Source organism: Haliotis asinina, chromosome 1 (assembly GCF_037392515.1).
Source record: "Haliotis asinina isolate JCU_RB_2024 chromosome 1, JCU_Hal_asi_v2, whole genome shotgun sequence".
Classification (NCBI taxonomy): domain Eukaryota; kingdom Metazoa; phylum Mollusca; class Gastropoda; order Lepetellida; family Haliotidae; genus Haliotis; species Haliotis asinina.
In genome coordinates, this window is record NC_090280.1 from 53,963,229 (window position 1) to 54,093,803 (window position 130,575).

The window sequence follows — 130,575 nt, forward strand, 5'->3', positions numbered from 1 at the left end:
AATTGCCAATTTTCACTGAGTTTATGACAATAATCTGTTCAATGTTATGAATTCATTTTACAATGCATCAGGTCATGTGTAAGCAGTACATTTAAACAGTATGAAATATTTTGCAAAATCTAGTTTAGAACAGTTGTCTGAAATAAGTGGGTACAGTTACACTAGTGAGTCTAATCTTTTGATGGGATGTGTAACTGCAATTGGTTGGAATATGTGATAATTCAGATACACTTGCTTCACAGATTCTGAAGCATTGTTTACATTGAATGACCAAGTACAAACAAACAGACTATAACAAGCACTCACATGACTTTTAGTTATGAGAGCTAAACTGATAATATTTAAAACTCTAAATTCATTATCAAAGCAACAAATTTCATTGACTGTATTATATCCATCTTAATGTCTATTAATAAGATAAACAATGGTTTGTCCGCCAACAGGAATGTAATGCCACACAATTTTGATATTCCAGAATTTTCTTTGGTTTGTTTCTTTGGAAGTGTGAACAAAATACTTTTCAAATTCTGGAATGCAAATTCATTTCAAAATTTGAGCCATAAAGGTAAAAAAAATTGCATTTTGACTAGCTGATGTTAGCTATCTGACATTTCATTGGTAGGACAAAACACATCCTGCAGTGGTTCATTCAGGATTTCCTACACAAGGCAAAATATTATTGTGACAGAACACAGATCATTATAAAATGGTAGACATAAACAAGTACATCAAACATATTAAGTTGAAGAACAATGAGAGACAAACATCAAGCATCATCCATAATCCCTCTACACTACATAAAACATGGTAAGAGTACATTCACTGACAATGATATAAAAATAGTTAATATTGCACAGGATATTCTCCTATACTCTGGGGTATACATCCTTGATTATCTCCAGGGAATATGTTGTGATAAATCTCCATTTTACCCTGGATGCATCTACAGCCTAATGATTTTATTACCTCCCTTGGCTGGCTTTTTATCCAATCAGGTCTCGACAATGGGAAGTTAAGCAATCAAATCACAACAAACTTTCACTTCTTAAATTATCTAACTGATTAAACTTGGCATCACAAATGATGCAGAGGTACTCTGAAAGAGGCAGAAGGAGTTCTTGCATATATTTTTTTAAAGTTTCAGACCTGTCAACTTGTCCATATGATTTCCCTTCATCGCTATCTTTGTTGACACTGGCAAGTTCAGTTGTAATGGTGGTTTAGCTGATTGGCTACTGTGAGAATGCAGAGCCAGAAAATTAACATAATACAATTTTCCAGCCAAGCTATATGTGCATCCTGGGTACAGTGGAGATTTATCATAATGCATACCCTGGAGATTATCGAGGATGTGGGGCGTAATGATACAGCGATAACGAGATACAATGTGTATCTGTCATGATATTCTAAAAGGAGACTTATTGACTAAACATTGGTTATGAGACTAGTTGTTAAATGCCACAGTCAGTCTGTGATAATTCTGGACCCGCAACCCAGTCGTTGACATAATGAACATTGATGTACACCATAACACACAATAAATCAAGTCTTCAAGTAACCACTGATGTAGTCGCCTATTTCAGTTTAGAGGCTGGTCTGCCCACTGGCAACTAATCAATGAGCAAGCATCGTACAATCAATTAAGTAAGTGACAATCTTACAACTGGCACTGTCAATATTAAAATATCAATACTATCTTAACAAGCATGACCAAAAAAAGCCATACTATCTAAATACATGTGACATAAATGTAATAAAATAATACAGTATGCACACAAATAAACAGAAAGAAGTTAAGGACAATCTAATTATTCCACATTACTGGGATGCAGAGATGCATAACCCCCTTTTATGGTGAAGTTTATCAACAGACCATTTAGATGTTTATCAACAGACCATTTAAACTTTTATCAATACCATTTAAACTAAAACAATGGTAACACCAATAGAAAATCAGCTGGTCCTGCACTTCTTTCAATAGCATAGTTCAAATACATGTATATACAGAATTTGTTCGCAATACATCAAAGCAAATTTTCTACTAGCATTATATGCAAAGACAAGGAGAGTCCTTTTCTCTTTGCTAAGGGACGACTTTGCAAATTAAATATTGTACATCCACTTTTGAGTATTTGGATATTGCAATGTTAATATTTCAGTGGTAGTGGTGCAAAGAGCACTTAATTAAAGATTCCAAGTTGCATTGAGTGAGTTAGTTTAGTTTTACACTGAACTCAGCAATATTCCAGCTATATGGCAGCGGTCTGTAAATAATCAACTCCAGACAATCCAGCATGATGTCGGGGAGCCTGATCACCCGATCCTGTTTCGTCACCTCTTACAACAAGCTTTGGTTACTGAAGATCAATTCTAAACTGTATCTACAAGGCTCCAAGGCTGAAATTCGGTGAGGGTAAATATGCTCATACAGGATGGGTGCTGAATTTACGAAATGTTTCAAGACAATATGCTAATATATATAGATATCTATATAAATACATTCTTCAAGTCATCAAAAGTTTGATATCATTGAATGGACATCTCCAAACATAAGATAAAGCTACTCAGATCCATGGAAGTCTCACAGTAAATTAGATATTTATACATATATATTTGAAATAACACATTAATGGGCTGGTTACAGGCTGAAATGAGTGTATCGTCAAAGTAGAACAGAGCAAACATCATACGACAGGCAGGTCAAGGTCTCCAAGTTAAAGAGATTTCACCAATAACTACTGTAATTGATATCATTCATGTATAGATTCCCTTGACAACATATAAAATACAAGACAAACCTTTAACATTTGCACTGAAATATGAAAATACTATCATCACTGTTTTCTGTTTGTGTGAGACGACTACTCGGACACCATGTTGGCAGTCCAGTGCATAGTGATAAGCCCTGACCTCATTCATGAGTACTGTATTCACAGACAACACACAGCTAAAATACATAAATGGAAGATGCCTCTTTTTTAGCCAATCAGATGTCAGTTTTCTAAGATGATAATATCATGGCACTACCACCTCGTTTCAGAAATTTCAATTTCAATGATAGTTTGTTTCTTTGTAGTATAATGACACACTTGCAACTTGCAATATTCCTACTAGATGGTGGCTGTTTGTAAATGATCAAGTCAAGACCAGAAACTTCAGTGATCAAGAGCATGAGCATCGATCTACGCAATTGGGGGGCAATGAGATGTGTCAGCTAAGTCAGCAAGCCTGACCACCCAATCTTGTTATCTTACAACAAACATCTGCTACTGAAGAGCAATTGCAATCCGATCATGCATAAAGGAAAAATCTTAATAAAACAATACCAGTCTTAACCTAGAAAATAACAATAGGTTATCAGAGAACAGACTTCAAACATGGTATTCGTAGAGAGTAACAATGCCCTGTTAGAACACATTGTATGATATTTACACAAGTGAACACAAGTTGACCAGATATAAGTCATGAAAATGGGTGATGGGGCAGCGAAGTCGTTGAAGTGTCGCTCTTCACACTGAGACTTGAGTTTAATTCCCCACATGGATACAATGTGTGAAGCCAATTTCTGGTGGCCCTACTGTAATATTGCTGGATGACTGCTTAAAGTGGTGCAAAACCCTACTTGTTCATTCAAAATATTTTGTTTTGAACTAGTTCTCTCAGGGTTATACAATAATAACGTAAAATGAAAAGTAATTAGTCTTCTTACATTTCAACTTGACTGAAAAACAAACCTTGTCATAGTGTGTGATCAACACAGATAGTTGTACCATATATTGTACATTACACACAAATGCAACAAACTGGTTCATTGGTTCAGACATTAGCAAAGTGAGTGAGTGACAGAGTGAGAAAGGTTTTACGTCGCTTTTAGCAATATTCCAGCAATATCATGGCAAGGGACACCAGATATCGGCTTCACACATTGTAGCCATGTGGGGAATTGAACTTGGGCCTTCAGCATGACAAGCATGAACCACAGACATTCTCAGACCTACCTGGGTGTATGTGTTCCTCCAATAGCCATAAAAATTAATACAATTTGTTTGTTGTTTGAATGCCACATCAGCAATTCTCCTGCTATAGAATGGTGGTCTTTAAAATATTAAGTCTGGACCAGACTATCCAGTGACTGATATCATGAACATCAATCTTCAAAATTGGGAAACGATCATCTCTGATGAAACAAAATACTGTCAGGAAATTCAATGTTTTTCATTTGCTGTTGTGTTTTTCAAAATCAGACCTAAACAGAATCTGGAACAATGAACCATGCAGAACACAGTTATTCAGAGTCATAACTGATCAAAGGAAACTATAGATAAGACCAATATTTCACACATACATAGAGAGACTTCACAGCCATTACTTTGCCCAAAGCAACATGTTACTAGTCTCATAACTACAGGTTAATACACAGCCAGTGTTTGCCAAAAGTTCTGCTGCCATCAAGACTTAAACTCCCTCAAATGCCAACAATCACCACTAAAACTTCTACAAATTCCCTCCAAGAACAACATGGTAAATGATAGTAAGAGAACAGAATAAAACTAACAACTGCATGGAAAGCAAGTTATATTCAGTGTTACAGACTGCTTTCATCACATGACATATGTGACATCAGGATATCATTTGACTGTATTAGTGTCATTGGTTGGTTGTTGTTCAAAGCTGCACTCCACAATATTCATCCTATTTGGCAGCATTCTGTAAATATTAATGTCCAGACTAGACAATCCAGCGATCAACAGCATGAGCATCAATCTACACAATTGGGATATGGACTATGTTAACGAAGTAAGCACGCCTGACCACCTGATCCTGTGAGTCACCTCTTACGACAAGCATGGGTTACTGAATAACAATTCTATCAAACAGCTTCACAGGTATATACATATATATAAGCGCCATTAAATGGAGAAAGTATATATTGATTGTAAGTTACAAAATCAGGTATGTGACAATATACATGATGTATATGATGTGCTGATCCAGTAGATAAACAACTAAAACTGGCCATGGACAAGTGATTTATCAGCGAGTTTAAAAAGGAAAATATCATAACTTGCTGATCCCCTGTTTAATACATGGACTCCAGAGAAACTGAGCCAAAGCACAGTTCAAATAAAATTTAGAATTAAAGTTCGGCCATTCATTTATACAGATATTCAGCTAGAACAGGTTTAACTTTAGATTTTAACAAAAAATATGAAAAAATAAAAGAAGTCAAATCCAGTGGACTTGTGCATTCCTACTGAAGTCATATAGATTCACACATAAAGTATTTAAGAAAGTACCATCATGGAAGTATACAGAGGGGAAAAGAAATAAGGGATCACAAGTGTTCCCTTATTCACAGGTTTCTTTACAAGTTATATTACACTAGATTGTCAAAAAAAAAGATTAAAAAAACATAAAAGGACATATATTCTTTCATGTTAACCCTTATTTTTTTCCCTCAGTATATTTCTGTCTCGGACAAAAGTCACCAGATTACCAGACAGATATGTTATGACTCTGGACAGGTTTTTACAGTAGAGATGAACCATCACTAGTTACTAGATACCATCACAGAAAGACAATAGTTACCATGGTTACTGGTTCTATGACATCATCACACAGTGGTTGAACTTCTGGTGGCTGTTACGCCATGAAAATGGCTACTGTAATATTGAGCTACAGTATTTTACAAAAAATGTCCATGACATCCTCACAGAGTTGTTGAACTTCTTGTGGCTATTGTTTAAATCATTTTGTTATGCAAATGGCAACTATTATCTTGAGCTAAAGTATTTTACAACAAATGCCCAAGATACGTATAATTTTTAATACTATACTAACTACAGTAATATAAGTATTTTTGAGTAGGCAATTTGTAACAAAGTTCTGGCTTACAATGACACGTCGTATACATATGTTCACCGGCAATACTGGCATATTGAAACTGGCAGCTGTATTTCATTCAGATATCTACAAGTATGAAAGTATTTCTCATTCCATTCACATCTTCATGTCAGCTTCTGGAGGCGTCTGGATCAAAGTCAAGGTCATCCTCGATGGTGTCTTCGTAGTTCCGAGAGTTGGGGCGACTCAATCTCTGTCTCATCTGTTCCATTTCACAGATTGCCTCCCTCCGCTTGGCCTTCTCTTCCTCTATCCAGGTCTGGGGGGTACAAAGGAACAGCAGTTATTACATGTGGGTGAATGTGCATGGGATGAATGTGCACTTGGCTTTCTCTTCCTCTATCCAGGTCTGGGAGGTACCAAGGAACAGCAGTTATTACATGTGGGTGAATGTGCATGGGATGAATGTGCACTTGGCTTTCTCTTCCACTATCCAGGTCTGGGGTGAACAAAGGAACAGCAGCTATTACATGTGGGTGAATGTGCATGGGATGAATGTGCACTTGGCTTTCTCTTCCACTATCCAGGCCTGGGGGGGCACAAAGGAACAGCAGTTATTACATGTGGGTGAATGTGCATGGGATGAATGTGCACTTGGCTTTCTCTTCCACTATTCAGGCCTGGGGGGTACAAAGGAACAACAGTTATTACATGTGGGTGAATGTGCATGGGATGAATGTGCACTTGGCTTTGTCTTCCTCTATCCAGGTCTGGGGGGTACAAAGGAACAGCAGTTATTACATGTGGGTGAATGTGCATGGGATGAATGTGCACTTGGCCTTCTCTTCCACTATCCAGGTCTGGGGGGCACAAAGGAACAACAGTTATTACATGTGGGTGAATGTGCATGGGATGAATGTGCACTTGGCTTTCTCTTCCACTATCCAGGCCTGGGGGGGGCACAAAGGAACAGCAGTTATTACATGTGGGTGAATGTGCATGGGGTGAATGTGCACTCGGCTTTCTCTTCCACTATCCAGGCCTGGGGGGTACAAAGGAACAACAGTTATTACATATGGGTGAATGTGCATGGGATGAATGTGCACTCGGCTTTGTCTTCCTCTATCCAGGTCTGGGGGGGTACAAAGGAACAGCAGTTATTACATGTGGGTGAATGTGCATGGGATGAATGTGCACTTGGCCTTCCCTTCCTCTATCCAGGTCTGGGGGGTACAAAGGAACAACAGTTATTACATGTGGGTGAATGTGCATGGGATGAATGTGCACTCAGCTTTGTCTTCCTCTATCCAGGTCTGGGGGGCACAAAGGAACAGCAGTTATTACATGTGGGTGAATGTGCATGGGATGAATGTGCACTCGGCTTTGTCTTCCTCTATCCAGGTCTGGGGGGTACAAAGGAACAGCAGTTATTACATGTGGGTGAATGTGCATGGGATGAATGTGCACTTGGCCTTCCCTTCCTCTATCCAGGTCTGGGGGGTACAAAGGAACAACAGTTATTACATGTGGGTGAATGTGCATGGGATGAATGTGCACTTGGCCTTCTCTTCCACTATCCAGGCCTGGGGGGCACAAAGGAACAGCAGTTATTACATGTGGGTGAATGTGCATGGGATGAATGTGCACTCAGCTTTGTCTTCCTCTATCCAGGTCTGGGGGGCACAAAGGAACAGCAGTTATTACATGTGGGTGAATGTGCATGGGATGAATGTGCACTTGGCCTTCTCTTCCACTATCCAGGTCTGGGGGGCACAGAGGAACAGCAGTTATTACATGTGGGTGAATGTGCATGGGATGAATGTGCACTTGGCTTTCTCTTCCTCTATCCAGGCCTGGGGGGCACAAAGGAACAGCAGTTATTACATGTGGGTGAATGTGCATGGGATGAATGTGCACTTGACTTTCTCTTCCTCTATCCAGGTCTGGGGGGTACAAGGGGAACACCAGCTAGTACATAAGTATGTGTGTGTGGTGGTGGGGGTTGTGTGGTCAGGTAACAAAATATGCACTTGGGCTTCTCTTCCTCAATCCAGGAGAATAGCAAGTAGCAGAATGTATGGGTGGACATGTTTGGGATGATAGTGCACTTGGGTTCGTCCATCCAAGTTGGGGACCCGTGAAGGTCCTGGGGTAGAACAGGCCTTCAGCAACTCATGCTTGCCATAAAAGGCGAAAATGCTTGTCGTAAGAGGCGACTAACGGGACTGGGTGGTCAGGCTCGCTGACTTTGTTGACACATGTCATCAGTTCCCAATTACACATATCAATGCTCATGTTGTTAATCACTGGATTGTCTGGTCCTGATTAGATTATTTACAGACCACCACCATATAGCTGGAATATTGCTGGCGTAAAACTAAACTCACTCACTCACCCAAGTTGGGGGACAGGGGATGCACCTAGAATGTATGTGGCATGTGGTGTGAAGTGGGCATGAGAGATGTTGTGGGGCGTGCTCTGTGTGGTGGTTGGATGGGTGTGAGGCATGGGGTGGTGTGGTTGGTGAGTGGTAGTGTGTACAGTGCAGAGTGCTACAGTGCAGTGACCTGGATGAGAACAGCAAGGTCCACTCACCTGCAGCTCGTCTGAGTACATCCTGAGACTGAAGTCCTCCTTGCTTCGGAATCTCTCACCACGGTACACATACGGCATCTACGACAATCATCATCATCATCATCATCATCATCATCACGTCTAGTTTGAGGACCAAGAATTGAGCTGTCATAGCCTTAGTAGAAAGGATCAAGTCCAAGATAAAATACCATAAGCAGAAGCACATAGGAACATTTAAACACAGGCCTTACTCATTATTATAACGTCTCTATGCATCCAAACTGGAATCCAAGGTAGATGTGTTGTTTCACACATGATGAGTGAGAATACCAGATGACTTTCATGGCCTACTTTTTCAAAGCTCTCTTATCGCTAAGACAGTCATAAGTTAATGTTAATGTATGGCACTTACTACTATCTTAACGTTGAAAGAGCTTCGAAAATCTAGACTCAGTTTCGTAAGGACAGCTGCCGAATGCAGTAACACTAGAAGCAAGAGTGGACAAAATTAAAAGAAAGTTGGGGACAAATGTTCCAGCAAATTTACAGCAATATTCCAGGGATATCATGACAACAATGGACTCCAGACATAGGTTTATAGTGTTTCCTCCAGACCACAAAGCGGGCAGGGTAAAGTTTCTACAGAAAAGGGCATCCTAGTTTGAAAAAGGCACAAACCACAATAAAAACCAAAACAAAATGACCAGATTGAGCCTCATGTATTATTAACCTACAGTCTCCTTTGCTTTTTTCTCAGGAAGCTTTTCACAACAGCTTCCAAGTCGTTGTCATTGTGGCTGTCAGTGTTTAGGCTGATCAAAGATGCTTGTCACAGTTGCTGACTTTCAGTCTGTGCCCGAGCTCCACCACAACTAGCAAGTACCGGGCAGGGCGCAGTAAAAAAGGGCAGGGCGCCATAAGAAAAGGGCAGGGCGCAGTAAAAAAGGGCAGGGCGCCATAAGAAAAGGGCAGGGCGCAGCGCCCTTCTAAAACGCTCTCGAGGAAACATTAGTTTACAACTAGTACCACAGGGGGAATCAAACTCTGTTCCACAGTGCATCGGGTGAACACTTTATTCATCAGGTTACCATGCCACCTTGTCACATGCCTTTATTTACTGTAATACGAATGATAAACACTTCTGGTATCAGACATGAATGAATAAACGCTTTAACCACAAGGCCATCCCATTGACTTTGTAAAGACTACTGGTAATATATAGTCACCATGACGATCTATGACTGACATTTCCTTGTGAAAACGTCACATGCCTCCTTATACCTTAACATAAATGGCAGGATGGGGCAACCTAGAGGTTAAAGTGTTCACTTATCATGCCAAAGATCCAGGTTCGATTCCACACATGGGTGCAATGTCTGAAACCCAATTTTGGTGTCCCCCTCCATGATATTGCTGAAATATTGCTAAAATCATTGTAAAACTTACCTCAACCACTTTAATCTACGCACTTCCAATCAAATGGCATCAGCTTTATGAAAAGTACTTTGGTAACATATATTCACCATGGTGATCTATGACTGACGTACCTGTGATCCCTCAAGATTAGCTGTGGTGGATATGTGAGCACCGGTCAGCCATGCGTGTGGCCGTTCACACATGTCCCTCTCCTCCTCGGACATGGAGATCTCCACATTGTACAAACCATGATCTGGAACAGAGCATGATGCATGAGAGCAGTTTTTTTCATATAGAGCTGTCACACATACTGAAAAATGTCACCTTTAAACTCTGGTGGGACATAATTTTTCTACTCCCATGTAGTAGTTCACCTAGATAAATAGCTCACCTGGATAAGTATTCCACAGTACAAAATACACAGCTGTTAACGTAATTTAAACAAAAAACATGCTCGAGATTTTTAGGACTAATACAAATTAAACAAAAAGTCATGAGAAAGAGAACATTCAAGAAAGTCTAAGCTGACAAGAATGCCTCACTCTGTTCAGATTTGTCGTCGCAGTGTAGAAGATGCTTACAGTCCCAAGTGTGTTTTTTTTGGTTAAGTTAAACCAGTTTTCAGAACACGTGAAAAACCTAAAAACGAGTGTTGACCCAACTGCTAACTGAGGACGCCCCAATTTAACTGCATTTTGAACACAAAAACATTGTCTGAATGACAACAAACACATTCCTGCTTATAGTGACCATCTCATACATATTTTGGGCCTTTCACCCCTTGAGTATGTGGACACATTTGGTGAAAATTTTATGTTTAAAAAACAACAACAACAATCTATCTCCAAAATTTCAAAGTTGCAATTTTGATTATTGGAATATATACGGTCCACAAAATTGAAGTTTAACTTGAATTTGTCTAATCTTTTGGAAATTGAAAAGGTCCTTGACTTTGATAACAGATCACTTTCAATACAAGTGACTCAAACATGCTGTACCTTCAATGTCATCCACATCCATTGTACGCCGATAGTTGATACGAAACAGGAACGATTCCAACACAAAGGCCACTACGATATTCATAACAACCTGCAAGGGAGATAACTCATAATTTCATACTTCATTTCAACGCCAAATACATTCATTGGCTGGAGATGGATGAAATTTGTGATGAATTAAGGAAAGCCAGATAAGGATGCCATTCTGGAATAACCTGCGATGATCAGAATTGGTCTTCAGTAACCCATGTTTGTCGAAAGAGGAGGCTAATGGCATTGGATGGTCATTCTGACCATGTTGACACATGTCATTGTATCCAGATTGCGTAAATTAATGCTCATGATGTTGATCATTGGATTGTTTGGTGCAGACTTGATTATTACAGACTGCCACCATGTAGCAGGAATATTCCTGAGTGTGGCACTAAACCACAAATAAACAAACATCCATGAAAGGTAGTCTGTGTACTGCACAAACCTGCCTTTCGCAAGCACACTCACCATCATGACGATGTAGAACAGCATGAAGTAGATCCTAGTCCACTCACTCATGCCCTGTGCATATCCCTCCTACAACAGAACCATGCCATGATGAAACATGAACATCCAACAAACAAGATGACGGTCACCAGGTATACATAAAAAGATCCAAGCAAGGCAAAATGATGTCAGTCTGAACACCTTAACTTTTCTCTGCCTACTGTGGTCCATCATGTGCACAGAACATAAACTGACTTCAGATTTGTGTTTTTGACATTGAACAGCTCACTGGAAACAGCATGCCCAATTCTGATCACTGTCTGAAATACCTGTCATAAACAATCTAGATGATAGATGTTTGGTTTCTTGTTTTGTGCTGGTTCCCTCAAACTTTGGTCATTAGGCCATGTTAGCAAGTGAATATAATAACAAAGCTCAATTTATTTAATGTAGAAAATATACCACATAACCTAGAAACATAAAATAACAAACTGCAACAATAATACCATTATCTAAAGCAAAGAGTTATAAAAATGCGACATTTGGACAAACAGGAAATATGATTTTTTTCACATTATGTTTTATTCCTTGATGTCAAGTGGAACTGCTTCAATGCCAAATGTGCCAAAGACACAACTAAAAACTTGAAACAATCACCAAAAACACCATATCATACTGCCTGAGGAAAGGCAAGTATGACTTCATGCTGCTTTTAGCAATATTCCAGCAATATCACAAAGGGGACACCAGAAATGGGCTTCAAAGATTGTACCCATGCGAAGAATCGAACCTGGATCTTCGGCATGACGAGCAAATGCTTTAACCACACAAGGCTAGCCCACCTGCCTAAGATCAGAGGCTACCCATTACTGTATCCATTTGGAATAACGTGACCAGCCACAGCATCACTTACCAGACGGGGATGATGAAAGTCTGAATGAGTTACATTCTAAAAGTGTATCCATGAAAGGTTAATGCAAGGTATTTCTAACAACAACTACAAGCTGTACAACTGATTGAGGCAAATTGTCATCTGTCTCCCTGATCAGTGGGATAAACATAAACATCTGAAACAGTAATACTTTCAACAGCCATTACAATATACAATATACAATATATACATATGCCCTTCTACTAGACATTCCAGAATGATCTCTTATTCATTGTTCAAAACTGGAATACAGAACTTGAATTTCCCAGTACATCCTTCATATCTCTGATAAGTCAGCACTATACCCTGGATGCATCTATGGCTTGACCTGACAGTTTTATTGACTCCCGTGACTGGATTTTTATCCAGTTAGGGCCCACTTGCACAAAACTATCTTAGCACTATGACTATGTTAAGACTATTTTAATGAATGGGAATCGCAATCATTGTAGCACAAAAATCGCTTTGTGTAAGTAAGCCCAGGTGTCTATGCTGGGAAGTTGAGTGTACCAATCACAACTCAAATTACCTAATTAAACTTGGCAACACAGATGATGTGGAGGTTCTCTGAAAGAGCCAGAAGGAGTTCTTGCATATGTATTTATTTTTTACAGTTTTGGACCTGTCAATTTTTCTGTATGATTTCCCCCAAAACTGGAGTCGTACTGCAAACAAACCTTCAAATATTCGGATGCTACCTTTGCTGACACTAGCAAGCTTGGCTAAAACGGCAGCTTAGCTGACTGGCTACTGTGTGAATGCGTGTCAGCAATGGGAGGTAATAAAATTATCTGGCCAAGGCCTAGATACATGTAGGGCATAGTGGAGATTTATCGGAACACATTGCTGAAAACTCAGGCAAGCTGTTTATGAATCTGTATACTAGCAAATGTCCATTCCTTGGGTGTCAAGGTTTTGGATGATCAAAGATCACAACACGCTGTTCAGACTTCGTCTGTCATGTGGTTGTCCAAAGGTCTTTGATTTTATGGAAGCAAGAACTACAATCTGACAGTTAATGCATGAATGATTAATCAGATTACCAAACTACAACATATATAATGAACTCACCATTATAATGAACCAGTTATTGACAACTGTCAGTTCAAACAAGGTCACTGAAAGAGAATTGAAACAAATTCAAAGACACTTCAAATATGAGATACACAAATGTTTCAATTCAATATGCAACAAATAATTAAAGCCATGATCAAACGCTCCATTGCAGTAATTGATTCAATTTGTCTTCATCAGCCAAACAGGGAGTTGAAAAGAGTCTCTTGAACAGATTTTAGTTATATCACTGCATGCATGCCAAATAAATATCAAGAAACATGGATTTGCAGCTTGATGAAATAATTTTTGCATGAATTGTAATTAGGGCAAATCTTCAATTCCAGCATAATGAGTTGATTTCAATATGACTCTGGATGTTTGATTAACTCATTCAACCAACTGAGAGAGTATTTTTTTACAATGCTTTCAGCAATATTCAAGCAATATCAGGGCAGGTGACACCAGAAAGGGGCTTCACACATTGCACCCATGTGGGGAATCAAACCTGGGTCTTCAGCATGATGAATGAATGCTTTAACCACTAGACTACCCCACTGCCCCTTCAACCACTGAAACTGATATAGAGTAGTGTCGAAAAAAAAACCACAACTGTTTTTGGCTGTTTCTATGTATCCTTGTGTCAGGATTAAACAAACGCAAACCCACTTAAGCCTAACTGGGCATTCAGAGGGATGTGTAATAGGATATCAAGAAAAGCATGTTTACTCGTAAAATCGCACAAAACTTAGAAAACGACTAGCTGCTGAAACCAAAAAATCAGACTATAGATGGCAGTTAGCTTGCACAGCCAGGTATGATGACTGGACCATTGACTCACCTGGCATGGAATGCAAGTGCTCCTGACAGACAAAAAGGGTAATCTCAAAGATATTTTATGTCTGTCAGTATGTGTTGAATATGTCTTGTCTGTTGATTAACATCTTCCATGTGTTTTTTTCATAAAAGTTATGGTGAGATAAGTTACTTGAAAAAAATACATTGCCCATTTCTGCACTAATCTCTAGTCAGTAAGGTCCCTTTTCTACATTCCCTATCTACCTACTACTTAGAATGTAGTTAGAATGAACATTGTTTATCAGATATTTCACACTTTCACAAATTAACTACTTAAATTGTAGATATAAAAAAAAAAAGTTGTTTTTTTTCTATTTTCGACATTTCTTTAGTGAGTTTATTCCTCTTTCCTTTGATAGTTGTCTAGAGCCACATTCTGCCATATTCTGCAACATGACCAAAGTCAGGGGAATGGTTTAGTGAGCAACAACCCATGACACTGCATACCATGACACACATTCAAAAGAACCGTAGGATTCTTATCACCCCATCAAGTCATCTCCTACATCCATATGGAAACTGTGAGTTGTAGGGTGTCCAGCATGTACATAAGTGTCTACAGGTGCTATTCACCCAGTTGTCTCACCTCCAGATCTGAGAATGTTGTCAAAGTTGTTCAAATAGTAGCCCTGTTGGTTCTTGCTGTCGAAGCGGTAGTAATCAGCCATACTGGTGTTCCTGGGACAACCAACATCAAGTGAGTTGTGAGCAGACGTTGCATGACATATAACAGGCAGACCAGAGAACTGTTTGGCTTTGTGTTTTGTGCTTGTTCCTTCAAACTTTGGTCATTAGGCCATGTCAGCAAGTGAATATAATAACAAACTTGCAATGGGGATTGCAGACTATTTGTTTTTTAAGAGTTAAGATTGAAAATTCCTGGTTACATTAATTTCATAATTAACAAGAAGGCAAAGTCATCAGTATCCCCTGCAATGGCAAAATAATCTTTATGAGTATGTCTACCAGTTATTATGATATCAAATGTTTGGTGTGTATTTGGGAGGAGAGTATTGAAAAGTTCTGCTTCAGAAAGGAAAGGAAGACTACAACCAAATTCAGTTATAGCCAAACTTGTTGGAATGGATGCACAATAAACATGTTATTCCGAAATCCAAAAGTACCAACAGGTACCAGCACACCACCTGACCTATCTTTCTGTCAAGTTTGGTTAAGAAATAGTGAACAGTTTTAAAGTTCTGCTCCGGAAAAAAGCACACCCACCAAAGTTGAGCTCGTTGCCGTGGAAATGCAAAAAATATTTTATTCAGAAACTAACACTGCTAAAAGGCACTGGTACATCACCAGATTTATCTAAGTGCCAAGTTTGATGAAGAAATAGTGAAATAGTGTTTTGGTCTGGAAAAGATGAATATTCACGGATGCACTCATGCATGCATGGACAGACAGATAGAGCGCATTTTAATACACCACCACCAACCCACCCCCAAAAAGTGTTGCAGAGGATAATTAAAGCAGAAAATTAATTATATTCCTAGATTGGAACAATATGTCTACCATGGATCTGTGTATCTCAGCTAGTAGGAGGGATGCAGGAGGGGTACGAGAGGGGGAGAAAGCAGTTTCTGATTGGCATCAGAGCATAATGAAGTAAACAACTGAAGTGATTCTGATTCTGTAATCATAGTGATATTCCAAGATGCCAAGGGAAGTAACTCAGCATATCAACATGCCTGACTAACACAGGAACAACTGTTCCTTCTGATGAAGATGATAATAGAACACAACACTCAGCGAAGTATTATGGAACAATGGTTGACAGACTCACTTGCAACAGTTCCTCAGGTCGACATTGAGGAACATTTCCATTCCAATGACAGCGAAGAAATAATAGACCATGATGATCACCACAGCCAAACTGGAACACAACAACAATCACGTCTCTTTACCATGGTCCACAGACTTAATGACCTTTCATTGCTTGAATGACGTCTATACTGCACTTGGTATAACGCTCACTGTACAACAGTTGTCTGGAAATACGTCTTGAGCATTGATTGACATATGAGCATTGATCCATGCAACTGGGATACGTGAAATCCATTCCACCAAGTTAGTCTGCCTGAACCAGAGGTACCAACTCTAAGTCAGCCCAATTAGTATTTTGGTCAAAAACTGATGCAAACGAAAAAGCCCTAAATAAGTATTTACTTTTCCAAATAACTTTCGTACTTAACAAAAATAAATAGATATTCTAAGAGCTTGTTACTAACACTGTTCTCACCGAAATCAGTCTTGAATATCCACACATTGACAATAAATAAACTATGGTTGAAATTTTTCGTGTGTAGTACATATGCTATTTGACAATTTAATCTAATGGTTTCTTTTACTGCTATTGTAGTTGTGTAGTTTTTGCTCTTATTTTTCATAAAAAATACGGAATCCATAAATTTGTATGGGTTGGCATCTCTGCTAAACCTCACATACTTTAATTGTCCCTTATAATTTAGAAATACTCACAGTTACTAGCAAAACGAAATGAAGGTAAGGTGAAATGCGGTTTAATGTCGTGCTTGAGAATGTTTCACTCATACGAAGATGTGGCATGCACATATATGTGTGGCTGCTTGTACTAGCTCTGAGTTGAGCTGTCATTGAGATACCATGCCACAGTTAAGTGTGACTAACCCAATCAGAAACATTATACTGACTCCGAGCCGACGATTGCGTGGTCCAATTAGTGCCCAGTGCCAGGCAGGGACAAACAAGTACCATATTTTTATCTGTTTTGGTATGATGCGGACAGGATTGAACAGTGTACTTTAACACGGGTTGGCTCAATTCCGGTACCTCTAGGCATGCTGCATTACGAGCGTGGTGCCTTTGCTCATTCACCATGCCCATTATTGATTATCTGTAATCACAATTATATAAGTACTTAAACATTACAAAAGTAGTTTACCTTGTCAGCCGCGAGAACAGCACAAACAGTGTGCCCAGCACATCTCTGTAGCGTCTCTTGATTTTAAATAACCTGAGGTGAGGAACAAAATGTTAATAATACATTGATCATTTCACTTGAAACATGATTAAACAAATTCTAGCAGACCTTCTACATATTTTCCACATTACAACTGAAGTGTGTTAATTGTTTGTTTTTCATTTTATAGTTCAGTGTAGCTTGTTAATGAAAATAATGGACTTTTCTTGAGAAGAAAATTCATCATAATGGCATTGTTTCCAAGGGAGACTCATTTCAATAGCATTGTTTCCAGAGGGGATGTATGTGTAGTCATGTGTGTGATTTATGTGGAGCCAGGAGTGTGATATGTATATATGGGGACCATGTGTGTGATGCATGGGAGCCATGTGTGTGATGTTGGTGGAGCCATATGTGTGATGTAGGTGGAACAATGTGCGTGATGCATGTGGACCATGTGTGTGATGTAGGTGGAGCCATGTGTGTGATGTTGGTGGCGCCATCTGTGTGATGTAGGTGGAACAATGTGCGTGATGCATGTGGACCATGTGTGTGATGTAGGTGGAGCCATGTGTGTGATGTAGGTGGCGCCATCTGTGTGATGTAGGTGGAACAATGTGTGTGATGCATGTGGACCATGTGTGTGATGTAGGTGGAGCCATGTGTGTGATGTAGGTGGAGCCATGTGTGTGATGTTGGTGGCGCCATCTGTGTGATGTAGGTGGAACAATGTGCGTGATGCATGTGGACCATGTGTGTGATGTAGGTGGAGCCATGTGTGTGATGTTGGTGGCGCCATCTGTGTGATGTAGGTGGAGCCATGTGTGTGATGTTGGTGGAGCCATGTGTGTGATGTTGGTGGCGCCATCTGTGTGATGTAGGTGGAACAATGTGCGTGATGCATGTGGACCATGTGTGTGATGTAGGTGGAGCCATGTGTGTGATGCATGGGAGCCATCTGTGTGATGTAGGTGGAGCCATGTGTGTGATGCATGTGGACCATGTGTGTGATGCATGGGAGCTATGTGTGTGATGTATGTGCAGCCATCTGTGTGACATAGGTGGAGCCATGTGTGTGATGTATGTGCAGCCATGTGTGATGCATTTGCAGTGTTTATTCTAGGACGCGCGATTGCTCAATGCGCGCTAATAATGATCAAATCGCGCCTCATAAAAACAACAGTGCGTGAACTGTCGCTCATAGTAATTTGCTCCCTAACTACCTTTCAAAAAACATACGAAAAAAGCTGTATATTGAGAAGGAATGACTTTTTAAATCAGAGTCGGCCACAGAGTCAAGTTCGAGTGACAACATGTAAACATAACAGAGTAACCTCCCTTGGCTAAAATCACTATCGCCACTGGGGAAACGAAATTCCATTCATATCAGTATGAAGATAGACCACATTTTTCGATGAAGTTATGGTTTGATTAATTAATTAATTGACAACATTAGACTATTAACTCTAAACATAGTGCTTGTGTACAGTACTTGCAAAACACAGTTTTGTTGATCTTTTTTAGAACATCAGTTCGTTTTAGCGTCATTTTCGAAATCAGACAATATTATCACTTGAAGTTGCAGACGACAAATGAATAAAAAATTCTTATTTACAACGGGTTGTGGCAATTTGGCGTGTATAATGTCATGCAAAAGAATGAAAATAACTGATTTTTTTGCACAAAATACCACTCAGAAAGCAACAGTGTCAGCCACGTCTCCCCTGACCGATATGTCTGTTAAGGAGACGTTTGAATCGAAAGGCGAGCAAAACCCCGAGACTGACCCCCGTTCCTCTGACTCTAAAAAAACCCAAACCAAGTGTTTTTTAATAAAAAAATGGTTGCAAGAATGGAAATGGCTCTCTCAAAATGACCTTGGTGCTATGATATGTGACCATTGTAGCCAAAATAAAATGAGCAATAGTTTCACTGGTGGTAGTTACTTTCGTACATCCACTGTATTTTGAAAGATGGTAATACAGGTATTCCCCCCTACATTTCTCAAATTCCCCCTCCTTTTTTTGTAAGGGGGCAACAAATTCCCCCTAGATTTTCAGTTCCATGTGTGATGTAAGTGGAGCCATGTGTGTGATGCATGGGAGCCATGTGTGTGATGTATGTGGAGACATCTGTGTGACATAGGTGGAGCTATGTGTGTGACGTATGTGGAGCCATGCGTGATGCATGTGGAACAATGTGTGATGTAGGTGGAGGCATTTGTGTGATGCATGTGGAGCCATGTGTGTCTTATATGGAGCCATGTGTGTGATGTAGGTGGAGCCATGTGTGTGATGTGTGTAGGAGTCATTTGTGTTGCTACAGAGAATGTTCTGTACCTGAGCAATCTGAAAGGACGGAGTACAATGATATAGTAGAAGCTGTCATCCAGGATCTCAAGCAGCACTCCTATGACACTGATGACAGTCACCAGGAAGTCAAACCTAGCAACACAAAGAACATGTCATACCTCTGCTTAGCAAACACAAAGAACATGTCATACATCTGCCTATCAAACACAAAGAACATGTCATACATCTGCCTAGCAAACTCAAAGAACATGTCATACATCTGCCTAGCAAAAACACAAAGAACATGTCATACATCTGCCTGGCAAACAGACAGAACACGTCATACACCTGCCTAGCAACAGACACAATGTGTCAAAACTGCAACACAAATAACTTGTCATAACTTGCCCAGCAACACACAGATGCCATAACCTGCTAAGCAAAACGAAAAACATGTCATAACCTGCCTAGTAACACATACAACACATCATAACCTGCCTTGAATCAGATACAACATGTCATACATTTGTGTAACAGCCTAAGAACATATCTTGCACCTGGCCAGGAAGAAAAAACATGTCTAATCACTGATGATATCACTGATGACATCACTATGCAGTCAGGTACTAACAACACACATAACGTCACAAAGGCCAAACTCACAGGTCCCAGCCTGATGTGAAATATAGATGTGGCCCCTTGCCAAGGATCTTCAATATGGCCTCCACTGAGTATACTGAAAAAAAAACAACAAAAAAACCCCACTTCATGTACAAACACAGTAATGTAATACACTCACTGTAAACTCTGACACAAATACTGCACAATTTCAGTATTTACCAGTAACCCTGGTAACACTATTTATTAGCGGTAGATTGATGGTTTAATGCCATACTCAGCAATATCTCAGGTGTGAAGAGACAGCTTAGACCAGACTGCTAACATTGTATAGCATAATATCTGGATATGCATGGCAAGCTTCTTTCAACAGTCAGTATTTCCAAGGGGCAAAAACAATACCAGCTGATAGATATCACTCAGTCATCACTTCAACCCACTAATGAACATGATGACCCATATTTTAATTGATGATAAGTGACCATGGTGATGATATACCAGTCATTCTAAAGAGTTACTTAAACATGGGGATCACTATGTTTATAGACTTAGAAAATAGACTTTTCAAGCCAATAGAAAAGCTATGGAAAGCTACTTACTACATACGAACACAATCGAAGTCCAGCTTGCTGTGAAATCGTATGACTTTACATTGACAGCATTAACTGTAACAAAACACACATAAATATACACCGCCAGTGTTTTCACATACATCAAACTATCTGTATACAACAATTCCCTAGGTTCCTACTTTCCATTCATCAGAAGCATGCAATATATATATCTCGGTTTATATATCTATATATATCTATATATATGACATATATCACAAATTAAATGAATTTACCTAAAAACCCTAAGAAATTAACTGAATCTACCAAAACAGTGGCAACATTACCAAAAATAGGTCTGGAAACAAATTCAGAGAGGGGTATCAGAGCTAGAGAAGAGGTATTCAACTTGGATGGGAAAATCAAGTCTAAAAAAGGGTATCAAATATGGAGACGTATCAAATCTGGAGATGGGTATCAAATCTAGAGAAGAGGTATTCAACCTCAACAGGCGGAATAAATTCAAACATAGACGTAAGTATCATATTCAGAGGGTTATGCCCCAAGCTATAATTCAATGCAACTGATTAGGCTTGAATCGGACTGTCCTAGGGTACTCACTAGATAAGTTGATTGTCTCAATCAGGATCCACAAGAAGTTACAAGCAATCACCAAATCTGTAACAAGCAAAAACCATCAGGTGCGACTAGCAAGAGAACATCAACAACTACAAATAATCAAGTGGTTGATAGCATGAGCAGAGACTCACACCATAAGCAGAGAAATATATTGTAGCTATCGATTCATATCTCAGGAACTTTGTATCTGGCTCAAAACAAGCACTGTGCAAAATTGTTCTTTTACAAACAATTGTGTTTAAACTATAGTTACTGTTTATAAATACAGGAATATAAAAACATTCTAAAATCTCATACAACATGAAGCTCTCTGTCATCATGTATCATCTGATTGAGAGCATATAATGACCCTTCAATCAGTATTTCAGTATTATCCTGGTATTAGGACATCATGTAGAATGACAGCCCACATGACGGAGGTGCTTAACTGTGTGATGAAAGCCCACATGATGGAGGTGCTTAACTGTGATGAAAGCCACCTGTATAGTCCCTTGCTAACAACCTCGTCACATGAATAGGACAAGTCTATAGGATGTGAAACTTCAGGTATCTCAGACATCTGTCTGTTTGAAGATATTAGGGGGTGATGGGATAGCCTAGTTTTTAGAGCATTCGCTTGTCACGCTGTACACCCGGGTTCAATTTCCCACATGGGTACAATGTGTGAAACCTATTTGTGGTGTGCACTGACATGATATTGCCTGGATATTAAAAAATGTGGTGTAAAACAAAACACTCACTCTCTTTACATAAACATTACATATACTTACAAATGAAATAGTCAAACCACTTCCAGTTGACGAATCGGTTTAGAACTGAAAGACAAAACACACCTGAAGTTGCTTCTCTGTAGATCAAAGAAAACAGATCAATAGCAAATCTTATATGTCAAGCAGCAATTCCACACAGATGTTGAATTGTGCTAAATGAGTCGAACTGTAATTGTATTAATTTAGCACAGATATACTGACAGAAAAAGAAAATAAAGAGCAGAAATACAATTTCAAATGGCAATATATTTACCAGCTTGCAATGATGGTAACATTCCTCCTCAACTCTCCCCCCCCCATAAAGTGACACCTTCAGAATCAATAGAAATTTGTATAACCCTTGTGTCCCCTAGCTACATACAATCAAAGCCAGGCTCCATTAAACTTTAGTTTTTGAAAATATACAATATGGAAATGATGGAAATAGTGATTATTTAGATAAACAGTTATTTCATATTGTTTCACTCTAAAATACCAGCACCATCTTTCAAAGTCAAAACAGATAAAATGACATTATGACATTCTTTCCATACCTACCCACTATAGTAACCAAAAATTCTCATTATTGCCAACAAAAATCAGTATGAAGATATGTTTGGACTAAAAACACTCACAGACTGTGTATTATCACATCTCATCCAAGATTTGTCTCAAGAATTCACTGAGCACTGACAGCCCTTGAGGTCTGCAGGTTTAATCCATAAATTTTCAAAATGAATGTTGCGACAAGCTGAAAAGCTCCAAATGTAAACAGAGATCCCATTTAGATCCCCTTGCAAAGTCAAGGGTACTTACGTTTGAAGATGATGTTGCAGGGATGACGGAAGTTGGAAGACCATAAGGAATCATCGTTCTTCAGCTGGGGTGAAAAAAAAATATAATATCATGTGAGAAAAATATAAATTAAAGTAGCATATCTTTGATCTGCAAATTTGGTGAAAGAAATCATCCATTATGAGTGACAGATATTCAGTTTCGTTCCAGTACAGGGTCCTGGCCCACAAAGCATTTGCAGCGATGAAACATTTGTAAGGCTATGGTAAAATAAGAGCTTATGACACGTTGTAGTGTTGTGAATGATTTGTGGACGCTGGTTTCCCTAACCAAAACAAATATCACTAGACTGCCAGAAGTTGTGAAACCATACTGCTTTGGCTTCAACCCACCTTCCACTGTAGAGAGCTGATTTCGAATACTCTGTAGAACTCGTCCAGAGTTATTCCCCCTGTCTTGCTTGTGTTCAGACTCTTAAACATCAAGTAGTAGTCCCGTGTTTCTGGAATAAAAGCGTTGATACTCAGCAGTATCAGTATTATTGTGATAATTGACACATTAACAATGTTTAGTGTAGATTCATAAGGTGAAGTTTGATGTGAATTCACAATGTGTTTAAGCAAACTGCACTCACACAGCGACAAGCTAGCACTGGTATTACTGTGGATGACTGAACTTGTCTATAAACTTTGCATGAATCCAAGATGACATCATACTACAGATATAACATGAGAATCAAATCTGTAGTAGTTTCATCTGGGCAACAACATGTACCAGGGTTCAAACACTGACCGTCTGCTCTCCTGATAGATGCTTTATTCACTGGAATGTGCAGTAAAGACAGATATGAGGTACAAGAGGTGTTTTAATAGAGGTTACCAAGTCTAATTTTAATGAGGCCAAATTACCAGTTATCTGACCACATATGATAATGTGCATATGTTACGCATCAGTATTTTGATTCATTGAGTAAAGGTAAGCAATTTCAACACTGGAATCAGATTCTATGAGTTCTGAGAAAATATTCCTATTTAACTGACATTGAGACATATTTGTAAACTGGTTTCTGTTTGAGATATTATTTCTATCTACTTCTCCAAGGACTATATATGAGGAATGAGTGAGATTTCAAGTCATATAGGCAATATTTCAGTTATATCATGACTGAAACTACTTCTAAATGCGTAATACATACATATGAAAAATAAAACCCTGTCAACAAAGGACAAAGAGAGTGCTAGATCTATATCAGATATCTGAGGAGATATCATATAAATGATATAGCATCATAATGTTCTGAAGATGACTGGAAAGTCAGAGGCATCACAACCAAATACAACTAATACCTTTATCAGTGAATCTGACAAACAAGGAACTGATTCTTATTAATCATTTGAAATGTTTGACAAAAGATTTTGGATTAGATTCATCCTTGAATCTTTTGATGACAACAATAACCACACTTTGAATAATCACAAAGTTTGAAGTTCACTTGTGTTCATATAGAAGAAATAGTTTATTCAGCATAGGAACCACACGCCTAAGTAAATAACAGCTTGTCCAGCATGACCTGAGCTACTCCACCAATTAAATAATGGAGCAGAGAAAGTTTTAAATGTTGTTTTCGAGTGAAGCATGCATACATCGGAAACATCAAACCACCTGTAGCCTCTTTTTTTTAAAGACAAACAGGACACTAACACAATTTCTCAACACTGAGATGTCCAACGGCAGCCTTTCTTCAGCTATTGGCACATGTTACCAACTAACTAATAAAGGTGCACCCCTTTTGTTTCAAAGTGAATGCCTTTTGTTTCAAAGTGCATGACAAACATTATAAACATAAATTTATAAACAGTGAACAAGTGTGGCAAGCCACAAATATCAACTTCAGACAAAGTTATTGTGATATATTCAGTCAGACACTGGGGCCAGCAGGTTGGCAACTTCTGTCTCACCATTGGCAAATCTGCCGGATTTGTCAGAGGGTCAGACACTATTCATGAACACTGAGTCTGTGTTCTAATATACGACAAAATGTTATGGATGTCAACTCCTTCTTTATTGTTTTCACGTTTCTGGGATATTCCTTGCCCCTTCGTCAGGTGGATGGGGCTAGGAATAGCCCAGAAGTGTTGTGAAAACAATAAAGAAGCTGACATCCACAACATTTGTTGTGTAGTATTCCCAGAAATTATTGAGAATCATGTTGCGTCATGTAACTCATTACGTTTATTAACTTCTGGCGTTTTACTTACATAAACATATTAAAACATCATCCTTTTACAGTCTCAGTCTTGTTTTAGTACTTTGTTGGACCTCCTCGCTCAGCAATGCATGCCTGAATACGCCTAGGCACACTACCCATCAAAGTTTGTAGGTAATCGTGTGACAGGGTATCCCAATATTGGACCATCTCGGCCTTCATATCTTCAATATATCTCAGTCCCTTTTGGTTTATTCTGTCCTTCATGACTCCCCACACATTCTCAATTGGGTTTAGGTCTGGGCTGTAACCGGGCCAGTCTAAAACTTGAACATTTTCGCCCGACAACCACTGTTTTGAGTAGCGCGCAGTGTGTTTTGGGTCATTATCATGTTGGAAAATCCAATCATCTTCATACAATGTTTGTGCTGTCGGAAGAAGGTGACCATTTAGAATGTCAACGTATCTTTCTTTTGTCAAGTTTCCCGTGAAAACACACAATGGCGTCACTCCGCGAGCCGATATGCCACCCCACATGTGAAACTTCGGGCTATGTTTTGGTCGCTGGTAGATAGGTTTGACAGTATCTTTGGTCCAAATTTTCACACAATTAGGGAAAAGCCAAACAGAACTTTCATCCGAAAAGAAAACATTATCCCAATCTTGATTTTCATGAGCCCGACACCAGTTTAAACGTTTTTCCTTTTGTGCAACTTTCATCAACGGCGAGGGAATTCCACGTTTTTTCACCCAGTTAAGTCTCTGTAATTCCTGCCTAACTGTTTCATTGCATACCTGAGGACTTCCTCTGCTAATCATTTCATTTCTGATGTTCTCAACACTTTTCAATTTGCCCCTACTCACAATCTGCCCAAGTCTTCGGCGATCCACAACACTGAATTTCCTAGGCCGACCTGCCCCTGCTTTGTGCTCTATCCCGGTTACTGTTTGAATATTCTTCAAAGTTCTGTATACTGTAGACAGAGGAATACCATGTCTACAAGCTAACACTTTAGCATCAGCCTCACCCCTTTCAAAATCATCTAGAATGAGCTTTCTTTTCTCTCTTGCTGTAAATTCTGCCATGTCAACACAGGAAGCCGTCTGCTCAGACAAGGGAGATAACTCTTGACGTAATGAGCTGTCTTGTAAGCCTTCAAGAGTTGTCTCCCTTATTTAGTATGCTTAGTGCATAGTGAAAGCCCTTTTTCCACTCTTAGCATCATTAGAAAAAAAACAAAGATTTTCTCAATAATTTCTGGGAACACTGTATATTACACTCTGGTCTACTTTCTCACTTCCACTCACCTCGGTTTGGTCGGAAGAACCTCATCATTCCAACAAAATGTCTCACGCTCAACGTGGAACAGTTCTGAAAAACAGACAAAAGTGTTTGAGTTTGAAACTGTCAAAAACAGCGCTTCATGTCATAAGCAATGACGTTTCAACATCACTAACATCCCATGGAAAAGGAATACACAATGGGACAATAAACTTTCAGCAGTACCTGTTTGGTTGTGACCAGCTTGAAAGCATGCTGACATCCTTCTCTTTTGTGGAAGAACAGAGACCGGATCTTGACTTTCTCCAGATTCAGGAAGGTGTCGTACACAACAGCCAACAGCTGAAAAGATTGAAGCACTTTGTAATAAATGACCACACATCAATATTACTGTTATAAATATCACTGCCATATTTCCTTTCACAAACATGCCCTCTGATTTATTAGGGCTTCTGACCAGTTTTTCAATAAACCAGTAAGATCTTTATAAGACAAAACATAGGATGACAATCTGAATTTATTGTTGCATAATACAGACTTAACAAATCACAGCAGTGTTGTGAGAGTATGTGTAACTGGAATAATTATCAAAAGCGTTTTAGTTTCAGGATGTTTTATTTGAGTCTGTTCTCTATCATTTGATTTAACTTGTTTATGGTTGTAACCATAAGTAGAAAGTTTTCTTTGTGTCAAGGCCATGTATAGCATGAGATTTTTCACGGTTTTATTAGTTTATACGTCAAAATGAAGATATTTCTTAATGCCTAAACTTGCTCTCACAGCTGTGACTTCCTCATCTCTGACTCTACCAAGCACAGTATACTGTAATCGTATACACATACGGGGTGCAATTTTCACGGAAAGTTCACAACACACGTGTTTGCACAGTTTTGTTTTTTTTTGCGCATTTCAGACATCTGAGTGATGGTATCAATCACATATTTTCCACAATTGATAGACATGCAATGATCAAAGCTAGCTGTCATAATGGATCGTATATACCAAAACAATCACAGAAAGAGGTGGGATTATACTTGTGTCAACATGACAACACGTGTCCCATATGCGACATAAACTGACAATGAATTACGGAAGAAAGTTGTGCATAAAATCATCACCTTTATGTATATTATGGAACATGCTGGACATATTGTGCTAGGTTATGACCTGTGACAAATATGCTTCATTCATATAGTTAAACATTAAACATCAAGTTCGAATTGACAAAAGCTGAGATGTCACTAGTTTGTGGTAATGTTTTCAGACATTGTGAAAAGCGATAGATTTTTTACTAAATGAATTATACGTCAGTTAGGTTCCAGCTTACGGTGTTAAAAGAGCTAATTATCCATTCCCATTGCCGGTATTTTTTTCACAACTGGCCCCGATTGGTTATTACCATCTGGTACATTATCGCCGCACACCAAAATGCATCTCACCTGGTTTGAGGCTAAGCAGGGCGTCTAGCCAATGACAAACAATTGCTTGGAGTTGTTACTAAAACAGACACAAAATTCCATACCCTTTTCACATATGGTGCTGATCAAATTAAAAGCCAGTTTCCTTAAATCTTAACAGTTGCTGGTAATTTTTATTAACTATTTGGAGGACATAATTTAACCAGGTTAAATAGTGCCATATGCCGGTAAACAGACACACTTTTATATTTTGTCATGACTTGATCATGAATATTTTGCTTGGTAGGATACACAATCTTCTGTGCTAAAATTGTGCAATTTGATTACAATTACAGAAATTGGTGGCGCTGTCTGCTCATACTGAGTATACCCATTATATTTCAGCGTACAGTGTTAAACCATAAACAAAAGACACAAAATTATTTTGTGTATCAATATCATGATAAATGATGAGATATTTAACTCATATGGTTTTGTTTGTTGTTTAACATCACACTCAGCAATGTTCCACCTATATGATAGCGGCTTGTAAATAATCAAATCTGGCCATCATAATCCAGTGACCAATATCATGAGCATCAATCTAATCTATTCTGTAAGTTGCCTCATTCTAACCTTTATCTTAACTTTTTAAATCAATGTCACAAATCTTTCTAACACTGACCAGGTTCATGACGAAGTAGAGCTCCAGGGAGAGATACACAATGAAGAACAGGCTGTAAAACGGTGATGTTGCATACGCAGGCATCATGACATCGGGGAAGCTGCAGATACAGTCAATGACTCGATCAGTGATATGAAAACTGTACTTACACCAGGCAGTTATCTGCTAGTCAAAGACTATGAAATTCTGACGAGTAAGACAAAATCCATTGATGTCGGTACCATCTGATAAGTATCATCCAAGGGCTAGAGTTCTGAGTCAGCTCAATGCTCCAATATTTCCCACCAAACTTTTGAACTGAATAAAACTGACCAAAAATGTAAATGTTGTCATGGTACAAATATCTATATGAGAGGCGGAGCGCTGACTGCATAATATGCTCTGGACCGCATCAACTAGTGGTAGATAGTATGAGCACTCATTGACAATATCAGCATGCAACCATGGTAACAGTGTCACTAGTTCAAAGCTGAGTAGTTCCCAATCATAGTGGTCATTAGAGGTATTCACCAACTATACTTCTGTCAACTCAAGGATGAGAAATGCACACTCACTTGGCTGTTGTGAGAAGGATGAACAGACTGACGAAACTGTCTTGAATTGTTTTGAAATACTGAAACAGACAGACAGTTTCAGTCTGAAACAAATTGTGACACAGGAAATACGACATAAACGAAGTCACTGTGTATCTTGGTGAACAGCACATACAGCAATGTTCCACTCAAACAAAAACCATAGGCTGCTAAAGGACCTATTTTAACTATAAAATCAACATGGTGTTAAATGATGTTACACTACATATAATTGCCTTTCCTTTCTAGATATATTCATATTAACAACAAAATCAAAGCCATTACATTAATGTGTTCTACTAAACCAGGGGATTAATCATCAACATTATTTTTACAACATTTCTGTTACATCTGAGTGTATCAGTTTCTTGTGGGAAGAAAACAAAGAAATCCAAAGACACAAGTATTCACATAGTGAGGACAGATCAAGGATGGTAAGGGAGGCTACTCCTGAAATTAAAACAAAATCTAGCAAATTATGGTTTGCTATGGAATTCATTGCCCCACAACATACAGAGTCTGTCCTGGCTTGTAAGTTATCAGTCCCAAGAACAACAGACATTCAAACTATTGTAATATGGACCATTATCACCCTGGTGGAAGATTGGTGATCCTGATGGCGACATTATCATAGCTGTGCATGGTATAACTAAACACACAGGGCATATACTCACACTGTTGTTATCTATCTGAGACAGCAGGTAGAAGCCTGAAACAACAAGTGAAACAAATTAAAAGCTCATACAGACATACTTAAAATCTAATTTCCTAGTTTACATACGTAAGTCATTACAAAAAGAGAGGGAGTTTAGCTTTATGCTGCACTCAACACTGTTCCAGCCCTATGACAACGACCTGTAAATAATCAAGTCAGCTGTTCCCACCAGAGTGAGTGAGTTTAGTTTTATGCTGCACTCAGCAATATTCCAGCAATATGACTATGGTCTGTAAATAATCAAATCTGGACCAAACCATCCAGTCATCAACAGCATGAGCATCGATCTGTGCAATTGGGAACTGATGAAATGAAACTAAGTCAGTGAGCCTGACCACCCAAAAGCATAGTCTTCTGAGGCAAGTATGGGTTGCTGAAGGCCAACCTAATCTATCCTGGACTTTCACAGGTCCTTTTAAATAAAACCACATCACCAGCTCGCTTACTTCAAACTTTTCAGTACACCATCACTTGCAATAAGAAAAATAAGTACACCCACACCCCCAAAAGTTATCTGGGACCCTGTTTTTAGGTGTGGGGAACAAAAAAAAATACCCAGCAAAAACACATGTTACAAAAGTACAAACAATGTTTATCCTGTGTGGAAGGCACAACAGATATTTACCCAGGATTGAGAAGATGAGCATGAAGAAGAGGAGGAGGAAGATCATATCTAAGATGGGTGGCATCGACTGCAGCACCTGTCTGGAGATTCTGTCAACAGAAACACATAATGATGATTATGACTGGGCATCATCCATTTTGTTTGGGGGAGAAAAGGAAGGGAAAGGAAGAGAGGTCATCAATTCTGTACATATGTACTAGGGGGGTCATCAATTCTGTACATATGTACTAGGGGGGTCATCAATTCTGTACATATGTACTAGGGGGGTCATCAATTCTGTACATATGTACTAGGGGGGTCATCAATTCTGTACATATGTACTAGGGGGGTCATCAATTCTGTACACATGTAATAGGGGGGTCATCAATTCTGTACATATGTAATAGGGGGTCATCAATTGGTCAGCAATTCTGTACATAATATAAACTTATGGGGAGAGGCCATTGATTTTGTAGTAAATTGTACATTACATGCAGGTGGGGGTCACATACTTTGTACATACATTTCAGGGTGGTTCATTCACATTGTACATGCTTCTCCACAAAATCATCATGACCCCGCTAGCCATATTATGAATGGTGCTTAAGATTCATGGATGGAAAGGGACATAACTCTAAGATTCATGGATGGAAAAGGGACATAACTCTGTAAAGTCCCCATCTTCCCCGCATGATAACCCTGCATTATCTACATATGTGCAAGATGAACATAGTGAAAGTCAGTGCAATAAACCAGTTAATTCCATCAGACAGGTGGTCACTGGGGGTCACCAGTGGACACGATTATATCACAACAAACAACTGACCTCCTGACCCCTCGGCAGTAATGTGAGTGAATGAGGAAGAGAGGTCGAAGGGCACGGGTGACTCGGAAGTGGTTGGTCTGCCTAACCAGCACCACGATGGCCTCGATGCCCATGATGAACAGTGTTGTGGCCTGTAGACATAAAACTGGTTGTTAGGAAAGTCTTCAGTGCATGAACAATCACAATGAGCTAAAAATGTCTCCCGCAAACAAAGAGCTTCATGTCATTACTTCTCTGGCCATACTAGTAACTTCAGATCTAAATTTGTTGTAATACTTTCTGGTCAAACAACTCACCTTGATGACTGTCCTCTTGTGACGCAGACATGTTCTCCAGCCCAGCCATTTGATTCTGATTCCCAGGTCCAGACTCAGAATGAGCAGGCCAAGGAGCTCCAGAGACCCGTGGACCTGGACACAAAGGTCTCATTATCAAATAAAGACCACACGTTACTGTAGAAAGGCCAGTCTCATAGACAAGCTGACCCCCTAACTTGACCCATAAAATCATTAAAAAGATGGTATGCTAGGATACATTAGTTTTGGTTAAATAATAGTTTTAAGCACTATATTTTACTGATCAGTGCATCAAAATTCTTCCCATTATACTGTTGTGTACATTTTAACTAAAATCACAGGTAAATAGCCAGGAAACATGTGCACAGCATAGTAATTTTTATCCCTAAATATAACACAATGGCTAGCAAAATCTAATTAGAACTAAAAAGGTAAATGATCTTGTCTAGTGATATTTATTGCAAATTTGATGTTTTCAATGACAATGTCATTTTCTCTTATTCCTTCAAGTAAAACAATATGATGTCGTTTTCCTACTGCTCGTCACCAGAAAGGTTTCTCGAAAGTGTAACCCAAGATAAGCCAACCCCCTTCAACGGGCTGCTTTTTAGTGGTATTCAAAATTCGACTTATCTACAGTAAATATACAGTAGATATTATCTCATCACCATATATCTCTACAATGGTCATCTCTAGTATAAATCTCTTCAGCATACTTCTCCAGCTTAAATGTCTCTTCTACATTCTTCCCTAGGATAAATCTCTTCTACATTCTTCAACAGCATAAATCTCTCAACGTTCATCTCAAGTATAGATTTCTTCCAAATCTTCCCCAGTATATATCTCTTCAACACTTATGTCCAGGATAATTTGCTGTTCTACATCCGTCGTAAGTATAAATCTCTCTTAAACATTTTTTCCAGCATAAAACAAAGACTGTACCAGTATATATCTCTATCTACATCCACAGAATAACCCCTCTACCCAATATCCCAGATATAAACCGATCTGGCCCCTCACTCATTCCTTAAGCATAAATCACTCAACCCAAAAAGCTCCTATCTTCACACCATGGAAAGTAGCATAAATTGGAAAAACCAAGATGATGTTACCCCGACAGGTAGACTGAGATAGCTGACTGCTGGCCTCTCACACAAAGCCAGACCCAGCACCAGAAGGGCTGCCACAAAGTCCAGGGCATAGAACCAGCGATTGTGCGCCACCTCGTACGCTGGCAGTGCATCATGGGAGTGGGGATGGGTGTAGTACTTGTCATTGTTCTCTCCTTCCTGCAGAAAGATGGCCGCCTCTTGGTAATTCAACTGCCAGCGTTTGCGGCGGTTAATCTCACGAAGCTGTTCATCAGCATCTTCGTATGATGTGGGTATGTCAAATGCCATGTTTCCCGATTCATAGGCAATGTCAAGTTCGGGGTCATCTGTAAAATAATTACACAAACATGATTGTTGTGTGATTTTTTTCATGGTATTTAGTATTTGATATCGAAGCAGTATTATAATCATGGCAAATCAAATCATATGATGTTAATGGTAACCTTGGATTAGGTGAGTCTAGGTGGAGTTGAGAATAACATCAATAACCTCAGCCACAAGAAGTATGGTTTTTCGATGCTTTTAGCAATATTCCAGCAAATCACAATGAGGGACACAAGAAACAACACGCTTCACACATTGTACCAGTGTGGGGAATTGAACCATGCGTGAGAGAACAGCGACCACTGCAACCACTTGGCCACCCCACCATCCCCTACGACACGAAGACACACCATGACACAGTATCTAGTAATGATACTGGTGTTTTTGTTAAGACTTCCGTCTGCAGTAGATAACAACAAGGTAAATATCCACTGTCATCGTGTAACACACAATCTGACTCGTGACAGCATATGACCACCAGCAGGGTTGAGTCATGGAAACATGACAGGTCAAAAAAATATCAGTATAATATGAGCATTAGTCATGCTAGTCAAACAAGAATCATCAGAAGATGACATATCCCCTGGCCCCCACGTTTGAAAGGACAAATCATCTGACAGTTACTCATTGTTTTCTTAGACGAAGTTTGAATTGTTTCCATGGAAATCATGAAAATTATAAATGGCACATATCTGTAATCAGCAAAGTCACAATTTCAAGATCTGTCTCATATATCTGCCAAGATCTGTTGAAAGATATGACATGGTTTTCGCGTTGTGCTCCGGAAATGAAGCCCATCCCTCCATTTTGAGACTAAGTCCGAAACGTTTCCATCGAAACCAAGAAAAGAAGAAATCACAAAAACCTTTAAAAACCAAAAGGCACCACTTTGGGGTCTGCCACACATACTAGTATCTACCAAGTTTTACTGACAGATATTAAGAAGTTTTTTAGTTCTGCTCTGGAAATGAAACATACCTCTCACTTTTGAGAGTAAGTCAAAAACGTTTCCATGGAAACTGAGAAAATAATAAATCACTAAAACCTGGAAATAGCAAAAGGCACCACTTTAGGTTCCGATTGATATATCTCCCAAGTTTTGCAGAAAACTATTGAACGGTTTTTGAGTTGTGCTCTGGAAACGAAGCCCACCCCACCATAAGACTAACACATAAATGTTCAATGGAAAAAACAAAAAAAGTATAAATGCCAAAAATCTGTAAATAGCAAAAGGCACAACCATAGGCTGAGATTACTATATCTATCACGTTTGGTCTAAAAATATTGAATGATTTCTGAGTTATGCTCCAGAAACAAAATGATGACAGATGGACAGACGGACGGACGGACGAATTGCATGGCTTTGTAGATTTACTCATCATGTATTTCATTATCATGATGAAAGGAAATCATCATCATCATCATCATCATCATCATCATCATCATCATCATCTTGTTCACTGAATCCAAACTCCATATACACTTTTCAAATACCTCAAACATTATGCTTGAGAAAATCTGAACAATAAAATAATCACTCAAATTTTTATGAAAAACAAAACATTTTTCCCCATTTGACAGCTAAGAGCACTTCCATTACAAGCAGGCAGAAAGCCTTGTCATGGTAACCATTTTAATATACAAGACGATTACAGAGTAGCCCAAGACCGAGAAGGAAATGTTGGATCTTCATCATGACTGGCATTTTCAGATATAGTCCAGTCATCATATCAAGATGCAGCACAAGTTCAACCATTTTGAAGCACACAAAACTAAAGTACTAACCAACTGAAGATATTCATCTCAGCATCCGGCCCTAAACAGCACACAGTACTGAAACTGAGTCAACCCAGTAATGTGATGAGCATCAGTGACGCACAGACTAACGTCAACAACACACATTCCACCCTCTACCTCCGTTATATCTGGAGGCATGTTATCAGCTGTCTCTGATACCAGTTGGAACATGTAGTGCATATCACTTACATATCAATGTCAAAACAATAATCTGATAACAACACGTCAATCAACATCTACAAATTCCACATCTTACCATCAGGACATGTGTATTGTCACCTCAGGGATTATGTAACAATATATTTTACAGCTTGTCCATGGCAGTCAAACTGGAAATTACAATTGGTATTTTTCTCATTCTTTTAATACATGGGAGTAATTTTAATGAAGCATTCACTGCAAAATAGCAAAACTAAAAATTAAAGTTTATATAACTACTGTTTTGATCTGTTTGAAGAAGACAATGCTGCAAAATTCACTGCACCATAGTCAAAAGACAAGGAAATAGATTCTGTCATTTTTTTTCTGTGTAATTATTTCAACGGTCATCAAAATCTTAACATGGCTAAAAATGGTCGTGTGCTCACACGGTGTTGGGCCAACTTTGAGCCAACAGTGAGCCAACCTTATGAAATAGAGTTAACACTGTGTTAAGATCAGGAAAAACAGGCGTTTTGGTTTTTTCAAATGTTGGACCACTGTTGAACCACTGTGTCCAAAGCCACTGTTACTTTTAAGTCATAAAGATAATGTTGGGCCTATGTTGTCAAACAGTTGGCCAACCAACCAACCAACCATATGCCAACATTGGCTGAACAAACCTTTGCTATCGGGGTGTACATCTCTGGCTTCCTGAAAATCTAATTTTCACCTAATAGCTGTATATCACTCTGCTGTGTTCACATTTCCTTATCTTCATTGTTTGTGTCAACTGGCTTTACATTATCCAAATTATTGTTTTCATAACTGCTTTTTGTGTCTGTCCTCATTGACTAATTGTTCATGCATGTACATCTCTGGCTTCCCGTATATCTGGTATATATATCATGTTCACATCTCCTTATCTTCATTGTTTGTGTCAACTGGCTTTACATTATCCAAATTATTGTTTTCATAACTGCTTTTTGTGTCTGTCCTCATTGACTAATTGTTCATGCATGTACATCTCTGGCTTCCCGTATATCTGGTATATATATCATGAGTTCTACACCTGTCCTTGTCACCTGAAGAAGGGGCAAGAAGTGGCCCTGAAACACTGTCCTGTTAATCTGAAACACTATTCGCCAACAATCTAGTAGTTGAGATATAAAGTACAATGGGGCTATGAAGATACAGTAAAGTAAATATATATTTATCATTTATATTGTACCACTTTCAACAAGTACAACTTGTTCTTGATGATTCAGTTTTGGTACAAACTGTAACGGAGCAAACATTGAACAAAACTGTTCTAACTGTAAAAACTACGGCTTCAAACACTACTATGTTTCATCTAGCCTTAATACAAACGTATTTCTGGAGTTGAAAAGATTCTTAACTTTTAGTAATGTGACTAATCAGTATGATCAGTATTGTTTGAGTTCATGAAACACCAGCGCAAAGGTTGTGAGGCTATTGTGAACATTTATCCTGTACAATAGGACACCTTGTCACTGGCACCTACAGCCAACCTGTATAGCATGTGTATAGCATTGTCGTGGTGTCGCGTTCATCTGTCAAGGTTACAAAATTCTTGGTTTACTAAAACATCTGTAGTGCATACAAGTAGATGGAGTCTACATATCGGTACTTCATAATACCAGAGCTACAGACAATTTTTGCAGTCACTGAGTAATGTTCTCGCTTGTGTTTCTCAATTGGATATCCTAATTTTCCTTTGAGCATCATAATAAATTGTACCCACTTCAATCAAAACTCATTTGGGTATTTTGCCATTTTCTATTAAATATAAAATATAGTAGAGTTTAAATGTTGGTTTATAAAAGTTATAATTTATATCTGATCTGTAAAATGAGAAACAATATGAAAGACAGCATCTAGCTTATTGATAGTTTTTACAACAGATTAGCTTTTCGCCAAACTCTCAAAACAATATACAGACTTCATAACACTGATTCACAAGTCTATTTTTCACTGACATTTTTCTTGCAATTGGCAGCTAATACTGAAAAGTTTTACAGTTCTCCTGAAGAAGAGAGCACTACCACCAAATACACACATGCAAACTTGTTGCCATGAAAATGCAGAAATACTGCTATTAAAAGATTCAAAACCAAAAGGTAACAGTACACCACCAGATCTATCTATGTGCCAAGTTTAGTGAAAAAATAGTGAATGGTTTTGAAGTTCTGCTCTGGAAAAGACAAATGTGCACGGATGCATGGATGGAGTGCATTTTCATACCACCATATTAAGTGTCTGGGTTCACTATTTTGTAGTCAAGGACCCCTGAAAATTAGGAGTATGAGTAATAGGCACCTTCAAATAAAGGACTGAAGGTAAATCCCTTAACATGGCATGCTTGATCATTCAATTCTGGAAGGAAGGTTTCTAGCAGGATGAAATGTGAATGTAGAGGTGACATGATGGAAAATCAGCTTGACTTACATCTACCGGACAAGTCCAGACTGAGTGAGTGTAGTTTTGCGCTGATTTTTGCAATATTCCAGTAACATGATGACAGAATAAGTAAGTACGTCCAGATTACACACCCTAGACAGGACAGCAAGTAACTAAAGATGGACACCAAGAAGTCCAGGTCAAACACCAAGTATGTCCATCTTGGACACCCATAAGTCCATATTGGACATCCACAAGTCCATATGGGACACCCACAAGTCCAGATTGGACATTAACAAGCCCAGATTGCACACCCTCAAGTCCTACTGGACACCTTCAAGTCCTACTGGACACCGACTGACTCCAGATTGGACAACTTACAGACTGAAAACTCAGCAAATCCAGACTGGACAACCAGTGAGTCCTGACGAAAAGCTGACAGCTTTGATTTCTTGCCAATTTTCACAGGATTCAAGAATGGAGGCAGGCTGTTTCATGACAACTGACAGTGAAATCTTCGGAAGATTTGTGAGCGTCCTTCAGTGCTGGTTTGTTGATTATTGTTAACACTTCTCTAACCCATAGCACTACCTGCTGAACTGTTAACATGGTAACCCATAGTACTGCCTGCTGAACTGTTGACATGGTAAGCCCACAACATGTTGTGTGTTTTCAAATTGTTTACTCATTCAAATTATTATCTATTGATCTTGCATCATTTACTGTTTTTAGCATTCAGGTCTATACATTCTATAAGTTCAAGATTAACTTTGGGGTTTTGAAAATATCTTGTTGCCATGGTAACTGCAATCTAAGATGGCCATCAGGAAACAGCGTAAGGAAGGATATGTTTCACCATGATCTCTGACTCATTATATAACATAGATCATAACATCATGTAGATGCATGTAAATAAGTATGTCATCGTGCAACGGTTCAGGAGGACTGAATTCAAATTTAAACAAGCAAACTTATTCACAATTAATAATCACTATGACACCAACTGAATCTATCAAGCAACACGGCATGGTTAGCTGACATTAGAGTGAGTGAGTGAGTGAGTGAGTAAGTGGGTGAGTGAGTGAGTGAGATAGTGAGTGAGTGCAGGTGAGGAAAGGACTTTAAAATTCCCTGTTACGTGGGTGGGTGCGAGTAATTGAGTGAGAAAGTGAATGTGTGTGAGCGGGTGTGAGTGAGTGAAGTTGAGCAAGAGAGTAAGGGGTTGTGAATGAGTGGAGATGAGTGAGTGGGTATGAGTGAGTGAGAGGTTGTGAGTGGGGTTGAGTGAGTGAGGGTGAATGGGTCTAAGTAGGTGTGATTGAGTGAGAGGGTCTATGTAGATGTGAGTGAGTGAGAGGTTTGGAGTGAGGGGGTCTAAGTAGGCGTGAGTGGGGTTGAGTGAGTGAGGGTGAACAGGTCTAAGTAGGTATGAGCGAGTGAGAGGTTGTGAGTGAGTCGGTCTAAGTATAGTGGGTTTGAATGAGTGAGGGTGAGTGGGTATGTTGTTAGTGAGTGAGTGAGTGGGGTTGAGTGAGTGAGGGTGAGTGAGTGGGTCTAAGTAAATGTGAGTGAGAGTGAGAGTATTGACATACACTACAGCAGAGCATTCTGCAAATATAACACTGACACACTAAACAATATTAGAAGACAGCAGATTAAGCATTGTTCAAGATGTCTCATGCTGATGGCTCAAGCACGCATGCCAAGTAAGACCTATATTGAAGCCACATGTTTCTCCCAAATGAGACAAACTATATAAGATAAAACATGTCTGAGATCACTGGCACAAAATTACTTGTCTTATTTTTATTTCCAACCATGAACAATGGAACTGTCGCTTCCAAAGTGAAACAAAACCACTTGATTTGAGTTGCTGGTACAACCATGTGTTACCATGGTTACTTCTTACAACTAGAGGCAGATAGTGGTTGTACAGACCTTTGCTCAAGCAATTAGAAGACATGACCAGAGGCAAGACAAAAAAAAAAGGAGACAAAGGTCAAAGAGAATGACGATTGAATGTGCAGTTTACAATACATGCATGACTCAAAATCAGCTACAACCACTTGTCATTGAAATATGTCAGTGATAGAAATCTGCATAAAAGCAGTCACCATTACACTGTTCATTACCTTAATTCGTAAGAAGTACTTATCAACAAAATTAATATTAATTATATTTATAGCAGTAATGATCAAGAGCTGAAGTGTTGGTTAATTGCCCATACTCGTACATAAAGATAAGAAATGCTTCATCTAGACACTTCAAGTACAAATGGATATGCTCTATCTAGACAACTAACTTTGCTTACTGAAAAGTCATGAGTAAATTACTAAATATATTTTGAACTTCTCCAGAAGGTTTATGTTCATGATACTATTAGTCATCACTTTAAAGTAACGAGTAGCACCATTGTAAATTGAATGTGAAATTTGCCAGTAGACTGAGAACAGTTTGGGCAGTTTCTGAATAAAACTAAAAGCAATGGGGAACTTTATTATACTTATCTGCAGTAACAACTGGAATAGGAAAATCTGAAAAATTATGCTAACCAATTTTTTTATGACTGTCCACTGGTAATGAACTAATCATCAATTGTGAGATTTAAACCAATTCTCAACACTACCTCACATCAGTTTTATAATGAAAAGCTGTTCATATTTAGATAAATAAGAAATAAAAGTTTCGAAAATTTATCTCATGGTATTGTATGCTTAATATCATAATCAGTTGTCATACAAAAATAACTCCATATATTTTAAGTGTCATGCCCTTATTGACATTCTTGCTAAGGTCTTAGTTTGTGTAAAATTTCAGGTTGTTGTCAGTCGAGACACGATAACATCTGAGACTTCCGACATGACCCTTCATCATGTTATTTGGTCCTGCCATGACAGACCGATACCACCATGGCTCCCCTATAAAGGAAGAAAAAGAATAGAAGAAACAAGTACATCTGTGAATGAATGAAAGAATAAATGATACACCACGGTCTTCCCTCCCAAAACATGTTAAAGAACGCTAAAGTATCAGCTGTCCTTTTAAAAAATCTAATTTGAGACATTTTTGTTTTTTACATTAATAATTAATTCGGATATCTTATTGCATGTGGGGAATGGACTGGACATTAACAAAATGTTAACTGACAATGTCATACTGCCCTCAAATATAAAGTGTAAAACTGTCACAAAGCATTCTAAAACACCTTTCCAGTTTTGTCAAATAATAAGATCAACAAGAAAGATAGAAGTTATGGAACTATAACCGTCAAGCATATGTCATATTTTTCACACATCTCAAATACACCCTAACATTTTGTTTTAGATTATGAAACTATCACTATTACTAGTAGAGTTGTGACGATACGCCCATGCCATGATACGATACGTATCACGATACTGGTAGTCCGATACATACGATACGATAAGTGTCACGATATTTTGTCCTTGTATACAGAAAAATAAAAGTACTGGAAATAATGTGCTGTTATGCTATCATTTCAGGGAAGGTATTCTTCTCCCAAGAAAAATAAAACACGTCATCATGAAAGACATTTTATTAAAAATGTTTGGCATGTGTCAGCAGTCTAAGTAAACTACTTTTCGTTACACTCCACCACTGAGTCTAACAAAACCTTATGGGAGGTTGCGTCAGGTAACCTTTGAGATTGACCAATCAGAACACAGCTTACCACATCACGAAAGTGCACATTCACACATCCCTTATTAACTTTTTATCTCGAAAAGGTTAGTACCCGAACAATTCCGAATGCTATTTAGTGTACGATCGCTTCCGGGTGATGCACACGGGGTACATACTGTCATGACAAAGGTGAGTAAACAGTCGCTGAAAATAGTGTTTTTGACAATATTCAAGGATCTTGTCTTGCGGAAATATTAGCTTATGGTAACCATGTCAACAGAAACCCCGAAGCGTATATACTGCAAGTCAAATAACTGTGTTATATGCTGATTTTTGTTTGTGGAGAGATCTGTGTCGTGACCTGAATATTTTGAAAGTCCCTCCAATCCCTAAAAAGTAGCTGTTGCCTGATTGGTTAAATCTATTTAACCGTCTCGCATTTGATTGGACTGTCATTGGTTGCTCAAAGGTTACCTGACGTGACCTTCTACTAGGTTTTGTTAGACTCAGTGGTGTAGTGTAACGAAATACACTGAGACGAAGTTTACTTAGACTGCATGTGCCAGTAAAGTAGTGTTTCCCCAAAAATGGAACAGTAGGGATCAACATTGGCACAACTGGCTTTTTTGCACAGATAACAAAATAAATTTGTGAAAATTATCTCAGTCAGAGCATGTCCATGGCAATAATTTCCACGAAAATCTCAATAGAAGGGGAGACGGTGTTTTTGTAGACTGCTAAGTATGTAAATATCGTGTTGAATCAATACACGACAATCGTATTGATGTATCGTATCGTGCAGCTCTTAATTCGCGATAACTTGTATATCGATTAGTCGTCACAACTCTGATTACTTGCAAACACATTTCACCTGATAGTATATTCCCCTCATAAGAATTAAAGGTGTATGTGAAAGATGTTTTTGAAGAAATAACTAGGAATACTTAAACAACGGCATATAGCATTTTAATGGCGGATCAGAACAGATGGGCGATATGTCATGTTTTTCACACACCTCAAATACACCCTAACATTCTTTTTTAGATTATGAAACTATCACTATTACTTGCAAAAACATTTCACCTGATAGTATGAATTACAGGTGTATGTGAAAGATGTTTTTGAAGAAATAACTAGAAATACACAAACAACAGAGTGTGGTATTTCAAAGGCAGATCAGTGAAATGTCATATTTTTCACACACCTCAATTACACCCTAATAATTTTTAAGTAATAAAACTGTCACTATTACTTGCAAATACTTTTCAACTAAAGGTATGTTTTCCTTCTAAAAATTAAACAAATGTGTGAAAGAAGTTTTTATCGGCACAACTTAGTCTATGTTCATGGTGAATCAAGAATGTGAGCCAGTGAGCTATAACATACCGATTTGAAACTTTACTACAAATCTACTGTCCTAATACGGACACTAATAACAATTATTTGACTTAAACTGAAGTGACAAAATAGTTAACCTATCTTCTACATGTAGGATTTCAGTTGTTACAACAGTCAGCGAACTCAATCAATCAGTTGTTGAAAATAAACCGGGCTCAATCTTAAATACTAGTATTACTACGCTGCCACTACATTGGATACACTGGTTACGTAACGACCTAAGACATACGTTCAGCAGCTATTCGTGGAGTTTCTTCTCCCCCTCTATATAGGCTCCCTGGTTGCAGTTGAGGAATATTATACTTGACATTTTCAGGATAAAATGCAAATCGTACTGTGGGTGCCACAGGACACCAGACAGATGTAACAAACATCATGAAAACCAGCAAAATACTTTGTCACACAGTCCTTTCTGCAATGCTAATGATGAAGACTCCACAGCTAAGAGCCGAAATGGAGTCTTACAGTCACAATGGTGTGTCATGATTAGAGTGCACCATCGCAACAACTGGCTAAAGATTCTATTGTTTGCAGTGTTGGTTCAAGGGAGGGTTTTGGAGTGTTTTGACTCATCAAATTCAGTGAGAACCCCCTCTATTTTACATCTGCCCATCTATTTCACATTGGAGGGGGTCCAGAAACATTTTCATCAATTTGGACCCACCCAAAATTTCACCCAAATCTAACACTGTGTTTGCATGAACAATAACTGCAATGGACAAAAATTAGCAGTGAAGACTATCACTCTCTGAGACACTGTAACAATTGTAAACGTGTCCATGAACTTGAACTCAAGGGTGAGTGTCAGTTTAATTCGGTTACTTACACCACGTGTATTAAATAATCATAGGTAAACAACGATTACGCAGGCAAACGAAGGGGATTTCAAATGTCACAAATAAATAATGACTATTTGGCATAAGATCAGCAGTTAGTAACATCTTCTGATTACTATGACCGCAAATCATAAATATACTCTTAGCGAATAACTAACTGAAAACTTCGGGAAAAGTTATCTGTCATCTTTGTATTGCATACATCCTGTGTCAAAGAGCCACTACTATAAACAAGGCAAAGTAGAGTGACAGATGATCTACGGTGACGTGTATGAAGGTACGAGATAAAACTAGGCTACATCAGGCACAAAAAAGACTTTGACCACATCTTACTGATGCTGTGTGTCCGACGCCTCCCATGATCGCTGCGAACACTGATAAGGGGGCTTTCGAACACCTCCGCCATTTTGAACGACCCCTGACCTTATGGCCTTGACCCTGAGAACCGATACATTTCCGCTTCTTAAAAGTAGTCCGTTAACAACAGCGGAGTGTTTTGTATTTAACACACTAACTATATAACAGATATCTGTAGTACAAAATATATTGTTTTAGAAATGAAAGACAGACAAAAGTCAATCCTCGTATTAGGATTTCCCAAAACTTCAAAAGTCATTCATCAAATACGGAATGATTGTGGATTATTTGTTGTCATGGGTAGTATGATAATCAACATTGGTAGTTAGCTGGTTGTATGGGCAAGATGCTGTGAGGACGATGCCAGTTGTTTGAATATTCCGAATCAAGAGACCAGCATGTGAACACAGGAACTGAAAGACAGAACAGTTGATAACCGTCGCCAGTAATGTATGAACTGTTAGTTTGAGAAATTCTATTATACTTAAGGATTTTTGCGCAAAACATTCAAGATGGCAGCTGCAATGACTGTCACTGATGTGGTAACAGTTCCACAGCCTCAGGTGGAACCAACGTTACAGATTCGTCTTCAGGCACAAACAGTCCCAAGACCTCCACCAACTATGGCACCTAAGGCTGGATTGAGGAAACTTAAAATTGACCCATCACGGGCTCTTGAGCCTACAAGGAAAAAGCTGTCAACCATTGAATCACAGAGAGTTATGACAGTGTTTGAGGAAACCATCAGAAGAGTTGAAGTAATAACTCTCCTCCCTCACATCCTTCAAAACCTTGACAGGTTTCGCATATCATTTGGACAGGAGCTGATTGAACTCCTGGAACAACATTATCGGATTCAGGAAAGTTACCAAGAGATACGTGATATGCTGGATCAACAGCTGGCCAAACGAATGCGGAGTGCAAAGACCCAGTCTACAGAGGCAGTAGAGGAGGAAGGTCAGAATGAGCTTGATAGGGAAGAAACTCAAGAAGAGTCGATAGTACGACCATCCAGTGCATCAAGTGCAGGTTCGTTTGCCAGCATTGACAGCCAAACAGAAAACATGAGGAGGAACCTGACTTACGTTGCGCATCAGTTGAGTAACTCATGCAAGAACATCCTACGATGTTTCAGCATCAACCCTGCAGCCATGAATGCAGTTACTGCAGAGTTCAAGAAAAGGGATGCCCATTGTAAGACACTATGTGGGAATCTGCATGAGTTGAAGGAAATACTTCTTTGCAAACTATTAACTACACCCAGGGAGGAGAAAGAAAAGATGGCATACCTGGATGAAATATCGCAAAGAGAAAGAAATAATGCTGTAATTATAGACAAAATGGAGGCAGAATTGAAGGCTGCATTAGACGACAAGGAAGAAGAGGTATGTGGCTGAAGGTTTAATATCTGGATTTGAATTAATGGGCAGTAAAGATTGTAAAGTTGTCTTAAGTGCTGCATTTCCCTTCATGCTGTACCCTTAGTCTAGGACATATTTATGCCATTATGTACTGGTGCGTTGTCAAGAGAAATTTAGTATCATCCCTTTGTTGTTGGTCATACAGTATTTTCAGTGAGAGGCAGGGTTATTGTGTGTACTTTGCTAGAAGCACAGGGCATTGTAACATAAAAAATGGCTGCTGAGTTCTTTTTTTTCTGGCTCACATTTTTATAAGATCTGAGAAGTAAACATGAAAATTGCGCTCACAGCCCTGGATCTTCCTTCAGTTATAAAAATGCACAGAAATGTTTAATTTTAAGTTTACTGTCCAATTGTAAATTTGAATGTAAATGCTTGGGTGATTTGAAAGACAGGACATGCTGCTGCGGTTTCAAACCATGTCTTGAACCGATTTGCTTGTGGATGGTAGAATACAACATTGACGACTGTGGAGTGAAACAACAGTCTAAGTAAACTTATCCTCAGTACTTATTCTCAGTACTCGTTATACTCCACCACTGAGTCTAACAAAACCTTATGGGAGGTCGCATCAGGTAACCTTTGAGACTGACCAATCAGAACACAGCTTACCAAATCACGAAAGTGCACATTCACACATCCCTTATTAACTTTTTATCTCGAAAAGGTTAGTACCCGAACAATTCCGAATGCTATTTAGTGTACGATCGCTTCCGGGTGATGCACACGGGGTACATACTGTCATGACAAAGGTGAGTAAACAGTCGCTGAAAATAGTGTTTTTGACAATATTCAAGGATCTTGTCTTGCGGAAATATTAGCTTATGGTAACCATGTCAACAGAAACCCCGAAGCGTATATACTGCAAGTCAAATAACTGTGTTATATGCTGATTTTTGTTTGTGGAGAGATCTGTGTCGTGACCTGAATATTTTCAACATCCCTCCGATCCCTAAATAGTAGCTGTTGTCTGATTGGTTAAATCTATTTAACCGTCTCGCATTTGATTGGACTGTCATTGGTTGCTCAAAGGTTACTTTCTACTAGGTTTTGTTAGACTCAGTGGTGTAGTGTAACGAAATACACTGAGACGAAGTTTACTTAGACTGAGTGAAACAACAAGAAACATATGTTGTAATTGGTAGAGGTGTGACGATACAGAAAATTCATAATATGATTTCTAAGATGCTTCGGCGAAAGATCAAAGGCTCCGACAATGCTTTATCAGACGATAATGTGCACTTTTTGCATTACGTGACAATGTGTTGACGTTGCTGCGCCATTCCAGTATGCCCCCTCGTAATGGGACTTTTGTGCATTACGCCACAATGTAACTGACGTCACGATGGATGTCAGTTGCCATCGCCTCGTACAGCCTCCCACAGTAAACTGCTTCGTCGCATCCCGTTTCTTGGTTTGCAGTTGCACCACACAGCCAACATCACTGTGGAAACATTACGTTTATGTTATCCAACGGATAAAATGTCTCATAGTTCGACTCAAAATCTTACAGAGACACGGTAATGTTGGCAATGTTTACATTCCCTTAATGCAATCATGGAATGTCGCTTGACTACTCAGCTTCAGCTGAATGTACTGATCTAAACTTTCGTTGGTAGAAATGAGGCAGTCATACTGCCTTGTATGGTTTAAGAGAATCACAGATGTAATTAAAATGATCTAGAGAAGATATTTAACCCGAACATAAACCATCATCAAACTGTTCATCATTTGTTTTTCTAGTAACCTTTGTCTTAACATAGGGGCGCGTCAGAAAGAACAGTGTGTCAGTTAGCCCTGTGCGAGGATTCTTAATTTAGGTCACAGACACCGTCGTTTGTTTTCTGCCATAGATTAATCGAAATTAGGCTTAGAGGTTATTGAATATGGCATCTTAGAAAAGAAATACAGTTCGTTCTACCACCATGTATAGTGTAATAAAGCACACTTTCACCCTGAACTATTACAGTTAAAGCATGAGAACACTTTATATTGGAATGATACGATACGATTCGATACACATCAGGGTATGCTATTTTCATTTATTTTCTTTAGAAACATATATTTTGACATGAAGTAACAGTGTAAATATTGACTTAACCATCAATTTCTAGTGACAATTAACAATTTCGAGGTCAATGATACGTATCATGATACGAAAAAGTATTGTTATGTTTTTCGCTAGATAAAGTATCATGGTTATCGATACTATGATATATCGTCACAGCTCCAGTAATGATCACCCATGATCCAGATGATCACCCATGGTTATGGATTATTCTGCAGATATCTCATCTTTAATGTAATAGGTACATAGTGCTGTAAGCAGGTAGTAATGTACATAGTGCCGTGACCAGGCAGTGTGTCTGGATATGAGCGCCAGTCATAAACGGAACATTACTATTATTTATTATTTAAGATGTTTAATATTCCAAATATAATTATGTGCAAACATACTTGATGTAATGAATCATGGAACATTGGAAGAAACTGTACTTTCAGATCCGCAAGAAAAATGATGTCATCCGCCGTCTACAGGCTGACCTGCATCAGATTGAAAAGTTTTCAGAGGAGCACATTCGTCGTGTGAAAACAGAGGCAGAGAAACAGGAAGCTGCTGACATGAAGAACAGTGATGGGAAGAGGCAGAAGTTGCAGCAGGAGATAAACCAGCTGCGAACACAGCTGCAGAACCTTACCATGGAACACCGAGAGAGTGAGCAAGAACTTCGCAGGGTAAGGGTGGCTTCCAAACACTGTCCATATCATTACCAGTGATAGTAATAGAGTCAAGTCTTGTTAATCCAACATCATCCGCTGTACAGCAAATAGTGGGATTAACGAGGGTGTCAGACTAAATATGTGAGACTAAGTTATTTTTATTCAATTTGCTACCAACAGATGCGCTGATTGTCGGACAAATGAAGGGTGGATTAACGAGACTATATTTAGATACTAGAAGTGTATTGTGAAACAATAAGTGTTTAGTGTAAGCAAATTCATCATTCATACAGGGGTTGCATGTCTTTACCCCATTTCTGGTGTTGCCTGCTGTGATAATGCTAAAATTGGCATAAAATCATATTCATTCTCTCTATTAATGCCTATATCAAAGCTACAAGTCACATTAGGAAATTTGACATATGAAAGGTGGTTGGTCTTCTGTTTCCATACCTGTTATATGTATGTTTCTCCTTAGAATTAAGCTAATGAATTAAAGTGTCTGTACCTCTCACTTAATGTTTCCTTCATTTACAGAGGAAGTTCAAGATTGAAACTGAAGTTGAAAACTGGATTCAGAAATATGACCAGGACATGGGAGAACGACAGGTGAATTTCGCCAGTTGATTAGGAATATTTTCTCCATGACTGAATACAAGAGACAAGATTTCAGTCACTTGAATGAATTAGCTACTGACAACACAAACAAGGCCCAAGAGGACTTTGAAGCTAACAAATGCAGAAATTGGTCCCAATATTTTAGGGTCTATTGGCGTTTTGATACATGTATTACAGTCTGTTAAAAAATGTTTGAAATGAAGCACGGAGTGGAACGGGTCCTTCATTGAAAAAAGTTAAAGATTTACGTCGAGCCTATGTACATCCCCACATGCCATGGCAAGACATGCCCGGTGAAGGAGCCTGTCAGAGACAGCCTTGATTTTGAAAATTGCTGTACGAAGTGCTGACTGTTCACAAAACCTACTGCCAGACTGTGTGACAGCTTATTTACAGTGGTAACCTGCCCAAATAAAAAGTTGTCAGTATAATGTAAACTAAATGAACCAGGGCCCAGGTGCACAAAGCATTCTTAGCACTAGGACTTACTAAAATGGAAAAATGAGCATGGGAGTTTAAGACATCACAGATATCACTTTGTGCAAGTGGGCCCAACTATTGGTAAATAATTATCAAATCACAGTCAGTCGAAAGCTTAGCACAACACATTCAACACAATATCTGACCTCTTCCCATAATGCCACCTCTGCATTGTTCCAGTCTAGGGGAGATCACTCCAACACTTCATGCACTTTTATTAATGCTAGCTTTGGCTGCTATAGCAATTTGAGCAAATGAGTCTCTCAGTTGTAGATCATAATGTCAACAAGAGTTTTAAACATATTTTTATTCATTTGGTTATCAAATCTACACATTAATCAGGTGTGCATTCTGTGACTGTTAACTGCCCATCTCTGACAACTAGGCATGCAGGCACAAACGGAACTATCACAAGTTAACCAATAGTATGAACCAAAATATTCACTTCTTATTTCTGTTTTCAGGATGAGTATGAGGAGATTGACGCGATCTACACAGAGGAGAAGAAACAGCTGAATGAGCTGGAGGAACGCTTCAAGACTCTGGAGGCTGAGTACCTGCAGATCATGGAGGAGAGAAGACTGGCCCGAGAGAAGCGTGAGAAGGCCGAGAGGGAGCTGGCTCTCATGGTCAAGGCTGCCACAACCATTCAGGCATTCTGGAGGTCATTCAAAGTCCGAAAGGCCCTCAAGTCCAAGAAGAAGAAGGGAGGTGGGAAGAAGAAGAAGAAGTAGATGGAGAGCAGGAGACAGATTTACCTCCAGTAATCTAAAAGTCTGGCGAAATGTTAAATCTGAGAATTTTCAAAAGTTTATTTTTTGTATAATTTGTTTTATGGGTATTCAAATGTTTGGTAAATACTTATTTCACCCAATCTTCCAGTTTTGGGGTTTTACCTTGCCTTGTATATACTGTACCAAGATAAATATGCATTGTGTTTGTCATTATTTGTCCATGGCAATGGTATAAACATAATACACATTCTCAACGTTAACCTATTTGTAGACGAGTTCATTGAGCGTGCTCTGTGTTCAGAAGTTTTATTTGAAACTGTTTGTTATACATTTTGTTGCATTAATCCTCCCCTAGATATTGGCATTTGAAGTCAACTGTAATTTATATCACTGAGTTCAATAAGTCATGATTTATGAGAAGAACCCATGTATAATTTGCAACATTATTGCTAACCCTTATTATCTATAGTCTGTGATAAGTTTATGGAGAAAAGATATGACTCCTGCCTATGATGTCAAAGTCCCCACAAAAATGACACATGATTGTGCCACATTAAACAATGTGCCACTTGTTATTTCCAAGTATTTTTCGAGTCACAGTATTGAATAAAATTTTTAAAATGTTACGAGTCTCTTTTTTTTTTTTTTTCAAATTGTCACCTATTGAGAGATATTGTGTGTGCCTAGTTGAATGAAATTGATTGTTAGGCAGTGTTGTCATACAAATAGCATCTGATACTGTACTGGGACAGAATGTTTTGAGGGTTTTTTTAAGCTGATTAAACACACATGTACTTCGTTCAATAACAGTTTGTCTTCTAGGTTTGTAACAAGATGCAAAATTCAGTATGTATATTGATTGTTGAGCAGTATAAACATCTAAAAAATAGGGATAACTGAGTGCTTGCAGTGCTTCTGATGAAAGCAGAAGTCAAAATTTGCACAGCATAGTCAAATTCAACTTAAAAACAAACTTAACCCATGAAAAAAGTATGTTTCCACCTTTTCTGACAGAAGTTTTAATATGAATGGACTTTGTAAAACCAAACTATATTACCTGATGTAAAAGCAATGTTTAGAGACGGGAAATATTAATGATTAATGATACTAATGTGTGAAGAACCTAGACCTTGGTGGTGCAAGACCTAGAACAGCACGCAAAGAAAATCAGTATGTTTGGCTGGAGAACCCACAATATTGCAAAATCAGTCATATTTTGTTTACAGAATTCACTTTTACAGGCTTTTTGTTTAAAGTATTCACTCATTTAGGCTATTTTGTTCAGTTCATATCTTAACCAAATGAAAGCATTCAGAACTGGTCCAAACAAAAACGGTCGCGGTTGCCACTGAATGACCATTCAAGATATTGCTTTTTCTCTCCATAATTTTGAAGTTGCAACTTAAATTTATAAATTATAATTTTATAAACTTATAATGAATGTCAGAATACCCTGCAGTAAGCACCTACCCCCCATCTTGCCTACATATGCACGGGAGGTCTATCCTGTACTTGCCAGGTTTGTAAAGAGATACGGGTCCGTCAGTGGCTTGGGTGAATGTGTTCGTGTGTGTGATGACTGTTATGGGTAAGCATGTACAAAGTGAAAGACTGCTTTAAAATGTATGTACAAAAGCAGTGACAACCTGCCTAATTTTAAGCATAATTTATTAATATTTTTATGTACAAAATTGATGACCCCCCTTCTTCCCCCGAACAAAATGGGAGACCCCACCACCACCTCTTAAAATCATCAACATCCCCACAAACCTTGATTACGAACCTTCTGTTAAATGCAATAATTATTACCAGACAATTACTTGGATCCAAAATCATAATAAAACGCCATTATAAAACTATGGTATTTCCACAAGCGTTGTTTTCTCATGGTGCTACTATGTTACATTAACATCTCAATAACCCTCTACAAGAGATACTTTTCGTTTTATGTTGATGAACTAGTCCGTTGTTCAAATTGACACTATCAAGACATAACATAACCTGAAAACTTAAGAAAAATATCTTTATTGAAGTTTAAAACAAAGTCAACAACAAACATACAGTCACAGAGAAACCAATTTGCGATAAGGCTGACTGGTACTGTTGCCTTGGTGTCTCCATGGGAACGATGGTCTGGACTATCATCATGGTGGCTCCAAAAATCACATTAATAGCAGATCTTACATCTCAACAGATTAACAAGGACATGTATCTGAGGACATCCCATTGCATGGTCAGGTCAGAATGACCTTTTTGTGAACGAATGACAAAAGAAATGACACAATTCAAATTGCAGGCTTTGCTTTGGAAAATATTTTGAGTCCTAACTTGAAAAGTTAAATCGTAAAAAATTCATAAATGCCTGAGAAATGTCCTATATTTTTATGGCAGTACTTTCTACTGGAAATATAATGTCTGTTTCTTATCAAATGATTATCCCTTTGAAGGGAACAGATTCACTTGTACAGCCAGCAAATATACAGAATATCTTGTGTTAACCCTGTCAACACTCAAAATTCAAGTGTTTTCAAGAATAGTTTGTGTTAACCTATTCACCTTATTCCGATTTCCAGGTCTGGTAGTGATGCCCTCAGTGCAGGTAGGAATGCTGTGATGTGACCCGTGATAGGATCTCCTCATTGTTCAGTGGTAGGGAGAAATAAGATTTGATTTAAATGACCTCACAAGACACATCTCAAAACTTGTGAATGATGATGTCCTGGATTAATGTCAGCGATTATCGGCACCCACCAACCATTCAGAATCAGCTGTCACCATGGTTACTGTTGTCATAATCTGTATATTTGTTGCTTTTCCCATACACTTTGTCAGCTGGGTACTTCTTGGCATTGAGCTGAATTTTGTCCACTACAGCCGCTGTGAGGTCAATGTGACATTTGTCGGCTAGCCGGACCAGGTATAACAACACATCACTCATCTCCTGACCAACATGTTGCTTTTCTGCCTCAGAGAAATCTGAAGAACAATTCATGGCATTTATTTAAAACAGATTCCCAGTGATTCCTTCGCCTCACTGATAAATAAGCAGTATTTTGATGTTAATGTTTCCAAAAACTGCAAGAAAATTAGGCCACAATATCATTGGGACTTGGGGGCACACATGCCATGTCATTTAACAGCAAACATGTTTCTCTTGGTGAAAATTCATGCTAAGTGACTACATATTGTTAAATCAAAGTAATATTTTCGAGGCTTTCTCTGTGCTAAGATAGTTGTAAGTGCCATCCATTAAAGTTAACTTGCGCTAATCTTATCAGCGATACGAGAGCTTCGAAACAATCTAGGTCCAGGACATCAGGTCTGACTTCAAGTGACCTCTCATGATAGGTCATTGTTGTTTTATGCAACTCAGCAATTTTCCAGCTACTTAACCGAGGTCTGTAAATAAGCAAGTCTGGACTAGAAAACCATGAGATTTACATCATCAGCATTGATTTACATAATTGGGAGGCCTGACATACATCAACCTTGCATCAACCTCATCACCTGATACTGTTAGTCACTAATCACGGCAAACACCAGTTGCTGAAGACCACATACAGTCAGGATCTTCATGAGCTGCTCTGGGCCAGTAAGGTGGCCCAGTGATTAATGTGTCTGCTTGTCACTTCAAACTCATGTTTTCAATTCAATACCTATATACTGTGTCTGAAGATCATGTCAGATGTCCCTTTGAAATATTGCTTGAATACTGCTGAAAGTAGCATGAAACTTTATTCACTCACTCACTCGTGTGCTGGGGACCAATTTACACTGAGACCAATACTTGGAAGATTATTTGTTTTGAAATCACACAAACCTGGTAGCCCCTCCTTCACCTCACCCTTCCACTGACTGCAACAGAAAAAGAAGTCCGGAAACCTCATAGATATGATAATCATGGCCGTAAGTATATTATTTTAGGTAAACAACAAAGTCAACATTAATCTTTTATGTGGTGAATACCATGGAAGCCCTCTAAACCGGCATCTCTCCAATCCAGCAGCCCTCTAATCCGACATGCTCTCAATATTGGCACCAGAATTTGGTCCCAGCAGGAGCTAGTTAATTTATGATCATTTGCACACCCCTTAATCTGTTGCCAACCTACTCTATTCATTGGCACAATAAAGACCACCCAACTGACAGTGTGTACAGTAGTTAACACTCACAAAACCGGCACCTGCTATCTTAGCTCTCCTGTTGATTGGCTGTATGTGTATTAACAACACAGTGGTAGAAGGTGAGGAAAACTGGTGAGTGACACGTGTCACTTGGCAAATTAAGTCAACTGGCGTCTCCCAATTTGTCAGTCGGTCCCTGAGTCAAGATGGCTTTGAACATTATTAACATGTATCAACAACACAGTGGATTATGGTTAAATACGGTAAATACATTGCATTTGTTAATGTCACCTTTATTGATGGATAAAGCATATGATAATGATCAACATGTTGGTCAGTTGTATTTTACGGCACATGGAATATCATTCTCAGGCTGAAAAGGGAAAAATTTGCTAAAACGGCATGCTATATCAGCATATATTGCCAGTCCCAAAGCATGCTGGTATAGAGGGCTTCCACTGTATTTCTTGTCAGTTTTTCGCATGTTTATTATTTCATACAGGATCTATATATGAAGTGTCGTTCTATTTCCTTCTGTCGAGATAATGGTCATTGCTTCAAATAATTTCCTGATAAAAGATACATGTATTTCTTGCAAGCTTACAACCAAAATCAGTCTTCTTGCCATGGTTATAGAGATATCTGATCAGTCTCTACCTTATCATCTCCGAAACATATATAGTTGACTGTTAATGTACATGATGTCACAGCAGGGACAATGACAAAAGCAACAATTACAATATTTCTGTAAGCTCTCCAACTTCTGCTGTCATTGCCAGGAGTAAATTTCTGGGTGTATGGAACTGGTTCCAGTCACGATCATCTGCAAACTTGCTTGATATCTTCCGGCTGAAAGTAAACATACAGTGGACTCTGTATATTCTGACATCTCAATTATTTGACAATTTGTGAATTCTGACATATATACTTTTGGGGTCTTGGCAGCTTCCTTATATACTATCATCACTGAAATAGTGAATTACCCAATATCTGTACATCCCGAATTCTGACACCATTTTATGATCCCAATGACACTAGCAATCAGGACAAATCAACATCATCACCCCATATTGCTACAAAAAAGGCCAATCAACCTTTTGACAACAGGTAAACTCTTAGGTCCAAGCCCTTGCTAATTGAGAGTTAATTAAGAGTGTGAGAACCCATGGACCTCTGTCTTTACGAGCTGTTTTTACAAGCCCATATTAGGGCATGTGAGGAGACAGTGTTGTGTCAAGTACCAGATGAATGGGCCGTGAAAAGGGTAAAACACCAATATTCAATGGAGTACTTTTTGATGAAAGTGTGAATATTATTGTGATAGCACTACATGTACTATGTATAAATATTTGACACTCAAGATAGCAAATCCATTGACATACATGTACATACATACAGAATTTGTTTTCTTTCCTCTTTATTTACTAAGAACATAACTATGAAGCTTTAATCTCATGTTACAAGCCAGTTACAATGTGTGGTATTGTTTGAAATTAAGCAAGCAGACATTGAATTATCCAACACTGTGTACAATCTACCACTGTGTCCCGGTCCCAGTGAGTGTCGGATTGTAAGAGTCTACTGTATCTATCAAATACAGGTGCAATACAATAAGGCCACAATGCAATACATTTCCTGATATAATGGGTGCAACTGTACACTGTACTGTGACATTAATTAATGGTTTATCGATTTTAAAACTATTTATTATATGGCTGAAAGTAATCTGAGTACACAGTGGTACACCTGACCAACACTGGCTGGTAAGAGTCCCTTCTGTCCCCCTATATTCATCCTTCCTCAGATTATATAGTGCATGGTTCAATCCCATATATTGCACTTTATTTTTGGCCAAATTTGGGCTTCAGATTACTTTTGTGAGTCCTCTGGTAACTGTTGTGTTAGGTTTTGTTAACAATTCTACCATATATCAACTTATAAATATTATTTGCAAAGGGAGAACGGGGGCAACTCTTGCCCGCTGGCTTAGCACGTCAGTCACAAACAATCGAAATAAATATTTGAACGAAAGAGGATACGTCGATCACGTCTGAGAAACGCGAAGGGTAGTTCAGCTAGCTAAACGTCGTGTTCCTGCCAAGGCATACACCGTATGTGTATGCCTTGACAGGAACACGACGTTTACTAGCTAAACTACTCGGAGGGGTGCTTGTCTAAAACGACCTACATTTCTTCGAGTGAAGGTTTGTCACTAAACATGAAAGTTCCATTTGATTGATTGGCACTTTCGTCCACATCTTCTCTGCCATCAGCCTCCATACGTGGTCGTTTTTCAGCCAAGTTTCTTGTTCCTTCTTCTGCCATCGTTTTGTACTAGTTTGTTGTTAAATGGTCGAACCACGTGGAGGAAGTCGAGTTAGCTCATGCGCCATGGGAATGTTTTGTTTTCTAACAGTGTCAAAGGTTAATGGGTTTTACAAAAATATACATTCGCATCCGAAACGACCATGACTGTAATGCTTTTCGAAATATGAGGAAATTCTGTGAACAGATATGTACCACAGAAGCGATACGGTGGTATTTAGGATGACATATTATAAAATGCGATAATACGTAACTTTACTGTCCCGGAGGAAACGGCCTCGAAATGAATATGAACAAATAATTGAAAATATACACAAAATTTGCATGAATGAATGCTGATGGTAAATATCTGCTGGTGATAATTAACCAAAGAAGCCAAATAGGTCGTTGTCGCATGCATGAAAACACACGATAGTGACTATTCCAAAATATTTGTTGCATCAATAACACGAATACTGGATGGCATTAAGGACTGTCGAGCTCTGTTTGTTTTAAGTGAAGGTAATCGAAAGTGGCGTCCAGATGGAAGTAGTTCAAAATGGTGAGATAAAATATGGGTACTATTAATTCTAATTTTAGTTGCCTTTTTAACAATCTGGCGCCCATAAATAAAGGGAATCCGAACGTTTTCTTTAAACCCCCCCCCCCCAAAGTTTTCATATTTACGAGGTCTGACTGTATACTCGAAAGACACTCCAGTAATTTTGTTGGCAGTATTAACAATTTTGAAAAGTTTGTTTTTGTTGTGGACAGACAGATCCCCATACCAACATAAAACATTGTAGGTTACCACACTTTGTCTAAATTAAGGTAAAGACGGCCATTATGGTTCTGTCGAAAGAAGAGTGGCGAAGAAAAAGTTTGTTTGTTTTTTTCTAAATGTGATCGACGTGCTTTGAATGCATAATAACACCGAGATATTTGTGATGGTTCACCCTTTCAGTTTCGATCTGCATTATCAGTTATAAGAGGATGTAGAAATTCGTTCTTTCTCCGAAAATCAACAACAATATCTTTAGCTTTCTTTACATTCAGAAAAGAAAACTGTACACAAAGACAAAATGTCTCGGTGCTTTGACGATAATTATGTTCAGAATCAGAAATTAGACAACTAACAGAGGCGACATCTGGGAATTTCACACTAAACACGCCCATTTAATGACAATTAACAGTCATTGGTATACAGAATGAAGAGTAAGGGTGCAAGAACACTGACACTGACTTACCGAGTTCTCTGTACCATGTATTCTTTATCCCATCTGAGAATGTTGCTAGAAGATGTTGTTTGGTGGTACTGAAGAAAAAAATTAACAAAGATGATTCTTACATAGTTGTTACAAGTGTCCAGATGAGATTAAATATTTTGCAGGAGGGTTAATGATGCGTCCTCCGTCCCACAGTTCTGAAAGAAGTAGGTCGATTTCTCACAGGGCCTGCTGTGATTATTCCATTGATTCTTTTTCAAATTAAATGTAGTTTGCTTTTTCATTCAAACTATTCAGACGGAGGCGTCTGGGAGAGTAAGTAAAAGTCATTATGTCAGACCGCTTGTTTCATTTCCTCAAATAAATCCGTTTTCAGGTTAAATGTCTTGTTTTCGACAAACCTAGAGGAAGTGTACGTCTGCTACGTCACGGCACTTCCGGCTATGGTGGCTTATTATTGTCAGAAGACCAAAGTTCGTTTAGTCAGCGAGATGTACCTATTCGCTCTTTCTGATTCTCGTCACGGAATTTGAATTTTCAGAGGACATACTTTAACGTTTATTTCAACTATTGTCTTTGAATTGTGTCTGAGATGGCTTCAGACGATAAGAATCGCTTCTCGTGGAGGCAACAACGCCTTAGACCAACGGCAACGCAGTTGGTGTCAATGTTGGCACTGACGTTCCTATTGTTCGTGACACAAACCGAGTGAGTAGGCCTATTATCAGCTTCCTATCTACAATCAGTTATTAAAGTGTGCCAGGCGCTCTTAGCTGCCTCGGTGTCAAATAAAGAGAAGCACAATTTTGTCAGTTACAGGAATCCGATTCTGAAGATTGTTTCCTTCAAAAATTATATTTTAAAAATATACACGATAATAGTATGTTAATATCCTTTTTGTATAAAGATAAGTAGTGCTAAAAGTTTTCTTTTGATAGTTACGAATGCTTAAAAAAGTTTCTTGCCTGTCAATCTAGTAATATTAGTATTGGTGTCAGGTATTTCCACAAGTTCATACATACATACTCTGTCCAAAATCTACATCTTGGTATAGTGCAAAGTTGTGTAGTTTTATATTGGACTAGTTTTACCATGAAACACATGGGTATTACTGAACACAGTTCCATTTTTGTATGTTTTTCTCAACTTGCTGGTTGAACCAGAATTTTCTATGAATATATGTCCAGATATTCATCTTCCAGCAAAACTGTCATTCAGCTTAGTAAATGTAAATCGAATGGCCATCACATCTCACACTCAGTGTGTGTATGACCAATTAGAGGGCTAAGCCAAATGGATCTGTCAAAACCTAGTATACTTCTTTCTAAAGAAACAGCATATCTATTTCAGTACATCACACAATTTTTGAGGTCTGCAAGGTTTTGGGCAATACATGGACTGTACAGTATGTTTGCCTTGTCAGTATTTTCAGAACAAGTTTCACTGGCCAGAATCCAGATTGCAGAGGAACACGAAGCATCATGAGCATGTCTCTCTGTTCATCATTGGTTTTGCAGAAATTGCTTCACATTCCTATATTGTTCTCATAGAACACAGCATTACTTGAACATCTGATGTATACACTACTTTAAATTTAGTCAAATGAAGGAAACACAGGATGTCATGTTGGAAAGGAATGTATCCAATAAACATAAATCCTCAACATTGAAACCTGTCCTGTTCTAAAATTATGATGTCTATTACATCAAGGAATATGTCACATTGTCCCATGTAAGTCACACTAATTATCATGATTAGTAGTACTGAATTTACTCATGTATTCAGTGAACTGAACTGTCTGCCTTCATGAATACTATTCATTATTCATGGTCATTAGAATCAAATATTTGCAAATATTTTATGAAAAGAGATTTTACTTGGAACTGGTATGTTGTTTGTCTGATTGAGATAAGCAAAACGAGATATCAAATTGAAAAATGGGTCAGTAACCTATGGGCCAACTGATGTAAAACAAGTGTATTGTCATAGAGTATTCATAGAAATAGAAATAAAATGTTTTTTCACATCAGTTTTATAGTTTGAGATCAATAAATGTTAAAGTTTAAAGTTTTGAACAATACCATCCAAAAGTTTTACTGGATAGCAAATATAAGTTTGTTTTCTTTACTCTGTGATACAATTACACCATATGTGTGACAAATGCCAAACCAATTCATCTTTGTCCAACCACTTGATTCTTAATTCTCCCTATATTGTGTTTGAACAAGTTATTCAGTTTAGTGACCATCAGTCCTCTTGTGTCCATTTTGGTCTGTTTCCTGTATTTACATGATTTAATTCCAGTTACACACTTCTCCCTAAATGATGGAAGCTAACCCCTGAATGTACAGAGTTCATGCACTGAATTTATGTTTGTACCAAATCGCAAGTCGTTACGAATGAAATCTGATGATAGGTGAGTGTGTAGTCTATTTTAGACTGCCTAGTGATACCTCGCTCTGCAAAGGTTATATTTGAGATAAACCAAATGGAACATATATAAAGGCAATGCAGTAGCCAAACTTGTGTTATTTGGAAAGTCCATGTACAGCACTGTCATTAAGCAAAATTTTCGCAATGTATTGCAATTTTTTGTTTTACAGAAAACAATCATTTAATTGTTCAGCTTTGGCAATCACTTGACATGTTTGGTATTTATATTTCTTCATATGTACCATAACGTTTACATGAATAAATATTTGTATTCGTAACTAAATATTCATAAAGCATATCTTATTCGCCCCATATTGTATTCATAGTAACCTGATAATCAGATAAAAACAGACTTAGAAACTCCAAAAATAATCCTGCTTTCTTCTCCATAAGGATCATGGCAGTAGAGACATGCTGATAAATGATTGTATCATCCTACCCCGACCTCATGTAAATGTCAAAGGAAGGTAATATCACCACTTTGATGAATGTGCTTTCCTTCCTGTATGTTCTAGTAAATATGGTGTCAAATGCCCCTTGCAATACAACAATGTTATTTAATTATCAGATTCCAGTTACACAAGTCCTCCATGATGCTCTAAGTACCAAGTATGGCCAAATGATTGCTAGTCTTTTATAATTAGTGTTTGCTTTTCCTTATTATATTCTGCATAAAATGTTTAAATCACAGCCGGTTGGTTATTATCACTATGAAATAAGTACATTGTAATTCCCTTGGTAATTACTCCTTCTGTCCCTAAAAGAAAATACATGTATGTTCCCATTCTCACTTCATCAAAATACATATATGTCAGTCATATGATCGACGCCATAATAAGTAATGCAGATTTGTGTTTTATGCAGCCCCCAAGACCCCTGGCTGATTTTCCTCTTTTTGCTCACGCCCATTCTCATCCTTATGATTCATTGACAGAATTACCATATCATGTTATAATAACTGGAGACCCGTGAAATGGCGGGGTAGAATAGGTTTTCAGCAACCCATGCTTTCCACAACAGGCGATTATGTTTTTCGTAAGAGCCAACTAATGGGATTGGGTGGTAAGGCACTCTGACTTGGTTGACTCATGCCATCCATTCCCATTTGTGCAGATTGATGCTCATGCTGTTGATCAGTGGATTGCTTGGTCCTGACTTGATTATTTCAGACCACCGACATATATCTGGAATATTGCTGAATGTGGCATAAACTAAACTCATTCATTCACTATAATAACTGGTTAGAAATTATTTCATTAAATGTCAAGCCAAGGTATTTTTTATTTGAATTATTTTTTGTAGAAGCAACAAACTTATCAGACAGATATAACAACTGTCAATTTGTATAATATGAGCCACAGTTAGCAAGGTGACAAGCATTATTTTGAAATCTATGTTGTAATTGGTAGCACTAAGCCAGTAAGCATGGTAGGGTAGGCTACACTAGTGACATGCAGTGGGATATGACATGTTAACAGAAGGCTTTTGTTGAATATTCTATCCAGAACTGTAGTCTCTTAATATTCACACATGACATACTACATAAATATTGTATGACATGGCGGGCTGTTTACTGGCAAATAAATTGTATTACAACATGTTGCGATTCTGGTACCATATTCCGAAACGTATTGTGACATACTGGCATTGAGGTTAGGTGTTTGACAGTAAGTGACATCGATTGTTCATCTATTTTCTACATGATAAGTCCATGACAATAAACTTAATGGTTGTGATAATAGAAATTTCAAATTTTAGGTTTGATTTTGAGGGATTGCATTTTCTTTTTTATAAAATGTGTTAAATGTAAAGTATGCGGTTTTGTCCATTAGTTACAATGGAAAACTTTAGGGTGAATGAAAGTCTGTGTAGATTTTAACTTAAACCATAGAGGAAAGGACAAAACTTCACACGTACTTTTTCACCCAATGTACCAGTTCTAGGAAAAAACCCACTGCAACAGGTATTTTATTCGTATTGTTTGAAAGGTGTATTGTGATATACCGGTATACCATTACTGTGTGGTCCTACTGACATGACCATAGTATTTATCTCAGCATTTAAAGAGTCAGAGTGGTTCAGAGGTATTTGAAGTCTTGACCTGGTATTTGAATCAAGGTACACCAAACATCTTGGACCTTTAACCATGTTAACAGAGAAACTGTAATGAGGACCCCCATGATTTTCATAATGAATTTCAAAGACTTGTCTTTCCATGTACTTTCAGATCCAAGTTTTGTACGTCTCTCAAGATCATGAAGCCAGAAGTAAACCAGTATGGCCAAAAACTCTGCACAGAGTCCTACCAGTCCAGATGTGGCTGGTTTACATTCAAGATGTGCACATATTACGAGTATGTATTTTGAACTGGGGTCGTTTTGACTGTTCAGCTTACCATTTTCTTCTATTGAGAACAATCCATGAATGTCTATGTTAGAACTGATCTTCAGTAGCCAAAGGTTGTCATAAAACGCCAGAAACAGGATGAGGTGGTCAGGCATGCTGGCTTCGTAGATACGTCATAGATCAATGTTCATGTTGTTGATCACTGGATTGTCTGGACCAGATTGGATTATTTACGGACCATAGTCATATTGCTGCAATATGGCTCAGTGTAGCATAAAACTAAACTCACTCACTGTGGTGGGAACAGCTGACTATTTAATGGTTATTCATGTGTTTTCTTGTTTTCTCTAGGAGATTTTTTTATCCCCCGCAACGCGTTTTACGGGGGTATTAAAATGCCCGTGTGTCCATCCATCCGTGCACATTTATCTTTTCCGGAGCAGAACTCTAGAACCATTCAATATTTCTTCACCAAACTTGACACATAGATTTGTCTGGTGGTGTACTGGTGCCTTTTGATAGTAATGGAATTCTGAATAAAATATTTTTGGCGTTTGACTTCGACTGAAATTGGAGGTAATGCAGGGATATTGATGACTGTGTCTTCTTGTCATGTTTTGGAAGTCAACCTTTTCTTTTCTTAAACCAGGCATTGTCAATAGATTTGGCGATGTGGCATCATGGATACCCAGACTGCGTTGAAATTGGAACAACAGATCAGCATTCTTTCAGCCATAGCTTTATCCATACAGAGTTACATTCAAAAGCAAATTTGTCATGCTCATTTTAACGTAACGAGATGATGTTTGTTTTGGTTTGTAATATTTGTTTGGTAGTGATTTTTTTTTTCTTTTGCTATATGCATTGTGTATGTGTGGGGGGTGCGATGGGTGAGGTGGATAAAGTGCCAGGCTAGTGATCCAGCAAGAGTGAGGTGACGGATCAAGCCCACCTGTGACCGGGTGTAAAAACCTTGGAGTCAGCATTGTGTGCAGACTCTTTCAGTGTTGTCACAACCCCTAGAGTACACAACCCTGTGCACTTAAAAGAACCCACGAATCCATTGGTATATGACCAGATGGTGGCCACATGAATGTGTGTATAACCTAGTTGCAGGTACAGCAAGGTGCAGTAAACTTGAATAAAGTACTGTAACTATGTGTCCGAGTCCACCTAGCTGTGAATAAGGTACTTTGTTAGGATGAGGGTGCCACAACAAAACTTGGTGCGCCTAGTGGCAGCAAGAGTTGTATACTCCCCAGGGAGTTGAGACCGATGATATGATGTGACGTTGAGACTGACATCCAGTGATCGAGGGAACCATATACCAGAGCCTTGAGCAAGCACTAGATGCATGGATATGTGCGCTATATAAATATCCTGTAGTAATAATAATATGTGTTTGAGTAAGTGTGTTTCTTCAAACATGCAATGATTGCCAGTCAAAAGCTAGCCGCATGATTGACCATTCAGTCTCAAAGCACAATCAGACATTTGGCGAGACAATTTTAGACCTATCGTACTTTTGTCTAAGTGATAGGCATGTGTAAGGTTGTTCTCTTTTTGAATGTCACACAGATCGATGAACCCTTGAGTTATCACTTACATACCTGTAACCCATGTGATTTTGTGTAAGTATTCATGATATTTAATACTTGTTCACTAGAATCTATCTACAGGGCAGTGGGGTAGCCCAGTGGTTAAAGTGTTCACGCCAAAGACCCAGGTTTGATTCCCCACATGGGCACAATTTGTTAAGCCGATTTTTTGGTGTCCCCAGCCGTGATATTGCTGGAATATTAGTAAAAGCAGCGTAAAACTCACTCACTCACTCACCCACTCACCCACCTACTCACTCACTCACTCACTCACTTGAGTGGATATATGATTTTACCTTAGGGACCGTTAATAATTTATGAGTAGAGGGGAGTTGATGATTCTTAAGGAGAAGCATGTGCAATGTGTGTAGGCACCCTGCATGCTATGTCCAAAATCACTCCCCTTTCCATATATTCTAAGCGTAATTTTAAAATGTTAAAATGTACAAAATTGTTGAAAGACGCCCTCTCAATAAATCATGCTTATTGTAGGTGGGCGATTATATGGGGTTAAAAACATTTTTTCATTGCTGCTATTTAGCAATAAAATTCACAGTAACTTCACAATCCTGTAATGTAAGTCACTGGCAGTGACTACTGCATATTTGAATTGCGAAGAATTCATTTTGGCAACATTTAGCTCGCATCCACATGATATCTAATCAGGATGAAACTAGACAGTGAGGTGATTTTGGTTCTCAACTATTGAATTATTTTATTTCTGAATTATTGTCCGGGATGTTATATGGTCCATTCAGCCCCCCCACCCACACACACACACACACAATTTTCCCCAAATTTCCCCAAATTTCCATTTTGCAGCCCTGGGTTTCTTTTTGGAAAGTCACGTCCTGGTACATGTGTACACAATTGATGACCCCTACCTCCCCACAACAAAATGGGTGCCCCCTAGGTCGTCTGCGATCAAGTGTGATCATGTGAGAGTCTTATGACCGAAGCTATATGCTGAATCAATTTCATAATAATGCAGTACACATGCACTAGCCTATATCTGCCTTCCCTTTCACAAACCAAATATTTTCACATGAAAACTTTGAAAATATTTCACAATATTTTCAGTGATGTTTTCTTGAACATAATTTCAGGAAGATCCCGTGTACAAAGGAACGGAATGACACAAAGGTCAAGTTCAAGGTTGTGACAGAGTGCTGTAAAGGGTACATGTATGATGAAAACAACATAACATGCATTCGTAAGTACCTGACTTCAGAGTTAGTCTTAAAGCTCATATCATCATCATAATCATCATCATCATCAAATTAAATCAAATCATGGTCTACGTCGATCGTTTACACTTGTCAATCCAAATTTTGTGTTCAGGCAATGAGGAATCACCCGTTTGTGTTGGTAGGCTTCAAAAAACGTTCTGTTGTATTCTTTCAGTGTTGAAAAACTTCAGTAAGGTCATGGAGCATGTTTTATTTACTGTGCTAGGTATTGGTGATGGAATGTATTTTAAAAAACTCTGTAACTTGCGAAGGTGAAACTTTTGGTTTATGTTTATTCAGAACATGAACACCATTGAGCATCTGTCTGGAGTCATGTTTGCATTCAATATGTAGTATATTATAATATAGTACTTTGTTTATAATGCCAACATTAGATTCTCTGCCTTGCATTGAAAGAAATTTCAGGCACTGAAAGCATGTGGACTTTCCACAAAGCAACACTGACTTTAGGCACCAAAGAAATCGGTTATAAAATATTGGTTTAGGGATATTTTGTCAAAGATAAATACACAAATGATTTAGATATATTTTACATAGTGTAGTATGTGTAAATGAGAAATTCTAGTGAAGGAGGAGGAATAGATTATCTCATGGTGAAAGATAGTGCTTCTCATGGAGATTTGAACAATATTACTGACTTTGGAATGAAACAACATTCCCTAATTCAGTCAGTGTTCCCCAAGAACTATGTGAAGGAAGAAGGCATTTTCATTTAACATTTTCATGCAATCATTGAAAAGACAATCATTAATTCCTTCGCCATGATTTATTAGGATGCTGAACTGTTTTTCACTGAACTTCTGAATGAGTAGTTTTTGTCAAGGGGAGGTAATTCAGAATATTGACAATGGGTCATCTCCCTTTGTTCAAGGCTACTCACTATCCTGTTAAATATGTTCTGTATTGGCTGACATTCCAGGGAATGAGACGGAGGATGGCTCTGCAGGTGTTACAGTTATCACAATAAATGATCAAATGAATGTAACTAAAGGTAGTATCATTGTTGTAAATAGTTATTTCACTCTGTGGGCTTCTTCTATTTTAGTTTGCATGCATTGGTATCTGCTGCTGTTTTTGTCGTCAGATGAATCACATGGCTGATAAGGACATTGATTCAAAAAAAATTTCAATTCGTTTAAAGGTATTTCTTGATCAGGTTGGTAGGCAAGATCTCTTGCGCTATTCTGGTTTCAGATGAGTGAGATCCCAAGTGGGCAAGAAAAAACTGGTAAAAATCAAATCTGTGCAAAATTGTCTTTCAATTCAGAATGCCTATTTTGGACTTTTTTATCTTTAAACATATAAATACTTCATAATATATGGCTTTGTGGTTTGTTTGACAACAAAGACTTACTCGAACGTTTCTATTAATATCATATGATTTACAGAAGATAGTCACATAATTTATTGTATTATGTGGATGTATTTTACTGTTAAAGTTCTAAGTTACGTCATTTGGAAGCTTTTTGTCTTCATTCTGGAATCAAGGTGTCTCTAATGTCTGTGGCCCTGCAATTTGCTGTGAGATCAGTTCCTTTGTCATGGTTCCAAACCTGTGGTCAATGGTTTGAATCACTGATTTGTTGCCGTATTTGTCAGTATTTCATGTCTGCTTCAGGCTTTATCAAGTGTTACACTTTTAACGTTCATCCCACTTCAAGCTGACTTATAACTTAAATACCTATCAAAGCAGGATGAATCAACCGAATTCAATTCTTCACCTTCCACATCCTTACCAAATATGTTTTGCTTTACTATTCTGGTGTCCCCTACTGTGATATTGCTGAAGTATTTAAGCGGTTTAAAATTAAGCTCACTCACTCACTAATATTCTGAACACATGCTTTTAAAAAACAGCTAATTTTCCTGTCAGTTTACACATTTTTCTACAATTTTGACCATTTTCGTTTTTCTTTTTATGGTTCCTTCCCTCAGGCTCTGTGTAATTTTGTTTTGTGTTTTTAATAAATAGTATTTATAGACATGCAATGTCACATTTGTATGAACACAGGCAAACTGTAGTGCAAATTGTATTACGCAGCAATGACTATTCCTACGTGCGAGCGAAGCGAGCAAAAGTTGGCAACATACTTCCCTTGCTTCGGTTCGAAAAATATTGTTAACGTCAAAATAAAACATTGCCACCAGCAAAGGTATACACCCATTTCTTCACTGGGTTGTGCTCTCACAACCCTATTTTGAACAATTACTCACATGAAATATTTTTTATTCAACAATTTTGAGCGCAACTCTTGGTGTATCAGACCATTCTTTGCCTCCATTCCCCCTTCCAGCTTTCGGTTCAACAGAGTGAAGGATCAGGAAGGTATTATTCCATATGGAATACTTACATTTTCCCCTGCTACATTCGCCCATTATGCCAGAAGTGTTTTTATGTGGAATAAATGTTAGGAAAATTCAACAATAGTGATGACAGATAGGACAAATAAACGCCAACAGGCTCATGATAAAATTAGGCAATACGGTATTTCTTTTTAATTTCTGCTTTTTCTTGTTCCACGACGCCGTTCAACCGGAAGCTTGCAGGGGTAATGAAGGTGAAGAATGATCTGAATACCACTAGTGTCACTTAAAATGTTGAATAAAACATATTTCAAGTGAATTATTATTAAACAAGGAGTAGGAAATCTGAGAGCACAACCAAATGAGGAAAAGGAAGTGTACCTTTGATGGTGGCGATATTTTGCTTTGGCATGAAAAATACTTTTCGATCTGAATCGAGGGAAGTACGTTGCCTTTGCTCGCTTTGCTTGCATGCAAGAAGACTTATCATATTCTCAATGCTGCGCAACCCCATTTGCACTACAGTTTGCCAGTGGTATGAATAACTGCAGACTTTGAACATGTCACATCATATGGGTCTACTGAACATATGACTGAACAGTATCAAATAGATTTTTTTTTTGGTAATATTTCATAATATTTCCATCATTGATTTTCCTCATTGTACCACCCAGTAATTTCCTCACATTCCTCTAGCTTACCCACAAATAACTGATATTTTCTTTTCCTTTTGTCAAGCAGCTGATGAGCTTACAACACGAGGTATGTTCCACCTCTGAGTGGTAGTGCATGACTGTTTCTGCTGTAAGGTCCCTTATTTCCATGTTTCTGAACATGTGTTATGATGGCTATTATGTATGAACTGTAAGATCATGGTAATTGAGTTCATATGGACAACAGCATATTACCTATGTTTATTTCTCGCTTTGATAAAAATCGTTATGCCCTGTTTAATCTTAACAACGGAATGGGATTCCTGTCCAGAACAAGATTCTTTTAATGTATTGGCTCACAATAATCACTCCTTATTTCTTATTTTTTATTCATCTGTGTTAGGTACAAAATCATGACATCAAATAACAACAAAATATAAAAACATGCTTTAGTGTTAAGATCTTGGCATATTTCAATTTGACAAGCATATTACAGATGACATTGTAAGAAAATATAAGTTCTGACTTAATGAAGCGTTTGATGACCAGAATCTAGAAATTTTGGTAAAATTACATGAAGAATTGGAATGTGTTCTCTCAATTGTTAACTTTACTTATTTCCTCTCTGATCCGGCGTACATGCATATATTCATGACATAAATAGAGCAAATTTGACAGCTGTAATCAGGAGATGAGGACATCATTGCTCCTTGTCATATGAACCAGAGGATGAGTATACATTTGATGACCAGTGTATTCAGTTTGACTGATGTTGTGTCATCCTGGTGCTCATATGTTCAGTCACTTGTTAACTTAACCTTTTTAAGGTTGCTGTGATGTATCTTGAATATTGTTGATGAGCATTAAACAACAGTCACTGTTGAACATAGCAATGGTCCACATATTTTTGTTAGTTTCAGCAATGAATAAAACATGTAGCATTATTTTTATCACATTTTAGCTTTAGTGCATACTGAGTGAAATCGGAACTCAATTTTTAAAAACCTTTTTAGTTGGTTTAGCTAGTTTAGTCATTAGAGGCCAAAGTCATGATATTGCTGGAATATTGCTAAAAGTGGTGTAAAACCATTCTCACTTAGCCAGTGTCATACATAAGTTAACAGTGAATAGTGATAGAGCTGTGTTCTTGTAATTCGTAGGAATGAATGAATATCAGTGACACATTGACTTTACTCTTACTGTCTATCCTATTCATCATTACCTGTAGTGACACTACAATTGTTTTTAATTCCCTCCCAAACAGCTGGAGAAGTTACTACAAAAGGTATTGACCATCGCTTCTGTTACTTGGTGTTGTGCATGACCATATTGGTTACCATGGTTACCATGAATTCTTTTACTAGCGTCCCGTTACCTTGGTTACATTATTCCTTTTGATGGATATTGCCTTTTGTTATCCCATGCATGGAGAAATACCACACTTCCCTTGCTGAGTAATTTCTCAAGTTAAACCCCAAGTTTGAACCTGCTTGTTAGTGATGGCCGGTATACTGTACTAACAATGTTGGTGTGACATATCTATGTATTGCTGTAACACTATGTACACTACTTTGATGTGGGTGGTTTTTGACATGTCTGGAGTGATATTTACAATTTCTGTTTAGTTTAGATAGACCACTAGCAGTGACATGTTCCCAACTACTAATAATATGCTTTTATTGTTGTAAATTTACTTGACAAGAGGCCAACCTTTTCTTTGTGTTAACTGGTATCTTTATTCTTACAGGTGAAAATAAAAAACAGATATAAGTTGGCAGCATGGAGAAACTGTGTTGAAAATCTCATATTGCTTTTCAGACAAATTTGGTTGACCTTTCTAACTTCTATCTGAATATGGCCTTACAGTTAGTAGAATAAGGGCAGACTGCTTTTTGATGCATGCTGGTTCAGTACCCAAAAGTGAATGTAAACATGTTACTGAAACATGTCTTTAACCAGATCATTCTTGTGGCTTTGTGATGTAGGTGATGACAAGGTTGGCCTGGTTGTTAGGGTTGCAGGTCACTCTGACACGGCGGACAGTTCACTTCTGACATTTAACCCTATTTAGTATATTCCCTCACTGAACCTGTTTCCTGACAGGCTTTACACTCGGTCACTCAGCATCACACCACTGCCACAAGCTAGCGACTGTCATACAACGACCGTTTTCTGTTGTTTATAAACAAGTGGACATATATTGGATCATTGTCAAGCATGCAAGTGTTATTCAGTTTGATTAGCAGATGTTTTTAAGATATCAAATATATTGTTTTTAATTTGTTTAAATACATAGTATTGGCTAAATTGAATTTGATGAGCTCTACTCAAATATGTATGAGACGTCATGATTCAGTCATGTTTCAAAAAACTATTTATAACGAACACGTTTATATTTTGACAAAGTGATGGATATAGTGAACTGTTTTTAGGTCCCAGTCACTTGTTCTATGTTGTAGTTGAATTGCATGTAACAATGTACAATGAAGTAAATAAACTAAATGGTCATTTGAGTCAGATTAAACATAGTTTATTATACTACAGTTAACCAGTCATGGCATGAGAGATTGACTACAGTGATACAGGGGTAAACCGTAGTGTTTTAGGGGGTGGGCCCATGCCCTACCTGATTAGATTTGTGTGGACCTCAATGCTTGATCGGAGGGTCCAAGTGCCTCAGCAGGTTAATTTTAGGTGGGTATTTGAAGTTTTCAATGAAATATATGTACTCAATTTGTATGTTAATAAACTGTTTTAATAAGCTCGTAATTTTTTCTGATAATCACAAATGAAAACTTGAACCGAAAGTTACCGAAAGAAAGATTTTTAGAAACACATGATTTCAATGGCTGAACTTATTACAACTAGTCAGGGATATATTTGCATGTGGATTAAAACTGGTTCACCTAATAGCAGTGATGGCAGCGAATGATAACAATAGTTTTTGCATTAAATTCACTTAGGCCGCACTGGTATTGCAGAAATTCCACCAAAACGCATCTTAGGTTTATCCCTGGTGATATGAAAGAATTTAATTGTCTGTAACGTCTGAATAGAGTAGATGACAGAGGACGGGCCGATGTGTTCATGTCTTGCTGGCTTGTGGCAAAGGATGTCTGCAGGAAATTATGGGTAGTGTTACCCTGAAAGCCCAGACACAGTCACATTGTCATGGTTGCATGGGTTTCACTATTACGGTTGATTTGATGAAATTTTATGTTTTATTGTTGTGTAAATCATATGTGATCAGTGAAACAACGGTCACATGGTGGTGTTTTAAATAAATATATTTTCATATTTATTTTCTTTCTAACTCATCTTTAGTTGAACATAGTAGGTGCACATAGTTTTTTGTTATTTAACAATGTAGACCTCATATTATTATGGTGATAATGACCCGTGAAGTTCCCGGGGTAGAATAGGCCTTCAGCAACCCATGCTTGCCATAAAAGGTGACTATGCTTGTCGTAAGAGGCGACTAACGGGATTGGGTGGTCAGACTAGCTGACTTGGTTGACACATGTCATCGGTTCCCCATTGCGCAGATCGATGCTCATGTTGTTGATCACTGGATTGTCTGGTCCAGACTCGATTATTTACAGACCGTCGCCATATAGCTGGAATATTGCTAAGTGCGACGTAAAACTAAACTCACTCACTCACTATGGTGATAAGAGTTGATATTGTTTCATTCTTTTTAGTGTAAAATGAATGATTTATCTTAATGAGCTTTACCATTATAGCAACTACAGAACTCAGAAATAGTTATTTTAACAATGTTCTTATATTGGCATACCTAGAGCAGATTCAAAGCCATGATCACAGCGAGATACACTCAATAAGGCATTATACTGAAATAGTTCTTTAAGACAATTGCTTCTTTGTTTGAGTGGGGGCATCTAGGTATGGTGTCTTTGTGTTGCAACCTCTGGCTTAAGGACTGCCTCTGGCTGTTTCAGGGGACCCGGCAACAGCTAAGACTATTCAAGACCCAGATGATGATGATGACGGAATTAACATTTCCCATGGTGCATTTGCTGCCATTGCCAGTGCATGTCTGTTCATCATTTGTGTGACAGTTGTCATTGTCATCCATGTCAGGAAGAAGTAAGTATATCAAGATTTAATCTCACTCAGTCTCACTGTTACCTGTCTCACAAACCCTTCACTTCAGGTGAACAATCTCCTCCTCCAATCAGTGTCAAGATTTCCTGAAATTTCCCTGAAATGAACATAAATTGACGGTTCTGAAAGGAATTTATAAAAGTACCACATCATTCATTGTAACTCAAACACAAGGGTGCCATTGTACATAGTGATCTAAGTGCAAGGGATGAAATGTTCTGCCTTTGCTTTGGTATATCATACTGCAATCCAAAACTTCACTATTTTGGGTTTTTGTGTTGACATTTCAGTCTAGTCATAAACTGATGTTTTTGTTCTTTCCAAGTAAGAAAGATCATGTTGTTTTTTTCCATGTTATTAAACACTGTAAGGTTTGGCAATTTTTCTACATTGTGAACATATCACATTCACATACATGTATATTGTACAGTGGCAAGACTGTACTGTTTCACCCATACTTGGTGCTAAGTTGATCGTATTACTCATACCTTATCATTGACTTAAGACTACTTTGTACAATGATACCCAGACCTTCACTGGCCATGTGGATAATGGGCAGTGGGCGTGATCTAACAGAAACATTTTCTGGCTATGGTAAGGTACTTGCAGCCATACAAATTTAATTTCTATACACATTTCTTACCCTTTACAAACAAATCCTTGTTTGCATAAATAATCTGTTGCACAATGACAGATTAACTCTTATCATATCAAAAAAGAAATTGTTTTGGTTTAGTGGTATTCTCAGTACAAAGTTGCTGCCAGTATGTTTTATTGCCATTGAAACCTGCGTGTAACTTGTTCCCTACAGATACTATGTGCTGAATGTAACACAGGAGGAGATAAGAAAGTCTGTAAGCGTAGGGTCTGACCCCTTCCTTGATACACATATACATAACCATATGTAAGTATACTGCCAGCAGCTGCAGCTCTTTGGTCAGAGCAGCATGGGCAAACTTCATCTGTTCAGCTGCAACAGGCTTTTTTGCTTATTCATACTGATGCAAACTTTATGAAAGCATTTTTTGAACTTTCAGTGTTTGTTAATTGGATTTGGGTTTGATCTATTTAAATGAATCTTTTAAATGTAGAGATATTATCTTTTCAAAAATATTCCAGGTGATTTGTTTTACTTATTTCAATAGACTTTAGAGTTTGTACCTCTTCTTTCTTGATGTAGGCTATAAATATCTGTTAATATTTGTACATATTACTGTCAGGTTTTCTTTTGCAAAACTGAATATTTAGAACTGGTTTAGAAACATAACGTGCCATCAAATGTGATGTAGAGTATGAAAACCTCTTGTTATATTATGACTGACAATATAAGTCCAGAGAATCAGGGCCTTGATTTTCAGTGCTCTCTTAGCGCTAAGATAGTTGTAAGTGCCATACATTAACATTAGCATACGACTATCATAGTGCTAAGGGAACTTCGAAAATTTAGGCCCAGGACTTGGGTCAGGTCTTTGTGTACATACATACTGAGAAGTACAAAGGGTTCAGTGTGAAGTATAAAGTGTTGTCACTATCAGGAAGTCTGGTCAGAGTGAGTGAATTCTGTTGATATCCAACATCTTGGTTCCTCTTTATTTACTATCAACATAATAGTGGCCCTATAGAAACAACAGGATGAAGTCATTAATGGTAAATCATAGCCAGGTAAAACTACTGGATTGATGCTGTCCCACAGCATTATGTAATGGTCTCAGACAAGTAGATTGACAAACAAAAAAACCAACCAAACAAACAAACACACAAACAAACAGTCTTTATGCCCTCAGTCCTCTCCACTTTTGATTTCCCTGAAATATTCCTTGACATGCTCTGAGGTAAAAGAAATGTAAAACCATTGTCACTGAGAAGGACTGATATGTCCATTTCCTTCCAGCTCATGTCAAGTCTATCATGTATGATATTTGTATGATAAAGATGTTAGAATATACCCATATATAAATTCTCAGTTGTCATCACTTGTAGGTGTTAGAATGTACACTGAAATGTCATTGCAAATGTCAACACTTGCTTGATAGAAGTACTAGAATTTACACAGAAATGATGCATAAATTGTCGTCACTTGCTTTATAAAAGTACTAGAATTTACACAGAGGTGGTGCAGAAACTGTCACTACTCTCTTGTTTGATATAGGTGTTAGAATCTACACCAAAATGATGCATAAATTGTAATCACTTGCTTGATAAAATTCTACAATTCACATAGAATTGATGCATAAATTGTCATCACTTGCTTGATGTAGGTGTTAGAATCTACACCAAAATGATGCATTCATTGTCATTACTTGCTTGATTAAAGTACTAGAATTTACATAGAACAGATGCATAAATTGTCATCACTTGCTTGATGTAGATGCTGGAATCAACAACAAAATGATGCATATATTGTCATCCCTTGTTTAATGAAAGGTCTAGAATTTCCACAGAATTTATTCATTAATTGTCATCACATGCTTGATGTAAGATGTTAGAATCTACACTGAAATATCTCAGTTATCATGGCTTGCTTGATATAGGTGTTAGAATGAACATCAAAATGATGTGTACATTTTCATCACTTGCTTCATGTTGGTGTTAGAATCTGCACTGAATTATTGCATAGTTGGCTTACTAGCTAGATAAGTAAGGTGTTACAAGTGGCACCAAAATGTTGTCTCAAAATTAATAAGGAAGTTATTTAACTGCAACCTCTTGTCCCATTCAAAATGTTCAAGACAGTCATGCTGCATGTGCTTTAGCTGTTGTCATGGTGATGATTATCATTAATTATCGTCTTGTCAATCCCTAAATGTGGCCAATGATGGTCTTTGAATGTTTATAGGGTTAAAATGTTGAATCACTTAAGTTATAGGAAGCTCTGACTTATGCTTTTACAAAGTGTTTTGTCGGAAAATCTCTTAATCTCCTAACTGATTGCTTTTCAGTTTAATTTGATTAAATTCCTTGCAAAAAGACCATGATTCATTTTCCCCTTGAGGTGTTAAGTAATTCCAAGACAAACTTTCCATTCAGTGAAATCTAAAGGTAAACATTAATCAATGGAATATTGTGACCAAAAAATAGGCTAATTCCCTGATCAAGACTGATGAGCTGTTGTATGTCGTTTTAAAATTGCAGATGAGAGTGTTTAGCTTTTTCTCATGGGCAGGTTCTAGTTAGCACCGTTTCCAACATCCTGGATATCTCCAAGGTATACATTCTGATAAATCGCCAATATGCCCCAGATGCATTACCTCCCTTGGCTGGCTTTGTGTCCAATCAGGTGCCTATGCTGGGATGTTCAGCCTACCATCACATCACAACTCTGTTTTGCTTTTTAAATTATCTAACCTATTAAACATGGCAACACAAATGATACAGGGTTACTCTGAAAAGAGTAGAAGGAGTTCTTGCATAATTTCAAAAAGTTTTGGACCTGTCAGTATGAGTCACATTGCAAGCAAACCTTCGCAGTTGCAACCACTGTTTTTGTTGACACTGGGCAAGCTCAGTTGTAATGGCGACATTGCTGACAGGCTACTGTGAGAATGCGGACCCAACAAATAGAGGTAATATGCTTATCAGGCTGAGCTGTAGATGCATCCAGGGTATAGTGGAGATATCGAGGATGCGTTTCATATTAAACTATGCTGGATTGTAAACGTGATGAAATGAATTTGGTGCCTTAGAAGATGGTCTGTACCCATATACATACAACTCTGCTATGTACGTGAGTGTTGACGGTTGGTTGGTTGGTTCTATTTTTTAATGCCACACTCCACAATTTTTCAACTATGTGGTGACAGGTCTGTAAATAATTGAGCCTGGACCAGACAATCCAGCGATAAATATCATGAGGATCAATCTTCACATTGACAGGAATGGATCAAGATGGTTCATAACCAGTCTATGACTAGTTTGCATAAATCTATTCTTCTATGCAGAGCTCAGAATACAGTGTTACAATTGTTAAGGAAGTTACAGTATTAAAGATTCCTGGGAATGTGGCTGAGGCTGAGCTCACTGAGGCTGTAGTTTTCCCAAGTTTAGCTGACCATCTTGGATAATCTACTAGACACTGCATATCATTGGAACAGTGACATCTGACTTTATGTACCGGATTTATACAGTTAATTTTGAATATGTTCACTGGATTTATATGAGGTCATGCAGCATAATTAAAGGCAGCCTGCAACATGTGTGATGTCCTACTATGCAGAGTTGTCTCCCTTAGCTGTATCTGAACTTAATAACTGAATAATTTGTCCTGATAGTTTCACATGCATAATCGGTTGTATAAGACCAATTTTGTTCAGCGACTTGGGTCACTAACTATTGTGAGACTTAATTTATTTTAATTACTGTTTCTGTACAAAATCTCATTTACCCTGATTCTTTTACTAGACCAGTCAGGATAAAGCCATGCTTAAAGTTGTCACAAAAGTAGAAGACATCTAACACATACCTCACTTTGGGTGTTCCTCATGTCATGCTGGAGTGCATTGAGATCATAAAATATTGTTCAAAGCTGAATTAATCCAAGTCACACCCTCAATCCTGAGAGTAAATATAAATCAGCATTGTTTTCTCAGTGGTTGTATTTTTATGACTTTGTTTCAGTAGGATTTGAAATACTGTCAACAGTGTGCGAAAAGTTACTATTTCTAGTAGTGACATTTTAGTTCATGCTCATTCCTCGATCTTGAAATTTGAGAATTTTGAAAAGCAGTTCAGTGATTTTGATTTTGTTTATCCTGTTCAAGTAGAATGTACTAATGTTTTGATAGAAATTAAAAGACACAAAACAAATGCTTTTTTTGAGCATCCTTGATTGTCAAGCTTTAAAGCTGGTTAAATATTTTTGCAGTAGTGTTGGGAACTGTTGCAAAAGCCATATTCCATGAGGCTTGTCTGACAAAAGATTGTTGTTGCTAATCTGTTTCTGTTTGACATGCATGTTTGTTAAAGTTTGGCAAATAATAAAGCATGCTGTCAGATTTCATATTATCATAATGTTTTTCATGAATATGTAAAGATTTTGGGAATCTTCTTCCCAGAGTTATCATTAGCTAGAATTCTGTTGCCTGGTGGAGATGTTTAAAGGCTTGTTAGCACAGTAGCTATACTTTATGGTTTTACCAAAGTCATAAACTTCTAAGATCTGCTATACTTCAGGACCCTGGCCCTGGATGATCCAGGTTAGAAGTAGTCTTCAGGGACTCATGCTTGTCATAAAAATTGACTTGGTCAACACATCTTGTCCCAACTGCTTAGATCAATGCTCAAGCTGATTATCACTATATTGTCTGGTCCAGATTTGATTATTTACATATATTTGTTTATGGTTGGAATGTTGCTGAGTAAATGATTAAAAAAGCAAAAAAAGCTTTCTTCCTACATTAAAAAGTGCTGTGATATAACTGAACTACTATAGACCAAACTCACTCTTTCCTAAGAGAAAGGTATCCACAATTCAAATAGTAACAGTTTTGATGCTGTTTTCCAGGCAACTGAAGGAAGAAAAGGCGAAGGAGGCCAAGTCTCCCCTGGAGCTGGAGAAGATGGTGCAGGCCTAACTAGAGAGGCAAGGAAGAGGAGAGGTCTGAAGGTGACAGAGCAACCATGAATGTCCTGTTGGTGGTGACAGAGATTTGACAAGATGCCTGAATTGTGGTCAATGGAATTTGGAATGGGTGTTTTCTTTGACTTGTGCTTGTGTGATTCCATGGATCTAGTCACCAGGAAATCATTCTTCAGGGGTTGTGGCTGATTTTGGCCATTTACATGACATCTAGAGGATGCCAGACATGTGTGGAATCACTACAACAGATCATACTGGAATTGTCTTTTGTATGAAAGTTCAAATTGAGTATTTGTTTTCTTGAATATGTTGATCTTTTAGTGTCTGTGTAGGGAGGCTTCAAATACCATATCAAGCTATATTCTGGACATAACTGTAGAAGATTCACAAGTCAAAACACTAAGTACCATAACCAGCACCATAAATCTGCTCAGTAGCAATGACATACATGACATGTCAGATAGGAAGACATGAAAAATATACATGTCTAATGAATACTCTTTCTAAACCCAACGAAGGAGTAATCTGGTTGCTTTGCCTCATGTGAATTTCCAGTTTTCTTGAACATGTTAAATATTCAGATATGAGATCAATCATGAGGGTGTTGTGTTTCTAGTCTTGAAATGTTTAAACATTTTCATGTAAATTTCTTAAGCTGTGTGAGAGTGGAGACTGGTATTGAACTGGGGAATACTCTTGAACAGGTGCCTGTTGCAGCACACCATAGATTATGTGCCTTGGTGCCCAGCTGCTTGTTACAGCACTATAGATTCAGTGTCTTGGCACCTAGGTGCTTGTTGCAGCACTGTAAATTAGTGTCTCGGCACCCAGATACTTGTTGCAGTACCGTAGAAGCAGTGTCTTAGCACCCAGATACTTGTTACAGTACCATAGAAGCAGTGTCTCGGCACCCAGGGCTTGTTGCAGCACTGTAGATGCAGTGTCTCGGCACCCAGGTGCTTGTTGCAGCACTGTACTTGCTGTGTCTTGGCACCTAGTGTCTACAACATGTTGTGTTAAATGTACATATTATTTATGAAGGAGCACATTCCATAGACAGCGTGCAATGACCTTATTGTGTAATGTATCTTTTTCCTTGTTTTTTCCATAAGAATTTTTCAGATTTCTTTCTTAATAGTTAGCAGGGCCAGTGAAAGTAAAGGTAGCAATTAGTTTGCATAGCATATTAATTACAATGACAGTACAGTCTGTTTAATTAGAAAAAACAAACTGCTAGTGCTATGTTTGTTCAGAATGCTGAGCATCCGCGCTGAAACATGTCTTTCTACACTGCTCAACGTTTGATAGGCATACTCAGATGTCATTCTGTGTAAAGTACCCTTGACATTTTATGAGAATGTGTCTATCATGGGAGGTTAAAGAGTATCTTATCAAGACAGAAGCAGTATTAGAATTGTGTATTTCAAAGAAGACTCACTGTTTCTATGAAGACTTTTTTTCATTTTCTTTTCATGGAACTTGAGCTGTTGCTTTGCATTAGTCCTTGTATTACGTATTTTCAGTTAGCCTATCATCAAGTGGTGAAGGTGTAACTGATTTGAAGATTAGTTGTCATTTAGAATGCATTATTTTTGCTGTGTAACCCAACCACCCATTTTGTAGCAGCACATGTTGCTTATAGCAAAAGTGAATGAGTGTAGAGCTGCAACATTGGTAATCTGAGATGTGACTGTGCTGTAGCCTTGATGTCATGTTGTCGCAAAACCGAATCATATGTTAAACGGAATGTCACTGCATGATAGAAATTCAGAGAAACTCCTTATAGATGCTTTCATTGTCATAGATTGCTGGAACATGTGCTCATGTTTTAGATATTGAATTCTTAGGTATTTTGTGTGCGTGTGTGCATGTGTATTTTTTATGACAAGTAAAAAATCCAATTTGATGTTGAAAAGAAATTAACCGGAATTGACCTGGAAAGTTTATGAGAACCCATTTAGCCATCTTTTTGCTACTGTGGGTGCACCTAACGTGACTGTCATTGGAGGTGGGTTGTAATTCAGAGAGAAATCTTATAAAAGCAGATCTAATTTCAGTTACTCAATTGGCATGGGGTGAAATGATATTACTATTCTTTGTCAATGTCCATTTTTACTTATTTAACTACGCAATCCCACTGATTTTTGCTTCCCCTAAGTTTTCACATACCATTTTCTTTTTTAGTGTTGTCTTTGTTCCAGGTATGTGGGTTATGTGTTTTATGTGTCAGACTTGATAGTCTTTATCAAATGGATAGTAGAATTGATGGACGTGGTAAGATTGTAACCTTTGTGACATGATCCAGATGTCCTCAACTTTCGTGAGTAGGTGCAGTTCATCACATACTGATTTCGTGTACATCTCTCTTTGAATGTGAAGACCAAGAATTCCATGTTCATTGCTGAATAGCTACATAATCATCACATCTATCAGGTTTCAGTATTATTAATAAGAGTTCAAAAAATTATTTAAAAAACGTCAAGGTGTTGTTTTCATAGTTCCTTTTATGAAGTTTGATTTAAGCAGCTTTTGATATTATTGTAGATAATTTTAGAAATACTGATTTTACAAACATCTAAATATGACACGTTTAAGCAAATACTTTGTTGCAGTTTATAGACAGGGCAAAGCCTAATCATGAGAAATTTACTTCCACAGTAATTTTGTAAAATACTGTCCAACAAACTTTCCTGATTCAGCATGTTCCTGATGTTCCACCTGGTGACCCATGGCCTGATACTGTTCTGTATATTATGTCAGAGAATTAGGCCACAGCTGTGTAAAGCCTGCGGCACGTTATGGTCATGTATTGTTCTGTTATTGTCATCAAGTCACAAATGTGCAGCTATAATGAATATGTATGTTTGAAGCATCAGGGTACAAGTTTGTTGATTTTGTATTGGATTTGACATTCTCCATTTTGAGGACAAGACTAAATGGCAAACACTTTCATGTCTTACAAATCTGAATGTTATGTTTCTATGTTGTGCTGTACTCTTCTAGGGGGATGTTCACAGACCCCCCTGGAAACAGAACATTATCAAGTCATATCCTTCAAAACCCTCTTTTGAAATTGATGACTTGAATTGTATGATATATGCCAGTTATACATTTAACGATGAAATTATTTTATGACAACAGGACAGCCTGTCTTATACCATATCTATGACATAAAATGGACACCCCAGTGTTGATCATATACCTCCCCCCAACCTCAACTTTAGTAACATTTGAGGCTTAAACTAGACCTTCATTTTGTAATGTAATGAATGATTGAGTTGCTATTTTATCATTGTCAATATTCAGACATACGACTGTGGCATTGGTGAGTGTATAGTGTAATTGGAAGTGGATTATTTATTGATAATATTTACATCACTGAACCTATTTGCATGATTCATATATGTTCTGTATATATTGTAGTTATTGCTGCACTGGGCAGTGTTGCAGCTTTATTGTGTCTGGTTGGGACAATCCAGTGATTGACATCATGAACACCAATATATACAATTAGGGTACGATGATGTGAAACCAAGACTCCAAACAACCAATCCAGGCAGTCCCTGTGACTAATACAGATTACATGGGCCTGTGACTAGTACAGATTACATGAGATCCACAGTCTCTACTGGAAGCCCCATTACATAGGATATACGTTGGGTCTTGGTCACAAGAACGTCAAAATGGCCACACACCCCTTGTCAAAATGGCCAGGATGAAAGAAAAAGTCTCCAAATATAATACAGGTAATAACATCAAAGTATTAATGGATTAAGCATTTCAAGAAGAATGCTCATTAATATGAAAAAAGTGTGTGACTCTTTAGGCTTTTTGATATGGCCATTTTGACTTTGTGTGTGTGGCCATTTTGACTAGTGTCCCCATAGAAGACCTGCATCTTACTTCAGTAATCGTTTATCATGAAATGGGCTTCAGATAGTTTCTCTGACTCCTCAGTGGTGTCCAAAATGCAGGAGAATTGGCAAGATGGTGATCTTTCTTCAAATGTCTTTGGATGGGACCAGATGATTGCAGTGTCTGTTGCAGTGTCTGCTGTGATGCCAGATTTATCTCCCCTTAAACAAGACTGAGTAACACCTCTTATGGTGTTGCAAGTATATTGAGTGGGTTGGTTTGACGTTTCAATTTCTGTAAAAATTACTTAAAGTCTACGATTGCTATATAATATGCATATATATGTTCAGACATTGTGTTTCAGATCATTATGCTGTTCTTCAAGTGGTACAGACATTTCAAATGTCTATATTTCTAAGCCATATGAAGTGGAAACATCTGAAGAAAATATAGCAAGTGTTGAAAGTTTCAGTTCTACATCGACTGTCACTATTAGGATGTCACAACACTGATAGTGATGTAGGAAGTATGACATCATATTCAGATGCAGAAAAGTGCCAAATTTCATGCTTTCTGTTGTAAAAACCAGATATACACTTCCAATTAATTCTTTTGTTCTTTCCTACCCCAGATGTATTGTGAAGTACACTTTAAGGTTAGATGTGTGATTCTACATTTCATAACCTCTTTTTCGACATATCATTTTTGAACGATGCTTGACATGGGAAAGGAGTATGTTTTCAAGAATTTATCTTTTTCTGTGGTGATGTGGTTGTCAGGTCATTGGTGGTCATTTGTGATTCAAAACCTCTTATTAACCAATCAGAATTTTTCCAATTCATTGTAATTGCATATAGTATATGTACAAGTAATATGCATTTGGGAATGGTGCAAAATATTGATTCACGTTGTTGATGTTGAATGACATCAAGTACAAGTTGTTAATTCAGGAGAACTTTTAATGAAATGGAACCTGATGTCATTTTTGTGATGAGGTATTGACATTATTCCCGCAGTTTGTTTCGTTCCTAACGCCAGGTCAGCGTGTTTCATGTTTGCGGAATGTCTGTAATATTGTGCCAAACAATCAGGTAATAGGGTGAAATGAGAAGACACATTGAAATTAGAACATACACAACATGTTTAATTTAAGAATTTCATTAAACTGATGTACTATTGTTCACAAGATCCCACATATTCTATTCACATTTTACAAAATAAACACACAGACTTCTTCCCAGAATGAGAAAACGCATTGGTCTGGCTGACGCAAACTGTTACTGACAGAACCATGGCAGCACCTTTTCTTGTTGAGGATAAGTTGGAATCTGTTATAAGACTTACGCTAATTCTAAAACTTGTTATGGAAAAGGAATGTATTTATGTTATTGTAGTGTTATGATGTTAATGTTCATTATTTTCGTAATTTAATATCCTTCATGAGATATATATATATTCTTTTTGAACTGAATTAGTTTACATTGTCTTCCAGAATTATTTAGGAGCCATTGTTTGTCAGTACTAGTAGGAATGGAGAAAATATTCTACTGTATCTCCTGAAGGAATGTATTGTGTATGGAAGCTGGAATGTGGGTCACCTGTTTCTTGCCAAAATACCAATCACTTGTACATAAATATGATTACACAATGCCATTTAGAAAGTGGTCAAATGTAACGAATGTTATATTTGGGATTACACTTTCTTGGTAAAGTACAAATTTTAGTACTTTTTGAGTTGAGTCCCATGCAGGATTTGAACCCTCAGAGTCAGGCACCTAATCGGCGCCAGCACACAAAGTCGCCTAACACGCTCAGCCAACATGACTTCCACACAACTCAACTCAATAAGTACTAGAATTTGTACTTCACCCAGAAAGTGTAATCCCAGATATAACATATGTTGCATTGTTCATAAATAGTTCAGTATTTCCTAGATTTGACTATTATGAAGGATCAGCCCAGTTTGTTTTATACTTTCCTCGAGTGTGATTATCTCACTGGTCAACAACTTTGCATTTGTGGCTTTGTTTGCTTTTTTCTTCACCAAACATGAATAAATAAATAAATCATGGCTTGTTTTGAATGTTTTTGCATGTTTGCATACTTCTGCATTTGCTATTTTAAAGAGCATTGGGTTAACTGAGTGGTTAAAGCATTTGCTGGACATGCTGTAGACCCAGGTTTGATTCCTCACAAGGTACAATGTGTGAAGCCCATTTCTGATGTCCGTCAATGTGATACTGCTGGAGTATTAATGAATGGAGAGTAAAACCATACTCACTCACTTTTGTTTCTATGAGGTGTACTTGTTGCACCAACAACCTTCGCATGTTTTACACCATCACAGATGCCTTTCCAGTGATTGATATGCTTTCACAAACTGAATACTGTTCTAAACAAGTGTAAGTATAACTTGACAGACATTTTCAAAGTAATACAAACCTTAAAGTTGGGAGACAAGAGCCTTGATATTTTATGGTGATATAGTTATCTGGTGTTACATTTTTGGAGTAAACAGTATGCCCAAATGGTTAGATGTTAACTACTACAGTACAATTTTTGTCCCCTATTCTCATCCATAAGTTCTGTTGTTACATTTGCTAGGTAGCATAGGAATAGATACATACAGTGTGGTGGTAGTGGTGGTTTAAAACCTCTGCAGAAGGATACACTAACACAGTAGTGAGGATATTAAGAATAAAGCATCAATCTGAACACTTACGGTCAGTGGATCCTCACAACTGACGGTATATTAACCGAACTGACCACTTTCTAAACATCAAGTGACAGTAACCTATCCTAACCTATTCATGTATATGTATGTTGACAGTGTTCACAATGTACTTGGAGGGATAGCCTATCCATGCAAGTGTTTGCTTGTTGAGCCGAAGACCCGGTTTGATTCCCCACATGGGTACAATATGTGAAGTCCATTTCTGACGTGCTTATGAATCATTGATGATTTGTGAAAAGGTTAACCTATCATGGTACAAAGGTCATGCTCAGTTGTCATTCTGAAATGTGTGATATGTAAACATCAACGGTTGGAGCTGTTAGATTAAGAATTTAGCTAGACTGCTGCTGAGATAAAGCTGAAGCCATCCTTTTCCTTGTGCATCCTTGTGGTGAGGGTTATGTCACTTTGAATATTTGTGCATAGATATAAATATTAGTTCTCGCTGGTCCCCGATGATCAGGTGGGTAAATCATTGGAAGCTAATTGGTTCTTTGATCGCTATTACAATAGAATATACCTGGACTGCCACGGGCAAATCTTTTTTGCCAACGCAGGCAGAAATTCTGCATCATATACATGAAGAAGCAGAACTGCAGGTGGCGCAACTTGGCTGTTTCACATCGAAATGTTATATTAACAAATGGAAAAGGCCACCCGAAGTTCACTGAAAATACTCAACAAAAAACAGTTAAGGACCTCCCAGTTAAAAACAGTTAAGGACCTTCTGCAACCCAAGGTTGTCCTAGAAAGTGAAGTGATAGTCGCTCCGCTTACTTCATTGACACATCTCCGAATTGCGTAGATCGATGCTCATGCTGGTAAACACTAGTTTGTCTGGCCCAGACTCGATAATTTACAGACCGGTGCCAGAAAGGGTGAATACTGGTGAATGCCAAACCAACCAAACCATATTTAGATCTATATTTTTTAATCCCAAAGTCCACTCATTAGATATTTTACGCCTGCTTCCTAAGGGTCAAGCATGTTTCTGATTTTTACCTCAGTCTTCTTCCCACAGGTTTCCGTGTTAAGAGTTTAACGCGAACTGCGAGGACGAGGAGGATAAGGAATATCAAACACAAAGGGGGAGTTATTGTTGTGCTCCCATTTCATGATGCTTTTAGTTCTTGTTATTTGAAATCTGTGTCGGGTGTACAATTACTGGGTGGGTGAAGCATTACCACCAGGGACCCATTTACATAATTTTCATAGCAATTCCTCTTTCCGTTTTAGGCGAAATTTCGAGACCAGCTAATTTCCAGTTCCGTTCGCCTTTACCTTGGTCGATGTTTGTCAGTACAATACAATAATCGTTCTCTTCTTTTTCACCAAACTTGTAAATATCTTGGACCTACATCTCATCATGAGACCCGTGAAGGTTCCGGGGTAGAATAGGCCTTCAGCAACCCATGCTTGCTATTAAAGGCGACTCAGCTTGTCGTAAGAGGCGACTAACGGGATCGGGTGGTCAGGCTAGCTGACATGGTTGACACATGTCATCGGTTCCCAAGTACGCAGATCGATGCTCATGTTGTTGATCACTGGATTGTCTGGTCCAGACTCGATTATTTACAGACCGCCGCCATATAGCTGGGATATTGCTGAGTGCGGCGTAAACCTAAAACTCACTCACACTCATCATGATGTCCACCCAAATAGACCTATATAATATAACTAGACGTGTAGACAACTCACTCACTAATTCAGGTCAAACGATGTTTCAGCGATATACATCAGAATTTGCGGCCATAACCGTTTCACAAACACAGCATGAGTCTCTTTAATTCTCTACTGGTCTGATGGTCCTGGTTAAAATTGGTCTTCAGTAACCCATGCTTGTCGTAGGAGGCGACGAACAGGATCGGGTGCTCAGACTCGCTGGCTTGGTTGACACGTAATTGGATCCTCCTTGTGTAGATCGACGCTATTGATAACAGTATTGTCGGGTCCAGACTCGATTATTTACCAACCACCGCCATATAGCTGTAATATTGCTGAGTGCGGCGTAAAACTAAATACACTCACACTCACTCTCAATAGCAAAGCGATGGAATGTCCAAAATAAGCCAGTTAGTGGACGTTTACCACTTGAGTGTGTGAGTTCCATGTCCCAGCAGCCATGTTTCTGACATGGAAATAGCTTTACACAATGCATCCAATGTGATGGAACCCTTCGGTGTAGCAAGGGAGAACATGTTCCTAGAGTCTATTCACAATGGCGGTGACTGGTATCTTCCCGGGCTGATCAGTGTTTATGCATCACTGTTTCATGTTCGAAGAAAATTTAGACGCTTGGTCTTAGTTCTAGGTGCTTCCGTATCAAAATCATGACCAGAGCACAATAATCCGAGGTGAAATTGGATTTAACGTCGTATATTTTAACGTAGAATATTTGACTCATATGACGTGCATGTGTGTGTATGTGTGGCTGCTTGTACTAGCCTAGACATACGCTGATTAAATAGTGCCGGGTCACTGAGATAATTTTCGCAGTTACATATGAATACCTACTCAGACACCCTGTACTGACTCTGAGCCGACCATTCCTTATTGTACCCATTAATGCTCAATGAAGCTTTCACTATTGCAGTGCTTTGTTGTCCCTTTTCAAGAAAGAAGAAATCTTAAACAAAACGCTGATCGCAGTTCTAGTAAGGTATTTATGTGATACCAAAATAATTACAAACATGAAAAATGAGGTTATAAACACAACGCCAGCGAACTACGTTGCTAAGGTGGTTTGACAGGAAACCATTGGGATACTGGACGAAATGCAGCAATGATAACAAAGTTTTAAAAATTAATTAAAAAGGCCTGAGTGACGGTACGATTCCAGCTACAAATCATAAGCATATGATTATGAATGACTTCTGCGAATACCTTGGTACCAGGTACTCGCGACAAAGTGACTGTTTAGCCCTCATACTTATTGCAACCGCCACAAAGACCACTTTTAAATATTTATACATTTATTACATTTTTTCCGCCATTAAAATAATTGCAATGTACTTCAATTTTTCTTACAGTTCGCGTATTACAATTTACGTCAATTTTTATTTGCAAGTTGTGTTTATATTACAATTTACTTCATGGATTATAACAATTTTTGTGCAAACATTACCATTTACGTGTTTATTACATTTTACGTCAAGGATTATCACAATTTGCTGCAAGTAAATAGTCAAGTAGTAAATTTGCGGCAGGTATTATAATTTATTCTTTTTTTATGATTTACGTCAAGGATTATTACAATTTACTGCTAGCATTAAAATTTACGTTTTATTACAATTTATGTTGTAACACCCACGCAGGATCACCAGATGGCAAAAGTCAAAATAGGAAGGGCCTCGGACATACTTAAAGTAACCGATGTGCGCATCAACTGACCTGGTGAGATACGTTGGGGTTTGCAACACCTACATCAAAATGACACTCAGGACGGTTTTACGTATAATCTACTTGTTCTGTAAACAGTCGGAGATCCAGCAAACATCTTCTCAATGGACATCGCGTTAAATTGGTTTACCCTCTTCCCCCGTGATATTTGCACAGGGGAATATGGCCTCGAAGATGGCAGCCGGGTTTTATGCAGGCATCAAACCATCTTTGTATTTTGTCACGGTGGGTTTATTCAAACTTTGGCGCAGTTGAAATAAAGTGAAAAGAGAATTTTTATGTCCTGAGATTACCCCTAAAATGTCAGTTTGCACAAAACGGTTTTCACGCCCGTTGGGAAAAGTTGGGTTATTTAGATTTCATTTTTTTTAATGCCAATACATTGTTTTTGATTTGAGTTATGTCATGTCACTCAACATATCACCGAGTCTGTGAACAATAGTGCTGTAAACAGTGTCGCAATTTGTACCTCACCATTCTCTCCTACCATCGTAGGCACTAAATGTAGTTTCTATTTGTTCAGGTGACGTTGTTCGAAATATTCACCTTTTAACCTAACAATGAATGGGTACCCGACAGGATGAGTAGTAGTGAGTGACTGAGAATGAATTGACGTCGCAATATTCCAGCAATGTCATGGAGGGGGGGGCACAAGAAATAGGCTTCACACATTGTACCCATGTGGGGAATCGAACCTGGTCTTCGGCATCAAGAGCGAACGCTTTAACTACCAGGCTACGCCACCGCCGTCGTAGAATGACACGCGAAGTCAAGCACACTCTATGGGAATAATGCTTTACATGTGAGCTATCTCTCAGTAATTAAATTATAGTCACCAGGTGACGCCCACGTAGTGTATCCTAGGGCAGATGAAATATGCTTCATGTCACGCAGCGGTGAATGGGTACACGGTAGAATAATTAAATAATAATACAATAGGGAGCTAATAGGTTCTTGTACACTTTGATAATGGCATACAGCCTTGTGATGATTAATGGTTGCAGTACTAAAATTATGTATGCATTTTATATCCTTGTTCGGATTGAACAGTTATATCTTTCGGCCCCTGTAGCAGGAGTACGACAAGATCGGTGTTTGTGCCACTGTTTGTTATTGGCGACATGACGCCATGATGGCAGTGTGCACACTCGTCATCCAACCATTGTCAAGCATTTCTTCTTTCATGTGATCGTGACCGCCAAGTATCACCTAGATGAGAACTTTGCCTTTCTTCATCGCCAACACAAACAAACACAGCTCCAACACAAGCCCTCAACATAACTCTCATCACCTCTTAGAGGCAGTTTACTCGTCTTCACAAAAACACGCGTGTGGTGCTAATTTGCCTTTGGTCATCATTGCGACAAACCCGCAACATTTCACAACCACGACCAGGACTTCGTTTCGTTTTAACGAAAAATTCCCTGTTTTATATTTGCCATCGTGGCATATACACCCTGGTATAATTGCCATTCCTCAAACAAGGAAACTCTTGAAGCCCCGTGGGTAAACAGCCTTGCTTCCCTCGACATCTCCTCTGTCCGGCTGTATCTCGCTGACTCGCGGCCATGCACGACACGGGGGGAAAATGAGCGAAACAAAGACTTTTTACTTATTACAATATATTGTTGTTAGTATTGCTGTGATATACTGTGTCGCATGTCAAGGTAAGTTATTAGTTATAAGACTAATTGTGATTCTGGTAATGTAATCATACTGTTTGAGGTACATGCATATATACCCATTTTGATGGTTGATGTCCCTACAGCGAGATGTAAGGAGATATATCTCCCCAGTGGATATATTGGTATATGCGTTTGAGGTTAATTCCAAGACAAATGCGTCTGCCTTCAGAAGATCCAGCTGTTTTCAGCCCTCTCGAATACCTGGTGTCTTAAATACACCTTACTCCTACGGAGTTATTAAATGTTGTACAGACAAACGGTTGGGTTACTTATATCTTAACTTTGGAATACTGTTAAGTGCATGAACATATTGTTTTAATTCCCTACAAAACACGTTTCAAACGAGTCTTCTTGCGGTTTTCATTGATCTGTCTATAAAATCTTTCATCTGTTTTGTGAAATGGAAGGCGGCCTGATTATTCTCTTCTTTGGACATTAACGATGTCTTTTTCCTAACTGTGAAGGCCCGGGTTCGATTCCTCACATGAGAAAAATGTGTAAAGCCCATTACTGGTGTCCCCGCCGTGATATTACTGCAATACTGTTAGAAGCGGCGTAAAACTAAACTCACTCACTCATAGCTGCGAATCTGCGAATCTGCCAATCATATTGAATCTGCCTTCAGTATCGTCACGACACCTACCGTTGTGTGTTGTTGTGTCACTGTCCGTTGAATTCAGTATACTGTACTTCAAATTTATACCTTCTTCATGTCTACTTTCGACCACCAAAAGAGCAGACAATGAGATGCCTGTAAGCTCTGACACGAACTGATGTCTCCGTTTTAGCCTTTAACGATGTGCCAAGGAGCATATTACATGTTACATGATTCCTCGTTCGTGAATATTTTAAGCTATAAACATTTATTTACTTCATCCATTAACCATTCTCCAAACTATCCACAACAACGTTCCCATTTCATGGGAACCGTTATTGAATCAGTTCCAGATCAAGATCCGCTGTGCGTGCAGTTTGTAGTTCATTCTCCCGTGACCTCATACATAGTGAAGTCAATTCTTAAAGTGAGTTAGGTAGGTTTTACTCCGCTTTTTGCAACATTCCAGCATTATCAAGGTCTCCCAGCGGGGGACACCATGTGGGGAATCGAATCCTGGTCTTGCATCACAAGCTAACGCTTTAACCACAAGGCTACCCCAACCACCCCTAGGATGAGTCGTAGAATGCAAGCACTCGCCTGAAATGGTCTTCACGCATTGTAACTTTGTAGAGATTCGGGCCCGGGTCGTGACGAGCGAACGCTTTAACCACCAGGCTAACCCATCCTATTTTTCATAAACAATCTAGCTAAACGAAAATATCAAGAGAAACCCAATTCTAAAAAAATGTCCCTGTTTTGTAGCTCTAAGGAATAAAATGTGGGTCACTAATTTTTTCCTAGCTCAAGTTCGTAAATTTGAGTTGTAGGGTTTGATAAAGTGAACTGCTCTCAAGGACAGTTCAAATGGGAACTGTTTTCTACCCACAGTGAGGTGGGGTTTAACGTCGTTGGTAAAAATTCTTCGTTCATAATTATGACGACGTGTATACGTGTGTATGTGTGTCTGCCTGTACTAGCCCAGACTTAAGGTTGTTTTAAACAGCGTCTGCTCACTGAGATACCATACCTTGAACATGCCTCTCAGACACAATATACTGACTTGTTGTGCCCATTAATGCCGAGCGCCAGGCAAGAACCAACAAGTACCATATTTTAACGTCTTTTGGTATGACGCGGCCGCGGATCGAATCAGTGACCGCTCTCCGGTCGGACACTCTAATCCCTACACCAAGGAGGCGGTCCAAGTAGACACTGTTACATGGACACAACACTTGTTAGTCTTTGTATTTAGTCGAATCTAGTACTGGCAGACATGAATAATCATCAGAGTAAATGCCAAGTTTGTATTCATCGCGGGGAGAGCCATGTTTGACGAGAGAATGTAGCAGACGATGGTCTACAGCACAGACGGTTAACAAAGAGACTGAAGGTTACAGGTGTATACAATGAAATAATGTCTAACTACCCAAAATAGTCCAGCTTGCTCAGTTACTTTAGCACGTTTAATAATGAGACGAAATATATGCTGAGGGAAGTATGTTGAAAGCGCTAGTAAAATATATGTCGTTATGTCAATATCCTTGTTTGCAGACAATTTTTTAACAAAAAAACCCCCACTTGTCTGAAAGAAGTATATACTCGTTAAATGGTTTCTTACCGCCGCACTATGCAAATAATCGAATATGGATGGGAAATCCAGTGATTGACATCATGAGCATCGGTCTATGCTGTTGACCGTCGAATGTAGAACATAGCCTTCTTCTGGTTGTACGCTCCACTGTAAAGTTCCGCTGAACACTTTCTGCCAATATATGTTTCAACTAAAATGTGTCACTACCAGTGTGCGAAATTTTTTTCACAGTTTGCTAACTAGTCGGGCTAGCTAGGCCTGACAGTTACTAGCCCACAAAAAATTCACTAGAACGAAATTTGAATGTAGACACAGGTTTCATCATTGATGAACATTTTTATCAAGCCATAGTTTTCCATTATTTAAAAGTGTATTAATTAACGAGACTGACAGAGTGATAAATTTACAAACTGAAAATTAACAGTCGTGGAGATTTACTGGTCTGACTGGATTTTTGCCAGCCTCGGACTAGCGGGCCAATCTCTATTCCGCACACTGGTTCCTACTAATGATCCACTGGTCTAATGTACAGGATACCCAACTGCCATGGGTATAATGGGATCTATTTTAAACAGATATTTCTTTTCACTAGGACCCCACAGGACATGGGTTAGAATTGATCTTCAGTAACCCATGCTTGTCGTAACATGTCGTTCACGTGAGCGGTTTGGTTGATACAACGTATCCCAATTGCATTCATCAATGTACATGCTGGAAAATATTGGACTGATTGGCCCACATTCGATTGTTCAAGGGGCAATATAGCGGGAATATTGCTCAGCGATGATATAAACCTTTTTTTCTGATTGTTGTAAAAATCGTTCCGTATTACATTTATGATCGGGGTGTTTACATCTTCACAGTAATTTCTTGCTTTATTCCTAAATGTGGACCCGTTAGAATCGATCTACAGTAACCCATGCTTGCTGTAAAAGGCGACTAACGGGATTGACATCGTGTGACAGTTGTTTAGATCGATGCTCATGATGTTGATCACTGGATTGTCTAGTCCAGACACGATTATGTACCGACCACTGTCATGTAGCTGGAATATTGCTGAGAGTGGCGTAAAACTAAACTCACTCACTCACATTCACCCTAGCTATTTCGGTAGCTATTCCAGATTATTATTCTATCAAGTTGACGTTTTAAATATATCCTTTTCACAGACTGTTTAAAACACGATATTATCTTTACATTATACAGTCAATACGTTACAGTGATCGGATTGGTGTCTTTATACCAGTATTAAGTTACGAGTATCACATGGGCTAGTAACGCTAAAAATTGCCATCAAGGTATTCTGTCACTAATGTGTACATACCCTGTTGTCAGATTTTAGCGTCACAAGCCCCAGTGGTGACTATTACACCGGGACTTGCTTGAAAATCCGACTGGGCGAATATAACCAATCCCGATATCACCCTTAAATAACACCTCTAAAGAGAAGAGAGCTACATTTCACTCATGCGACAAGTCAAGAAAACGCTACACGCACGCGATCTGTATCACGAGATAAACTCCAATATTCTGCAGTATATCAGTGACTTTTGTTATCGGCGATTTTCGATCATCGAAAGAGGTTGGTGAAATTTTAGTTGGGATTATAAAGTATACGTAGTCATTTAAGAACAGGCTTTAATTTTGCGTGAGTTCACTGGAATATGAAGCTGCACGGAGAGGGGTTAGACTGAATGCTTGTCCATGTTAGCTCTCACGCAATAAAACTACATACTCAATTCACGAGAAAGTCAGTACTGGTAATTGCTATATCATTATTTGGTACCACGAAGAGTTCTATACACAATGTAATTACACCCGTGGCCGTTATACATGTAGCCTTGTATAGCATTTCTGCCCGAAAGGGCGGTTAATACAATACATAGTAGACCTATTCACGCAAACATTGCATAATGATTTATTCAAATTGAAGCAAATGAGAGTGAGAGAGGGAATAGCTCTTCATAATATCGTGACATGAGAAATGAGCTTCTCACACTGTACCCATGTGTGGAATCGAACTCCGGTCTTCGGTGTGACGAGCGAACGCTTTATCAACTAGGCTACCTTGAGTTTTTAAGAAGATAATGTGATCGAAATATGACATGGCGAATCATATCTTATTGATGTGTGCGTGTGAATGAGTCAGTGTATGTGTGTTTGTATGTGCGTGCTTTAAATTCTTTAGTATCGTTTTGTTAGAATCGAGAGTGTGTCACTTATCGTCCATCTGTTATTTACTATGTGTTTCAAAGTCCAAATAAGGATGAACTGCAAGTTGTATGTATCCACCCATTGACGAGAGTGGGAAATAGCTGAATCTGATGAGATCAACTTGGGATTTCCAACGCACATTTTCGTGACCGCTTTCATAAAACTGTCGTACTTGGCCTTTGCCCCAAGGCCTATACATACAGATGTTTGGTGACCACTCACTTGAGGACTAGGGGTCACTCTCATGGCGGAAGAATTCTATTAGACTAACACTTACGCCCTAAAGACAAACGTGCTCTCACTGAGAGTGATCGTCCATGTATCACAATATATTGACGCATCTGGAATAGGATGGACTATATTGGGGTATTATGAGACGATAGAACTCTTTAAGGTTTCACTTTATTAGAATTGATGAGTTCCACTAGATATGAACTGTCCTATTGATTTGTTTAACACAGCTTGAACGTATTTTATACATATACATGTAAGGTATATTTGCTGCAAATAATATGTTATTAATTATACGTTTTTCATATTTTTATAGACACCTATGGGGGAGTATACGCCCAGTGTTTTACGAACAACATTGTAACAATATTAGACAGCAATGCATAGCTTTGTCCCTTATACATACCAGTATGATATATTAGCAAGGGTTTCTTTTCTGCAAAGTTACACGAACCCAGAAACTAAACAAAGAACAAATAAACATTATTCTGTGAGGAATGTAACAGACTTGTACTGTACACTTGATTACTTGACATATTGGACACAGAACAACAAAGGACGTGTCTGAACATCCCGTAGAGTGCCGTTGCTTATTTACACACACAATAATGGAACTCTCTACAGTAGCGGGAAGTATAAAAGAGACGCCAGACAATAACCGTGCATGTTTTGATCATCCACCGAAACAGATACCTTTGGCTGCAGACAGCATAACAGTGGTGAAAATAAGCATCCACACTAATTTTAGCTGTTGGTAAATATTTTTCATTAATTCTACGTTTCGTGAAGGTAGAATGGGCCTTCAGCAACCCACGCTGGCCATAAAAGGCGACTGTGCTTGTCGTAAGAGGCGACTAACGGGATCGGGTGGTCAGGCTCGTTGACTTGGTTGACACATTTCATCGGTTCCCAATTGCGCAGATAGATGCTCATGTTGTTGATCACTGAGTTGTCTGGTCCAGACTCGGTTGTTTACAGACCGCTGCCATATAGCTGGAATAATGCCTAGTGCGGCGTAAAACTCAACTCACTCACTTATTTTCCGGTTCAGTTCATCTGCACTGTATTACCGTTTTCTGTGTAGGATAATGAACGAAGTACAGTAGTATTCTCAGACAAGCTCGATAAAACTCCACGCTAATAGCAAAGTAAAAAAGCAAAACAAAGGTAGTAGAGGTCGTAGAACCAGCGAAGTCTGCGTTACCACCATTCCAAGTGAAGCAATACATGGTTTGGACACTAAACGATAAGCCACGGCGTGATAGCAGCATCATGTACAGGGTGTATGGTTTGTCGGCAAGCAATTTACTAATCTCAGGAGGAGGTGGGGTAGCATTGTGGTTAAAGCATTTGCTCGTCACGCCGAAGACCCGGGTTCGATTCTCCATGTGGGTAAATTGTGTGCAGCCCATTTCTGGTGTCCCCTTTCGTGGTATTGCTGGAATGTTGCTAAAACCGGAAAACTAAACTCACCCACTAATCGGAAGATTAAATTCTGGCTTCAGAAAGAGCACTTAGACTATCTGAGTGAAATTGTTAAAAGGTTCTTCACAATTTCTGTTTATATTTCTTTGCAAGGATCTTCAGACCCATGTGATGATGAAAATGTTATCCAACTTCCGGGTGAGCGGAAGTGCCTGTCGTATCGCCATGACGCCAAGCACTGGGTGGACGCCGCCAGTATCTGTGAGCGGGAGGGAGGCTCCTTGTACCGGATAGATGAAGCAACACTCGGAACAGGGTCAGGGTTGAAGCAGTGCCTTCTCTCCACGCCAGACACTGGCGGAAAGCTGGATTTCTGGATCGGCGCAACCAGCGTGTGGAGCCCGCAGTGGAAGTGGGTTAATGGTAAAACCACTTTCCTTCAGTTTAGGGTCGGTTAAAAACAGAGCAATCTAAGTTAGGACCCTTAATCTGTCGTATATGTAGATAAATGTGAACGTAAATGATGTAAAACTCTGATTTCAGGATAGACAAATGTGATCTCAACTGAAGCCAAAACTCTGATTTAAGGATAGGCAAATGTTAACTTGATTGATCTAAAACTCTGATTTCAGGGTCGTACCTAAATCCGATGCTGGCGTGCACTCAAAACTACTCAGCGTTGACGGTGCCGTCATTTGACGTATGCGGCAACCACCTCAGCGTTGACTACTGTGTCAGTATATGTAGGCAGGAGGGCGCACCCTTCTCCGTGATAGAGGTTAGTCAACTGTAGTAACCGTCAACAAGAAAATTAGTCCATTTGTAATTGTATTCTCATATTATATAGACTTGTTTTTAGGCTTTGTTTGTTGCATAACGCCGCACTCAGCAATATTCCAGCCATATGCAGTCTATAGATAGTCGAGTTTAATCCGACAATCCAGTGATCGACATCATGAGCATCGGGTTACGCAGTTCGTATACGATGACATGTGTCAACGAAGTCACCCGATCCCATTAGTGGGCTTCTATGACAATCATGGGTTACTGAAGACCCGTTGTAACCCAGATCTTCACGGCATTTGAGGTTTTGATTTATTTAACATTTATTATTTCTTGGGGTAAGCAGTTCCATAACTTCAGTTTTCAATCGAAAATGCCTCTTGGTCAGTTAGTAAGTGAGTCCACCAAGCAGACAGCTGCTCTTCCGCGACACTGCCATTGAAAATTAGGTGACTTTGTGCCATCAAAGATCACACGGAACAGAATTAGCCTCATCACAGAAGAAGAAGATATTTATCAAATGGGTGTCAATAATTGTTGTTAATAAAGGTTGTTAATAATTTGTAATAAAATCGAAATACAAAAAAGAAGCGAAATGTACCAAGTGGAAATAACTGGAAAAAATACCATTAATATGACACAGTTACATCATATGTCACGTCAATATATAAAAATCAAATAAATTCGCCACATTACTCCTGCATATCACGCAACACACACCATGTGACTTTGTGGTTATGTTTATTTTAACCAAATATGGATGCTGATATACTCCCTTGCTGCAGCACAAGAAGGGGAGTGAACATCCGTGCTGCTGGTGCAGCTATCAGTTTGATGCCCGCTACATCGGCGACTGCCCTAACAGGAACTATACACGCGGCGTTTCAGAGTGGCTGTCGGTGTTTTCATCCTTCCCGAAGTTCGGTGAGTATTTTAGACTAGCGTTAAACTCACTCACGAACTCACACACTCACGAACTCACTCATTCATAACATCGTGTTATAACATCGGCAACCAGTCACTCCAGTGATCGATATTGTCCGTGCTATATCGGTGCAACATGTAAATATACTGGACCAGGCAATTCACCGACAGCAACCCGAGAGTGAGTTTACTTTTACGCCACTGTCGCTTCATCTACTACACCCATGTGACGAGAGAACGCTTTCACTTTCAGGATACCTAACATTCCCAACAAGACTTGATATGAGTTACGTCAATTCCGTTTCATAGAGCATGACCCCCAGATCTTAGATTTAGTGACTTCCAACAGGAACTCTCGGAACTTCAGGTTCCGCAATAGGTATTCTAAACAGTGCCTTTGTATTTACACGCATATTACATGCTTCTGTCGCCATGTGGTCTTGTGCGAACAATGGATGACCCGTCTTCGAGAATGAAAACCTAAACTCAAAAATGGGCGGGGATGTAACCTAGTGGTTCCAGCGTTCGCTCGTCTCCCCGAAGACCCGAGTTCGCTTCCCCATATGGATTCAATGTCTGGTGTCTCCCAAAGCGTTTTGATGGAACATTACTAGACGCGTCGTAAAACTAACCTCACTCAATGTATTGTTTTCGTTATGGCGGCATGTTGTCATATCGGATGGTCATGGTGATTTCAGTGAGTGATTAATGCCATTTTATTCAACAGGTACAGCTATTGTGTTGAAGAGTTCAGAAGCGTTGGCTAAGACGGAGACGTTGTGTGCCCGCGTCAACCTCGACACTACGACGATACGGGAGCTGTCCAGCCAGCCCTGCTTCACAAGGAACTACTACCTATGTAACCTCGGTCAGATTTTCATCTACTAGAAACAAGGGGAGGTGGGCTAGCCTAGTGGTTAACGCGTTGTTACGCCGAAGACCTGGGTTCGAATCTCCTCATGGGTACAATATGCGAATCTCATTTGCTGGTGATCAACAGCACGAGCACCAATCTACACCAGCCATGTCCGTCCTTTCCCCACCATTATTCCATTAGCGTTTTCTGATTGTAACTTATTTAAAGTTTTGCTATTGATTTGACAAGAAAAACAATACATCTGATCCTCGTTCATAACATCTAAACGTTTTTCATTATTTTCAGGAAATAAGACAGACTGTACACTGACGCTGGAAGGCCAGTGTGTATTTGTCGGTCAAACATGGGTCACGTGGTTTGCTGCACGTGCAGACTGCCGCAGTCGAGGTGGTGACCTGTTGATTGTGGGGGATCTGGTAGACATGTATGAAATCATCCCATACATTAAGCTGAAGAAGAACTACTGGATAGGAGCCTACAACCACGACTGGGATTTCCATTCAGGTATCTACGCAGTTGCTGGCCAGACTGGCGACTGAATTTTCATGGGATCATTTTCAAATATACATAACACTCTCCGACTTCTTATGTTACTATACACCTTTAAATCATACAAACTGTGGCCTGATATGGTATTTTACCATTTGGGCTTAGTTTCTACATTCAGATTTTGGCATTGTGACTTATTTTGTGACCGAGTAACTTTCAAGCGTAGCTAACCCGTGTGGCCAGCAACATTTGGAAACAATTTCGCACACTGTGATTAGGTGTTGAATTTTCCAGAGTTCTCTGACTCTTCCTTTCTCTCCCTCCAGGTAGTGACGTCTTCCTGCGCCTCAACAAAAACGTGCCTCAGAAGACGTCTTGCGGGCACCTCTACAATCAAGGCAATACCTGGTTGTGGGCAGACACTGGCTGTGACTCACGGAAGCCATTTTACTGCCAGTTCGGTTGGTGACTTTGACCAATTTGTTTAACTGCATGAAACAACTGGAATATCTTATGCTTACTTTAGAGTGAGTGAGTGATTGCGTTATCGTCACATCGGCAATATCTCAACCATATCGTGACGATACTTGCTTTAGAGTTCAGGACATAGATTTTTCGAAGCTCTTCTAGAGGATGGTCGTAAGTGCCATACATTGGCATCAACTTACGACGATCTTACCTGTAAGAGAGCTTCGAAAATCTTGAGCCCGAGTTCCCAGTGATCTATTATTACCCTGTTCGAAAGTCAAGAAACGAGTGAGTGACTATGGTTTACGTAGCATATAGCAGTATTCCAACAATATCATGTCGGGGGACGCCAAAAATGATCTTCATGCATTGTTCACTTGTTGTGGAAGTGCGAACAGTTTAACCACTGGGCTACCCCACCACCCTCACGAAACCTACAGCTTCTTCAGCTTCATCTGATCAAGTGAATAATAATGCATTGCTTGACCATGTCACAACTGGTTGCGTCTATTACTGTGAAGAGGTGTTCCTTTATCAGTTGGGTGTCAACATGTCCAAACAGATGAGACAAGGTCGCCGTTTGACATCTCAGTGTGGAGAATTGGTCAATAATAGCTATAGATGGTTTGATGTTTCCGATCTGGGTTGTAACAAATCCATGTATGCATGTTTTCCACGACCAACATAGCCTACTGAGAACCGAGCAGGTGTTAAGGAGAAGGCTTTTAATTTCATCCTACATATTTTGTGGATTGTATTTCAAATTTGATTTTCATTCATACGAATATGTCTTTTTACACGTTCTATGTTTTATTCGACTGTAAAGAGACGTGTCTCATTGGGGACGAAAGTAATTATTTGAACTTCCCTTATTTGATGGGCACTGTCATACTCTATTCGACAAAGTAGAAACAATATCTTTAAATTTTTACTCTGAGTCTTCGAGAACACTATCATAATCTTTCTTCCATAAAGTAGAGACATTATCTTTAAACCTTGTGCATGTGTACTTTGTGCAGTCCGTTTGATTTCATTTGAGACCGATGAATTGCTCACCAACACAAATCTGATAATTGCAACAAAACCACATTTTGCACAGTTTCATCGATCTTAATTGAAATCAAACTGTCTGTAGCCACGTAAAATCATGTTCCCTTCGCTAATATCCGTTGTTTGTGACTTCCTTCAGATAGCATCAAGTACGCCAACGTTCCTTCCTCCGACAACGACTACATCTGTCCTTGGGATATGGACCCCCCAACCCCCGTCATCCCGACAGATCCGCCCATCACCAGCAGTGTCATCTACAACAACGTCTCCACCACGACCGTTCAGCCAGTCGCCATCATCGGTGACGATGGATGTAGGTCTAACGATGTCAGTGAAAGCTCAGTGCACCCTGATCACTTGATATTGACGACCCGTGAAGATCCAGGTTGATCTGTAGTAAACCATGCTTGTTTTAGCGGCGACTAACGGGATCGGTTGGTCATATTCGTTGACTTAATCAACACATGTCACCACATCCCAGTTGCGGCGATCGATGCTCATGCTGTTGATCACTGGATTGTCTGGTCCGGGTTTGATTATTTACCGATCGCCGCCATGTAGCTTGAATATTGTTGAGTTTGGCGTAAACGTAAACTCGCACTCTCACTTGATATTGACAGTTGTCAATGGTAGTTAAAACTGAAGAATCTACCACAGTGAATATCAATAGGTAAACCCACTGTAAGTCTGTAATGCCCGTTGTAATAATTAGGGACCGACCATTAAATATAGTAATAACAATAATAACGATCATGAAATTCCTTGGTGAGTTGGACTAGGCAGGGCCCTGAGCTGATGATGAACCTCACCAGCCTGAGCCAGAATCATCCGAACCCTCTCATCTGTCTAGTGTGTGTGTGTGTGTGTGTGTGTGTGTGTGTGTGTCTGCGTGTGTCTGTGTGTGTGAGCGAGATTATATGTAATTTTGAACGTTGTTCGGATCTGATTTCAGCCTCGTTTCCCCTGGCAGCTGTGATCGCTGCTTGTGTTGCCGCAGTCCTTATGTTGCTTTGTGCCCTGCTCTCAGTCTTTTTCATCAGGCGCAGGTATGGTTCTTGAAGATGTTCCTCTAATGTTGCATAAAATAAATGCATCGAACGTTATATAACTACAAATCAGTCCAAACAGGCGTTAAACTCAACTTACTCACTCACACACCTTTCTTAAAAACAAAAACCCAGAAAAACCTATTTTTCTGTTTTAGACAATGGGTTGCAAAAAAGTTCAGCCGAAAGTCTGACCGTGTATTTGGTGGTCACCGTTTACCACGACGTTTCTACCATCGGTGGAGTAACAACTACAACTACTACCCAGACCATCTCTCCGACGGCGGATGGGAGTCCATTTCAACTCACCACACCGGCGTCTTGAGTGACATGAGCGTCGTCTCCGCGCCCTCCCCAGGAGGCTATGTGAGGGAAGGATATGAGAACCGAGGACTTACTAGAGCATACACCCTCGCCTCCCCAGCCGACCTGGATGCGCTTTACGCTAATGTGGGGAAAGGGGGGATAATCCGCCGCTCTACCACCAAGGGAGGTAGTCATAGCTTCACAACAGTTGGCCACGCTTTAGGAAGTGGAATGGCGGGTACTTCCGGTATAGGCGGAAGTAGTACGAATATTGGCCTGCAGCATGACCTGAACAAGTCTATGACCTCTATCCACCGCACAGGATTGTCAGCATCCAAGGAATATATGACACTGGCGGCACATATGAACATTTTGGAGGATCTTGGATCCACAAGATCGGCTACCCGCACCCGCCCTGAGGTTGCTTTGGTAACCAATGATGTTGATCTCAATTTCACTGTTAATCGTGCTGTTACCAAGAACAGAAGTGGTAGTGAGCACTCGAGCGAACGCACCATAGAAGAGATTGAGTTACCTGTGGGGACAACTGTCGAGATCCCGACTCATCCTTCAGACTCGGTACATTTTTGAGCATATTGAAAAACGGTGAAATAACGTGAAATATAAAGGCCGTTAAGGTGAGGGTGACAAGAACATACCAGTTTATCTCCCCAAATCATGAGTAATTTCGTATGATGCCAATCCATAACTGATTCTTTTATCTAAATATGTTAGTTGGTGCATGCGCGCACCTATACGGAAAACGGAGATGTATCATACTTGAAGCAGAGCAAAACTTGTGATCATGCACAACACAAGAATACTCACATCCGCTTCCACACCATCAAAGACGAAATACAGGTTCTATAAGGGGAATCGAAGTCACCCTGACGAGACCACGCTTCATACAGGGTTCGCTAAATGCAATCTTTATTCCCTAGGCAAGCTTTTTGACCAACCCAGATCCCATCACAACCTCTATACCTGAGTGTATGCCAAACCCTTTCCGCTTCCATAAAATCGAATGTACCATTCCAACATTTTATGGTCCACAGCAAGGCAAATTGAAGTGAAATTGTATGCATTATCCATTTAGACTCTAATTCCATGAAGTATTAGTTTCTAACAAAACAGTCATCAGAAACTATAAAAAAAATTAAATAATATCTTTATTTTATGAAAATGAATGAATGTCATATTATGAATTTCTTCGATTAGAGCAGAACTGTTTTCATATTCCCACTTAATGACCCACATAATGTTTATTAACGATGATAATTCAAGACAAAACATAATTACAACATAATTACCGATGACAATTTAAGACAACAAGCTGTGATTCTGTTTTACCCAGCTGTGCCTCTTTTGCCACATAGAAGTAGAACATATACCAAATCTTCTCCCGATAAGTATGAATATTTAAAGATTTAACTCCTTTTCATATACGCCATGCTAATAAGCATACATGTACTAAGATTATTATAATTGTTATCCAGCACAATAAACACGGTTAACCTGTAAATAATGGGAGCAATTACATGTAATCTGTATTTATTACTGCCGTTTGTCACGATGCGTTAATTCGCATTGTCCCGATCCAATAAGCGTTCGTAACGTTACGACCTGTCGTAACACTGTAGTTTATCATAGGCTTACGAATGTTGTAGCGCTATGAATGCTTTGTTGTAAGTTATGTTGCTCAGGCATTTGATGCGTTGATCAACACACTGTGTATTAAATCATGTAATTGTCCTTATACGATGCTGCCTTCACTTTTAGAATGTTCTTCATAACAGTTGTCATCGTGTTTAACTGAAACGTATTTTGCTATTGTAAATGCTCTGTAGAGATGTATTTTACAAATAAATACTTATGAGTTATGAAACCACTTTGTGACATTACTTTGTGTAAAAAATAACTAAAATAAATAAATCTGGCTGAATCAGTTTACTTAATGGCTGCTTTATCAGTCGCATCACATTCGACAGATAGCAGGACCTTAAAGGGTGGATACATGCACCCAATACATGCAGTTCTAGACAATGACTCGAAATAACTGGTCATATATGTTTTTGATAACTGAGGTAGCGTGCATTGTGGTTGTGCAGTTGCCTAGCAACATCACCTCAAGAAACTCCAAGTAAGGGCCTGACGTTGTATTATGGCCTCCGTAATGACGAACAAAATATGACCACAAGCCTTCCCTATATCGCTCTCTTCTATTAAGTTGGGTTCTGACTTCACGTAAAGGATATCGTTTTCAAAAAGAAATATTGATTGTAAACATGCATTGTTAATGCATGAATAGGGTATTTTGGTATGTGATGTCAGAAATTGTTTTACCTTGAAACGGACATGTGATTTCGCACCTTTGTCATTGAAAGTTCTTGCGTTCGTTCACAAGTACGAAAATTTCTGAATATGTAATTTAAGTTTATGATTAAAAGTTATAATAAGAACGTTATGACATCACATCTTTTGTTTATTTCTGATGTTCATTTGGTGGGATTCAGCAGGTGACCGGAGAATGTGGACATGCCATTCCCAAAGAGAATATCATGGGAGTTTTCAGATGCATGGCGAACCCACACTTCATCACCAAACTTCAGGTCCACGATGGCCTGGGCGGAGGAGGGCGTTGCCTCAGAGCCAGGCTGCACATAACCGTTGCCACTGGCAGGGATCTGTGTTGGTGGTAAACCTGCCGAAGTAGACACAAACATTGCAGGCTTTCACACTGCCAGGTAAAATATTATGGACACTTGAAACCGATTCAAACTGAACATGATCAAAACTGAATCCTGTGGCCAAAACGCCCCTTACGCTCCAAAACACAATGCATCACCATCGAATATATTTGACGTTTGTCCTTTACTTCTAGGGGCTAGCCTAGTGTTTAAAGCGTTCGTTCGTCACGCCGAAAGACCCGGGTTCGATTGTCCACATAGGTAGAATGTTCTGGTATCACCTGTATTGCAGAAAGCGGTGTACAAATAGACTGATTCGTTACACAGAATGTTATTCTGATTTCATAATAGTGTCCATAGCGTAATGCCAAAATCCAGTTGCTAGCTGAGTTTATCGCTTCTCGGCAACCCGTCAAAGTGTCAACTTGCACGTTTATATTTGGTTGACATAACAGGTCAAGAGATCAGGGATTGCCCAGTCTGTAGATATGTCAAAGGCCTGATAACCATATTCAACTGCAGGAAAGCGTTATATTCGTTCGGCAGTCTAAGTAAACATACCCTCAGCACTTTTCGTTACACTCCACTACGGAGTCTAACAAAACCTTATGGGAGGTCGCGTCAGTGTTGGAGCGTTAACGCAGGCGCATCAGATCCAGGGAACCAGGCTGATCGCGAACGTGCACATTCGCACATACCTTTTGAACTTTTTGTCTCGAAAAGGTTCATACCCGAACGATTCCGAATGCTATTTAGCGCACGCTCGCTTCCGGGGGATGCACACGGCGTACGTACAACTATGACAACAGTGAGTAAACAGTTGCTGAAAATAGTGTTTTTGGCAATATTCAAGGATGTTATCTAGTGGAAATATTAGCTAATGGTAACCATGTCAACAGAAACCCAAAGCGTATATACTGCAGGTCAAATAACTGTGGTATATGCAGATTTTTGTTTGTGGAGAGATCTGTGTGTCAGTGACCTGAATATTTTGAACGTCCCTCCGATCCCTAAATAGTAGCCGTTGTCTGGCTGGTTACGTAAATCTACTTAACCGTCTCGCGTTTGATTGGACGGTCACTGGTCGCTCAAAGATTACCTGACGCGACCCTCTACTAGGTTTTGTTAGACTCAGTGGTGGAGTGTAACGAAATACACTGAGACTAAGTTTACTTCGACTGATTCGTTCGGAAATGATACGTTGCGGCATGTTACGCTAAAATCAATGGCTAATGCAACAGAGTATCGTTCGTTCCGAAGGCTTTTCTGTAGTGTCACTGTGAGGTCACAGCAAAGCTATGTAAAATCACATGTAAAGCCATGTAACGTCACAGTAAGGCCACGTAAAGTCACAGCAAACCACGTAAAGCCACGTAAATTCACAGTAAAACCATGTAAAGTTACAAGCCTCGTAAAGCCGTGTAAAGTTGCAGTAAAGCCATGTAAAGTCACAGTAAAATCATGTAAAGTCACAGCTTAGCCACTTAAAACAATGTAAAGTCAGAGCAAAACCATGTAAAGTCATGTAAAGTCGCAGTAAAGTCATGTAAAGTCACAGCAAAGCCATGCAAAGTTACAGCAAAGCCACGTAAAAACATGTAAAGTTACAGCAAAGCCATGTAAAGTCACAGTAAACTCATATAAAGTCACAGCAAAGACACTTAAAACAATGTAAAGTCCGAGCAAACCCAGGTAAGCCATGTAAAGTCACAGTAAAGCCATGTAAAGTCACAGCAAAGCCACGTAAATGCATGTAAAGACACAGTAAAACCATGTAAAGTTAAAACAATGTAAAGCCACAGCAAAACCATGTAAAGCCATGTAAAGTCATAGCAAAGTCATGTAAAGGCATGTGAAGTCACAGTAAAGCCATGTAAAGTCACAACAGAGTCACTTAAACCAATGTAAAGTCACAGCAAAGTAACGTAAAGTCATGTAAAGTCACAATAAAGTTAGCTATGCTAAATATTTTCACTCACCTAAGCCAGATGGGGTGCTGCTGAATGCGTATCTTTTGTCCATTTCGTTATTAAAATAATCTTCTACGTCTTCTGACCCTTCATCCGCCACACTTCGCCCAAATCTTGACTTTGACGAGAACACCCGTCCTATCTGTACTCCGTTGTTGACGATCTCCAGCTGGATTCCTCCAAATGATCCGACTGAGATAGAGAGCTGATATGTTCCAGGCTGTGGACAACGAAACACGCCCAACCTTGCGTCATATCCATTTCCTTTGTTCAACACGACGTCATCGAAGCGGATGATTTGGTCTTTACCGAGTCCTGAGAGATTGTGTGTGAGGCGAACGTTAAAGGCCACAAAGGTAACTGGATTCGTCACTGCACAAAGATAAAAATTGTAAATATTATAGGTTTACAACACAGTGACACAAAATGAACGAAATAGCGTATTGCTTCATCATGAGATAACAGTATCTATAATTCATAAACATTTCTGTTTTCGTGACCAGCTTAGACCTACTAAAAATACAGTAGTATTTAAAACAACGAGCGATTATCGACACTAGTTGTCCGAAAAAGGTGACCCACTCGATAAGGCGTTTCATGAAGGCTGGAATACATTCCGTTTACGTATGTATGTCACATTTCCTGTGTCGTTTCAACCATGTGTACAAGTATATACTTACATAATTAGACATCTAAAAATGAGCCTGTGTAAGTATAATTGGTTTAAACGGATACACAGCAAACATGTCAAGGTGGAAAGTGTTACAGTAAATAATTTTGTCCACTCGTTCCAGTGAGTTTTGTTTCCAGGCGAACTCAGCACTATTTCAGCTGTATGGCGACAGTCACAATCGAGTCTGGACCAGACAATCCGTCGATAAACAACATGACCATCGATCAACTCAATGAGGACTAGGCGTTATAGATGTGACTGGATAACCACCAAAGATTTCTGATGGCATTTTACCACGGCATCTTGGAGCTAGACCCTCTATGCAGAAGGAGTCATCAGCCCATGATACGTGGATATAACAATCCCATGATACACCGCACACTCCGGAGAAAGGTATCATCAATTTTAGGTGTGTGTGTCGATGTTTCCTTGTTAGCATGCTTTTGCTAAACCCAAACGCTTGTTATAAAGGTCATAACTAACCCTGAGGTGAATTCGTCAGTACTGAAAATCAGTTGTAATATGCAGAGGTGTAGTTAGTTTCTACTCAGGCGTATCGACCCAATATACACTATACAGGATAATTATTTTCGAAGTATTCACAGGTTTCTGGGAAATTGCTTAGATCCTACCTCACTCGACTGTCTGGTCCAGAATCGATTGTTGAAAGACCGACTTCAAACAGCTGAGTGTGGTGTCAAACAACTGCGTGTGTGAATTGTTTAGTTTTACGCCACACTCAGCAATATACCATCTGTAAATAATCGAATCTGGACCAGACAATCCAGTGATCAACAGCATGAGCATTACGGTGGCAACTGGAATTACGATGACAGCGTTAAGCAACAAATAACTACAGGTGTATAGAGCGGGGCACTGTTCCTTACCTGGTCCAGGAATGTGCGCAGGAATATTCACCACCTGATCGTAGACCTTATTGAGCATTGATTTGATACCAAGTACATCGGAGTTGAGCTTCATGATGAAGTTGTCCCGTTCGTATTCCGTCTGAAACACCGTGACCGGTGCTAGTGTGGTGCCTGTAATTGGAGTGGGGGATATCTGCTCACTCGTAACATGAGGAAAAGCAACGAGAAATGCAACAACAAGATACCTGAAGCTTCCCATTCTGGGACAGATCTGTGGCCAATATGTCATATGATCTATTTATACAGTGGTTTAAACGTCTGTGACTTCTTTGATAAGATTTGAGCCGTGACGCGAATAAACAGCTGTGTTTTCCCATGGTAGTTTTCATACGGCTGAATATATGACATTTGGTTACGATAAATGTAACTACCTGCATGCCCTGTGTTAAATATTGAACCAGCAAGTAGATGTTTTCGAATCTTCTACTTTGCTACTTTGAAGACACCTGTCGCACACACATCCACAGGCATGTCATTTGTTACATTAAAAAGAAAATAGGTGATAGAGGCAACAACAGCAAAACCAAACACACAAAAGCAAAAACAATATCCCCCATCCCCCCCTCCACCACCTAAAAATAAAACAATAAAAAGTAAGAACAACAACAACAAACTCAAAACAAACAAAACAAACAAAAAACAACAAAAAAACCCCCATAAAAATAAAACAAAACTGAAAACAAACAAAATATAACAAACCCGAAGACAAAATATGACGAGAAGACAAGACCAGAACAAAAACAAAACAACAAAGCACACACGTGTACACTAACACATGTACAGACACAGACAGCCAGACAGATAGACAGGGACACACACATGTACACACACACTCACTCTCTCTCTCACACACACACGCACGCACACACACAGACACAGACAACACACACACACACACACTCGGAAAACAAGCAAAGCATAAAGTCGGGAATGTATGGAACAAGTCAACGCAGGAAATTTCACCGAACATAATTATTGCCACAAATGTGTCAAATGTCGTCCTCTAGTCTGCGATGAAAACCGTTTTGAAAGATTAATTTTTAATTGAGGCCTTGGACATCTACAGTGGGAAAGACGTGGTCGAATGTTGTGAGAGTCTGTGCAGCTGGAAAGAATATATTGGAAAGACAAGTGTCCCTTTGTGTCATACAGATTCGTGGGATGTCTCTTGTGTCTCAGATACAGGAGAGGTGGAATCTTTGGCCTCCTGCATCTCCAGTTCAGGGCCCCGGAAGGTTACGACCTGTCGTAACTCTACAGCTACGAACGTTTAGTGGAACGGGACTCAGGTTGGTAAACCCGGGAAAAGGAAGAGCTGTTTGATTGTTATGCGATATTTCTGATCAATCACGAAAATTACACGTCACCTTCTCATGCACATGGTGTTGAGTTTATGACAAATGTTTCTTTGACTGGCATTCCAGAAATTGAGGAGATGAAGAACGAGGGACATTTTATGGATATACAACTTGTGTATTCTGGCGACGTTTCGACATACATTATAATGGCGTTGTCACTCAAGCTTGCTTCGTTAGAATCTATGTATATATCCATAACAATTGTCCTCATTCTTCCATACCAAAGTCTCATGAGTCTTCCCTGATATTCCTAATAATTTTTTACTTATTCCGACTGGATTTATACTAGCAACGGACTATCTGACCAGTGGCCATTTCGCACAATGCGTAAGATAAGGAGTGGCACTTACTGTGAATAAAATTTTCTTCAAGAATGCGATTAAAACTTTAATTATTGTCAGATGTCTGTGGCTGGTGTGTTTTCAGTCTTTGCCATTCAAGGGGAATTCACTCTCCCTGGCTAGATAAGTTTGTGAGTGAGTGAGTGAGTAAGTGAGCATGGGTTACGCCCCTTTTAGCAATATTCCAGCAATATTCCATAAATGTCACGTGGAGGACAACAGATTTTGATTTCACTAATTGTGTACATGTGGGGAATCGAACCCGGTTTTTATGAACTAACTCTTAAAAAACTAGGCTACCCCGCCGCCCAGGCTTGGTAAGTCTTTATTCAGGATTTGGCTGAGACGTATAACGAAGATAAGTGTCCATGGTGATATTCATGCCGTAGTTTCCACTGGGTGAGGCTTCTAGTAACGCTGCGATGAACAGTATACCAGTAATATCGTACCAGCCTGAGGCAATGCAGGTGTCAGAGGTTTCACGATTTGGTGCTGGAACATCTGACGCTGAAACGTCTAGAGATATAGCCAGGGCGAACCCAGGTTTGAACCCACACTCACTGGTTTCTGGTGTGTCCAGGGGACGCAACTCTGCACAACGAATCGCCTCACCTCTGACGATAGGACCACCTAAACAATGGGGATAAAGGCATGGAAAAACCCACCCACTGTGGGTCTTGTGTTCTTGACTTGACCTAAAATCTGGAAACAACGGACCTTGCTGTTATTTTTGCTAGCATTTCAAAACATGTTAATCTTAAAACGTTGATTCCACCATATTGAGAATAGTATTTGCCGCCAGTAAAATTACTCTTGCACGCACAATGGATATTGGGTTGACAGACCAAGAACCATAATCGGGTTGAATTTCGGCCCGGACAGTCACAAAGGGTGTACATCTGATAATTGGGTCAGTCGTGATCAATGCTTACAAACAAGAAATATTGTTTTGTGATAAGCACACATGCTCAGCTTATGTATTTATGTGATAAACGTTGTGTATTTGAAAATTAGGTTATGTAAATAGTCTTCAAATTTAATTTGCAACCAAAAATGTTTCGGGACGGTGGGGTAGCCTGATGGTTAAAGCGTGGGCTCGTCACACTGAAGAACCGGGATCGATTCCCCACATGAGTACAATGTGAGAAGGCCATTTCCGATGAGCCCCGCAGTGATATTGCTGGAATATTTGTAAAAGCGGCGTAAAACCATACTCAGTCACTCATTTCAAATGATTAATTTTCATTGCACGTTTATCTCCATTCAACCATAATCGAATACAAATAGAACTTGTTCGTTCCGGGAAAGACACTGCGACTTACAATGTATAAGACGTTTCGGTAGTGATGTTTACACCGTGATGTACAGTACTGTAAATATTAATATTTACTGTATATACATGAATAAAATTTGTCTAAACAGTTGACGTACAGGTTGATGATGTTGAGTGATGTTTCGACAATAATGTTGACAAACCAACGACATACCAGCTCTACAAATACTGTGGTGACTTGTAGAGCGATGCAGTCTAACGTGGGAGACGTTACAGGACACATTCCTGTATGTCAATAATATTTTGCAACTGAAAACATTATGATAGTAACGCCATGAAGAATTGTCACGCTTGGGTGTTTCAAGACACTGAAGAGTTTCGTCTTAGTTTGGGAGGAAGGCACGAATTGAATATGATTGGACACCGTCACAAGTCTGGTGTTGACGGAGCGTGGAGCAACGATTCGAACGATTGGTCATAGATTTCACGCATGCCGTAAGTCGAATAGCGGGGCCTGCGGCGACCTCGTCACATTGCCCACTGAATGAACTTAAGATAATAATAACAGGCTATTTGTAGACATATATGAAGCAAGATACATAATTAGAATGAATTGTGTTTTCTGCTTCGCCGTGAAGATCCGGGTTCAGGTGCATCTTCAGTGACAATTACTTGTCCCCCGTGGAGATTATATTTTTAGTGAGTGAGTGGGCGCGTTTCAGTTTTACGCCGCTTTTGGCAATATTCAAGCAATGTCACCACCGGGGCCACCAGAAATGAGCTTCACACATTTTACCCATATGAGGAATCGAACCTGGGTCTTCGGTGTCACGCTCAAACCACTTGACTACCTTTTGTCTAGGAGTGAGTATCGTTTTACGTCGCTTTTAGCAATAGACCAGCAATATGACCAGGGACAACAGAAATGGGTTTCGCACACCGTACCCATGTGGGGAATCGAAAGCGGATCTTCGGTGTGACGAGCGAACGCTTCAACCACTCGACTACTCCACCGCCCCTTTCGCTGAGGAATCCATGTTAGGTGTAATAGGTGATTAACGGACCTGGGTGGTCAGTCTCACAAACTTGATAGAATCACCGGTGTGACTGGTCTAGACTCAACTTTACAGACAATAGGCATATAGATGCAATGTTGCAGAGCGCAAAAATTTGATCTTATTATGCTCTTGTGTACAAATACATGATTATTGACTCTTCGACATCTTACATGCTATGATTTTGTACTGAGTATGATCAAGAATGTACATGATTGCAAGAAATAGGACGTCGAGTTGGACGTTTGGATGAAGGGTGAGTCATATTCACCTGGAAGATCACATGCAACCAAAAATAAAAAAATATAAGGAAGAAAATAAATCCCGAGTTAATGTTTTAGCACATATCTTTATTAGTTGTCATATACATATATATCAGTATTAGTTGTCGCGTGATCGGTGAGGACATATCGTTTTCTTCTTTCCTTAATTATGCTCCTCGCCCTTCTACTAAGTGTGGGCCTCATGCTCTGAACCCATTTTTGGAATAGAAAACAAATATTTTGCAAGTAGGCAGTGTTACCCCAGTGCGTCTAATTGTTTTAATGTCAATCTGTTTTCGGAGGACACCGGAAGTACAGTTGGATAGACATTCAATTGACTAGAGCATGCTTATTCAAAAGCGCTGAAGTGCAACCATGTTGTTATTTATCTTTGATTCCGAGCTAGGATGGTTATTTATTTTCAAATATACCAGGCTCTTGTTGAGACTACACCCGTTCTTGACAAACGTGACATCAACAGTTTGAAAGTGGTTATTTCTTAATTTTATTCAAACTGATTTTCTCCTCCGAAACACAATATGTCTGACATATTTTCATATTGAAATGCCTAAGTGAGTGAGTAGGTGAGTCAGTTTAGTTTTACTCCGATTTTAGCAATATTCCAGCAATACCACGGCAGGGGACACCTTAAATGGGCCTCACATATTGTACTCATGTAGGAAATCGAACCCGGGTCTTCGGCGTGACGAGCGAATGCTTTAACCACTAGGCTACCACGTCACCGGAAATGCCTGAGAGTATAAAAGAGGCAGAAAAGCACCTCTAAGAAACTAAACAGAGATTGTATACAATGAGTTTTCTTCAAACGAGTAACGGTTCATTTTTGTGGGACGAAATGAAACTATTCCTATGGGTGGATGAATTGATAATGAAGCAGTTATGAACAGGGCCCAGTTCCACAAAGCGAATTTAGTGCTAAGATGATCGTAACTCCCATACTTCAACATTGGATAACGCCAGTCGGGCCCCCTGAGTGATATTACCAAGAGCAAGTCGCGGGATGTGGGGGCCCCGTTCCACAAACCGATCTTAGCGCTAAAAAGACCGTAACTCCCATACATTGGCTTACGACTGTCCTAGCTCTACGATCGCTTTGAGGAACGGAGCCCTGGACAGTGATGTGTTAGATGCAATAAAACGAACAACCGAACTATGATAGCCGAAAAATAACACCGATGTGTGTGTTTTGTTTGTAATCTCTCATTTTATTGTTTTACCGAGATAATGCTTGTGATTGTCTCATAGGCCAACTGGTGCTTTTTATGTTTGATATATGTCTGTAATGTGATGTACTATACTTTATTGCAAGAGAGCGCGACATTAAAAAAGCTCTCTCTCTCTCTCTGTGTTCAGGTAAGCAGTTCTAAAGTGAACGTAAAAGCAATAATTTTCATTCACAATCTTAGCAAGTTGAAAGCCACGCCTTCAAGAACCTCTGTAAACCCTAATCAATACCACCATATATATTGTATATATGAGTCCTCTGTCAGATCGAGTATTCGTTTTTTTGAACACCTAATATGTTGTGTGGAAACGATTACCTAATGTGCAGGACCACGTGACCCTTAGTGAAGTCGGCGACGTACATGGTACATTTAACTTGAACTCCCAAACAGGATGTTGTCGTGTTCATTGAACCATAGCATCGAAGCTCTTGGCAAGGTATGTTATCTGCAGGAAGTGAGACGGTGACTACTGACCCGCAAATGTATATAGCACTCAATCAAACCGATCCATATCTTATACAATATCTATTTATCTGAAACTCGCAATCGTGTTCCTAGCTTGTTTACATTAAATATATCTGGGGATTATGAGGGGATTAAATATCCCGTTTACCCCACTGCAGATAGGCGAAATTGTGGATAAACGTCTTTCCGTTTTGTGCTGGGACAACTTTAGCAAAATTCAATTTTAGCAAAATTCCAACAATATCACGGCGGGGGACACTAACAACGGGCTTCGGACAGTGTGTCCATGGTGGGGAATTGAGCCCGTACGCTTGTCTTCGGCGTGACGAGGGAACTAGACTACCCCCACCACCTTCTTTAAACATAGAAATAAGGACAAAGCTAAATTAATATATTTCAATAAACGTTCAATAAAATCACGCTGTGGACCGTGATGGAGGAGAAAAACTAGCTTGGTGCTTGCAGATAAATTTTGTCAAATATTTATCCCCAGTGTGAAAGAATATACAGTTTTCAGTTTTCTCAGAAACACATTATTTGGTGGAAAGGCCATACCCTGGAATCCTTGATGCGCCGCAGGTTATCAAATGATTCAGATTCTATACTCTCTTAAATGCAAGAACTTTAGGTTCACTGAAGAGAAAATAATACGGGAGATGTATGAATAATATTGACAGGGAGGCGTCACTATTTCGATCCACATTATCTGGATAATTTTTTCATTCTTCTGATGGATCCAGTATCGACGCAACGTTTGTCTCGAACTCGGCATAACCACCATATGTTGTTTTGCATACAACGGGCAGGAGTGTGGTGCCTGAGTGGGCTTAATTTTACGCTGCTTTTATGCATACAGTGTATGTATTCCAGCCAAATTACGGCGGGGGTATCAGGAATTGGTTTCACACATTGTTCCCATGTTGCTGGGCGACGTAGAAACTAGTCATGAAGTATCATGTATCACACAAAGAGTGTTTCTGATCTTGCTGAAGTTAAATTGAATATTATGATCAACTGAAAAATAAACGGTTTATCCAAATTCGTTAAAAAAGAAGCGCCGCGATTAGCCGTTTGAAAAGTGTTGTATATGTTCCAGTTAAAAAGGGGAGTAAGTACTGATTCAGCAAATGAGACCAAAAGAACCCTCGAAAATAAAATATTCCAGGAAATTGATATTCTACTAGCGGAGTAAAACCCTTCCCACGACAGTTTAACAGAAATTGTAACCGACAAACAGTGAACAATGTTACCAGAGCACATAAAAATCACATTGTCCTCGTTTGTCAGTCATCCATGAACAGTGTATACTTAGTAGACCTTGACTTCCGCATAACCGACAACAGTGAATGTCTTCCTCAAATCTGATTGGTCGATTTGATGAACAGGATATGTGGAGGTTGTTTTTCAATCCGGTATCCAGTTTTCTTAGCCTTGATTGGCTATCCGTCCATATATCCGTGAACGTAAACGTATATAATCTTTGAGTAACTACAAAGTGAGACAGTTGTACAGTACAAAAGGTCACAATGAAGATGCTTCTCGCTACCGGAATCGCCATTCTTTTCTTCGCATATGCAGCTTGCCAACTTCAACGCAATGAAGAGGGAACTGTGAGTATTGCCATAGCAACGAACAGATTGTAACATCTTGTAATATTTCCATGGGCAGATCCAGCCTTTTGAAAGGGATGTGTGTGTGCGTGCGTGCGCGTGTGTGTGGTATTTAGTTATTTTCAAATGTCATGTTCAAATCCTCCCAACATAAAACAACCCTTTGAATCCGTCAGTGTGGTGACAGTCTAGTTGAACAAGATATTCCACAATCATGTTTGATGGCAATTTGTGGTTGGTGGTCCTAAAAATATTGTAATGTTGCTCCGCTCACAACATACTCACTCACTCACTCACTCACTGAGTATAGAACTGAAATTCGTAACATTGGCCGCTCGCATTCATGAAAGCCACTCATCAGTATTTTCTTATCGAGGTTACGGTTAAATGTTACATATGATATGCGTTTTTTTACCAGTGTTCAGTTTATATACAATACTACCTGAATAGGAATCTGTGTACATATATATTTAAGACATCGGGACAGTTTCCTTTGTCTGTGAGTATATATGTTGGGAACTGTTTGTTTCTTTAAATCACGATCCGGAAAAGACTGATAAAAAATCCACTGTGCTACTTAAAGGATGCTTATATATAATGGATATTGTTTAAGAAGTGTTTGTTAAAAATATATTTCGAACCGTGTGCTCTCAAAGCTTAAGATTGTAGAGAAATGATTGATTAATTGAGTTTAGTTTTACGCCACGTTCAGCAATATTCCAGCTGTATGGCTGCGGTCTGTAAGCAATCAAGTGATCAACAGCATAGCAACCATCTACGCAACTGGGATAGGATGACGTGTGTCAACCAAGTCAACGAGTCTGACTACCCAATTCCTTTAGTCGCCTTTTTCGAAATGCGTGGGTCAACGACGACAAAGTCTATCCCGGATCTTCAGGTGTTTAGGGAAATAAGGAAATATGTATTAATTGGACCAGTCCTCAAATCTGCATCGATACCGAGAGTAGACTATAGTTAAGTGTGAAAATGTGAGTGAGTGAGTTTAGTTTTACGCCGCACTCAGCAATATTCCAGCTATTTGGCGGCGGTCTGTAAATAATCGAGTCTGGACCAGACAATCCAGTGATCAACAACATGAGCATTGATCTGCGCAATTGGAAGCCATGACATGTGTCAACCAAGTCAGCGAACTTGACCACCCGATCCCTTTAGTCACCTCTTACGACAAGCATAGTCGCCTTTTATGGCAAGCATGGGTTGTTGAGGGCCTGTTCTACCCCGGGACCTTCACGGGTCGTGAAAATGTTACCCGTTAACATCAACTTGTGGTATTCCTCAATGTTGTAAATGTCTGTTACTAGTGGAGGCATTCCTCCGTTAATATGTCGCTATATGTGGCTTGACATCTCTGTCGCTGCTATATGATCACAAGTACGCTGTGATATTTCTATGCTGACAACAAAACCAAGTTTGGCTCAATAATACAGTCAGTAAACACGTTTTTGGATAATTGTGATGTGTTCTTCTTTCACAGAGAGTTACGTACAAGTGGCAAAGGAACATTAACCCAGAAGCTGAACCCTTTTACGTAGAGGAACATGCAAGCATCCTAAGACGTGGGGTCATTCTCATGTCTTCGGAGAGTTCCGCCCTCCATGAGAAGCAGTATCACAGATCACAGAGTCTTCATGATTTCACAAAGGTGAGTAAACATACTGATGCTTCAGGGACAGTTAGATAGCTTGTGGTTAAAGCTTTCGTTCGTCACGATGACGTGAGTTCGATTCCTCACATGTGTACAGTGTGTGTGGCCCATTTCTGGCGTACCCCGCCGTGATATTACGGGAATGTTGGTAAAAGCGGATTAAAACCACACACATTCACTCACTCACTCACTCTTTTCACTTACTATTAGTAGTGTAAGTCACCGTTGTCCATAAACTATTCATCAACTATTTACAAACAGCCAATACGGTAGTATAGTAATCACGAGAAAGTGTTTTGGTTCACACTAAATACAAAACTGAAAGTAGTATTTTATCGTATTTATTACCAACGGTGAACCGATACTTGTTGATACGTTATCTGACTCGTGAAGGTCCGGGCTAGAATATTGGCCTTGATTAACCCATGATTGTCGTAAGAAGCAACTAACGTAATCGGGTGGTCAGACTGTGTTTGACACATGTCATCGGTTCCTAATAGCGCAGATCGATGCTCATACTGTTGATCGCTGGAGTGCCTGGTCGGCAACCGATACACGCGCACTTAGGAGTCAGGAGAGCTGGTTGTATTCACAATCATAACAAGCAGCTAACAATCATCAGAGACATAAATCTATTATATTGGTCTCTTCAGTAATGTTCAGATCACAAATACGAAATCATGGATAGGTCATGGTCGGTAATCACTTAAAAGTCCTTTCAGCATATGTGACGTCAGCCTGGGGGAGACAGGTCTGTATCCCAAGGCAGATGTAATCATTGTCAGGTGACTTGACATGTCCGGATGATTTGATATGTCTTATCTCTGATGAATTAACTGACCTTCTGTTACTTATACCATCTTATATAGTGGTGATAGCTAACCAGTGACAAGTTGTGAAATGAACCTGTTTCTGCTTATTCATTTGAACACAATGGAAACCTTCGCGAGGTGTGTCATTCCCCCAAGTTTTACACAACACACTCATGAAACTGATAATGTGTCCCTTACAAATTGTCGAACTGTCATTAGCTACAGACAAAGTTAGGTTACGCTAGAGTGAGTATAGGTTTTACACTGCTTTTAGCAATATCCCAACAAAATCAAGAGAGGGACACCAGCAATAGGTTTCACATATTGTGCCTCATGTTGGGAATCACACCCTGGTCTTCGGCGTGAAGGTCTTCGCCCCAGGTTGTGAGGAAACGTTTTGGTCACGGTATTGATTGCACTCAACATCTTTGCTCCTTGTTTCAGTTATTTTATTACGTTTACATGTCGCTTGTTTCTTCCTGGAAACCGTTTTAACTATTTTACTTTGACTTGCTTTCAGGGTATTCTTGCAATCAAACACTTGGATTCACGAGGAGGAAAAGGTATTTGCTTTTTAACACATCCCGCTAAGACATTCAGAGAAACAGTGGAGGATCTTCAGAAGAGGACCGAAAAGGTAGGAAATTCAATATTTTTTTCATAAACCATAGGGATATGACTAACATATATATCACCCCGGAAACTTCATCATAACGGAAGGTTGTCGACGTCATTTGACATTTGAGGGTTTCAGAGACCCATTTTGTGTTTTTATGTTACACTTTTTCGACATCGTTTTCACACAAATTAGTTTCCGAAACTCGTTCTTCCAAACGAATGTTTAGTCTGACGTTTAATGGTGCACTCAAAAATATTCCGGCTATATGACAGTGGCCGATTAATAATCCAGTCTGGACCAGATCGATCTGATATGCATACACCAAGTGAGCTAGCCGATGGCCGATTCCTCAAGGTCTCCAGTCTAAGAGGCGAAAGTGACAGCTGTCACAGTTAAATTGAAAGTAAAATTCCGTATTTACTCCTGTTTCAGGGCAAGGTCGTTCTTGAGGAACCAGAACATTTCTACAGACTATCATCTAAGGAGCCCGTTCCTCGCACTGACAGCATATCCGTGAATCGTTTTTGCAGTGGTGCTCCCATGTACCAAGTTGAAGAATTTTGTGAGTGTCACTGATGACGTTTCTTGATTGAGAGTTAGATGTAATGTCCCCCCATTCACTGGAATTTAACATTCTGTGAATGGGCATTGTACCATGTATGTACCAGAACCATACCTTGAAGTCAGTGACATTGTTACTCTGAAATGAGGATACACTGATAGTTACAATGCATCAAAAAAGGTTGCTTAAGATTTAACATAGCCTTTGTACAGGAATATGGGGCTTTTACAGCCTCAGATAAACTGAGGGCCAAGAGAAAGTATGCCAAGTCATTTTAATGTAATTGAAAAGTGGATAAACTGTTGTAAGATATAATAATGTCCATGTTAACCACTTCCCAGTTGTAAAGCGTAATCCCTGGCCGCGGAATATCTGACTGAGAGCGGTGATTTCGACCATGATGTTCTACCATACATTTTCATATACGTCAAGATACTTGATAATGTTTTTTTATCATGCGATTTCAAAAAGACTTAGAAATCATTTAACAAAATTGACGTAGACGTTTTCTTTAGTCATATCATTTGTGTATGATACCGTTTACTTACTTTCCACATAAAAAAATCATGCTAAAAAATCAGGTGTATAGTTTCTTTTCCTTTCCAGTATATGTCTGGTATACCACGCTCCAGATTACATTCATCAGTAAATGATCATTATTGTGTTACAGATCGTCCCTTCCCACGGGATTACCCTTGGATTATCAGAACTCTCTGCATCTACTGGCCTCTTCGGTTCTGGTGGCCGCTTGATTTTCCCGGAGACTTTAACCCCATCTACTACGTGTAAGGGTGTGGTGGAGGCGTTACCTCATCCTGCAAAAAGTCCGGGTTCGACACTTTACGTTAGACTCATGCTAAGTGACCTCCACATAAGGTCGATATGTTCTTTGTGTAATAAATGCGACTCTTACCTACCATAGATGGTTAATTAAATTTCGTTGTATTTTTTTTCCATATGGTTTTGGTTGTGATTCTCAAGAAAGGTACAATGTGAGCAGCACATTTCTGATTCCCCCGCCGTGACATTGCAGGAATATTGCTAAATCGGCGTAGACCATAATCAATCACCCAATGAACGAGGACGGGGTGAGCGAACTCGCTAAAGGGCAAGGCTAGTGATCCACCGAGGTTGAGCCCACCTGTGACCGGGTGTAAAACCCTTGCAGTCAACTTTGTGTGCAGACTCTTTCCGTGTTGTCACAACCCCTAGTATACAGTACACAACCCTGTGCACTTCAAACAACTAACGAATCCGTTGATAAATGACCAGATGGTGGCCACATGAATATGTGCATACACCTAGTTGCGGGTACAGCAACGTGCAGTAAACAAAGTACTGTGACTATGCGTCCCAGTCTACCCAGTTGTGAATTGAGTACCTCGAAAAGAAAGAGCCACAATAAACTCGATGCGCCTAGTGGCAGCAAGAGTTGTATACTCCCCAGGGAGTTGAAATTGAATAAGACGATGTGGCGTTGAGGTTGACATCAAATGATCGAGGGAAACAAATACCAGAGCCTTCAGAAAGCACTAGCTGTATTGATAAATATCCAATGCTAATATCCAGTAATATTATGGATAGTGGTGGATATGAGTGATAGAACGTACAGATCATACTCTTTATCCTGAAGACTGACACCAAAGCAACTATTCTGGGATGTCGTGAAATATCATTTTCATGAAGGACTGTTTTTTTTTGTTTTGGTGGCACAGAGGCCCATGACGGTGTGATTTACTGTACAGTGATGCGTCCCTCGTCGTGGGTTCCCACTTTATAGGTTTGTCGGCTCCTTCCACTTCCTCGTTGGCTTGATAAACATTTACGACCTGCATTACTTCGACCGGTACTACCACATAACGCTGACACTGTGTTAGTACAGGGCTACTTTTGTAAGCGGCGGTAAACCATACTCACGTTCTCAACACTCCGGTGTCTATTTAACAAATAAGGCGGTTGGGTAGCTTAGTGGTTAAAGCGTTCGCTCGTCACGCTGTAGACCCGTGTTCGATTCCCCACATGTGTACATTGTGTAAAATGAATGTAGGAAGGTCATTTGTGGAGGCCCCGCTGTGATGTTGCTGGAATATTGCTTAAAGCGGCGTAAAACTAATACTCACTCACTCACTGTATTAAACAAATATATAAACTGGGGCTTAAAAGCAATTGTACACCACAAAATCACAATTCATAAAAATAAAATTGAAGTGACAGTGAAGTGAAGTTTTTCTTTTCAAATTTTGTCAAGCACACTGTATACTTTCTTTTGAGGACTATTATTTTTTATTTCTTTTGAGCACTAGTATAGATGACGCTCCAAACGTCAAAGGGGACAGAGCTCTCTGTGCAGAGTTGCTTCCCTTTCAGTGTGTCAGGAGCTAATGACCATGGATCTCCGTGTGTAGCAACAAGACGCGTTGTTTCAAGGTATTAAGAGTTTTTCTCGGTTTCGCAACAAATATTTTTTATTTGTCCAGTTCGGAAGAACACTTTTGTTGAGTTAGATCTGGAGACAAACTTTGAAACTGGATTCTTATCAGACTTCGTTGAATGGTTGAAATAATCCAGAGGATTTGGAAAGTTTGGAATAATACTAGGAAAACGGCCTTTGGAATATCTCGGGTTGAGTTAGGAATAATTGATTCCAAAATTAGGGGAAAAGGATATTCACGCGGGGAGGACATTGAATGATGTTTGTTAGGATATCGAAATAGAAAGCTGTTCACTGCTCTGGAGAAACGATGCATTGATCCGGACTTACTAACGGTGTATAAAACCGGAAGGTATATATTTCATTCGAACAGTTGCCAATCTTTGGAGGAGTCCGCATATTCATAAGAATGTTGAATATCAGGCCTGTACACACCAGATGGCTTGAAAATAGATTGTTTCAATGGTAGGTTTAAGATTAAATGCAGAATAACCTGAGCAACCGTTCGTTTGTTGATAGATATAGGAAGACATATTGGGAATTCAAATAATTTGGTTTTTATCATAGCGTCAACCATTTTGCATCACGTCAATCTGAACCACGTCATGCCGTCAGTCCTAACCCGAGCCTCTGTAGATGGACATGTAACAATATTTATGGTCACCGTTTTAAGAAACAAATGTCCTGTTCATCAAAATATGATTTGGATGTGTTTTTATCTACGCTTGTTCTGTTGGATAGTCAAAGATGGTAAAATATAATCTTATGACAGAATCAAGGTGGGTTACTTTCTGGGAGAGCAAAAGTTCAAGCAAATCCTTGGAGACATTTAAGAATCTACATGATATCGCCTCCACGCCTCTCGGACACTTTCTGTGAATATTAATAAAGTCTTGTGATTATGTTCATGATTGTCATAGACCATGCAACACATCTCGCTTCGAAGTTAGCTTTTGAATCCTTTACAGAAAAGGAATAACATGACTTTAGGTTTAAGACCTAAACGTTCCAAATTAGCAATGCGTGGATTTTTCTGCGTTGCATCACCCCAAATAAACTGACACCCGGTGTTCGTGAAAAGGGAAAAATAATCTAGGAAGGACAGATATAACCTTGTTTCGGGATTTATATTTCCGGTTACCCATCCACCAAGTACCAAAATAGTAATAACTGATCAAATATTATTTTGGGCCCATGAATATTCATGATTATTGTATCATGCGCCGAAAATGTTGAAGTTGATGTACCTAGTTGCTGTATATATGTTTGGTATTTCTCAGCATATACACATATCTAAACATGTCTGCAGGTCTGATTTATGTCTTGTCTTGCGATATAGTGGCGATGGGGTAGCCTAGTGGTTAAAGCGTTCGCTTGACGCTCCAAAGAACAGGGATCGATTATCGTGTCCCCGCCTTGATTTTAATGGAATATTGCTAAATGGGGGGTAAACGTAAACTTACGACATGTTTAAAGAAATATATCATGATTGTAAGGGCGTCAACTGACAGGATATTTGCCGCAAACAAATAAAAGACAATGACCTTATGTTAATGATATGAAAGGGACACATGACCTATAATGTTTTTTTCCACCGCAACAAAACAAATGGGCCTCTGTTCGCAGTGTATCCACTTTGGGAATTGAACACACTCCTTCAGCGTGACGAGTGAATCCTTAAACCACTTGTCAAACCGCTACCCTCATCTAGATCAAAAGGAAAGAAAGCATGACATTAGATCAAGTAGATATATAATATGTATGTGACAACGCATTGGTATGCTGAAGAACACAGACATCTGTCGTTCCCATGTCCAATGATTAGGCTTGGAATATAGTTCAAACTGCTGAATCACGTATCTGCAGGTTCCACTATTTCTGCCCCGTACTTTGTGAGGAATATTTGAAATACTTGCACGTATTTTCTGTCACAGACATAGATCCGGTTTGGGTTCATCGCCGGTCTTCACTCGACTAAAATACCAAGTATACATATACCTACATCTGTTTTCACAGTTTCCGCCGGTGAAGATCGATGCACACATACACGAATAGTTAGATCCAGAAAGTTCACAGCTCCCGCCATTCAGATAAGGATTTGTTAGAGACCAATCAATGGAGAATACGACAATGATATAACAATGTTATGCTAGAAAGTATTCTCAGTTTTTGTACCAATGTAAAGTTTTCCAGTTAGATCAAGTTGGGTGTCTGTGAAAGATTCATTTTTGCAAATGATGGGGTTTGCAGCAAAACAATATTTCTTCAGACTTTGTCAGTCAGGGAGGGAACTTGTTCAATCAGAAGCCATGCCTCTACGTTTTATGTTCACAACTCTCACTAGTAGTACTGACTGCTCGCTGCCAATGAAGACGTGTGTACATTGTCTATTCAGATGTCCATCATAAGCTTGGAAATCCTGACATAGATGTTGCTGTGTATCTTCATTGCAACAGCCAGCTCACCAATAGTAGCGTCAAACCAAAAAAAAAAAATGATTAATTAATCAATATAACTCACTCCTGTTTAGGAGAGGGGATAAACAGGCCATATAATGCTGCTGACGTTAAGTGGTTATGCGTAGAGTGATGTCTCTGAGAGAGAAGACCTGGCCTCCATCAAACCCAAGAGCGTTACGATACGTATTGCTTACCTTGGCAATAGCAGCTCCCAATTACGACCAATATGAGTAACATGTTGACTCGTTATACCAGGACAAATGCTTCATTACTGCTTAGATTTGCTTGGAATCAACCTATGGTTTATCCAATACCAATCCTAGTGGAAACAACACACGTATAAATATGATACATAAATATTGACTTTGGTTGACGTTGGTGGACATTAGTCACAGCGCCTGCAACTTTATAACTTTAAGCATCGCCAGATCAGTGTCATGCATAGGCTTGGTAAAAAATGAGTGTATGGATATAGATACATGCGTTGGAATTGTCCATGATATATGCTTTCGCTCACCTGAGTCAACTTCAACCAACAACAAATGCTCGTAAGATGATTGTTGTGTTAATTTTACAAACAATAGCACCTTAATTTCTGAGAAAGTTGTGAATGAGTTTTTCAGACACTGTCTCCATAGCTGCCATTAAAATTAAGTGATGTAACATTCACTTACCTGCATTTGCAAAATGTAATTTAAATGAAAATCACTAACGCTCAAAATGTGCCATGTGTTCTGTAATAAACTCGTCACAAACAAATAAATCTGTAAAAGTAATGCTTTGAAGGGGTACAAAACAGGTTTTAGGTGTTGCCTATATTGGAGAAGTAAGAGCATTGCATGGCGATTGCTCCTTCGCTACCACCATGGAAGGATGCTTTTCGGAATATTTTTCTTTTTATGTTCAATCATTTTTATTTGAGATTACGTAAGAAGAAAACGTCATGCCATCCCATCCACACATGCAACTGTTAAACGGCATCCCAGGCAGGACATAGGAGTCAGTCATTCTACCATAGCCTGAACTCGCATCTCCAACTGTGTTGGGCTGGACGTAGAAGGAAAGTGGACACCATAACACCCCCACCTCCACCTGAAGACGCTACACCTAGCATCAAAATCGTGTGAAGATTTGCATTCATTCCTCATTTACATGCATTAGTCCTGGATCCAGTGTTCATAACGATGGCTCAGCCATATTTTGCAAGATGTTAAGTAGTGTTTGGGGTTAGCGTGTCTTTTTTCATTAAAAACATGGTATGGTATTGCTGGCAGTCTCAAAGCTAGAACAGTAGCCAGGAAAGGCCAAATAATACTAGGCCATATATCTACTGCCCATGTGCTAAAAGAAATTATTTTGAGTGCCTCCAGTGTCAGTATGCATCAGTTCATTAATGTGAAACGTTTCATTCTTCTATCATTAAATGCGCATTGTGTCTGCTTAGCCGCTCCACTTTAATATAGATGTAATGGTGGTGGTGAGTGGTCCTATGCATAAACCTCAGGTCACAAACCAGTTGAAGTTATCTAACTTTGAGCGTGAGTCCTTGAATGGGTGATCGCGTTTGGCAACTTGACTCTCGAGAGTCCCTACTACTTAAAGCATGCTCCACAACGAAGCACGTGTGATCCATGTGCTCTCACCTTAGGTATGCAATTTTGTTCAAATTTGCCTCTGTTCACCCAGCAGAAAAATGGGGACCGGTGGGATGAGTCAACTAACCATTAACCATCTAGCTTGGGTAATAATTTAGCACTTCTGAGCAGTGTCACATTGAAAATAAGCACTATACAAATGAATAACATTACTATTATAATAAACATAAAGACGATGCTGTCCTCATAACCAGTTCAGACGTTTGACTGCATACACAGGTGCGCTACCTGGTCATTACACTATCGTTGTGTATCTAAGTTGATGTTACATGCATGCAATAAAGGTAAAGTAGAGTGTAACGTATTTACTCTTTAATTTGACAAACCGGTTGAACAGTTGAGGATTTGTATTCATGTTGAAGAGGATATAGTTTCTTGTAACAGATGCACGAAGGACGCGCCATGATGTTGCATTTCATCTATAATAAAGCCATAAATCAGGCTGTCACGATATTTGCCATGATCATGGTGCATCTAGAGCAGCTGTCGCATGACAAGGTTGTTTTCTTTTTACTTCAAAATTTCTGTTCGGGGAACCAAACCGCTGCTTGACTGACATCTTGTTTATGCAACATTGAATATTAGTTATTTTACCTTCATGTTAGGTTCCCAAGTCGTGCCAAAGTAAATCCACGTTTCCGCCTTCATTTACCTCAAACAGGAATTAGTCTCCGTCAGTGGATGTTATTGCTATCCACGATCGGTGTTACAGTGGGGGATCAACAGCAACATTTGCATCATTTAGCTTATGACCCAAAAAAAAGGAGATAATATTTCAAGGGCAACATTATTCCAGATGGGTGCCATTTTTCATTCCACAGCTTTAATTATCAGATAATGATCACTTAATACAGGAACATGGTTTAGGAGACAATGAGTGTTTAATGATAGTGTTATAGCTTTCCAAAGAACAACATTATTGTAACGAAGTATAGACTTCAGAATCATCTGTATTGTAACTGCTTGCGTGGGTTGTATGGTTAATGTGTATTGCCTCTCTGATCTGATTAGCGTAAGGATCAAGAGTTACATGTCCAGTACCAGATTAATATGCTGGATCTGGGGGCTCAGCGACTTATCTTTCTCAGTATTTTTCATGAAAGGTTTCAGTGGGATGCCTTTTGAAAATAGACTATAATGCAGCTATAATGTAGTTATCACATATAACAAGTGCTTTGTTTTACTATTAAAATCCGAAGTTAACATAGGTCAATTTTCCCATCTGGAGATGAGATATCAATGTTTCAGCACATTTTCAGAAAACATGTTGTTTATACCATGTGTTCATTGATTTACATTAAGTTTGATAGCTATGACTCTATGACAAAAACGAAGAAAACATTTTATTTTAAAAGAAATAAAGTTTATTAAGAAAACGTCTGTGTGGGTACAATGTTATCTAATTTTTTATCTGTTTTACTCCCAAAAAGGAAACGCATAACAATAGCCGAAAAGGGTCATATATTTATGCATGTACATTTGAGTGATATAGAACAGTAATAGAGAAAACACTGTCGAACATGTATTGCCCAATGGAATTAGTGGTGGGACATAACAGATGACATGTGCAGAAAGGTCAAAGTCACAAGGAAGTGAATATTTTGTGTGACCGCCATTAGCATTAATGGTTGTCTGACATCAATGTTTGCATCCCATAGACTGGATAAGATTCCGGAGGAACTGTCCGGGGATGTCCTTATATTCTTCCTAAAAAAACAGAAACAAAGCTGCTTAGGATCACACATCGATCCAGTTTTTCCCACAAATATTCAATAAAGTTCAGATCTGGTGATCGGGAGGGCCATGCAAGAACCTGAAAGTTGTTCTGAGCAAGAATATTTCAAGTGAATCTTGCTGTCGAGCATTGTCATGTTGGAAAAACGACGGTGTGACGGTTCCTGGATGGAATGACATAAGATCTGATGATTTTATCACAGTAGCGTTTGAGTTGTAAGATTACTTTGGACGTGAATAACATCGGTTTATCCACTGCTTGCCCAAACCATAACACTTTCGCGACCAAATCAGTTTACATCCTGTACACAACATTCATGACGCCGTCTGTACACACATGCTCTTCCGTCAGGACGCCCGACCATTGGTCCTCTAGGACGAAAATAAGCCTTCCGAAGGCAGTTCACGACGGTGTTGTACGAGATTGTTTGGTGTCCTGCTACTACAGATGCTGTACAGGATTCGTCCGTGAACCTGTCCTTGGCGGATGTGGTCACTCTATCTCATCGTGACCGGGGACGATCACCTGTCGTTTCATGCTGCTGGGGTCGATGCCAAAGCCTTCATATGATCCTCTGGAACTCATTAAAATGCCTTGCAATCCCCGACTGCCACTCGCCAGCTTCCAAATGACCGACCCCATTGTTATGCCAAGAATCGGTATGACTTCACTTCAGGATTTAGTTTCTCACCTACTGCTAAAACAATCAGACCCCGCTCGTTTGTATTGTAAATGTTCACATCACATTTATGCTAAATAACCTTTACTGAGGATAAAAATACAGATTTGGTTGCTTTTTGCGACTGTTTTTCAATAGCAATGGATTCAACCTTGGGAATATTTGGAGGGAACGTTCATCATCCCGGCTAACAAACTGCATTGCAATACAGGGGCGGATGCAGGTTTTAGGGAGTGATACTCTCATGAGAAAAATGGGGGTGAACACTTCATTTTCACGAGAGTTACAAGGGTTATCTCATGCCCCTGGATCCGCCTATGCAATATATTGCGATACACATTGCCATATACTGGAAAATGAAGTTTATTGTAAATTAATATCTGTGCAGATTTTAATCTAAAAACGGCGGCAGTTTTAGATTGTTGAGTGGCTAATGATGGTTGTTTTCAAGATGCGTCTTTGATGAGTAAACGTACCTTTATATCTAAAGCTTTAAAGACTACGAACATTTCATACCGACAAGAATTACGACAAAAGAAAACAAAATTTTAATATTATCTGATCGTATTCTGATAAATCCACTCACGTAATGTATTATTTGTCTTTTTTCATTAGACCGTTGTTCTGCAAGCTAAACTAAAGTGGAATTAGGCATCTGGGTGAAACACATCTGCCAAAATTGAAAGTGAAAAGAAAAGATAATAGTTTTGAATAACAAGTGGGGGCCATCTTGAAAATGGCGGCCATCATGGAGTTTTGATTGGCAACGTTATTTTCTGAACGGGGAGCCTATGCCAATTTTGCAGCGTGTATAACAAAGTGAACGATATAGCCAATGTATGGTCAGCTGTCCGCCCAACTATAAGTGTTGATTAGAGGCGGTGGGGTAGCCTAATGGTAAAAGCGTTCGCTCGTCACACCGAAGACCCGGGTTTGATTTCCCATATGGGTACAGTGTGTGAGGCTAATTTCTTGTGTCCCCCGCCGTGATATTGCTGGAACATTGCACAAAGCGGCGTAAAACCCAACTCAGTCACTAGAAAACCAGTGTTTGGCGTAAGCCTATGGTTCTTCTCTGTAACATGTCCCTTTGTCCACATGTTATGTTAGCTTATGTACATAACCTACGCTGCATGACTCACCACTGTCGAGAATGATGTTACATAAAACGTGTCAATAGGAGCGGATTCGCGGCCTTTAGCTTTATGAATGGAGAGTGAACACTAAACACAAATATACCTTGATCTGATATAACACTGGGCTGAACGATCTGATTATAGCATGAAAAATGAAGGTGGCAGTTTGTTCTTCCCATGCTCATTTTCTATTCAAATGTATATATTTTGCTAAAACTTAATAAATAGGTTTACAATATACTACACTAGAATCATTCTTGGTGGTTATATCACTACACAGTCGTTGCATTACACAACCTCAGTGCGTTGTTATTGATGTTAATTACGGTTAATATACAATAATATTATTCTTTCAACTGACGCCTATGGAATTGTTTTTACAATCATGGACTATATTTTTAAAGCATGTCATAAGACAAATCAGACCGCGAGTCCTTGTTTAAATGTGTGTACATGCTGTTTGGCAGATAAACACTAAACTAAAGTAACATTTCCAGTGAATGGTAGAAAGCTCTTCAATATTGCATGAACCTCCGATAGTGTTTGATCAGGGGTTACATTTGTAGTATATTGTCAAGGGGTAACAGGAAATATGGAGCCCGCAGTTACATATGCTTCTCCTACCTTCATGCTTTATCTTACCTTCGTGTACAATACTTAAATTTCATTAGTTAATGACGCTTAAATACGTTTCCGCACCCTCCGTTCCAGGAGGGTAACAACCGGTAAAAATATTACCTGCTGCCTTGGTAACCGAAAAACTCTCCGCCGAGAAGCTGTACATATCACTAACAATCGTATGATGTCATGGTGTGCCCGGAGTTCGAAAACTGTTCGATTAGTTGTGTTTGAGTTCAAAATGTACACATTTATTTTAAAGAACTTTGTTTGTTTCTCTGTTCCAAATATAGCGCTTTCTCCCTTGTAATACAAACTAAAATATTAACGATTTAGTCGGGCAGATAGTTCGCTTCCGCACATAGCATATCCTGATGGAAGCGCTTGGTCACCCTTGGTCGGCCAATTCTCATTCAGTCTCTTAAAGCAAGCGTCTGCAACGCTGCCCAAGACATAAAATCGTACTTTTTATGCGCATTCAGGAGTCAGGCTACTGAGGTTTCTCTGGCCTCTAGACGTCCAGTGGCTCTGTTCTGAAACTCTTCACAACTTATGGCATCTTGTTGTTGGAGTATTTCAGAAGTCATTGCAGAGACAACCGGTAAACTTACTGATCTAAAAAAGGTTGCATAAAAAAGAAACTTCTCACAGTGCTGTGTTTCAAAGCATCTTTCGCTGACCACTGTACCGAATCAAATTTTCTGTGAACACAATACACACGTTTTGACAACAGATTGAAGATTAACAGTATTCTCTTTGGCTCAAACATACATTTAATGACACACATATGCACGTAAACTGTCGGTATGTCATTTCAGATATACGATGACTTTAATTTGTTTGTACGTTTCAACCAACATGAATCCTTTTGTCAAAAGTTGATAAAATTAGGATTCCCCAAAGTCAGAATAGCGTGTGGTGTCCACGCTCATCGATGGCGGCGATGCATCGTTTTAACATGAATCGAATTAACCGGTTGATAAAGGTCATAGACTTGTAGGTGCACACTCCAAGTGCCTGAGTTGTCGGCCGAGGTTGGAGGTAATTTAGTAATTTTGAATCTTTGTGGACGTCTGACTTTGTGTTCTGGCGATTTCTTGCCTGCCTCTGAGGATTTGGGTTAGAATCCTGGATAGGACTCAGCGCCTCACGATATGCACATGCATTTTCATTTTCACGAATGTCATACGGAACCTCTTACGGCGTCTGTCTTCTTAGGTCGGTATGCTTTTTTCAACAGAAAACACACTAATGCTGATAATATCTGCCAGTTCGGGTTGAAAACACGCTAGTAAACCTGTACAATTACAATAACACACAACATTGTAAGAACACACTTTTGCATTTGGTTTTGAAAGGTTGCTTTTCTTTTGCGATTCATTATAGACACGAGGCA

The 130,575-nt window shown here is 39.1% G+C and overlaps 7 protein-coding genes across 10 annotated transcripts; 4 read left to right on the top strand and 3 right to left on the bottom strand.

Moving 5' to 3' along the window:
- Positions 1-5,445: 5,445 nt before the first annotated feature.
- Positions 5,446-43,404, bottom strand: LOC137294001 (two pore channel protein 1-like). Its single transcript, XM_067824916.1, has 26 exons — positions 43,326-43,404; positions 32,437-32,762; positions 31,325-31,438; positions 31,029-31,159; positions 30,224-30,312; positions 29,558-29,592; positions 28,866-28,924; positions 28,312-28,411; positions 26,455-26,571; positions 26,256-26,319; positions 23,134-23,243; positions 22,763-22,826; positions 21,968-22,012; positions 21,180-21,236; positions 20,607-20,672; positions 20,053-20,125; positions 19,438-19,542; positions 17,081-17,152; positions 15,944-16,033; positions 14,741-14,832; positions 13,315-13,361; positions 11,334-11,402; positions 10,833-10,923; positions 9,966-10,087; positions 8,440-8,517; positions 5,446-6,163 (listed from the first exon to the last, which is right to left on the bottom strand). The coding sequence occupies exons 1-26, from the start codon at positions 43,396-43,398 to the stop codon at positions 6,014-6,016; spliced, it is 2,439 nt and encodes an 812-aa protein (XP_067681017.1). The 5' UTR covers positions 43,399-43,404; the 3' UTR covers positions 5,446-6,013.
- Positions 43,405-43,525: 121 nt separating this feature from the next.
- On the top strand, positions 43,526-49,949 carry LOC137293992 (dynein regulatory complex protein 10-like). Its single transcript, XM_067824904.1, has 4 exons — positions 43,526-44,734; positions 47,273-47,506; positions 48,029-48,100; positions 49,054-49,949. The coding sequence occupies exons 1-4, from the start codon at positions 43,862-43,864 to the stop codon at positions 49,321-49,323; spliced, it is 1,449 nt and encodes a 482-aa protein (XP_067681005.1). The 5' UTR covers positions 43,526-43,861; the 3' UTR covers positions 49,324-49,949.
- Positions 49,950-51,332: 1,383 nt separating this feature from the next.
- On the bottom strand, positions 51,333-55,867 carry LOC137280920 (dCTP pyrophosphatase 1-like). Its single transcript, XM_067812107.1, has 4 exons — positions 55,636-55,867; positions 54,186-54,296; positions 53,144-53,178; positions 51,333-52,299 (listed from the first exon to the last, which is right to left on the bottom strand). Exons 1-4 carry the CDS (start codon positions 55,770-55,772, stop codon positions 52,088-52,090), a joined length of 495 nt encoding a protein of 164 aa, XP_067668208.1. The 5' UTR covers positions 55,773-55,867; the 3' UTR covers positions 51,333-52,087.
- A 1,540-nt stretch (positions 55,868-57,407) lies between these two features.
- LOC137294029 (uncharacterized) lies at positions 57,408-83,187 on the top strand. 4 transcript variants are annotated; one of them, XM_067824952.1, is made up of 8 exons: positions 57,408-57,685; positions 61,638-61,763; positions 64,461-64,567; positions 65,524-65,595; positions 67,650-67,670; positions 68,826-68,846; positions 71,521-71,668; positions 77,187-83,187. In XM_067824952.1, the coding sequence occupies exons 1-8, from the start codon at positions 57,570-57,572 to the stop codon at positions 77,254-77,256; spliced, it is 681 nt and encodes a 226-aa protein (XP_067681053.1). In that variant the 5' UTR covers positions 57,408-57,569; the 3' UTR covers positions 77,257-83,187. The 4 variants fall into 4 exon arrangements, with proteins under 4 accessions (XP_067681053.1, XP_067681068.1, XP_067681061.1 ...); XM_067824967.1 differs by lacking the exon at positions 65,524-65,595; XM_067824960.1 differs by lacking the exons at positions 67,650-67,670; positions 68,826-68,846.
- Positions 83,188-88,837: 5,650 nt separating this feature from the next.
- On the top strand, positions 88,838-101,527 carry LOC137280931 (uncharacterized). The gene is made up of 10 exons (XM_067812117.1): positions 88,838-88,916; positions 95,147-95,416; positions 95,626-95,771; positions 96,562-96,700; positions 97,428-97,568; positions 97,863-98,081; positions 98,393-98,527; positions 99,724-99,897; positions 100,537-100,630; positions 100,789-101,527. Exons 1-10 carry the CDS (start codon positions 88,838-88,840, stop codon positions 101,525-101,527), a joined length of 2,136 nt encoding a protein of 711 aa, XP_067668218.1.
- A 1,316-nt stretch (positions 101,528-102,843) lies between these two features.
- LOC137294010 (uncharacterized) lies at positions 102,844-107,457 on the bottom strand. Its single transcript, XM_067824928.1, has 3 exons — positions 107,154-107,457; positions 105,603-105,965; positions 102,844-103,637 (listed from the first exon to the last, which is right to left on the bottom strand). Exons 1-3 carry the CDS (start codon positions 107,422-107,424, stop codon positions 103,432-103,434), a joined length of 840 nt encoding a protein of 279 aa, XP_067681029.1. The 5' UTR covers positions 107,425-107,457; the 3' UTR covers positions 102,844-103,431.
- Positions 107,458-114,569: 7,112 nt separating this feature from the next.
- LOC137294056 (uncharacterized) lies at positions 114,570-119,420 on the top strand. Its single transcript, XM_067824987.1, has 5 exons — positions 114,570-114,807; positions 116,303-116,470; positions 117,806-117,922; positions 118,337-118,466; positions 119,137-119,420. Exons 1-5 carry the CDS (start codon positions 114,724-114,726, stop codon positions 119,253-119,255), a joined length of 618 nt encoding a protein of 205 aa, XP_067681088.1. The 5' UTR covers positions 114,570-114,723; the 3' UTR covers positions 119,256-119,420.
- Positions 119,421-130,575: the final 11,155 nt, after the last annotated feature.

Coding starts and splice junctions, on each gene's coding strand:
- LOC137294001 (XM_067824916.1), bottom strand. CDS start 43,398: ATGGCGGAGGTGTTCGAAAGCCCCCTTATCAGTGTTCGCAGCGATCAT. Junction 10,924..11,333: donor TGTTCTACATCGTCATGATG/GTGAGTGTGCTT, acceptor TCTCCCTTGCAG/GTTGTTATGAATATCGTAGT. Junction 8,518..9,965: donor CTAATCTTGAGGGATCACAG/GTACGTCAGTCA, acceptor TGATTGTCGTAG/ATGCCGTATGTGTACCGTGG.
- LOC137293992 (XM_067824904.1), top strand. CDS start 43,862: ATGGCAGCTGCAATGACTGTCACTGATGTGGTAACAGTTCCACAGCCT. Junction 44,735..47,272: donor TAGACGACAAGGAAGAAGAG/GTATGTGGCTGA, acceptor CTGTACTTTCAG/ATCCGCAAGAAAAATGATGT. Junction 48,101..49,053: donor AGGACATGGGAGAACGACAG/GTGAATTTCGCC, acceptor TTCTGTTTTCAG/GATGAGTATGAGGAGATTGA.
- LOC137280920 (XM_067812107.1), bottom strand. CDS start 55,772: ATGGCAGAAGAAGGAACAAGAAACTTGGCTGAAAAACGACCACGTATG. Junction 54,297..55,635: donor AAACCTTCACTCGAAGAAAT/GTAGGTCGTTTT, acceptor GTTTACTTTCAG/CCGGAAGATATCAAGCAAGT. Junction 52,300..53,143: donor GGTGAAGGAGGGGCTACCAG/GTTTGTGTGATT, acceptor ATTGTTCTTCAG/ATTTCTCTGAGGCAGAAAAG.
- LOC137294029 (XM_067824952.1), top strand. CDS start 57,570: ATGGCTTCAGACGATAAGAATCGCTTCTCGTGGAGGCAACAACGCCTT. Junction 65,596..67,649: donor TCAAATGAATGTAACTAAAG/GTAGTATCATTG, acceptor TTTGTCAAGCAG/CTGATGAGCTTACAACACGA. Junction 67,671..68,825: donor TGATGAGCTTACAACACGAG/GTATGTTCCACC, acceptor CCTCCCAAACAG/CTGGAGAAGTTACTACAAAA.
- LOC137280931 (XM_067812117.1), top strand. CDS start 88,838: ATGAGCGAAACAAAGACTTTTTACTTATTACAATATATTGTTGTTAGT. Junction 88,917..95,146: donor ATACTGTGTCGCATGTCAAG/GTAAGTTATTAG, acceptor TTTCTTTGCAAG/GATCTTCAGACCCATGTGAT. Junction 95,417..95,625: donor GCAGTGGAAGTGGGTTAATG/GTAAAACCACTT, acceptor CTCTGATTTCAG/GGTCGTACCTAAATCCGATG.
- LOC137294010 (XM_067824928.1), bottom strand. CDS start 107,424: ATGACATATTGGCCACAGATCTGTCCCAGAATGGGAAGCTTCAGGTAT. Junction 105,966..107,153: donor TGCGCACATTCCTGGACCAG/GTAAGGAACAGT, acceptor ATCTTTGTGCAG/TGACGAATCCAGTTACCTTT. Junction 103,638..105,602: donor CAGCACCCCATCTGGCTTAG/GTGAGTGAAAAT, acceptor CTACTTCGGCAG/GTTTACCACCAACACAGATC.
- LOC137294056 (XM_067824987.1), top strand. CDS start 114,724: ATGAAGATGCTTCTCGCTACCGGAATCGCCATTCTTTTCTTCGCATAT. Junction 114,808..116,302: donor AACGCAATGAAGAGGGAACT/GTGAGTATTGCC, acceptor CTTCTTTCACAG/AGAGTTACGTACAAGTGGCA. Junction 117,923..118,336: donor TTCAGAAGAGGACCGAAAAG/GTAGGAAATTCA, acceptor CTCCTGTTTCAG/GGCAAGGTCGTTCTTGAGGA.